This window comes from Siniperca chuatsi, linkage group LG21 (assembly GCF_020085105.1).
Source record: "Siniperca chuatsi isolate FFG_IHB_CAS linkage group LG21, ASM2008510v1, whole genome shotgun sequence".
NCBI classification, from domain to species: Eukaryota; Metazoa; Chordata; class Actinopteri; order Centrarchiformes; family Sinipercidae; genus Siniperca; species Siniperca chuatsi.
Window position 1 is genome coordinate 10,619,780 of NC_058062.1, and position 139,288 is coordinate 10,759,067.

Genomic DNA, 139,288 nt, shown 5'->3' on the forward strand with positions numbered 1-139,288 from the left:
GATCTTATGACCTCTAGTGGTCAGCAGCAGTAAAGCAGGATACTGTAGGTTTAAAATATTCACTTCTTCCTTAGACATGTATTAACATGTATAGAAATTGCTCTATTTTTCAATAATTCGTATCTATTGTCTTTTCACAAAAAAAGTTAAATTATCTTGTTAAAATCTTTGAAATCCACTCCTCCTTCAATAAAAATCTAGAACCTATAAATATAAGTTGAACTGCTGGACAACAGGTGTTTCTTACTTCACTGTCTTACTTCAAGTCCATTCGCAGTGTGTGCACTGGAGGCTTCAACACTTATTAAATTAATCTTTCGATTTCATTCTTATTAAGTTTTAAAGTTTGCATTTCCAACATTTTGCATAAAATCAACCACAAGAATACGTGAGAAGAGAAAAATATGGATATTTCAACTTTAATCACAGTAATAACAATTCTATAACCAATATGAGGACTCAGCCCTGCCATCCCCTGAACTAGATAAAGTATCTGGTGTTCTTCAACATAGGGAATGGTAACCATGTCCCTACAGCATAATCTTTCCTTCTGTGAGAAGTTTAACATACACACACAAAATGACCAACTGACTTACTTGGCACCCAGGCCAGTGTTTCTGTAGCTTATTTGCTACGCAAGTATCAGACACACACAAGCTGATAAATGGACAACAAAACAGCGAGGCGGCCATTTGTGCAGGCTGTGTGCCTGGAAAGTTCAGTCTGAGTTGTACCGCCCCACCTGATGCTGTTAAACGACAGTATTAATGTCAGAAGGCATTTCTTTGTTTCCTTTTCTCCCGGGATCGTCCTCTTTGCCATATAAAAAAAAGAAGAAATAATAGGATGAAGTGCATGAGCAGCAAAATGGTGGAGAAGGGTGGGCACATAGATCTACTCCAACACCACGGTGCCACCTGCTGCCTCCAAGGCTGCTTTCAGTTTCTCTGCCTCTTCTTTGGATACATTGGCTCGGATTTCCTGGGGAAGAGACTCCACTAGTTTCTTAGCCTGATTTAGAAAGGACAGAGAAAAAACAAGATTTAGTTCGAGTTTGTTTATTTGTCATTTCCACATACAGAGTATACGGGAACGAAATGTCGTTTCTCACGGCCGAAGGTGCTAATATAAAAATACACAAAAATGCAACAATACAATAGTCACAGACATCATACAGACAGCAAAAATGACAATTTCAAACTAAAAACAGAACTACGAGTGAGGTTACCCAATCTGTGAAAACAGGAACTGGGATACGGTCCTGAGCCAATATGTAATATTGGTATATAAACTGATTGCGTATATGTGGAAAGGGTCCAATATTAGTTATAATAAGTCCACTAAAACTCAAATCTTTTGTTTATTATAAAATATGGTGCTCCAGATAAAGTATGTCAGCTGTCATTAACACCATTTTACACTCATAAGAAGACAGTGGAACCAGTTCCAACTTCCTAAAGCAGTGTCGCATGTGGCCGAACTCTGAAGCAGCACAAACAATTAACAGCATCAGCATGTTTCAGTGCAGATATTCACACCAACCGTACGTAATAGTGAGAAAAGCAAGCACAAGAAATCAGCAATATTTTGAAGGTGAAGTATGCCCTATAAAGTGCTGCTATTGTAATGACCTGCATTTGAGAATCAGTATTTGTTAATTGTGGTAGTGAAAAGATTAAAAATGACCGCAGATATTACACCAAACACCATAGGACACTGTAAAAAAAAAAAAGACCACTAAAGGAAAACTGTGATAAAGACTATATTTTCTTTATGCAGAGCTTTACACTGGTCATATGTTATTGTAGGTCTACTGTAGGCACTATGCAGCTGTATAATGTGAGAAAATACAAGTACTGGATCGAGTGTATCAGCAGAAAGTACTAAATATTAAAGGTCTTCTGTGGAGTTTTGTTGTAAACAAAAAAGGTTCTTTTTACATTGAGTGTTTCTCACCAAAACACAGTGTGTATCCTTGAGGTCTAACAAACACTTTAAATGCATTAGTACTTGCAAAGCCAATTTTATAAAATATTTTATATGCATTGTTTACATCCATGTTTGCTAACTTGCAGACCTCCTCTTCCTTGCCTGTGTTGGTGGCTTGCTGCATTTCTTGGCATGTTACCGCCACCGACTGTCAATCAGAAGACATTGCTCCTTAGCATTACTAATGGTCAAAAATTAAAACTGCACAGGGTACCTTTAAATGACTTCGAAGAGGACTGAGGACTGAACACTAATGATGAGGCTTACCTGCACCAGATTCAAGCCTTGGATGCAGTTCTTCACTTCCTTTATAAGTTTCACTTTTTCAGCTGCTTTAACTTCTGTCAATTTTACTGTGAAGTGAGTCTGCTCTTTCTTGACCGGCGCCTCCTCCTCTTCTGTAGCCTAGTTTCACATGGAAAAAAACAGCACATTTATTTGTGCACTTTTACTACAACTGTTAGCTGCTACTCATAAAGTAGGCCTTGACACTTTGGCAAAAATTGGTGATAAGACGTCAGTGAAACCTGCAGTGATAAAAAATGTACATTCTGTGTCAGAGAAGTGTTCATTAAAATTTAAACAATTTTTTGAAGTTTATGGTTGTGTTGTAGCAGATTAAGTTATACGGTAAGGTGTTCCAGTTATATCATCTACTCTCTCTACTTCATTTTAAAAGCAGTCACCTGAGCCGCAGGTACAGCTGATGCAGCCATCGGCATCATTCCAACATCTTGAATGTTCAGAGTTTTCTGCAACCAACAAAAACGAAATGATCACTTAGCATGACACAACACAACAGTCTCTATCTAACAAGGCGTACTATGGTTTAGATTCAGTGTTTCGGGACTTTTCCACAAACCTTGAGGAGCTCATTGAGGTCCGACACCTCTAATAAAGTGAGGCTGGCTATGTCATTGACAAGCTGTTGGATTTTGGGGGCATACTGTTTGGGTGCTCCATCTAGTGGAGGAGTTGCGATGGCATCTGAGTGAGTTGCTGGACTGGTCTTCAGAAGTCTGAGAGCACACAGGGCCGGTGCCTGCCGCTGAAGCTGTTGCCTGGAAAAATTAAAATGGATTAATTAGAGTTGGGTACCGGCCGAATTACGTCGGTACTACCAAGAACCAATTCAGGTTAAATCAATTGGTGCCAAATTTCAGTACCTGAGAGCGCATCTGGGTGAGAGTATAGAGAGAAAGAGAGAGAGCGCGAAAACGTCACCCCTGCTGGTTGTTCAAGTCACAGGGACACGTGTGTGCGTAGTGAGTGTGTGGTTGAACACACTCACTATGGTTGGGTACCAGTACCGAATTTCAGGTACTGGTACAAAATGTGAACGTTACCCAACCCTAGGATTAGCTAAATGACTTACTGTGTCTGTGGGCCTCAGAGCCTAAGATACAAGACACTGTGTATCCAGATGTATACATTGCTTAATTAAAACAATATGTCGATCCATCGATTATTTGATCGCCTATCGATTACTATTTTGATAACTGATAAATCATTTGACTTTTTTTTTCCTAGCAAAAATACCATTCCCCAATAACATTCCCTAGTTCCAGTATCTCAATTTTGAGGATGTGTTGATATGTCTTGTGTGATATCAAACTTGATATCTTAAAAAGGGACAGTTGAGCCCAAAATCAAAACATATTTTTCATTATATTAAAAAAAGGCAGACATCTCTGTGGACGATACCTCCAAAATTCTGCAACTCACACCAAAACAATCTAGATGGATAAACAGCACTACAGGTAAGGGGAAAAAATATGTATTTTTGATTTTGGGCGAACTGTCCCTTTAAGGTTTGGACTGGTGGTCGGTCAAAACAAGCAGTTTGAAAACATCACTTTTTGGTTCAGGAAATCAAGAAAATAAATCAGCAGAATACATAATAATTAATTAAATGAATGAATGACTTGTTGAAGTCATCAAAAAAGCAAAGATTTAGAAGAACGTCTGCCAAAACAAAGCTTAAATATGCGCTATTTGTTCTGCTATCCTGCTACCCACTTTGAGCCCCTTCAGATATATCCTATGACTCTTTAGGGGGGCTGGGGTTACCCATACAGCACGATGGGAACCACTGCTCTGGGATGAATGCAGTGTTGTACAGACTGCAGTTATTATTCAGTTCTGGTGGCTCCAGTTGGTTTCTTAACATATAACCTGTAGTTCATATTAATGGCCTCACCTTGCTTAGTGTACACAGCGGTACACGGACAAATATAAGAGATGCAACTTGCGGTTATCCGACCAGCAAAAGCCTGAATTTTCAGTTACACGAGTGTGACCTTGGCTGTCAGAAATATAGCTGATTAATCGAGGAAATGTCAAACAGGTAGTAATTATTTTCCCCAACCCAAACTAAAGACGAGGACAAAGTGTTTCATAAGAATACATGCAGTGATCACTGGGTTATTGTGTTCAAGTTAAAGCCTGTAAGGGTTCAGTTACTGCTGGCTAAAGTTACCGAGCTAACGTTAGCTAACATACTTAACACACAGCCGTAAAACATGAAGCTCCTTTGACTGCGGACGAAACACATCTTTTGTATTTACTAGCTACAGAGACAACAGCGTGTCTTACAACCCAGATAACCGGCAGTAGTCACCGGGTGTCTGCCCTTGAAGAAGCAGACAGTCAGACCCTGATGTACCGTTAGCGCTGCCCCGGTCTTACATGACTAACCGCTCGGCTGACGTTACGTACCGGTGTGTGAACGATGCAGCCCGCAACGCGGTCCGGAGGCAGCGTCTGGTGCAGTACATGCTAACTCTGTTAACTGGAGCCGTTTATCCCGGTGTCTCTCTAAAAACAATCAAAGTCTGTCACAGCCAGATCTCCTTCCAGTTCCTCTGCCTCAAAAGCACATGGCGTCCTCTCAGCTTCTGACCTACCCACAATGCATTGCATGAACTGTTAGAAAACCTATGGGAGCTCATAAGGGACATGGGGGAAAGAAGAAAAAAAAAATGGGAATGGTACTGATAATTATATTATTGGTTCTTAAAGGTATCAACAAGGGAATTGATAGTTAGAACTAGTAACAATATCTGCCTTAATAACAAACACTTTGTTATCACAAACAATAGGATAATATTAATAGGAGCCCTGCACCATGATGAATGCATTTGTAATAAACAGTCCTGCAATAAGCAATATCTTTGTGAAAGTTTTGCCCACCTTCATTTACATATTAAACAAAACATTAGAAACATATATTCAGTGGTGGAAGGAGTATTGAGATCCTCTACTTAAGTAAAAGTATTAAGTCCTGCATTCAAAATCTTACTTAATTAAAAGCATGTAAGTATTATCAGCAAAATGTACTTAAAGTATCAAAAGTAGAAGTACTCATTCTGCAGAAAATTGGTCACTGTCAGTGTTTTATTATTATATCTGATGTTTCTGGATTAATATTACTGCTGCATTATGCTGCAATATGTATGTTGCATTTTACTGCTGTATATGTTTGAGGTTGTGCTAATTTTAACTACTTTATATACTGTTGGATATTTTAATCTACAGCAATGCATCATATTCTATAAGATCATCATATGTTTGTAGCGTCGCTGTCCTGAGAGAACCACGTATCTCTAAAAAGTCAACGTTTCATGAGAAAAACAGCCCTGTTTTCAGCTTTGTGAAGATGCATTTTTCAGCTAATCGGTTATTTATCTTAAGAAGTAGGATAATTTTCTCAACCCATAAAGGAACACTTAATCCTTCAGTTCATCAGAAAAATCATCAAGAGTTGGAGATACATGGTTTTCACTGGACAGGAAGGCTATAAAAAACTGTACTCTGAGAAGTAACTAGTAACTAAAGCTGTCAGACAAATGTAGTGGAGTAAAAAGTACAATATTTGCATCTGAGATGTAATGGAGTAGAAGTATAAAGTTGTATAAAATGGAAATACTCAAGTAAAGTAGGCTACAAGTACCTTGACTTTGTACTTAAGTAGAGTACTTGAGCAAATGTGTGTCCTACCTGTACTGTACCAGTGCTGACCACTGGGGAGGATCACAGAGGGAATCCTCTTAACCAGGTAATCTCTGCACCCATCTGCTGTTACAGTCATCCACCACATCCAGCCTCCACCAATATGCCATTTTAGTCTCGGTCAACCAGCACAAGAGACGGTGAGAGGGTTAGAGAAGATCAACACATAGGCTGGGAAGACAAGATGACAGGGTAACACGTCCTTCTGCTTTTTCTCCTCCAGACCATGCTGTTGTCTCCTCAGGCAGAGAGGAACTGGGAGGATCTGTGTTCAGTGCTTGAAGATGTGCTGGAGGACCAGTCCCACAGGCAGTTGTTCGCCTTAGAGCTGGGATCTGGAACTGGGCAGCATGTCATACGCTTTGCCCAGAAGATGCCCTTTGTTACCTGGCAGCCATCAGACATCAATGAAGCGTCACGGGACAGGTTTGTGTCTTCCAATAGTTATGCTGTCTGACGTGCATCAGACACACCAATGTTAATGATCCAAATGAACGGCTGTACAGCAGTCATCAAGTGTGTGACAGAAAGCTTTGTGGGAAACAGGTTGTACATTTTCAAGTTATGGATATGAATTAAATAAATAAAAATGTAGGATTAAGTCTGCATACTTACTTACAGTATTAAGGCATACATTGCTGCAACCCATGCAAAGTCTGTGCTGCAGCCTGTCCACTTGGATGCCAGCGAACCGTGGGAGAAATGGGCAGGCCTTCCTCACAACTCCTGTGACGTTATTGTTGCCATTAACCTACTGCAATACAGTTCCTTCCAAACTGCACAGGTAGGCTTGGTTATCTAAAAAACTGTTCATTTGTGAAGGCCCATAAAACACAGATCTCTAAATTATGAAAATGTGCCAGTACCTGTTTCATATTTATTTATTTTTTTGTGATCATTTTCCTAGGGTGTTTTCAATGGAGCTGGTCAGATCCTCAAGCAAAATGGTCTTTTGATAACACATGGGGTACGTACCAACAGTACGTAAGTTTATTATCCATCAAATCATGTGAGTGTGAAGTGCAAACACTGAACCTTTCCAAATCTTAAACACGTTCCAGGTGTATGCTATTAATGGCACCATCACACCAACTTGTAATGAACACCTGGATGCAGAGCTCCAAAAAATGTGAATGGGCGTTTATTTTCTCTAATACATAACATACTCCAACAATGTGTCTGGTGAAGCTCTACTGGTAGGGTGTAAATAGACTTATTTCATGCTTTTACACAGGAATCCAGAGTGGGGTCTTCCAGACATCGATGTGCTGAGACAGCTGGCCTATGGAAACGGGATGCGTATGGAGAGGATGGTGAGCCATGTACTGTAGCTTTGAGTAACTACTTCTAGTAATAATTACAATATAGCTTTTATACATGTATTGTTTTTCATCTCCAGGTTGAGATGGAAGAATACTACAAATGTCTCATCTTCAGAAAACTTTAAAGAAGCCAAACTACAAAAATAACTAAAACAAACTTAAATTTTTGTATACTTATGCACAATACTAAGTTATATGTTAAAGCACATTTCATCATATCACTTATCAATGTAATGTTATGGCCTTTACACTTGTAAAAGAAAATTAAAACCCCTCTTGTTGAAACATGTATGAATGTGACAAGGAAAACTGTGTTTACATGACTAAATACCATGCAGTCTCTTTTCAAATCCTATGGAAGGTTAAAGAAAAAAAAACAAGAAGGTGAGGCAAGTGGACAATAAGAACCAGATATTTATTAAATATAATTTTAAAATTACTTTAAAGTCAGACAGATCAGTATGATGGAAAAAAAGAAGTTCACAGATGGCAACTGAAGGGTTACAGAAATCACTGATTAGGTGTGTGATAGATACATGCGACACGTCATGTTCACTCTGCAAGTATTTCCACATTTCTGGAGAGCCAAGTACACTTTAGAAAAGACTGCCCATTTGTGACAGTTACAACTAAATGCACACAACGTGGGGTGCCTGGAGGCCATTTGCAGTTAATTATAGTTATGGTCCTATGCTTCTGTCAGTCTTGTCTTGTGACGGTACTTTATGTACAGCAACACAAATCATTTTAATAAAAAGATGCAGGATGCTATTAAAGTTGCTAGACTGTTTTAGTATGTATATTTTATGTCACTAGTTGTGTAATTTCAATGATTTCATCTATGAAAGTATATTACGTGAGGATTAAACAACCACCCAGTTAAATTTTCTAACACTCCTCCCACAACATACAATCCCTGCAATGTGTTTCGTCATTTATGAAACTACACAAAGACGCTCAATATTCCGAACAGTGCACAACAAATAAATGCCAAAACAAGAGAAGATGACCCTGGTTTGTCTGTGCATGAGAAAGGATGGAATCAAAAACTACAAGCTGGAATGGCAAGCAGTGAACCTGATGGAGATGTGAGTGCCATTGACTGTGCTTTCTCTCTCTTGACATCACTCTTTATCCCCACACCCACAATCTCTTAAACAGCACATACAGATCTCTTTCAATCACTACCCCAAAATGTTAGGATAGGTTGCAATAATTCACTTCCATTCCAGAAAATAATAAAAAATTTAACATGCAAATTTTGCTTTAGAAAAATATGAGACAAAGGATGGTTATGTCTTGTCTTTTTTCTCAATTATTATCAGATTTTTCTTATTCATTTTTAACTTTAATACCACTGACTATTTCTGAGCTTCAGTTTTTCTTTTAATAAGGAAATAACTACATACATATCAGCTGGAAAGAGGGAGGAAAAGGGTGAAAGGGTCTGGGTTATGGTGCCCTCTCTTGCAGCTTCACCCCGCATTCCCATACTTCAGTGGGGGAGAGTCAAGGAGAGCAACAGTTCTGCAACATCATCACAATATTTTACATTGCCACAACATCACAGCAAGGGGGAAGGTGGGAGGTGGGTGTGTTTCTGGAGGGCATCCTCAGAGTTCAGAGAGTGGGGGGAAAGACCAAAAGGAGGAGAGAGGGTGTAGTGTGTCAGACCCTGCAGCATGTGGGATTTCAATCGAAGGAGATGAGCTGTGCCTCTGCACTGCCGGGCACAGCCTGAAGGGCCTGCTGCTGCTGCTGCTGCTGCTGCTGCTGCTGCTGCTGCTGCTGCTGCTGTTGCTGCTGCTGCTGATGCTGTGGGCCACCAGGGGGAGCCACCTAGCAAGAAAGGAGCAATAAAAGTAAAAATAGGAAGATTAGTGAGGATTGAAATAACCTGGATGATGTGAAAAGTCAGTCTGGAAGACAGCTTAGCTAATTCACCACAGTATGCTGCAAACTCTTTACAAGGTTTTTTTTACTGCTAACACCTGCTAGCAAAGGAAGATATAATAAGTAGCTGACCTGTTGGTACATGGGCTGCTGGCCTGGCATGTACTGCTGTTGTGGGGGCATATTGGGGTCCTGTCCTGGCAATGCTGAAATCATGTTCTGCATGTTGTATGGCTGGTAGCTCATGTAACCCATACCGTTAGTGGGGGCAGCCTGGGACATGGGGGGCATACTCTGGGCCTGAGAGACCACATTCTGCACAGAACAGTTAGTGGGCTGATTATTTATCTTTAAACAGTTTGGCAGTAGTTTATTTAATGATCAGAAAATGAAAGTGGGAGTCAATCAGACCTGGTAGCCCTGTGTGGGTGTGGGCTGATAGTTGGAGTAGGGTGGACTAGTATTGGGTGGAGCTTGACCAGGAGGAGCAGGCTGCCCATTGGCGCCTGCAGCCTGGTACATGTACGCATTAACCATATTGGGATCTGGAGGAAGAAAAGACAATCAGTCACACGCAGGAGCACACTTGAATAAAAATATTAAAGTATCATGTCAAATGTTTCTTGAATGTAATGCAGTAGGGCATTTAAACATGTTTTTCCCTAGTTCTGAAGCTACCAAAAGTATTTCAAAGCATTCTTTTTGTTTATCCTTCTTGTTGAGTTCCTCACCTGTGGCAGGACCGGGCATAGCCTGGTACTGTGGTGGTGCAGTCTGCCCAGGCTGGTTCATATAGATGTTGTGCATAGGTGAGCCCTCCACAGAACCAGCAGGGCTGAATGTGCCTGGGTAGCTGGGTGGAGCACCAGGCTGGTACACCACCCCTCCTGCCACATTGGGGGGCAAAGACTGCAACTGCGTAACAGCACATACAGACATTATCAGACATTTATTCCCAAAGACTAATGAGGAGGTAAATATGGTGTGTAAATCCCCATAACGTCTCAATCAATTGGCTAGTCCCAGTTATGGTAGTGATTTTGACTGGGACCACTGTATGAGACCAGAAGTGTAGGTTAACTTCTTGTCTCGCTTCTGATTAATTCATTGACTAGATCCTCCTTGGAATTAGTTTAGGCTGACAGCTGACAATGGAGAATGCAGTGTGTACCTGGGCGTAGGGCAGAGAGAAAGCAGGCATTTGGGCTCTCATCTGGATTGTGTGCTTCTGCTGCTCCAAACGCATCTGCCTCTCCTTCTCCTGCTCCTGGAGGCGCTGGATGGCCAGGTGTCTTTGCATCTCCAGGTACTCCTGCAGTTCAAAGACAAACACTTGTGAGCATGGTAATAAAATAGTGTATCGATATCTGCATTTTCAGTGGAGAGACTCATTTCATTACCTGTTTCTTCTGCCTCATGATCTCCAGTTTTTGTGCCAGCTGGATCTGCCTCTGTCTCTCTGCTTCCTCTGCGGCACGACGCAGCTTCTCTCTGTGTTCGTCCCGAAGGGCGTTGAGGGCTGCCCGAGCATCACGCACCTGAGCCAACTTGTCCTGCAGTCCCTCGTAGTACACTGCCGACAACATACACGATGTGATAGTTGACAGAGACTGGACACGCAGGATGACAGGAATGCATAGACACACGCAAAAATCATGCACGGCTAACACTCACATCGCTTCTCATCTAGCTGGTTGAGGATGTCCAGCAGCTGAGGATGCATGTTGTTAATGGACTGGAAGAGTGAGAGCACAGCGCTGTCATTGGTGATGCTGCGCCCACGCAAGTGGTTGCTCTTCATGCGGTTGAGGAAGGTGGAGACAGCATTCTGCAGAGCCTTCAGAAATTGCTCATGGTTCTCCTCTGACTCTCCGTTCTGGTACTGCTGCTGAAGGTGGGAGGGAAGTAAAGCGCAGAAAATCATTTGTGGTCTGCCCACTCCAGTTCAGCTAGACATAAAAATGACCAACATCTGCTCTCAGCACAAAGTTTCAACATACCTCCACTATGCTGACTGGCTGGACAGGAGGGACATGGCTTTCTACAGGCTGACTGATCGGCTGACTGATCGGCTGACTGATTGCCGGAAGGGGCTCAGCCAGTGGTGCAGGGGCAGGGGCTGAGGGGGTGGGACTCTTGCGAGCCTCTTCCTGTTTCTTCTCCCAGTACGTTCTGTTCAGGTAACGGGCCAGCTCAGGGTCTACATCTTCAGCTGATGGAGCAGAGGAGTTCTGGAGAGAGTATATAGTTGGTCAGTAATAAAACATATTTCAATAATTTGCTCAACAAAAGTAAACCGTTGAACCTTGTTTTAACCATGAAACTAGAATTACCGCCCCACGGTTACATGCCTTTGCCAAACAGTCAAGTTGCAGTTTATATCCATGTCTGTCCAGACTCATATGTAGTGAATACTTAATAAAAGCCTCTCTATGAGCTGTAGGTGAAACTCACTCACTGTATCATTATTAGCTAGGCGCGCTCCAATACGATGATTCCGATGACGCTCGAAATTCAGAATGAGGCAGGAAGTGAAAGGCAGAATGGAGGAAAGCCTGTACTGTGCTAGTTATTGTTTACTCATTGTGTCATTCCATTCAACATGTGTGTGAAATCTGGAGTCGCCCAATTCGTTCTTAAATTATGGCTAAAAACCTATTTTAAAAGGTCACAATGACCTTTGAGTCAAAAGTGTCACCTATTCAGTACCCGACTAACTGCGAAATATGGTCACAGTCTCCCCTTCTGTTCCTGAGTTAGGCCAAAAAGTGTTTTTCCAGGACATTATGATGTCACAGTGAAGTTGACCTTTGGGGTATAAAATTTCACTTTGTTGAATCATTGAATCCCATTAAACATCTGTGTGAAATTTTTGTCATAAATACCACATCAATTCTTGAGTTATGGCCAAAAATGTGTTTGTCAAGGTCATTTTGCGGTCACCGTGACCTTGACCTTTGTGTCAAAAGTGTCACCAATTCATTGTCCGACTAACCAACAGTGAATTATGGTCATCAATTCTTGAGTTATGGCAAAAAACACGTTTTGTGAGGTTACAGTGACCTTGACCTTTGACAACCAAATTCTAATTAGTTCATCCTTGAGTCCAAGTGGACGTTTGTGCCAAATCTGAAGAAATTCCCTGAAGGCGTTCCTGAGATATCACGTTCACGCGAATGGGCATGCATAAAAATGTTTGACAGTGCAAATAATTTGCCAGAGAGAAGGGCAGCATGAGAAGAAGTCTTACCACAGGGGAAGTGTATAGGGTGCTGACTGGTGGTGCTGAGGAAGTCACTGGAGTGGGATCAGCTTTGGGATACACTGAGTAGGAGTTCTTTTGCCTCTGTAAGTATACACACAGGTATGTATGAGTTTCTGTCAATAAACAGGCAGTAAAAATACAAAGTAACATTTTGGCTGTGCAACCCACCAGTCGCTCTTTCTCCTCAGCTTCACTTTGAGAAAGGGCGATGGCCAGCTGCAGCTCCTCCTCCTCCTGCAGTGCCGCCTCATCTCTCTTGGGGGGCATCTGGTGAGAGAGCGGAGCAATGGTAAGATCCTAGGAGCAGCAATGAGGGGAAAGGAACCAAAGAGAATCAGAGTCTACAAATTCCATTAAATTCCAATACAGAGCAGGGTGAAGCCAACATATGTCTGTTTTCTTACAGGGGAGTCCTTAAATATCAACTTCCTCAACACATTTATTTCAACTGTGACCAGTTTGACCATCAACTAAGCCATCTCATTTTTCTACTTATAGTTTCTGAACAATTACCTGTGATTGTTGGGACAGCGGGCTGGTCAGGTACTCAGGAGGCAGCTCGGCAGGGCCTGGGGCGGGTGCTTTTCCTTCAGCTTTCCTAAGTGGAGGAGAGAGGGAGGGGTGGCTGGTGAGGAAAAGGGATCAGGGAGGACAAACCTTGTAAATTAGAGGAGAGCATGCTGCTTGAAACACCAATATCTCTCCAAAAACAGAACAATATAAGAAAGAGCCCAGGAAGTGCATACTTCTGTCAATGCTGCAAAATCCTCTAAATTTGTTATTCTAATAGTTTTTGATCTACATTCAGATTTGGATCTGCATCAATACACACATACCCATACTGAGTTTTGGAGAATGCCTAAACTTCAGGATTGTTAAGGTTCTTAAGGGTCAGTCAGACTCAATACCACAAAATGATGGCCATCTAAGTTTTTCATGTTGCTATAGAGCCATTTATAGGGCAAATGCTATCACATTTTGCAGCATTGCTCAGAGTGGCTTTTCATTCGTCATCATTTAAATTGCACAGTGTGTTCTTAAATAATTTGTCGTACAAACTGATGATTTTATGGCATATCAAAAAAACAACTTTTTTCCCAGGGTCATCTAATGTTATATGTACTCAAATTTGGGAAAAACTGCAGAAAAGTAGTTATGAAAAAACAATACATTCGAAATTGTGATAGAAAACATAAATAGCTCCATGGTTGCACTATATTCCTAAAAAATGAATCAGTTGTTCTTCGGCCCAAGGTTTAACTTTCCACCAAATAACGATAATTAATTAACTAACAGACAAACAGGGCTAAAAACACGACTTCCTTGGTGGAGGTTGCGAAACAAAAAAAAAAAAGAAGCAACATTTCCACATAAAATGAAGTTCAAAGCATGAATAAGGGTGAGCAAAGATTATAGACAAGGCACTGCATTCAATCATATTAAATCTTTTCACCCTAAACCAAGAAGCAATAGAGGCTGACTATGATCAAGAACAAAAAATAACTAATAATAATAATAATAATAATAATAATCTAAAACCAATGCATACATAAGTGCAACATCAAAGTATACAGCATAACTTGAGCAAGAGAATAATTCACAATGCCAGTGTCATACTGCAGCTAATGGTGGAGACAGATAGAGAGGCACTGTTCACAGCCATACACCACCACACACCATACTTCACACTCAGAGACTGAAATTTCCCACTAAATCTGGTGGTTCAATCATCAGATCGGGGGACTCACTTGTTAAGCAGCTCAAAGCACGGCTCGCACACACGCACTTCCTTCTCTATGCCAAACTTTGGAATGGTGGAGTACTTGGACGAACACTTTCCACAGAAAATCTGGCCACAGGCTCGACAATGGTGCTGGAATAAAGAACACAAATTGAGGTCAACTTCCGCACATGCGCTAAAACAAATATACTCCACACACACTGCTATAACTGAATGAAGGAAACCATAAAATCTCCAAGTGCTCTAGTTTCAAGAAAGTCCGGCCTACCTTTCTTGTCATAACTCCAAACTGGACTCTGCACCGGTGGCACTCCTCAGCATCAACCCAGTCTGGGGCCTGGATAAAGCAGATAGACACCACATATTACTACAGATACGGTGATACAACAAAACCACTGGAGCTTAGTGTACAGTCATCCTCTCTTCTAAATACTTCAGAGTCATGACCAGCACCAACTCATGGTGGGGACTCACAGGACGCAGAAGTGCCACAATGCGCCCTGAAGCGCTGTTCAGATAGAGCGTGTCGCAGCTGGCTTGCATTCAGCAGCGATAGTTTCGTCATCTGGTCTATTTTTTCCATGTGCCGCAAGCAAATGAGACAAGAAAACACACTGATAATCTATTATAAACGATATAAAGTGATATTATATATGAGATAAATGATCTGATTCTGATAAATAATATCCCATGCTTGCCAACCCTTTTGATTTCTCTGCCCCTCTCCCCGCTGATCTCCTGGAGTGATTCCCCCCCCCCCGATGAAATATCAACATCTGCCTATCCACTATATTTATTAGAAATAGTATCACTGCTGTGTTTTTTTAAATTAATTGTCTCTAAACAGACAGTGAGAGAGACGAGCAGATCATCACACAAGGCGATCCTTTTAACTTCATTGTTGCAGAAGAAGTGACACCCCGCAGAAACACATAAAAAGCTTTAAGTTATAAATTCATGAGGTTATTATAAAGATCAGCTCTTTATTGTGATTAGAAAATAGCAGAGGAGCAGAAATGAGCTTCTGGCGTGTACAGCCAGGCTACTGCTCGCAGGAGAAATGACCTAGCGTGGTGCTTCCGCCTCTTGTGTGTCCCTGGTGTCATGCTGATTCTACAGATATCCACCCACTTCATAAAGGTAACTACTTCAATGAAACAAGAAAAACAAAATATCTCACTCTCTCAGCCGCAAACATCGCATCACTCTCCTTAAACTCTGGGAACACATGACCTATGAGAAAAAGAGAAACAGACCGTTAAACACACAGTGTGATACTAGTAGCACATTAACAGAAGTAACCAATGATACATAATAATTACTGTGTTATACAAAGTACCATGTTTTGGAATATTGAATGACCTGTCAGGAATGCATAGTGACATTCCCAGCATCAGTTTTCATCATTAAAACATTGTTGGAATTGTAATTACTGAAATTAAAATTACAAAAATATACATTACATAAATATACAAGTGTTTTTCTTAAATGGTAGCTAAGACAGGGTTGGGAAACATTTATCTGGGTAATTATACTGTCAGAGATCCTTAGTCTTCATTTCAGGCAAGCTTGATGGAAAAAAAAAACATTTAAGTAAAATACAGCTTCTGCCCACTTACCTTCCACTTTCATGATCTGATAGGTGTCTTGAACCACCTTATATTTGGGTTCGTTGCGGAAGGCGTGAGCCCACGCCTGGATCAGGTACAAGATCTTGTTTCTGACGTTTGGTTCCGTCTGTTTCTGGTGGTAAAAGAACCACAGAGTAAAATAAACCTGTCTTTACACCTTTAAGTCCCTCTTGAGCATTCTACATTTCTGTTGTCACATAACATTCACTGAGCTTTTCAAACACAAACTGAATCAAACAAGTTGTGTTTGACAACAAGAACTGAGGTGGGAAGTCCCTTACTTTGGTCTGAAAAAACCCTCCTGTCACAAGGCTATGACATCATTAGGAAGTGGAAACCAGCATGGGCTGCCGGAGCTTGTGTCACATGATACAGCAAGGATCCAATCAAATATTGCTAGCTCATGCTGTAAAGCAGCAAGCACTTATCGAGTCAAGAGAGAGGGTGGGAAAGGTGATAAGGCTTCCAGCCAAAATATGGTCCGACAAATCTGAATGTCTTTGTGTAATAGGGTGAAAGCACTGTATTCAAACTTTCCACTGCTTGTTTACATGTTACTTTGACAGCAGAGGGCAGGGGACTAATACATAGTTGCACAGATATTATTTCACCTGATTAGAGGTGAAACTAGTGGATGAATCAATGAGTTAATCGATAGCAAATTTATCAGCAAATTATTTTACAATTCATTAATGGTTTCCAAAAATGCCAAACATTTGCTGGTTCCAGCTTCTTAAATATCTGTATATAAAATTGTAAATTGAATATATTTGGGTTTTGGATTGCTGGTCAAACAAAGCAAGACATCTGAAGATGTTACCCCGGCCTCTCAGAAACTGCCATAGGCATATTTCACTGTTTTGACTTTTCAATTAGACTAAACGCTCAGTCGATTAATAAAAAAACAAAACAAAAAAAAACCTGACAGATTAACTGATAATGAAAATAATATTTAGTTGTAGCCCTAAACCCAATTCTATAAATGCTGTAACTGCTCCAGTCCACCTTTGTCAGCAAATTCAGCTTCACAATGAAAAGACAGTATTGCCTACGCCTAAAGTCAAAACTCGTGCAAATCTATGTTGGCAACGTATGTAGGCACTTAGAAAAAATTGAACTGTAGAAACTTGAAAAGAATGACACTGAGGATAGTATTTTGGAAATTACACAGAGCAGGTTTATGAAGTGCAAGAAATGAATAGAACGAAGGTCACCTTGAGTAAATCCTTCAGTTCCTCCATAGTTTGTTTACTTGCCACCTCATCGTGGACTGTCTGGCCACAGTTCTTCACCACTGACTCCAGGACCTGAAGGGTGAGGCCACATAATTATTCACTATGCCAAGTATGTTCTACACATTTCACCAAAGCAGCTTTCTCAAAAAAAAAAAAAGAGGTGACAAAATTGTGACAAAACAGCATATTAACACATAAAAAATACACAGCAAAACTGTAGGCTTCCAGTTAATTTATTCATGTTAAAATGTTTTTTTTTTAACCAGCTGAGAAATAATTTAGCAGCTCATTTTCAACTGTACACGTCTTACCTCAAGTGCATAAAGGGCCACATGTGGATTTTTATCATTCAGCTTCTTTTTAATGGCACCGATAGCATATTTAGCTCTGCAAGGACAAAAACAAACATTGTTCAAAAGAAAGTCCAGGGAATAAATAACGTCAGCAAAGCACCATTCATTAACAATAATTTTAACCTAATACTCGAAATTAGCTATTTTCAACTTCAACAGCTAGAGATATACGAATGTAGAGAGAAGTGGGCAGAATCACTCACTGTGCGTCTCCTTGTCGAATGAGATCACAGATCTGCAGAATGGATTCCCAGTCAGTCTCCAGCAGCAGCTGACTGGTGGCTTTATCTGCAATTAGTACAGATGGTTAAAGCCCTAACATGTGTATTGTCTGTAATATCTACCACAAAATATCTGCTACAGTGGAAACCAACATGTCATAAAAAATAACAGGCCTCCTCATAATTAAAGTCCTAGATGTGTTATAGACTTGCTTTATTGAAACCATGTCCACCTGGGCTTTATATATAGATATTACTATGTATATCTACACTCAGTTGTCAGTTAATTAGGTACAACTAGCTAAAACTAATGCAGTCTAATACAACAGTCCTGCAATAAAACCTACCTTCATGAAGGTTATAATATTCAGTTTTTGTTGAGGCTGTTTTTGAGACTTTATGATCATTTTGGAGGCTGTAATTTGTGGTGCTGAAGAATTGTATTGCATTATACTGAAAGGTGTTTCAAATATTTATAAAATAAATTAAATTGGCAATTAAGTGTATGTATTGTATCGTGTACCTTTTTCTTAAAGTAGGTAAGGGTTCTCTTGATTTAAGGTAATCATACAGTGATGTTTTCAATGAGAGAATAGTTATACAGTAATTACTGTGGCATAAGAAGAGAGTAATTCTTATGACAGAGATAACTGATCTGCATCAAAGTTTTTTTTATGAAGAAATAAACAAGTCTGATGTGTTAACCCTGTGATGTGCGATATTGTCATATGAGAAAGGACAGCATCTGGGATTTCACTTTTTGTATCATTGCAATTTATTATAAATGTTGTCTTTGCTTAGTTTTAAAAGATGCCTTACAATTAAGTAACACAATGTGTGGACTTAGTTTGCTGTTTTTAGTTCAATATAATTCTCAAGTTGTTTGGCCATCATATCCGCATAGTGTTTCTTAAAATTGTCATGTTTGTACCAGCACTCATTCCCAAAATATTGTTGTATTACTGATTCCATCTGAAGTGTTGATTTTGCCCCAAAAGCTCTAGCTCCACTGTTTGGCAATTGGTTTGTGGTAATAATTTCACTAAGGGCCTTGTGGTGGGTTTTGCTTTGTACATGATCTTGAAGCCCTGTGTCAACATCTAGTTTTAGGAACTTCATTATGTAAGCTGATTGTCATTGCATAAAGTAACAAACAGAAAACTTGGTAATATTTCATCACACAAATTCTGTACAAAATGCAGAAAGAGTGGTTTATCAACTGGGGATTTTTTGGGTGCCAGCAGCTCATTTTAACCCGGGCCCCTAGGAGGTTAATCTGGCCATTAATGTCAAATGAAACTCAAGTAAGATGTGTATTAATATATAATTGTCTGCCAATTATTCATTTAACTTCCAAGATATTGGCTTTATCTGACATGACTGCCAATTTTTAGCATGACTCATGAAACCTCCTACACCAACTGTATGGTATGACAATGTTGGTTTATTTCCCTGGGATAGTGCTAGGGTAAGATATGCTAATTAGCCATATAACGTTACCTTTGGCAACTGTATTAATGGAAAGGTGTCTAATTCAGTGTAACGTTTACCTAGACAGGGCATCGATTAGCTAGCTAGTAGCTAACTATACCCATCGAGCAGCTAGCTACTCAACCTGTTGTGGACTTCAAAAACTTAAGACAACATTAAAGTCGAAAGTATCAAAGAAATGACCTTGTTGTGCTTGGCTGCCTGGCTTTCTTGGACAGCCGAGACATGTCATCTGTTATACAGTATCATTATAAGCTACTGTTAGTGGTAATCACTAGCTAACGTTAATATATTAACGTTATCGTGTGTGAAGCTGATATGAGCCTAAAGGAAATCAACAGCCTGGTTTAGCTTTGACTAATAGCACGAAGATAACACACGTATAAGGTAAATCGCTTTGATTAGACTTTGCGGACAAACAAGATTGTATTCGCTACTTAGTCGGGTTGCTAAATCTAGCGAGCATATCTGGGCCTCCAAACAATAGCAGCGAAATTGTTAGCAGGCTAAAATTAGCTGGCCTGAGAGCCACAGCCCCAGCCTCTGTCAAAACAATACGCTGGAAAACATCGCACTTTGGCTCGTAGTTGGTTAATGAACTATTAACTTAACAGATGTGCCGATAACTTACCGAGAAGCCTCTCAAATGTACCTCCACCTTTCCCCATGTTAAACTCAAAGTCTCAAAGTAGCTGTCGAGACGTCTTGTTTGGTCAACGGATCCTGATATTTTCACCGCTGAGGTTAGCCTGTTAGCTTCTCTGCTAGCTACACGGAGCACAGCTGTACAGCTCTTCCTACCTCCCACTTCCGCCGTAGAAAAAACAACAGAGGGATTTTCTCCCTCTAGCGACTGATAAATGTAAAGATAAGTACATTTTGAGAGTAATCACAAAATAAATGTTTATTACAGTATAATATGAACAGAGGTCGAAGTAGAGGAGACCGAGGTTGGTTGGCTATGGGGGTTGGATGGCACACAGCTGTTTTCTGAAACAAAAATATTTGTAAACAAAGTGGTCTGTGGACTAAACGTATTATAAAACTGTGTTACTTCTACTCAATAGATATAAGAATCAGCAACATTTTGATGTAAGATTTAAAAGTCGGTGATGAGTGATGGTAGCTTGCTAACATAATTTCACCATTTTGGGGTTGGTTGGCACATATATTTAGTACAGTAGAATAGGCATTTATTAAAAAATATGATAAGACATGTATTATGCATGTGTCTGTGTCTCTCTTTGTATGTGTGTGTGTGGGGGGGGTAACTACCTTTGTAATTACTGTCCTTTTAAAAATATTGTGGCCTTTCAACCTTAAATATTGTGGCCTTTTAACAAATGTACAACATGACATGAATCACGAATCACCTAATTCTAAATAAACATTTGTGTACATTAAAACATATTTATTTGTAGCTGAGACCTTAACCTTTTATTTGCTGCTTGTTAGAATATTATTATAACATAAATTATGCCAGAGAAATACAGCAGAGTGACAAGTGTGCCAACCAACCCTGGCCTCCCCTACATTTACAGTACTATACAGTTGTGAGGTAACTTTTTACTCCACTACATTTATATGACAGTTAGATCTACCAGTTAAGTTGTAGATTAAGATTTTAGAAATCTATAACGACTATATAGAATATGATGTATTGTTACAGTAAATAAAACTACCCAACAGTATATAAAGTAGTTAAAATTAGCATATTATCATAACCTTGATCAGCTACCACATCAAAGAGTAACTTAACACAACCTGAAAATCCTCCAGTGGTTTAACTTATCACCTTGCTGCAGTGATGTGTCAGTTGTACTCCAGGACCCTGTGACATCATTATTAGGTGTGGTTACAGGTGCAACAAAGCAACACTTCTGTCCACACCAATCCAGTCAAAGTGCTGAACAGTATTACTCATTTAGCCAGTGATTGCAGAGTTCTGTCACGATGCAAATGCACAAAATCTTAAGCTGCCATTTAGATTATTCTGACGCCAAATTCTTGTTTTCTCTGAATATACAGCCAGTTTCACCTGTAAACATTAGTGTTTGTATTTATACAGAGGACTCTTGGTCTTAATTCAGACCTATATAGAAAATAGCTGTGGGGCACTCCGGTAGCTCACCTGGGAGACCGCGTGCCCCATGTACAAGGCCGGAGTTCGAATCCAACCCGTGGACCTTTTCTGCATGTCTTTGCCACATTTCCTGTCTCTCTTCAGCTGTCCCTATGAAATAAAGGCAAAAAGGCCAAAAAATAATCTTAAAAAATAAGAAAATAGATCTTAGGTGAGCTGGCTGCAGAGTAGTGATGTTAAAAACCCCACTGAAGTTCCTTGAACAAGTCAACAAGCTCCACCAGTAGTTGTGTGTAGTTGGTCCTGTGGATGGTTTACCTCACTGTGAATGGTATTATCAACAATTCATTAGTACACTTATAATCTGTATGATTAATTGTTACTATAATTGTGTTGGTACCATACGTTTATAGCTATTTTGAGACGCTGCACTGATTATTTACAGTGTAAATGGTGCACTTGTCTCACTTTGTGTTTTCCCCATTAGAACTGTACAGTAAAACAGCACAGACTGCCTTACTGTATTCCCAGCATTACTCTACTGACATTGGTATAGGCCTACTTAGGTCATATATGAGTCACTACCTGGCACTTGGTACACTGGTGCCCATTGTTATTGTGGTGCTGTAATGCTCTAAAGTGGCATTGTGTTGCTCTGTCCTCTGCTGTTACGGACAAAAAGAAAAACAAAACTGAAGGAGCTGTGCATCCCTTCGCAACTGTGATCAAATTTACTGTTTACAGCAGATAGAAAGCAAATACCAGGGTGTGTTTTCTATGCAGTTAATCTAGTGTAAGAAATGTAGCCTGGAAAAAATATTTAAATTCAGAAACATTATCATGTCAGCATGTACAGTAACCAAACTCCAAGGCTCTCAATGGTTTTAATTAACTGTAATTGTTTTTGAAACTCCCTGTGGATGATCATTTACTTCAAAGTAAAGGAGCACAGAATCTGAGGGATCTGAACAATGTCTCATGAATAAAGATTATGCTTTTTCCACTGCGGTTTATAACACCTCACATTACATGCGATGACAGACTTGGTATGCACACATGCATTACAAAGAGTGTTGATCTGTTTTGTTTGTTTTTTTTACTCTGTATCATATAATCATCAGTTTGGATATCCAAGATCGGTGATGGGATGGAAACTTTAGCCATATGAGTGAATTCTTGTCCATTGTGATTCTGACAAAGAGGTGGTGCTTTGAGACCACTTGTGCTAAGAGAGCCTGGTTTGTTGTACTTGCTGTTAATTGAATTTTTATGTTGTGAAAGAAAGATATTTTTCTTTGTCCCTGGTACTGGGTAGCCAAGACAGAGGCGATGGAAGATAGGAGATGGAGAACCACACACACACTTCTCAACAATATGGCACCACAAACAAATGTACACACATCCCCATTGTTCTATTGTTCTTCTCCACTCAGCAGCTTACTCCCCTCATAGTGTTTTCATAAATGAGAAAAACAAAGATTGTCTTTTTAAAACTACTGTACTCTCAAACACATACGATGAGCTTTTAGATGTTATCATAAAAATGTGAACAAACACCATTTCCCTCGGTAGAGGATTTGGAGGACCAACAATTTTATTGTATTTTACACTGACAGACAGAGAAAAAAGGTTACTGAAGGATATGAAATAATGAAATGAGTTCAATTTTCCCTAAACAGCCTCCTGCAGCTTTTCAGAGAAAAAAGCAAACTGGAATAACATTAAATATAAAATAATTACAAGAAGCAAAATCAAAAGGAAATGAATCAGGTTTGTCATCGTTTGGGGTATATTTGTGGGACTTGAAGGCATTCAGACATTTTGGAAACTTAGACATAACCTTTGACTTGTGTGGCAGGTGCCCTGCGAGGACTACTTTCTCCACTGCTGAAGGTGGGAGAGCCTGGGATGCCAGGGGGACTTGACCCAGCGTAGAGCAGAGATCCTCCAATGAGGAGCAAGGCTGATGCCCCCCAGCCAATGTAAAGGGCAGGGCCAAGCTCACGCTTGTGTGGGGCCGCCACATGTGGATCATAGAAATCCCTGATGATGGAGTGGGCAGTCCAGCAGATGGGCACAAGGTAGAGGAACCCTGCAATGGCAAAAAGGGCACCAGAGATGCGAGCAATACGGGCCTTGAGGCTGTTTACACCGATGCACTTTGTGCACTTGACTCCTAGGACCCCCAGAGCCAGAGCCAGGCCACAGATTAGGATGGAGAACACGGTGAGGCCTCGGGCAGCCTGCATGTCACTGGGCAGAGCCAGCAAGCTGTCGTACACCTTACACTGGATCTGACCTGTGCTCTGCACAATGCAATTCATCCAAAGGCCTTCCCAAATGATCTGAGCCGTCACTATGTTGTTACCGATGAAGGCAGTGACTCGCCACAGGGGGATGGCACAAACTATCGCCCCACTCACCCAGCCCACAATGGACATGATTAGGCCCAGCAACTGCATGCCCGTGGTTGCCATGGTGAAAGGTGTTGTTTGAATCAGATGGACGTCTTGGTTTTATTTCAGTCTTTTTCGTTGCAGAGTACCAACTTATAGTCTCACAAAGAAATGTGACAGTCAGTGACAGTACTGGAAATATTGTGCTCCACTACTGGATCTTCAGTCTTCGGGTAATGATGTCGTTGAGTTCAGCTTGGGTTAGACAAGGACAGGTATCCTGAAAGGACAAAAAAAGGAGAAGCAATTTAAATCGTTTTAATTCATTCAAATAGTGCTGCAAAGCTCACAGATACAAAAATATTTATAGCTTCTCACTACTTACAACAACGAGCATCGCATTAGTAAAGTATGAAAAGACTAATAGAGCATATATTTATCATAAATATTTGGAAACAGGCTGGGGGGCCCATGTTTAGTGGATTCCAGTGAGAACCACAGAGAATAGCTGTCTTTGACACAGCTGTGGGTGTTGAGCTACGCCTTGCCGAGAGTGGATTATCTCAGAAAAACATGAGGAGACTCTGAACACAAGCATCTTTCATGAAGGCTTGTAGAGTGGGCCAGGAGGACCTATGTCATCTATTTATCATAGCTCCCAGTATCCACATTTGACCAATTCGAAATTAATCAAAACCCTCCCTGCACAATCAATCCAGGAGTTGACAAGGATGGATGAAAAATCTCAAAGGGATAAGCTTTACCCATTCGACCCCTTCAAGATAAATATGTATCCAATAGTTCCCCATCTGAGAGGATTATTATTAGATTTGATATGAATAAAATGAGCGGACAGATAACAATGGATCAAATGAATCGTCGAATAATAATTCTTACAGGCCTTCATTCCCCCACTGTTACAAAATATGGTGCATGGATTTATAGTAATAAATGATTCCTCCCTGGAAGTCCCTTAAAGCCCCCCCAGACCTCACTTTAGGAATATGTGCCTTATCTTTGGTACAACTAATGGCTCTGCCTACTTTATAGGAAATTATTGGCAACATTGCAATGAGGCAAGAGCAATTTCACACACCTGCCTCCAACACCAAGACTACTTAAATAGATATTAAATTTACATTAAATTGTGACACAGCTAAACATATAATAGAAGAATTACTGGGAATACATTCTTTATATTCCATCAAACTCATCACGTCACATACAATTTGTCAGTTTTTTAGTCTAATTATGTTTTGACACTTTTGGAAATGACTAATGCACTGATATTATCTAGGATAAGATATTTACCTCAAATGAAGTACTCTCACTGCTCCCCTTGGTCCACAGGTTAGTGGTACTGCTCCTTTGCTCGTGTAGATCAGTTGGGATGCCTGGAGTTGTGAATGACGGCCCTGAGAATTCAGTTCAGTCCACAGAAAGGCTGGAGAGCAGGGGAGGCTCTATCTCAGAGGTCAGGTGAACTGAAGCAAAGAGAGTCGATCAGCTTCGACACCCTGCACTGGACTGGAGATGGGGCTGCCCTCCGAGATGCCAGCACAAGTCTGTGTGGCAGTGGGCAGAAGCATGCGCTTGTGTGCACGACTGTGTCAGTGTGTGAATGAGTGAATGTGTTTGAGTGTGTCTCCCAGTGCCTGGTGTACAAGCACAATGCCCTGCTGTTTTGCTGTGCCCTCCCTCCCTGCTCCTCGTCAACCTCTGTCCCAACCCTGCAGCCCCTCGCATCCATCCAACTCAGCAACCCATTTTCGCTTCTTTTTGACTTTGACTCGCTTGTTCATTTATGAGAGCCTTCTCTTTTCTTGTACCCTCCTCTTTCCTTTTCAATCTGTTTATGGGTTTCATTGAAGTTTTTTCGAGTGCAGGGAGTCAGTCCTTATGCAACCTCTTGTTCACTGTTCTGACAGGGAAAATGTGGTTCATTGTAGTTTTTCATATGGATTTGTAAGTAAATAAATATATTTGACACACTGGATTGATACTGAAAAGATAATCACAACTGTATTTATACTGAAGATTTATAAATCGTGTATTAAGTATGATGTTTAGATGCTGCAGAAATTAGAACAGATGATTAGGGGAGCAGCATTTTTGCTGCCATGCAGGCGACCAGGACTGAAGAATGGATGGAGCCTGTCAGTAAATGTATCTGTGAAGGTGTGAATGTGGACTCCAGATTCTGCGCAGTAGAAGGACACACGGCCTTCTGTGTAGTCCAGAAACACGCCCACCTTCCTAGGTCTCTGCTCTAGAGCCAATGGGGTGACAGGAGAGGTGTTGGCAATGTACTGGCCTCCAGTCTTCAGGCTCAAAGTCCAGAAACCATTTGCAGGGCAGACAGTGAACTTGCCCTTCCTGTTTATGGTCTGTCTGACAACACCCAGGTTCCACTCGATCTTCTCCCCAACCTCCACCTCCCAGTAGCACCTCCCACTGCAGAAGCTTTCTCTGGCCAGCACGTTTGCCACACAATCAAACCGCTTGGGGTGATCTGATACCTCCTGAAGCTTGTCTGTGTGTCTCACATGTTTTCTGTCATCTGAGACAGAGAGAAAGGGGTGGGCTGTCTTAGCACTCAGATTGACATCCACTAAGAAAGAGACAGGAGAAATGGTCAAGAATGGGTCAAACAGCACAGACATCTTTAGCACCAAGGGACTGTAAGAAAATTACTGAGGTGAGGAGAGGGGTAAAAGCTCATATTTCAGTTTTTAAAATTGGGAGACCCTCCCCAGCATTATCAATATTTTATTTGGACCTGAGCCTTGACTTAAAAAAACTGCAACACCCTCCCCCCAATATCTTAAACTACAGCTCTGGGTTGGTACAACTCATTCCACCATTAGTAAAGCATTTAAGGCTATGCAATTTAATTTAAATAATTTTCACAATAGGTGGAATGAACTATTTCCAAGTTTACGTCAAACATAACAAAAGGCTGAACTTCAATTATAATATAGGCTGACTTTACATGACACATTTCACCGTTTTTAACTTTTTGTTATGATGAAGAAGAACGTGAAGGAGGAAACAACTTTTGGTAGAGACAACATTTAGTGTGATGGGAAAAATCAATCCCTGAAACAGAAACAGGATTGTTGTCCTTTGCATATGACCCCGTGTGCACACAAGAACCCTCATTTGCAACTATTTGATTTATTTTTTTTAATTAATCCCGTGAAAGAATGCTGAAATATAAATTTAGGGTGTTAGAAAATAAAAAGCTTCTACTCTCCCAAAAAAGGGGACTACCATCCCCTTAGCAAAATAACAAAATTGCTTTTCTGACCTCCCCTCCCCCTTTAATAATTTATGTACAGTCCCTTATATGTGTTTCTGTTTAGACAAAGCCTTACCTGTGTATTTCTCTATTCTCTTAAGTTCTGTCAAAGAAGAGCCATAGGAAAAAGAAATGTCACTGTCATTGAATTTAATGTAAAATGCTTATTTAATACTTAAGATAAAAGTTGCATTACTCACCAGATTTGGAGAGCCTGTTGATTTCTACCTTTATCTTTTCCATCATGTCTGACAGTGCTCGTCTGGTGACCCCAACACAAGGGTCAGTTTCTATGGTTACCTTGGACCACTCCTTCATCTCAGAGGGGCACAGAGTGGAAACACTGTTCTACATGACATAAACAAAGACATTTCACTGATGATAGCCAGTGTCGGTGCTTCACCATTATCATTACATTATCTGCAGAAGGTAAAAGGTGCTTACTTGCTTCATATCGTCACTTTGATCACTGTTTACAGGAATCTCTGGGTCAGATTCAGCGGCCTCCTTCCTCAGCTCATGGATCTCCTGTTCAAGCTCTCCCACCAGTATTCCTACTCTCTTCTCCTCCTCTCCCCGTCTCTCCTCAATTGCTGCAACGACCGCTTTGTGACTCTTCTCCATAGCATTTACGAGGGCAGAGAAGACCTTCTGGCTCTCTCGCACCTCTCTGAGGTAAGAGTTCTGATTGGACATCATCATGCATCATCATTTAACAATTTTCTTTAAAAAAAAACAACAATTTAATGATGTGGAGGTTTTCAACACACCTTTTGGAGCTCCAGGGAATATTTCAACCTTTCTATCTTCTGCAGCCTCTCCTTAATCATTTGCTCAACATCTATAACCTGTACATGTGCAACAGTGACATGAGCATACACAAAATGTACTAGATTTATTAATTATCAGATGATGTCACCTATGATTAGATAACTGAAAAATGCAATAACGTACCATTTCCTCATCAGGTGGTTTCTGTGGTCGAGTCTTCCTGTAATTGTCTGAGAGGTCTGCCAGAATGCGGTTGACACTGAGCTCAGGCCTGTCAGTAAACACTCTCTTACAGTGGGGGCAGTATTTGGACTGGTGTTGTGTCCAGTAGTGGCAGAGACAGGACAAGCAGAAGCTGTGTCCACATGGTGTAGTCACTGGGCTGGTGAAGATGTCTCTACACAGAAAGCACAAGAAGTGCTTCTTGGGGAGGAGGCATATTGTAGAGGCCATACTCTGAAAATTACAATATCAATGTGTGAAAAATCTTTTTTCTGTTCTTCTATACAATACCTCTATGGATAAGCACTTGTGTTTGAATGGTAAATAAGAAACAGAGAGAACCAAAACTTGATTTGAGAAGTAGAAATCATTTGATAAACAGAAGGATTTTAGTATTTTATGCAATGAATGTCTAAAGTGGATTTCTATTTTCTAGGATTTCTATATTTAGAGTACACACACACACACACACACACACACACACACACACACACACACACACACACACATATATATATATATATATATATATATATATATATATATATATATATAGTGTACTGGAAGAAGATCCTTTACTCATGATAATTATGACATAGTTAAATTGTAATTACTTATGCATCAGTGTGTAGGCTAAGCAGCATTTTCTTGTTCATGCTGGGCAGGATGGAGCTAGTTTTAGACAGTTTAGTCAAGTTCCCAACCTAAGGGTCGGCCCCCTCCAAAGGGTCACAAGATAAATCTGAGGGGTCGCAAGAAAGAAGGGGGAAAAAAAACAAATTCGGATACATAAATTTAACAGTTTTAAGGTCCAGTGTGTAACATTTAGGAGGAGCTATTGGCAGAAATGGATGTATGAAGTATGTTTTCACTTGTGTATAATAACCTGAAAATAAGAATCTTTGTGTTTTCATTACCTTAGAATAAGCCCTTTATATCTACAGAGGTCACAGGTCCCCTTCCACAGAGGTCACCATGTTGCACCACCATATTTCTACAGTAGCCCAGAACGGACAAACCAAACACTGGCTTTAGATAAGGCCGTTCGCATTTTCAGTGTCACGGCCACTGCAGTTTCTCCTACAAACTTGGAATGGGAGGGTGAGGCGGGCGGTATTCAAATAGTTGCAAACTGCAATTTTACCACTAGATGCCACTAAATCCTACATACTGGACATTTAAAGGGGAAATGTCTCTTTGGGGGAATTGCTAACAACTCATACCAGACATCTGAAATGGGACAAGGGGCCCAAACTCTTGAACTAATATCCCATCTTGAACTAAAAGTACTTCCCACTGATCACTTACAGAAGGATCATTTACATTTTTTTAATTTATTTATTAATTTTGTCACAGCAGGACAAATGGGACATCACGCACTTGAGCAGAATGGCATTCCTCTCATATTATTCAATGATACACAAAGGACAGGATATGTGATTCTTTTTTAATCTACTGAAGTAACATTCATTTCACTGGCACAGTGAAGCCTAGCCCTCTGATTATTTTCTACCATGGTGTCTTCTTTGTCATTGTCATTGTCACAGACGTTTGAGTTAAAAAGATTTCTTTTGTGATCAAGGACAGAGAACAGAAGCAGCCAAGTAAAAGATGTGATGTAAAGTATGTAGTCAAACAGGTAGCATCCAAATGTTTTTATGTAATCAGGGAATGCAACTCAACACAAAGCAGCAACTACTGAAATCTTAAGGTTGTTTTTCATGTGATTCCTGAGTTTTGTCCTGACTCTGTTGAACTCTGACATTCATGTAGGAAATACTCTCGGATTATGCAACATGTTCATGAAAGATTCAGAGGTCTGATTTCGATCTCAATTCAGTCAGAAAATAGGTAGCTTTTCCAAAAGTGAAACAAAAACTAGGTGGACTTACCTATTCAAGTTGATCCTGTCCAGATAACACTGCAGTCAGTCTGCACTGCTTTTGTTCACAATTTTAGGTAATAATACACAGATACTGCAAACGTTGTACGCTCAACAGGTGCACTAAGGTGTTGTGTTGTGTTGGAAAGGGGCAGTGCTTTAGGCACTCTCAGTTGAAACTCCACCCTGAACGTTATCTGAGCTACACTTCAACTAACCTACAGCAAGACACCAGGAAATGTTGGAGGTTAAATAAAATGGTATGGGGTTAGCAAACAACAAACTCTCACATGTGCTGTTAAAAATCACAAACCTGTTTATTCAAAATACAAATTTGCAGTTTAAAGCAGCCATGAGATTTACTGTTTTTGACCATTAGTAATCCACATAAGCTGTTCTTTGCCAAAACAGTATCATAGTATGGAACAAGAAAAGTTTGTGTTTCAACCTAAAAGGAGTACATTCCCTTATCTAATTTGGTATCATCAAGTCAGCCTGAACGCTACATAAGAAACAGTTAAATACAAAGTGCACACGATATTAAGTTTTTCTTTTCACTTTTTTATTCCTGAAAAACAGGTCAATACCACGCTGTCATGGACGAGGAGTTACAAAGAAGCGATTGATGAAGATCGAGTTAAAGTTGAGTCTGGCAGGAGGTGCCACTCTGTCCTCCATATGCTTTATAGCTACCTGGGCTGTTCCTCCTGCCGATCCACCAACTGCACCACCTATGATCCCATAAAAAACCATCCCTCCTGGCCCCTCTATAGACCCAACCAGTGCACCCATGACAGCTCCCACAACAAAACCCATCCCCAGTCCTCTGGCCAGAGACGTTCTGAGCCATCCATTGTCCATCTCTGCCTTGGCTCTGATCTCGGCACTGACACTGGCAGTGTAGGCATCTTTCTGGTGATACAACTCCTCCGCTATGTATTGCTTCTCCATGTCAGTCCATGCCTTCTCTATCTCTGCTGTCCTCTGCTTCCTGAGCCTTTTTTCCTCCTTCTTCACACTGTCCTCTGCCTTCTGGAAACTTCTGCTGGAGAAAAAGCCGCCTCCTAAGGAGGCCACCATACGCTCAATCTTCTGCAGCAGCTCTCTGTCCCGGCTGCGATCTCTCCAGTTCTTGTTGAAAACGTGAAAGCGGCCACCGTACTTCTCGATCAGTTCTCTCAGGTGCCAGTCAGTCTTCTGCACCCTGTCTTCTAGGGCAGCCCCTTCCAGATTTCCTTCATAGGCCAGGAGGACCATGCAGTGCCTCAGACAGTGTCTTCCAAAGCGTTTCCTCATCAGTTTGGGGGCTCTCATGTCATTTGGGGAGATTTTCTCCATGTCAAAGGCAACAAGAAAGGCATGGGGACCAGGAATACATAAGCACTTGGACCTTCTCAGCTCCATCTTCCTCTTGGGTTGAGATATATCCTTGTCATAGATGTTTGGTCCATTGATAACAGCCACTCGTCTTCCAGCCAGCTCTCCAATATTCTTCCTGCTGTCAGAAATGCTGGTGATATCCTTAGAAAACTCCTCCCGCCCAAGTATGGCATTTGTTAGTAGGAACTGTGAAGGTCCACTGTTTCCGACCACCACAAGCCTTAATTCTGTAGTAGATCCTGTGAAAAAGTGAAGTTCAGTTGAATTTGCGAAGGAAGTAACTTCATGTAAATGCTAAAAGTACTGTGCATTTGCTCCCACTTATCATTGTTGTTGTATATCATGTTTTTACATTCTCTTGTAGAATCATTAAGTGCAATTTAAGTTGACAAAATAATATAAACAACATGAAAAATGACTCCCTTTGACGTAAATTAACCACCCTTGCTAACACCATGAGAGTGGCTCATATTAGGTTGTAGGCCAATTACCAGTACTGCCAATTACTGTTGTTCCTCTATGTTGATGCAGTTTGTTTGTGTTTGGTTGTCATGTTTTTTCATGAAGTTTTTTTATATTTCTAATAATTTTACATTTTTCTAACAATGTTAGTATGAGAAAAGATAATTTGCTATTTTAGTTTTCTCCTGTAGCTTTACCAAGACTACAGCCATAGCATCTCTGTGAGGCTGTGAGCTAAATGCTAACTAACATGCTCACAATGATAATGTTAACATGCTGATGTTAAGCAGGTATAATGCTTGCCATAGCATTTGCTAATTAGCGCTAAACACAAAGTACAGCTGAGTTTGATGGGAATGTTAGTTGAATTAGTTTTGCAGGTATTTGATCATAAAACAAAATTCTAATTTTGAACTGATGATGATGCTAGATGAAAAGTCAGAGGATCACCAAAGTTATTACAATTCATCCTGAGGGGGACGTGAATGTCTGTTCCAAATTTTGTGGCAATTTATCTAACAGTTCGCTCAAAATTACAAATATCAACTTCATGATGGTGCTAGAGGAAGATGCTGAGATATTTCACTGAATAAGTGAAAACTTTGACCTGCTCTTGGCACTAGATGAAAAGTCAGAGGATCACCAAAGTCAATAGGGTTCATCCTCTGGACACCATGAATGTCTGTATTAAATGTCATGGCAATCCATCAAATATTTGTTGAGATATTTCAGTCTTGACCAAAGTGGTGGTGGACCGACCAACCGACCGAAACTGCCACGCTGCTAGCATGGCTAAAAACTCACTAATGCTAGACCTCTTTTAGCTGATAAATTCTGCTAAATGTCATGCAAAATTACATGAGCCACCTTTTTTTTTTAGCTTTGTGGCTTGAATAAACGTAAAGCAGAGTACCCCCTGAATAAATCAGTGGGCTTACCTTTCTTCCTCCTATCCATTTGGCAGATTTACAGCACAGATTTGCTCTTTTATTTTGGATTAAGTTCTCCAGCTTCTCACTGGACTGAACTCATCACCATAACTGTTGCATGTATAAACACATCCCCATCCTTTTTCTTAATGCCTCTCTCTCTCTCTCTCTCTCTCTCTCTCTCTCTCTCTCTGTGTGTGTGTGTTGATTAGGTAATTGGAAACCAGATTTAATATTAAGTGGAAAATATCCCCAGGGTCAGAAGCTGACAGTGAGCACATTCACATTTATTGATATTTTTAATGAAATACTTAGATCAATTACTTAATAAATTACTGTTTTGTACTTTTGTAGTTGGTGGACGATGACTGGCTAATTTCTCATTTGTCACTCGTATAAGTGATTTGTATAACCATCATCATCACAACAAATTCCAGTATTAATCAGCGCTGATCGAAGGTAATTATTTGAAGATGAGAAGCACTAATTAGAGAGTTGTTTGTCCACTAACAGAGCTGAGTTGGCTCTTAGCTCAAAATGATGAAGAGATTTAATTAACTGTAACCTTGATGAGTGAATGCTTTTATAAACATTTGAAAAGTGTTTTGTTTTTCTGTTAAAATGAACACTGATTTTAAAGGTGACCCTACAAGGTTATCTTACTGTCAGTCCACCGGACTGTGCTTTGTTCCTGGAATCAGGGAAATCAATAGCTCATTAAATTTGTTTGATCCTGTGTGAGTAGAGTACAAATCTATATTCCAAATATAGTCTAGTGTTTTCACTGCAACAAAAAACAAAGGTTTTCACAAGGACCTGCTGATATTTAAATCAGTCTCATGCAAAAAGGCCAACACAAATAGTCTACACATTCAGATGTTCATGTACATTGCATTTATTATAGTTTTGCTCCTGGCACCTGTACTTGTTTTATTATAAATGGATGAAAGTCTTAGAGTCCTCTAATTGCGTGCCTAATAAAACAACTGACTGTCCACTTTAAATTCAGTTTGTCTGCCAAACCTTAGGAGTTCCTCACAGCTTCAATTAAATTATCAAAATGCACATGAAAGCCAGACATTCAGAGTCCCTTTAAGTCCTATAAGCAACGCTGATACTTTACAGAGATACGTTTTTGGATAATTCTTTATAAGACATTCTTTCATTCCTCACGGTACAAACTGTAATAACAGCTGAACAGGTGCCTAATTAGACTGATCAAGCACCTGGGCATGCATCACTAGTCACCAGCCACCAACATCTCTTTAAAAAAAATTGAAATATTGAAAAGCACCTTTAAGCCATGTTTGGCACTAAAAGGAGAGGAAGTAATTTATGTTTATACATTTACTGGTACAAGTGTCTTCTTCAGTTTAAGCTACTAACCATGGGTCTGTGATGTATACATGAGATGTTGTTAAGAATTTGATAGAGGCATGTAAAATCAGGTGGAAATAGGCCCAAAACTTCATTCTCAGTTAATCATGAGCCTATTACTCACTCACACACTTACGCTTTTACACAATTAGACCAAACAGTGCTCAAAATGATCTGAGACTGCAGTGTAAAGTAGGTAAAGACTACAGTAAACTGTCCATAGCTGTTTGTACTCAATTTACTGATAGGTCAATTCTTACACTAGTAAAACAGCGCCCCTGTGTGGTCAAACGTCGTAACATAGAAAGATGAAATCACATTTACGTATTTCCTGTTTGGAGCGACGTCACAGCTACCAGGAAGAGACTTGTTAACAGACAGATGACTTTGCGCTACTTTGTAGTTACTTTGGCCACATTGTTGCCATGGAAACTCTGATGCAATTTTTGTCTTTATGATGGAGCCAGACGCGTATGTAGCTGCTATAATGGGACCATGTGTGCAAGTGAAGGACAACCTCGATTCAGGACTCAGACAGACAGTTAAATACTAGACACATACTGTCATCAGAATGATCAGACACACGTCGCGGGCGGCCAGACGTGCCCTCTCTCCCGGCCTGCTCTGCTTCTCGGACACTTCCGGTGGAGAAATAATTGAAGATGTGTTTGAGTGGACAGACTCTCCACGTCTCACGAAGCAGGCGTCTCTCTACGTACACGTGAGCTAGCTTTGGTCAATTTAACTGATTAAATATTTTTATGCAGAGATATGCACACACATCTGCGAAAGCATAGGCCTATCCATGCACTGAATTAGATCTATTTTTCAGTCTATTCTTAAAAAAAAAAGCAAATTCTATGTCATGTCTAGAAAGTTTGCCCAAATTATGTCAAAGTGACCTTCCTCCTCCCTTATACAGTGGCCTTACTGTCTCAGAAGATGCTCCTACTGCAACTTTAACAAGTATATACCCAGAGAGAACAATGGCCACATAATGACTGAGTGCCTTCAGCGGGAGACTGAGACATTGCTGCAGCTCAGTCAGGTATCTTGGTATGGTGATTTGTTCCACATCTAATCATCCAGTATCCCCTGCAGCGTTCAACACATGCCTTCACCCACCGTTAATTTTGATTTCTCCACACAGCATTACCTCAGTATTTTTTGGTGGTGGGACCCCAAGCCTGGCTCACCCCTCAACCATTGCTGCAGTCCTGGAAACTGTTTCCAGGCAGGCGAATCTCTCAGATAAGGCCGAGGTCACACTTGAGGTCAACCCTACTCCTGTGGGAATGTCAAAGTTAGAGGACTATTGCTGTGCTGGGGTGAACCGTTTCTCCATTGGGGTCCAGGTGAATATAAACTATCTGATCACAGAAGATAAGATTATGAATTGTATAGTTGCACAGTCTCCGTATCACATTTTCAACCCTTCAGTCTTTGCAGAATGAGGATTTGAAAATTCTGGGGAGAGACCACAGTTCTCATCAGGCCTTGCAAACTATTGAAGAGGCCAGGAGGTTGTGCCCCGGGAGGGTGTCGGTGGATGTCATGTTCGGACGGCCCAAACAGAGCGTTGACTCCTGGGAGAATGAGTTGTCTGAGCTGTTGGGGGTGTGCGATGACCACGTGTCTCTGTACCAGCTGACCTTGGAGCGGGGCACCCAGCTGTTCAAACAGGTGCTACGAGGAGAAGTGTCTGTGCCCGCTGAAGATGTGTCAGCAGAGATGTACCAGTGTGCCAGGAGGACTCTCCACCAGCATGGCTTTCTGCAGTACGAGGTGTCTAACTTTGCAAGACGTGTAAGTCCTCAGCAGAAAGACAGTTCACTGATTGTCCTCCTCACCTTAGGAGACATTGATTCTTTCATAAAGATTATAGTCAAGTTTATTAGTAGAGAACCTTTGGAATACTAAAAACAAAGTGCTTTATGTAAGGAATAAAAATACATTACAACAACATTTAAAACACAGTAAGGTAGTAACTTAAATATGAAAATAAAATAGTTAATAAAATAAAATTAATTCAAGTTCAAATGTATATGTAGAGCAAAATATATACAAAACAAAGTGTTTTAATATTAAGTAGCCCCAAATTTGATAACAAGACTTAGACTCTACAGCCATGCTAGCAGCTCTGTGAGGCTGTACACAGCGGTGCTTTGAGCTAAATGCTAACGTCAGCATGTTAATATGCTGATGTTTAACAGGTATAATGTTCACCATGTTCACCATCTTTGTGTATCAAGTTAGCATGCTAATATTTTCTAATTAGAACTAAACACAAAGTGTAGCTAAAGCTGATGGAAATGTCATCAGTTCTGGGGGGTTTTCTGTCATAAAGTATGAGATGCATTCAAATTCTGTCCTGATGATGGCGCTGAAAGTTAAGGGATCACCAAAGTTATTACAATTCATCCTGAGGGCGATATAAATGTGTATAACAAATTTCAGACCAGATTTTATTACTATTATTCAGCTTTTTTTGTTTTTCATGAAATGCCTTCACCACACGGCAGATGTCTGCTCTGTTTTGCGCCTGACCAATCACAACAACACAACAATGCTTTACTTTGTTTTATGTAGAACGCAGTGAGTCATCACAATATGAGCTACTGGAAGGGAAGACAGTACATCGGTGTCGGCCCAGGTGATCTATTACCTAGATTGACAGCATCGATCAATGAAATGTTGTACTTGTGGAAAAGTTAGTTTTAACATTTTTGTCTGCGACAGGAGCTCACGGCCGGTTTGTTCTTCCGGGGGAGGGAGGTGTGGCTCGGGAGGCCCGGACCCAGACTCTAGAGCCTGACATCTGGATCTGTGAAGTCCAACAGAGGGGACATGGGACACGGAGGCGGATTCAACTCAGCCATCTTGAACTGTGAGCTGTTGCACTTGCAGGCAGTGGTGTTGTGTAATGAGTGTATGTGGTTATTACACCAGACGTTCTCTGCCCATGTGAAATCTAACAATTATGTATCAGCCAATTCAACACAGTGTGAGAAACATAGCGTTGGAGGTCGCTGTACATGTGCTTGCTGTGTTTCAAACATTCTGTCCTTGTGAAACGCTATTATCAGACTTGTCCAATTACTCCATTTACTCACTCTGAAGCCTTGTTACTCTGAAGTTCTCTTATGAAAGATGTTCGTTTGGCAGATTGGAGGAGGTGCTGGTGATGGGAATGAGAATGACCGAGGGCATTAATCACAAGGTGAAGCCTTTATACCTACATGAAATATATACACTAATGGAAAATATTCTATTCAGCAGTATCTGTGTAATCATCTCTGTTAGTGATGATGATGTTCAGTATTCAGTAAATTTTGTGAAATGTGATAATGTTGTTTGTGGTCATTTTCTGCTATTTAACAGCACTGGGAGTTGTTTAGCCCTCAACTGGGCCTCCATGAAGTCTTTGGTATGTCCACCGATGTCCAAGAGTTGCTACAAAGTGGACGACTCATTCTTGATGACAGGTGACTTATGGCTATCATTATACAAAGTTTTACATTTTCACTGGCTAGGAAGAGATTACCCACTTATTTTCATTATCAGTTACTCTGCAGATTCTTTTCTCAATTATTCGATGAATCATTTTGTTCATAAAATGTCCGAAAATGGATGAATTCAAATAGCTCGTTTTACTTGACCAGCAGTCTAAAACTCCAAAAATATTCAGTTAACTATAATAAAGGACAAAGAAAAGCATCAGATCCTCACATTCGAGAAGCTGGAACCAGGACATGTTTGGCATTTTTGCTTGAAAAATCAGTGAATCGATTATCAAAATAATTGCAGATTAATTTTCTGTCAATCTATTAATCAACTACTCGTTGCAGCGCTACACTTGTGTCTGAATCTCTTCATCTATTTTTTTCTTCTTTCCTTATTAGAGGTCTGCGCTGCTCCTGGGATGGACTGGCCTTACTGGACAGCATACTGCCAGCTCTACTGGTGGAGCTAGAAAGACAAATCAGTCAGAGGCTACAAAGTTTATCTGTCATGGTAACTCAAACCACCACAAACTGATCAGTGACAGTCCCTTATCTTACTGGTTATAGAGAAATGAAACAGGCCCCACAGGCTTTTCTATTATACTGACCGTGTATCATACTGTAACAATCGCCATCACTCTGGTTTGGACGAGACTGCCATTTTAGCAAGAAAAGCCTTGCAGACATGGCATTTAATATATTCTCAGACTTGATTAATTTGACCACATACAATAGCTGCATGTGCAAGGTCTTTTCACATATCATACTGTAGATAGAAATTAATATTAATTTCCTGGCCAACTCTCCCTGGGTTCCTCTGTACATCCTTATAAAAAGGTTCAATGTTCTTTAAATAGACTCAATTTCTCTGTTGGAACACAAATGTATTAATTAATCCTTATAAATGGGTAGATTGGAGAAAATTCTGGAAGTGCTTTGTTTTACGGGTCTGTAATTTCCTAATTATTTCCTTGTAATTTCCCTGGGAAGATCTATGTAATGTTTTACTAAGTACAGAGAAAGTAGAGACAATGTTCAGTTGAGTCTTTTAGTCATTAAACAGCTACAACAATACAACTTACCGTTCAATGAAGAATACAGTTCACAATAGCAAATGTGTAATACATTTTAACGGAGCATATATTTGAAGAAATTCGTCTGGGAATGTACCACTGCTTATAAACTCAACAAACTAAACTTAGTAGGGAGTATAGGGAAAGACATAGAGATCTATAGACATAGTTCTTTCCAGGAAACTTCCATATTAGGCTTTTATTAAAGAAATTATGGACCATAAAATCTAGTGTTAGCACATTTTTCTCCTCCTCCTTTTATGTGGATTCATTCGTTGTTAACTGCTGTTATTCAAGAAGATTTACAGACCCATTCAGCAACACTTCAATCAAACTCACTCCACAAATCAATATAATAGATATTGCAGGAGAGGAAATGATAAACACCAATGGTGTATGCCCTGTCACTTTCTAGTAAGGACTATTACTTTTTACAAGTGCTGTTACAGCCACAGAAGATTCATAAACATAGATTGATCTCGTCAGTTCAATAGTGCTTTTACTAGTGAAAGGACATGCAGGTGTTTGCTGTCTCATTATGGATAAATGGATGAATGAACTGATGGACAGAGTGTCTAGATAATTGCCCAAAATCCACTGGAGGTGTGAAATGTGAGCACTAATGAATTGTGTTTATTCTCTTCTCTTACAATAGTCATTTGGTATGTTTTCAGTTTTATTGTGGCCTGTTTCTTTTATTTATTTATTATGTTCATATAACCACCACACTGTGTTCCCTAACGGACGTCACTTGAAAATACGTGACTGCACAGCCTGACATAACTGTGCGTTTGGGATTTTTGTTATTCATGAGGCCAGTCGTTTTTTTTTCTGCAGTGATCACGACATGCTGTCAGTGTTAAGACTGAGAAACAGCTCACTCTCTGCTCTAAGATTCATGAAGCCTCATGATGAGTCCTCTGCAGTAACACCAGCTTCAGCAATCTGATTTTATTTTCCACTGTATAAGACTGAACTGAACATTTGTACTTCATTTCAGCAGCCAGAACATACTGAATAACTGGCCTTTTCTCCATCAATCCATCCTTTTCACAAACCAAGGACACTCGTAATGGACAGCCCACATAATAATTTCTTCCTGGAGACCTGAAGAATGGGTTGGATACGGTGTATTTACTAGTGACAGGATATAAATGGAACCTCTACTCAGCCACAGAGCAACAGTGAGAGCTGAGTTTAATGTAAGCTCTCTCCATGGTGCTGATTTCACACAGTTCAGTATGTCTCTCTCCTCTCGCCCACCTCTCCCTCTTTAATAAATGACGCTCGGACTCTTTGTTTCCTCTGAATACCTTGGTGACACGTGTGTGCGCAGACTGTTGGTGCTGATTAACCAGGCTGTGTCACACCTCGATCCTTGGTGCCATTCACAATGTCGTGGGAGGCTTTGAAATGTGAACAATCTCTCGTATCTGGTAACATTTATTAGAAGACGTTTAAGGTCGGTGTGTGAGTCATCTCCTCCCACACACTTACGGTCATGTTTTGCATCATCACTTGAAAACAATTGCTTACGTCCATGAACACGTGTTCATTACTGCAGTAACAATATCTGTCTCTAGCTCCTTGACCTGTTTCTTAAATGGGATACATGTCTGAAATTAACTGATTTATAATACAGATGACAAAGCACATATGACAATTAGAAATATTCATTTTTTATTTATTATAGGATCATATAATATTACATACAAAAAACAAAATATGAATGCACTGGTCCAGCCAGGTGCTACAGAGTATAACTCCTTACATAATACGACATTGCAGCATACTACTACAATTGGTTTATCGAGAAGGCTCACAATTCATTGAATCTGACACCTCTCGGGTTTGTTGTGTTTGGTGCTTGATCTTAGCACCAGCCGCAGGTCGCTGGTGAAGCTCGGGCGGCGCGCCAGAGGGTCCATGGCGGCACAGGGCGCTCCGAGTACCAGCCTACGGCTGCCTCTCTGGCCGATGCACAGCGACTGGTAGGTGAGGATGGGTATGATCTGATGCCGCGACGGTCTGGTTTCGTCAGGCAGTCCGCCCAGAGAGGCAAGGGCTCTGAACATGCTTTCCAGTCCGGTGCCGTCTTTAGCCGAGGTTTCGAAGAACGCGACATCCTCACCGAGGATTTCTGTCGCCTCTGACCGTCCGACGGCCCTCCGCGCTCCCAAGTCCGCTTTATTCCCGCAGATCACTGCTGGTACTCTCGCGGGATGTTTTAATTTCAGTAACTTTGCCTTAGCAGCTTTGATCTCGTGGAGCAACTCGCAGACTTCATCGAAAGACTCTCTGTCATCCAAACTGAACACAAGCAGAAATGTGTCACCTGGAGAGAAAGAGCATCAACTATTAATAATTAAAATCGACTTTAAGGACACAATCACAATTCTCAGAACCTTTTAGGATTTGCCTGCTAACAATACATTTCACAGTGAGGTTATTGTGACGTTTTTATGTCAAATGATATTCCTAAAACACCGAAATTGTACAGTTTCTCTCGTGTAAAACAGTAGCCTATTTCAAAACATCCTGACACTTAAAACAACACAAGACTGGGCTCACCCGTCAGTATGGATAACCTCCGTTTTGCAGGGAAGCTCCTCTCACTTGCGGCGTCCAGAAGATCGACTTGGTACGTCTCCCCTCCTATGTGGAACAGTTTTCTGTGAAAGTCCTCGGTTGTGGGTTCATAGTGCTCTTCAAATTCTTTACCCAAGAACCGCTGGAGAATGTTGGTTTTGCCTACTTTGGGTGCGCCAAGCACAACTATTCTGTGACAGTTCCTAGGCTTGGTCAGACCCAGCTCCAGCAGATCCACGGACCTTTTTGGGAGTCGATCACTCGAAACCTGCCGATTGCCTGAACTCGAGGATGTACTTGCAACCACTTTCTTATCCTGTTGTCTCCAGCGCCCTTGAACCGTTTTGATGATGCCCATGCCTGTCTTCGATATGTTTGAGACAATGGGGTGCTGGGGTACAGGGGTAAGGGCTGTGCTCTGAGGGTGCGTAATGCGTGATTGTTGATGCCCGGTGAGAGAGTTGAACATTTCGAGGATGCCATCAACGGGAAGGTAAAACTTCGCAGTTGTGTTCATCGCCGTGTTCATTTAAGCGTCTCCAGGCACCGAGAGATCAAGTTCTTACCAACCCAGTTGCTTCCCCATGTGTGCGCAGAAACAGAGCCGAGTGTCCTCTCTTATACACCCACACCAAGCGCAGTTTCTGCGTCACCGCCTCATCCAGAGAACACAGTCCTTTTATAGAAGCACGAAGCAACCTACGAACAAAAAACAAAAAAAAACCCAAAACCCAACACACTCAAGATCTCCACTTTAAGCCCTTGTAATTTCCCTTTGAAGAAATTAGCTCTAGATAAGTCTTGAACTATATAGAGGGGATTTCACATGGTATGATTTCCAAAAGTTTTAAACTTAAATTATGATTTTGAACATTTATTCTGAGACAAACCCTTGTAAGAAAAAAGCATTTTGTGCTTCACATGCAGGTGTTTCCTGCCTCATTATGGATAAATGAACTGATGGACAGAGTGTCCAGATAATTGCCTGTCATCGTGGACACTGGAGGTGTGAAATGTGAGCACTAATGAATTGTGTTCATTCTCTTCTCTTACAATAGTCATTTAGTATGTTTTCAGTTTTACTGTGGCCTGTTTCTTTTATGTATTTATTATGTTCATATAACCACCACACAGTGTTTCCTAACGGACTCCACTTGAAAATACGTGACTGCACAGCCTGACATAACTGTGCGTTTGGGATTTTTGTTATTCATGAGGCCGGCCGGTATGAACAGGACTTGCATACAACCCCCATTGTTTTCTGCAGTCATCACGACATGCTGTCAGTGTTGAGAAACAGCTCACTGTCTTTACACGGATTCATGAAGCCTGATGATGAGTCCTCTGCAGCACCACCAGCTTCAGCAATCTAATTTTATTTTCCACTGCATCAAGGGAACATCATTATGAAGGCGTAAATCATTACCTTTCGCTTTCTGGGGAAGAACATGACTGCATTCACTTGCATCAATAAAGCTGGTATTTGAGAGTGAAGGTTTAGCCAGGGAACACAGTGAAAGCTGAAGGACATGTCTTACCTTGTCTGACTTATACTGAACAAGCAGCACCAAGCATTTTGTCAATTCATTTCAGTAGCCAGAACATACTGAATAACTGGCTTTTTCTCCATCCTTTTCACAAATCAAGGGCACTCTGAATGGACAGCCCACATAATAGTTTCTTCCTGGAGACTTGAAGAATGGGTTGCAGATGCAGTCATACAGAAAGGAATGGCTGATTGCCACATAGAGAGAAATCTCATTTCAACAAGTGTAGTTCAGCGAAAATAGAAAACTATGTTGCGATGGAAAATATAATAGAGGTACGTTTTCTTTGCCCTGAAATGGATGATGATGTACTGATGGAAGACAAACATTCTGGCACAAACCTGTTCTTCACAGTATCAACAACAAAATACTTTCTGGAATTAAAAATATCTATAACAAAAAACAAGATGAGGAGTCATTAATTATTTTTGGGCTCCGGGAACCTCCTGTATATCTGTCAGACTTTCAGAAGTCTGCTACAGAAAATGACGCATTACTTCTGTTTGGGGTCTCGGAGGCCTCAGCTGTAAAAATACAATGGATTTTTAAATGACCTATATCTGTGATTGGTGCTGACAGTTCTTTTAACGCAGGACTGCCCCTCCCAAATACACCCAAAATACCCAAATACCAAATAAGTCTATTTGGATTTCTGTTAACGGAGTTTTACAACAGTTTGTTCAAAACAGGACTTCTCTGGGTCTTGATCCCAAACATTAGTAACGTCATAGTGAAGGATTACATACTGTACATTTCTTTGTATGTGAATGACTTTCTGGAAACAAAAGGAATATATAGAGGAATATATATTTGAAGTGGTGGAATGTAGCTAAGTACATTTACTCAAGCACTGTGCTTAAGTACAGGTTTGAGGTATTGTACTTTACTTGAGTATTTCCATTTTATGCTACTTTATACTTTTACTCCACTACTTTTATTTGACAACATTAGTTAGTAGTTACTTTGCAGATTCAAATGATTGATTAATACAAAATATAAACAGCATAATGAGTACTTTTCTGGCACTTGAAGTATATTTTGATGTTAATACGTTTGTAATTTTACTTAAGAAAATCTTTTAATGCTGGACTCTTTTCTACTTTTACTTAAGTAAAATATCTAAGAACTTCTTCCACCATTGTATATTAGTGTATTTATGTATAGCATACATAACATAAAACATGAAATATTTCTTTATTTGTTGTAAGAACAATGCTTTATGGTAATTTCCATATTTTGTCACCTTCATCAAATGTCCAAGTTTTTCTTCTTATTGGTTTTAATAAGGTCAGAAGAAGGCAATTATTATTATTTTTACACATACAGTGGTGGTGTCTGTGGGACAAGTCAAGCTAATGTCAACAAAACACAAAGGTTAATGCTGCTACCACTACTGTAATTTACGCTGATGAAGGGCTCAGTCTCAGTCACTGCCCTTAGTCACAGTACAACGTCATACTGGGATAGTGGCTGTCAATTGCATGTGCACTGACACACACCTTCACACCCTGGTGACATGAGTAAATATAGAAACCACTTTCACTTTCATAGGATACGGCTAGGCTTGCATTTATGGAAATTATTGGACAACATCATCAACCCATCAAATAGTCACATACTGTAGCGTCATCTTAGACTGTTGTAGCGCCATAATCTGTTTGACTGAGCAGATTCACACCTGTGGAACTTTGTTGGTTTTGTTAAGTATAAAAAGTAACTAAATATGTAGAACTAACCGTTGGTGTCTTTAATTATCATTAAAAACACAATAAATAGCATTATAAAATCAATTAAAATCTAATTTGAACAGTACTTGAGAAAATGTACTTAGTTATGTTCTACCACTTCACAAAACCACTAGAGGGCAGCAAAGAGAGACATGAAGTTTTACAGTGAAGTTTTAGAAACTAGATCCTCCAGGACAGAAAGTGATCAGTGATTACACATATTTATGTTGTTTAACTTCAAATATGAAAAAATCTCCCTCTTTCTCACACACAAAACACACACAAGAAGTCAGATTTCCTGTCCTGCGTGACATCACTGCCATGCAGTAGTAGGCTGGTGTTATTCCTCACTCCTCCCTCTCTGTTTTCCCAGACCTCGCCAGCATACATCTCCCCTCCACCCCCCCGCAGTGACCTCATCAGGCCTTTGTTGGGAAACAAAGAATGTTCAGGCATCTGTTTTCAGGAGAAATAAAGACATAGGGTGCCAAGACAGAGAGGGAGGGCCGGAGGTGTATGAAGTTGAGCTCAACTGACCAGATCATGAGAGTCACATAAAAATTAAACAGGGAGCTGCGAGTAAATGAATACTCCCACAGTCAGGAAAGCATACTACAAACTTATGTGAACCATTTATCAGAGCTAGAAATATCCCACCAAAGTCACATTTAAGAGCCAGTTTCACTTTGCTTGTTGGACTTATGCTTTCTGTACACTTTGCCCTTTTGTCTTTGTTGCTTCAAGGTGGAGCTGGTATTTCCTGTATATCCTGCTCAGTCAACCAGCCACAAGACCCACTGCTCTCTCCTGCTGATCCTTCTGTACTTTCGTACAACCCTGTAGTTGGCTAGAGATTACTTTGCACATTTGATTGATTCCAAGCCAACGTAAATACAGAATACAGATTTTAGGCCTTGTATAATGCATAAGGATGTGACTTCAGACAACAGTCCATTAGTGATGATAAATAAGTAAAGAGCAGAGATGATGAAGCTGCTGAAAAGGAAATGTGGTTCATTGTTGAATCCCTGTGGGATAACATGTTCACTCAGTCTTCTAGGAAGTGTTACCAGCATAGCACTATGGGAAATTAAAGGGTCTGTGGTACTCACTTCTATGTTTGTACCCACTTTATTTTTACCTCCCAGTGCAAAACTGTAATATTCATATGTATTTCTGCCTGTGTAGATTCTGCAATATTTATTCAACATGATTTGCTGAAATTCAGTATAGGATCACTGTTGTTCTTTAGGATGTGAACTGATTTGTCTGAACGAATGCAAGCTGTGGTCCTAACAGTGTGTCTACACTTACACCGCATAGTCCGTAGTTATTTTTGTATTGTGCATGTACATTATAATTCATGTGTGCTCTGATCACCTGCTCCAGTAAGCGCAGATGCTTTCCCACCAGGTAGTGAAAGGGTTAAGTCTGACTCTCTGCATGCACCGAGCAGCCCTCCCTCCGTCCCTCCTCTCTCCCTCTCCATCCAATTTTACTGTGTGTGTGTGTTTTATAGGGGGCCCTTTTCCATCTGCAAGCCCAGTGGATTTATGATATGCACACACAACTAAGTTTGACAATAAAGCACCGCTGCGCTTTAGTTTTCGATTCATTGTGAGCACACACGGTTTTCCGCGGATGCGTCCCTCTATGCTTTAAATATCTTTTTACTAAAGCTCCGGGATATGTCGAGAGGCGGAGGCGTTTCTTCTTCAATCCACCCAAAGCCTCCCAAAGTTGGGACCCCACTGACGCGCTATGACATGAAGGTAAGAGGGAAAGTGGAAGCTGTAGATGGGGTCGTTGCGATCCAGCGTTTTCTTCTTTATTTTGTCGAGGTTTTAACTTTTTTAACTCGGAAACATAGCTGAGTCACGGTCGCATAGCCTACTTCACCTACCCGATCGCCCCGTTTGACGCAACGCATGATAATGGATTCCAGTCGTCCTGGTTTGGGACAAAAAGGACATGTCAGAGAAATAAGTTGAATCGAGACCTGTGCTTTCATCCAGCGGTTTAGTGTTTTTCACACATCTGTAGAGTATAATAAAACATACCTGGGCGAGCATGTAGCCTACTGTAGGCCTGATCTGGGAACAGTTTAGACTTTGCGTCCTATAAGTAGCCTAAAGGCTAGATAAAGAGCGTTAGGGAATAAAAATATCACTTTATACTTTGCTGGATTTTTTAAACAAGAAAATGTGCTTGATAGATACATTGAATAATCAAAGTAGATAACAGATCAAGTAAATAATTCAGTCCTGTGTGTCATCATGTCAAGGTCATAAATTGTAGCTGTATGAGAAATCTTCATTTTCAGAGTGAGGTGTGTTTGACAGGAGTGTTTATGTATGTGTGTGTGGGGGGGTTGCCACTCTCCCTCACCCCCTATTATCAGTCTGACTTGTGTGATGCTAATTTGTTAGTCTAAATCAAGTTGCCAAACATGTCACAACATTAATTTAGTTTCATAATTATGAGTGTGTGTACAACAGTAATGGAGCTTGCAGTAGAAATCTGGCCAGCGGGACCGTTTAGATGCCACTCTTTGATCTTCCTGTTACAGCATGCCTCTCTCTGTCATTAACTGCATTAAACCTTTCCTTACCGACTTTCATTTACAGGAAGTTACAGGATGGGCATATTTTTAACTGACTTTCTAGTTATTCCTCCCGGGAATCAGGAGATAATGGGACTGAATGGTGAACTGGGCCGCATTGGTCACCACTTGACATTTAACCTGTGGTCAGCTGAGCCACAAACATTTAGTCTCTTACTACCACTTCGCAATCTATTTTCAGCATAGGGAGCTCTCTGAAAGATATAGCAGGCCAACTTAGTGCCGTCACTATTTCATTCATAGTATGCCCACAGCCTGCTGAGGTTTTCAAACTAAAAGGTTTTTATTTCAAGCTAATATATACAATGTGTTACAATGTGAATTTTACACCCATTATAAAGCAGTTTTGTCATATTCAATATTTCAGACTCAACCATTTTAAAGCCCATCTCTCATCTCATGCAGTATTTTTAATTTTTGGAAATGCTTACTCATGACACAGCACTTGACTCTCAAATGAAGGGATTGATTGTTCATGTTCATCCATCTCAGTTTTTAGTTAAATAGATGACACAGAGGGAGTGGAAAGTTATTGGTTAGACTGACTCACTGTCCTGACTACGTAAGGAAGCAGTCCAATGTCCAGGGCAAAGGGGTACATATTGTACTGTAAAATAAAATTGTCTTGTTTTTAAACAGCAAACTATTAGTGATTCTGGTGGACTACTGTATGTGTATCTGTGTAGGAGTTCAGCTGTTTTTTGAGCCTTCGAATGCTTTGAAGTGATGTAATCAGGTCAGAAAAACAGCAGAGGTGGAGTTCCTGGGTCTGAAACTAATATTTTCTTTTCAGGGAAGGAAACATTATTTTGCAAAATTTAATTTAGGAAATAACTGTCAAGCTGATCATTGCTTACTTGGGAGCAATGCACTGTAATCACTCACACAGATCTCTTCAAGTTGTCTCAGGGAAAACTGAGCCCAGGTGTTGTGTTTCACATTGCTTAGAAGGGCTGAGTTGTTCCTCTCTCCTTCCAAACATAATTACTGAGTGTGTTGAGCTGTAGTCACCAGTGCTGTTTAGTAATAACATACAAAAGGAGTAACAATACAGAAGATGTGATGTTTGTTCTCTCCATTAAAATCTGACATAAGAAAAATAATCTTAATATGACCTGTAACAGGCTCAAATGATCTTTCTGTGCATCTAATTTGTACGTTCCTTTCTAGCAGGAACACACTTGTGGACGTCACTGAAGTTGCCAATAGGAGGACGACTTCATTGAATTTTTACTCTGAACTGATCTCTAACGAGCCACCTTGCTAAGGCAATACAGTGGGCTGGCCTGCTGTTACTATCTTTTGCCACCTGTGAAACACTACTGCCATCATGCAGACCTCATCGCTCCGCCGCCAGATGAAAAACATGGTCAACAACTACACGGAGGCCGAGATCAAGGTCCGGGAGGCCACCTCCAACGATCCCTGGGGTCCTCCCAGCTCGCTCATGTCTGAAATCGCAGACCTGACCTTCAATGTAGTGGCTTTCACTGAGGTTATGGGTATGATCTGGAAGCGGCTCAATGACCACGGTAAAAACTGGCGGCATGTTTATAAGGCACTGACCCTGCTGGACTACCTGATCAAAACAGGATCTGACCGTGTGGCCCATGAGTGCCGGGAGAACATATACACCATCCAGACGCTGAGAGACTTCCAGTACATGGATCGAGATGGACGTGACCAAGGTGTCAATGTCCGGGAGAAGGCCAAACACCTGGTGGCTCTGCTGAGGGACGAAGAAAAGCTGAAGAAGGAGAGGAGCCAGGCAATGAAGACCAAGACGCGCATGACGGGGGTCACCAGCAGCTTAGGCTCTGGATCCCTGCCTCCTCCATACCCAGGAGGTCGCACTAGCCGCCCCAGCTCGGCAGGGGTCCACGGGGATGAGTTTGGTATGTGCAGAGGCTCCCCATCCTCCTTTCACTGTGAGTAGCAGGGACATCTGACGTTTGTATAGACACTGTAACTTTATACACCCTTTATGAGACACAAGCACACTCATTACATACTCACTCACACTTTAGTTCCTCAAAATACACAATTATCTGAATGATACCAGAATATTTTCTTTGTCATGTGACCTGACGGGTCATGTGTTTATTTGGTCATGGGTTTATCAGATAAATTCAAATCTGATCTTATGGATGATGAAAGTAACAGAATAGCTGTGTTCCTTAACTAGTTTATCAATCACCTAATTTATGGAGACGCTGTCGTTTATATATTTCTAGTCTCTGTTCTAGTCCCAGTTTTTGAGATATGTACATCAATAAGTTCTCACCTGTGATTTCTCATTGAGGTAGATTCTATTTTAATACCAGCTGCACATTCCAACATTTAAGTCTTGATGAGTTTAATGAAATGCTTGTTCTTTTTGTCCTCTGGTGTTTTAATAGAACGCGTTTCAGTTTTGCTCTCTACTGATGGTTGGTCATCTGCATTCCTTTCATTCTCCTGTTTACAGTCACATCAGCTAAACTGGATTTACAAAAGAGAGCATGCCCTGTTGGTGCTTGTCTCAATCTAATGTGAAACCACAGCTGAATGCCATGTTTACTTGTGTGCTTATAAGATCTGTTACGCTACTGCAGAGATCTTGGGTTAGGTGGCTAGATAATATAAACCCCAAGTGATCTCTCTACGTAGTACGTAGAGGTTAGGACATCTGATGTTATTGACTGTCAACTACAGTAAACAGTTCAAACTTGAAAGCATATCGTGGAAAAGCATAAAGTTGCTGTATGTAGCATTTGTAAATGGTGGTATGGTGTGTACCATATACTATTTGTGTGGTCTGTGTGGTGTATGGTGTTTATTAAAAGGTGTTAGTAGCAGAGCTGTGGCTTCACCAGTTACTCAGTTATACTTTGAGGCCTGTTTCATGGTGTAAACAAAGACAAGCCCACAGATGGCATCTGACTGTTTTATTACCACTAATTCCTCAAAAGTCCCTTTTCTTCAATACATTTTCCATGCGATACGCGTTCCTTGCATACTTTTGTGGGCCAGAACGTGTGCCAGTGGAAACATGTGGCACACAGTTACCACAGGACACCGGTGTAGGGTTAGATTGTTGGACGAATTGCTGATGGATGTTGTGGGTGTGGGTCAGGTTGGCTGCAGCTAATCACCAGCAAGCATTCCAGCTCAGGCGGGGGGATATTGAGGGGCGGCACAGTGAAAACGATTGGTTTCTGAGACCTGACTTTGCCAACGTGTGGCCTGCTGCCCTCTTTTAGCCCTTTGACCCACAGCCTGACACCCAGATTGGTGTACTGCCAGCCCCCCCAAACCTGGACCTGAGTCCTGGAACCCACCCAGACGATTTGGGGTAATAAGGTGGGCCCCTCTCCAACCCGTCCATTCCTCTCCCCCTCCACCACTCTAACTCTCTACACAGGCGCACCATTGTTCTCAGTGCAGGGAGAGTTAGGCAGTCCATGGCAAGCAATGCCAGCAAAGGCCCTAAACAACGGGCCATGGAAAAAAAACAACATGCAAAAACAGTGCCAGCTCTTTTCTGACCTTGAAAATCAGCCTAAAGTGTTTCTTTCTTTGTTTTCCATCTTCTTTCCCCTCTATTTCCATCTGTTAATGTTTCTGCCTGCATCCCTCTACTCCCCGTTCCTTGCTACACATCCAATCCCCTCTGTTCTTCCTCTGTCCCTGTAGCCTCCTCTTCCTCTCCTCGAGTTGCTCCAGAACTGGAGCAAGCTCGGCCCACGACGAGTGGAGAAGAGGAGCTGCAGCTGCAGCTGGCCTTGGCTATGAGCCGAGAAGAAAGTGAAAAGGTACCTCTAACTGAGATACGTAACACACACACACACACTGAGCACAAACCTCTTATCCCTACAGCACATGTGCCTGACAGAAAGAGGCTTCTTAGCCGCCTTGCTGCTGACATGTTATGTTGCAACGCTGTAGTAAAACATTAAACGGCTCCCACACACATGCTTGGACACTATCTCTCATGGTGGTGAAGTCACTCCTACTGCCTGTCTCTACTAGGTCACCATTTCCCAGAACCTTTAACAGAAAGTGATATCATCAACTCTGTCTCTGATGTGGTCAATAATGGCGCTTTGACCAACCAGTGTCAAAGAAGAGCTTTCTTCCTGAAGAGTGAGGAAGCTGTGAGTGAAAGAGTGAGAAGGCAGACAGGATGTGTGCATTGATCGACTCCTAAGCATCCACAGCCCGCCTTTGTCTCCATGGCAAGGGCAGCCGTTGCCCTCTGTGACTTCTGCTATTATGGGAATATATGATAGGGCATAGCAATTTCCATATATTTGATCTCTGTGATACTCTTCTCTCCTAAATCAAGCGAGCAAAATCAAGCGTGCTTTTACCTTTCCTTTTGATTAGTCTAATTCTTCCTGCTTGACCCTAGCCACCTACTACAGTGGATATTGATGAACAGACCCAGCTCCAGATCGCTATGACTCTCAGCAAGGAGGAGGCCCAGAAGGTACAAGTATGCTGGGACTAGGGATGACCCTTCATTTGCATCCTTTGCCCTTTAGCACATCTCTTGCTAGCTCTGTACACTGAAACCAACCTTACGGCCTAGTCTGGGCCCTTCTGAGAAACAGCTGCGTGTACTACTCACTTTCCTTCCTACATTTGATCTATGGCCTCTCTCACCCCTGAACAGCAAAAGGACATGTAACATTCTCCAGTGGCTAATCAAAGGAGGCTTCATCCTTCTGTTCCACTAACGGTTAGATCTTTCCTCTTAGTCCAGTAGTATGAGATGCCCATGTCAAACACTCTGACCTCTTCTGGTCTGGTGTCAGGGAACAGCAACAAGTTAGACCGCTTTATTCTGCTTGGGACATCTGTAGAATTGCATGCAATGTACTGTGAGGATGTCCAAGCATTATTCCCACTTTTGTTGACCAAATACTGATCACGATTTCCTCTCCGGTAAACACCCTCACAGCCAGTTCAACGTGCACCTCCCACAGTGGATATGGATGAGGAAACCCAGCTCCAGTTAGCCCTGAGCCTGAGCAAGGAGGAGCACCAGCAGGTAGGGTTCCTTGGGGTCACTGGGGATGGAGGGGAAAGAGACGCTTTTTGTTTTGGAGCTGCTGCTGTGTGAACATGAGATTTGAAACCCCAACTGACAGTGGGAAGACTTGACAAGATCACATTCAGATTTGCATGAGCGGTCCAGTCAGAATTTTACATGTTTGATTTGAATCACTTCAAAACAACGTGAGACAATGGTCCATGATGATTTGCTCTATTTTGCAAAACTCTAACTCTACATGATCTTGAAAATCAGTAAGTGGTCTTGAAATCTTAAATAAAAAACAAGGCCACATCAGGGTTATAGTTGGGATTAAAATAATGTAGTGTGCTCCTCCTTTAACCTCTTTGATCTTTTATTTCAGTAGGGAATCATCCTGTTTGTTTTTAAGTTTTTATAATCACCTATTATAAAAATGTTAAACTTATTTCCACACCCTCTGCTTTCTTTGTTTTGCCACAAAAAAAGAGTTTAAAAGAAAGTTGTATTCCTATCACTCTGTTGTATTATCTCTGGCAACCTTTTTACCCCACCTCTCTCTTCCTGTCTCACTCTGTCCCTTTGTCTTTCTCTCTCTCGCTGTGCCAATATACTTTAGCACAATAGAGCTGCTCTGTTAGAGATCACAGTGATGCTCTCTCTTTTTGACCAGAGAACTTTCTGGTTCGTGCCTATTGCACACATCGATCTCTGGGTCTTATGTTGCCTAGGAAAAAATACAAGCTGGCGTTTGTGCTTGTGTGCAGTCACTGAGTCATAAATATAGTATGATGCGACAATATGTGAATTTTGCCAGAAGCTGTCTTGCCCAAAGGTGTCCATGTGTCTGTATCTGTTGACAGGAGCAAATCAGTCGCCAAGGAGATGAGTCAATGCTCCGGAAAGCTCTGGAGGAGAGCAAACTTGAAATGAAGTCTAAAGGCGGGGTATGAAATATTGGGGTATGGAATATCTCAATGGGGGTGATGAAATATAACCATACATTGTAGTTTACATTGTTTTTTCTAATCCTTTGAGAACATGCATTTATAGACCAATATATATACATTGTGATAATGATAGGCAGGATCATTGGGTCTGATCTGAGATTTACATCACAACCATTAAATACACTGTGGAAATTTTAAACTAGAGAACTATCAGTGAGTGCTGAAGCAATATACTGACCTGACACAGATTCTTTCTTGTTCATGTGGTCAGACCGCCTTCATGGACCTGGTAGATGTTTTTGCAGTGCCCTCAGATCCGCCTCCTAGTGACCACCGATGGAATAATCCCCCAAGCCAGGCAGCTGCTCGCCCGGGGGGCACAGACCCCTGGGACTCCCTGGGTGAGCCTTGAGTTAGCTTACCATGACCAAAGCAACAAGGGTGTTTTTCTGAAATGGATATACCATACAGTGTAGTGTTTGAAGTAAATCTCTTCATGCATATTTACAGTACAGTTTGTTCTGCTCACATGCTACGATAAATTTACAGCCATAGAACAGAACCGTCTCTTTAATTCACCTCTGTTTTTATAAAGAAGGCAGCACCAACACTTTGAGAGTGGATCCTCCCTGGATGGCACCGCCAACTTCCAGCAGCCCCCCTCCACCGTGGGAGCCCCCAGTCAACCCCTGGGATGACCCGCAGAACAATGTCTCCAACCTCAACGCCACAGGCCGAGTGTGGGCCTTCCCTGCCAACACAGGTGAGTCTGTGTGTGCATACACGCACTCATACAGCTCAGCCAAAGATAAATATTTCACAATAATTAAATGAAATTGTATTTTGGTATGTGTATTGCCTCCTCAGGAGTTGATCCGTTCTCAGAAAGAGCAGCACTCAAGGGAGCTGTCAAGGAACCTTCTTCCCGAACTGGAAGCCCCTCAGGTAAACAACATATTTGTTTTTACTGTTCTCACTGTGGTTTTGTGCACCCTACACATTTGCAATGTCAGAACTCTTTTTTTGCTGTTAGATGGAGATATGTTTGATGACGCCATGGATGGAGGTCAGATGAATGTAAATGGACGAGGGGAGGGCAGTCCTGAGCTATTTGACCTGTCATGTCTTGGAGAAAGCCTGGCTGCACCCAGCCCTCGTACATGCCGGACACCTGAGGCCTTCCTGGACCCCACAGCAGCTTCTTTGGTAAACCTGGACAGCTTGATCCCAGCAAATCCTCCAGCCAAGACCAAGAACCCCTTTCTATCAGGTATTTATTGTATTATTGGCTGTAGATGCAACACTCATTTTGTTTGTTTTCCCAGGGAAAGACCAGGAAAGTGTGTACTCTAGATTTAAATCAGTTTGGTGTTTTGCCTTATAATTTAGCCCATTAATTGCAAATTCTGCGTAAATTAGTGCGAACCATTTACTGGAGCATACCATAAGTGTACTGTATAGATTAATTCCTAGCTTGTATTTGTTTACTGCATTTCTGTATGGAATAAAAATGTACTTGCAGAGACAAGAATGGTAAAACAGTTGCAAATATGGACTTTCTTTGAAAACTCTCCTTGTTGATATCCAAACCTTATTAGTGTGCTGCTGAAAAGCACAATTTTTAATGCAGAAATTGCCATATTCACATGATCCTTTTCCTGTTCCTAAATATTTGTTTGTCTTGTGGATTTCATTTTCTGACAACATAGCTTGTTAATGCAGTAATTTTGGCAGCCGGCCTTTAAATCTCAGATGTTTTAGCATTCTTGAAAGCACCAGTGGGGAAGAGTTTTCTGAACATTCACTACAATTGTAGTGCCATGCAAGATTCACTGACAAAAATAAAAACATTCACAATGATTGATTTATCCGGTCCTAAATCTCAGAAATGATAAATCCAATTTAAATAACTTGTTAAAGCAAATCTAATAGTTTATTTTTCCTTTCTGTCTAGGGCTGAGTGCTCCTTCACCCACCAATCCATTCCAAACTGAGCAGCCCAAACTAACTCTGAATCAAATGGGCCTCACCTCTTCGGCTCCCCACGCCACCTCTCTTCCGTACAGCGCTTCCTTGCCCCTGCCTACGAGCCACCAGCCTGCCAGCCTACCTTCGTCACTTACTCACCCCACCCAGCCTGGTCTGGGCCTGCCAGGGAACCTCCCTGAGCCCTTGTTGCCCTTCTCTTCAGCCAGCACTGAGGGATCACATGCTGCAGAGAGCAGTCAGAACCCTTTCTTATGAGGACCAACCAAACTGGAGAAAATATCTTAGAAAAAAGGGGAATGCCATTAGGTTATGGTCTTGAAATATAACTTGCATAAACCACAGACCAAACTGCAGCCCGAAGGACTTGTACGTAAACCCTATTCTTAGTTGTTTTTATATTGTGGTATAATACAGTAATCATTACATTGATGCAAGCTGGTTCTGCTCTTCACTGCAACAGTAGTGTCATGTAAAACTGTACGGCATAGCCTATTGCGAATTGACTTCAGATGCAAATGTACACAAAAGCACAGTTTGATAATATTTTATTGTCTCTTCACTTAGCCATAATTACCAGGCAAATGTATTACAGCTTTTCAAGTAGTCAACAAGTCTCCTGCTCAGCTGTTTGTGTGATTGGCTTAGCTGGCCACTTCTGCTGTCATTATACTCCAGCTCTGGAAAAAAATAGATTACCGATAAGAGACAAGAGTTTGAGAACTGTCCAGTTCTTGAAATGTTGCTTCATCAACATGGTTAACTTTGTGGGGCTTCTGTTGGACCAGAACTGAAGAGAAACATCGGTGTATACATGATTTCAATATAGTGAAATGAATTGCTGGGGTTAACTGAATGAAGTTATAGTTGGGGAGGGCTGTAAGTGCTTCTGAATTTACTATAAGCAAGGCAACATTAGAAAATGTATAAATCATGAGTTTTATTCATTGCTTGTGAACCACTGACTCATCAAATATAAGGGGATAATTAGAATGCTGCTTCATTCTTCAGCTGGTTTTATTGTTTTGTATTTTCTCATTTCCTGTGATATCAACACATTTAATATGAAATCATCATAACTCAGACACACACCCAATACCGGTTACAGTATTTGTTGTGCATTTTATGCCTCCTGCTGGTAATGACTCATTACTATTATGCTGCATCACTTACATCAATCGCTCTGACAAGCCAAGCTCTTATAACATGTGTTTCTCACACTTAACTAGTAATTAAAACTGTGCAAGAGCTTATTTTATTTCAGAATAAAACTAGTACTTAGAGTAGCAGGAGGTTTCCTCCAATGTTACGAAAACACGCAAGTCCTATGGTCACACTACAGGCAGTCATGAATCCCTGCAGTTCACTGTTTATCTGTCTGGAATTGAATTAGTAAAAGTGACCAGTATAACTAATTGTTAACTGCAGGTACTGCAGGTAAGACCTACAGTAGTGTTGATTTAACAAATGTTAAAATGGCCAACCATACAATCTTTCCATCCTGCCATGATATTACTAATACATCTCCTTCCCCTTTCTGAATAGTCACCATATTTATATGGTGCCAAAGACACAACATTAACAGTTTTTCTTGTCATATGTTTTGCCCCTTTTTCAGTGGTGAGTCCACCACTAAACACATCATTAAATCCTCTTAAAAATGGTATGTAAACAGGATTTGCACAGCGAGGATACTGATATCTCTGTCATCATTCAAAGTCCTGTGAGAGTAGCATCACTTTTTATAAAGAACAAACTGATGATAGTTCACTTGATGATGGACTCCAGCCAGCTCAACACCTCCTGAAGTCCCTGTCCAGAGCGGGCACTGAGTTCCAGTGTTGTGATTGGCTGAGTAGCAGATGCAATGATGTCATCCATCCTGAGCAGCGACTTTATCTCTGTAAGACTCATGGTGCAAGGCATGTCCCTGGAAAAGGGTGGAAAGAAAAACAAAAATAAGAAAAAATACACAATGGAATGAACGGCTTTCACCAACAGACAGAATCATGATATTGGATACATATTGTGTTGAACCTGCAAACAGTGATGCCTTGCAGGTATGGCAAGTGAATGTAGGGATTGATGTGTACGATTAGAGTGTTACCTCTTATTGAAGAGAATAAGCACAGAGGCACTGTGCAGAGGCTCAGCAGACAGTACTGACAGCAGCTGGATACAGGAAGAGGATATCTGAACGATGTTGGCTGAGTCCACCATGAACTACGAAAAAAACACAAAGAATGAAACATTCAGTCAAATAATTCCAACAGTCAATTTATTTACCTCCATCAAATGTTGCAAATAGATGCAGTATGTATACAAATAACATACAATGACAGAGGAGCAGTCTTTGAAGTAACTCGGCCATATAGGGCCCATGCAGCCTCCAAGCTCTCTTAATGTCACCTTCTTCTTCTTCAGTGTCAGGTCTGTCAGGTTGGTTCCTACCTGTGGAGGTTTAAAGAGATTGGAGGAATTACATGGATGGGCTGTCTCATCAAATCTGAGCCTGCAAACTTATTAAAACTACCTTTTATTATTACTTACTGTAGGCAGAGTAGAAGGGGGTGCCTCCAGTTCACCTAATCCATGCAAACTGAGCTTTAAACAAAATCTGTTAAGAAAAGTATCCACAGGAGCTAGTGCTGTGACGATTATCACATTTATCACAAAATGTGTTCAATATATAATAATAATAAACTGTATTTGTATAGCACCTTTCATACAAAAAATGCAGCTCAAAGTTCTTTACAACAAAGAAAATTACATGCACCGAGTGCTTCACATGAAAGACATAGAATGAAAATAAAAACAGGGATAGAATGCCATAATTAATGGAAAATAAGATGGAAAATAAAACCCTCTTGATAATAATAGTAAAAATACAATTAAAATAAAGTTAAAAAAATAGAATACACAGAATGCATAAAATCACGTAAAATACAGCATTTTAAAAGTAGTGCAGCAGTGCAATGAACTGCTGCACTTCTTTTAGTGCATAGTTTCCAGCTTGTATCAGGAAAGTCACAGCTAATTAAAGGCTAAAGTGAAGAGATAAGTTTTTAGCTTGCTTTTAAAAAAATATTTAGTGAGCTGGCTTCCCTGATAATAGGCAGTGATGTTCCATAGCTTTGGGGCATAATTGACAATAATAATAATAATAATAACTTATTTGTATAGCATATCTCATGCAAAGACGCAGGCCAAAGTGCTTCACAAGACATAGCATATCAATAATAAACAACAAAGGCAATAGAAAAAAGAAAGAAAATAAATAGACAGTTTGATAAATGATACCAGCAACGTCAACCCAAATTAAAAGCTAAGTTAAAAAGACAGGTCTTTAATTTATTTTAAAAATACCAAGGGAGTTTGCTGTCCTGAGATCCACAGTTTAGGGCCGTAAAAACAGAAAGCAGCCTCACCAGATTTCTTGTGGGACACTTTAGGAGCTTCTAAAAGAAAGGCAGTGGATGATCTGAGAGTTCTTGTTGGGACATTCAATGAGAGGCAGTCACTAATGTATGAGGGTGCTAGATTATTTAAGGCTCTCTAGAGAAGTAAAATTACTTTAAAAATCAATTCTAAAAGATACAGGTAGCCAGAGCTGTGATGCAAGCAGAGGGGTAATGTGATCTAATCTTTTTTTGTATAGTTCAAAATCCTGGCTGCAGCGTTCTGAATTATCTGTAATTTTCTTAAAGACTTTTTAGGGAGACCTTTACTCTTTTTACAGGTAAAAAGGGCATTTAAGGAACTGTGGTTGTCTGGTGTAACAGAGATGTAAAGTTGTGTATCGTCCATGTAACAGTGATATTTTACATTATGGTGATTAATTATGTTGCCCAGAATGCTTCCCTGAGGAACGCCGTATTCGATGTCAAGTGTCTGTGACACAAAGTCACCTAAACTAACAAAGAATTTTCTTTCAGACAGGTATGAGCAAAACCAGTTGAGCACTGTGCCAGAAAGACCCATCCATTTCTCACGTCGATTGATTAAAATGCCATGATCAATCGTACAAATGCAGCGCTCAAATCTAACAGAAAGAGGACTGCTATATTGTTTGAGTCGGTTGAAATTCTTAGGTCATTTACTACCTTTAATAAAACGGTTTCAGTGCTATGGTTGGATAGAAAAACTGGCCGGAATTTATCTAAAATGTTATTGGTATTCAGATGACCTTGTAACTGCTCAAATACAATCTTCTTAAGAAGTTTACTTATAAAAGGATGATTTGAGATAGGCCTGTAATTAGCAAGGTCACTAATGTCCAGATCAGGCTTCTTAAGGAGGGGTTTTACTAGAGCTGATTTAAAAGCAGAGGGGGAAGGTAGCTGACTGCAGAGACATGTTGATTATTCTTGTTGTTTCATGGGAGATGCACTGGAAGCTGGATTTAAACAAGGTGGTAGGAACGTGGTCTAGTGCACATGTGGATGACTTCATTTAGTTGATGGTGACATACATTTCATCATCTGTTGTCAAACTAAAGGATGTCATAGTAGATGCTCACCTGGCAGCAGATCGCAGAGTTGATGAATCTTCATTTGTAATACTAGATCTAAGGGATTTAGATTTTTCCTTTAAAAAATAAAGCAAATTCCTGACATTTGAGAACTGAGGCTTCATAATTTAAACTGAAGGGCGCAGATGGGTTCAAAAGGGTGTTTATCGTGGAGAAGAGGACTTTGGGGTTGTGTTTGTAATGATCTTTGAGAAGTGGGCTTGTCTTTCTTTTCTGACAGCATTATTGTAAATTCTCAAGTGAGACTTTAAGATGTCAAAGTGGACAGTTAGTTTACTTTTTTCCACTGTCTCTCTGCCCTGCCACAATTTCTTTTTAGCTGCCAAATAGCAGCAGGTTTCCAAGGTGATTTGTGGGCTACTTGCCGTTTTTTAATTCTTGGAGGAATTAAAAAACGGCAAGTAGCAGTTTCAAAAGAAGACCTCAACTTATTATTAAAATCATGAAAAACACAGAAATGGTCAGAGATGGGAACGTCAGTGATATCAGAGATATCTATTTTGATATCCCTTGTGATAACCAGATTTAATGTATTCCCATGGTTGTGGGTGGCCCTCTTTACATGTTGCACAAGACCAAAACACCTAAAAATTTCATAGCATTAGAATCAGCATATTATCTTAACTGTTTATAGGGTATTTGGTCAGAAAGTGGCTTTTTGTGGTAGTCGTTTTTCTAATATTATGTTATTTAAAACACAATGTGAAATAATATTTTAGTCTCCTTTTTTTCACTTTTGTAGCATTTCACTTATTTACCTCAACTGATGCAAAATTACATGAGGGTATCGAGTTATATGTATAAACTAGTTACTTACCTAAATTAGTTAACAGTTACTGTACGCTACTACATTAGCTCATCAGGCTAAATAGGCTAACTTTACAGTACTGTATACTTTGTTCCAAGTTCTAGCTCAAAACATTCAGCAGGGCACAAAGGATATTTTGTAGCCGTTTCAGCAACAACGTTTTTCCGACGCCAGTTGCTCCAAGAAGCAGACAAATTTCATTGCTACTCATATCGGTTTTCCAGCAGAAGCATAGCGAAGCCAATATAGCCGATGTAGCTTCATTAGGCACCATGGCGACGCTCACATGACCTTTTTACGTGGCTGTGGTTGGACGAAGTAGAAATCAATCATTTTGGTCTTGTTTCTGATTGGTTACCATTCCACCACATAAGTGCAACGGAAGTAAAACTTGCTCACATGACCGAGTAAGAGTTCTCGTTGGTTCACACGACGGAAACCGTCAAAAACGCCCCCTAAACTTATGGCAGTACAGTTACGCTGCGTTGTTGTTATTAGCACCACTGTAATTCTACTAGAATTGGTTTCGGGAAATAGCCATGGAGGTTAAGTTAAAGAAAGAGTTGGGGACAGCCATGCTGAAGTCAACTGGTCATTCGGGAGGTGGATGTATCAGCGATGGCCAGAGTTATGATACTGACTCTGGGAGAGTGTTTGTGAAGATAAATCACAAGAGCGAGGTATTTTATCTTTTTTTAAATCTTTTAATTTATTATCGTGGCATGTATTTAGTTGGTGTCTGTCTTACCATATGTGCTATTAGTCAAAAGCACATCAGTGAGGATTTGACCCTGAGGCTAACTACACCTAGCCAGATAGTATTTGATTGCCACTGAACTTTGTGCATACACTGCGAAATGGAGAACAATGTAATTGTTTATTTCGTGTACATGCAAACTAGTGTAGCTCTGTGCTACTGCACTGCTCACCAAACCCCATCCCTTTATTTTTGTTTTATTCAGGCCAAATTGATGTTTGATGGGGAGATGGCCAGTTTGGAAGCCATTTTAAAGACACAAACTGTTAAAGTCCCCAAGCCTGTGAAGGTGATTGAGCTTGACACAGGAGGATGTGTATTTGTGATGGAACATCTCGACATGAGAGGTCTTAGCAAGTAAGAGCTCTCTCATACCGTTTGTTTAGTACTGTATCAGTACCACTGTATGCAGGTTAAAATAGAAGGCAATGGGAAAAGATAGTAGTGAAAATATATTTTATTCTTTTTTTGTTAAATTAAATACTTTGTTTCCAAATCCAATGTGTAGGTACTCAAAGCACCTAGGAGAGCAGCTGGCAGATCTGCATGTTCACAACAAGAGACATTTGGAAAAATTAAATAAAGAGCAGCAGACAGTGGGTAATTCACCTTAACCTCACTTTAGTACATCACACAATCTTTCATCCTCTTGCCAATACTACACTGAATAGCAGTTAACGCTCCAATTTTAAGTGAGAGTTAATTACCGATTTACTATATAACTTATTTGACTGTACACAGGAAAAGGAGCTGGGCAGTCAGAGGTGGCTGTTGTTGAAAAATTTGGCTTCAGTGTAACTACATGCTGTGGATATCTACCACAGGTAAAAAAATATTCTATCTGTATACTGGGCAAAACTGGATTATATTGTAGTCTCTAAAATATAGTGCATTTGTAGAACATAGGTGTGGTCTCTATGTCATCCTTAGCAATATCTCTGCAGCTTTAATTTTTTCCCCTTACCTCCCCAGGAAAATGAGTGGCAGGATGACTGGGTGACATTTTACTCCCAGCAGAGGCTGCAGCACCAGCTTAACATGCTGGAGAAATCTAACGGAGACAGGGAGGCCAGAGAACTATGGGCCGAGCTACAGGTGAACCCTCACTTTGACCCCATCAGAATTAAAAAAATTACTTTCTTATGATTTTATCAATAATCTGACAGTGACATTTACATATGGTGTCTGTTATTTACAGCTGAAGATCCCTCAGTTTTTCACAGATGTGAAGATTGTCCCTGCTCTCCTCCATGGAGACTTATGGGGGGGCAATGTGTCAGAGTGTGTAGAAGGCCCAGTCATCTTTGACCCAGCATCCTTCTATGGTCATTCAGAGTTTGAGCTGGGCATTGCAGGGATGTTTGGTGGCTTCAACAGCTCTTTTTACTCTGCTTACCATGAAAAGATTCCTCAAGCACCAGGCTTTGCAAAGAGAAACCAGCTTTACCAACTCTTCCACTATCTGAATCACTGGAACCACTTTGGTGGTGGCTACAGGGGCTCCTCAATAAGGATTATGAAGAACCTACTGAAATAATTGCACTCACATTCACTTGTAGAAAGCTTCACAGTCTTAAACTCAAGCCAAGTATTATGTATATATTGACAGATACTAATTGTTGAAGAGACTAAACATAGCATTCTAGCATTGTAATGTCTGTTATATTGTGTAGAAGATACAGAATCAACATAATAAAATACTTCAGCCATGCCTGCTCCACCTATTCTAACCTGCTTCCAAAATATGAAAAACAGAATCCATATCTTTCAGTTACTATCTTAAATTGTGTGTTTGAACTAGAATATATACTGTATTAGTAATTTTAAATTCTGTATTTTCTACAATGACTTGTGTGTAGCAAACATAAACCTTAACATGCAATACTGTTTAAAAAGGAAGGGCTTACCAAACACCCAAAAAACTCAGCTCTGGACTAACTTAAAACTTCTTGCTTTTTATCTAAAAATTTTTTTTTGTGAGTGGAAGAGCAAGCAATGCATTTTGGGCATTCTTCATCAGGGTCGCTTGTCAATTCAGAGAACAAATACCAGAAGTTTTAAATTGGTCCGAAGCTGAGTTTTTTGGTGTGCTGCAAACCCTTTCTTAATTTTTTAATTCTTTTTCATTGCCTGCATTTGACCACCACCCGACTGAATTATACTGCTGTGCAAAGGACGTCTGATTTTCCCAGTAAATGCAATGCTGTATACTTTATACACATCATAATAGCCTGACTGTTGATGTCATGCAGACTGACACTGCATACACCTACAAACTGTCGTATAGTAATGAATCCTTGCAGTATTTGCTATCCACTGCTTAAACAACAATAAATCCTGGGATGATCCAAAGTGTTACCTTACCTGCTGTATTTGTTATCTATCTGGTATGAAAACAGTAGTGAATCAGACTGTAAGACCTCCATCATCATAAACTCACCACCCCTCTTACTGACTGACCTCCTGCCACCACCAGGAACAAAAGCTTCTTTTCCTAAGCTATACTGTTCTACATATGGCCACCTAGCACTCGCATTAGTAACATAAACATACACATAAATGCAGTCATCTTACATTAATTTGTATTGCTACTTTGCTTATATGTGTATGATTATGTTTATATGTATGTTTTTATTTTATACTCTGCTATTTGCAGTTTATTAGAACATACTCAGACTTTAGATGTTTTATGTTTTTGTCTTTATGCTTTAATGTTTAAAATTTTTTCATTCTCTGGTCCTGAAGAAACAATTTCATTTCATCCATATTTTTTTCAGGTTAGAATAGCAATGTTATATGAACTTGACTTGAACTAACATATCACAGTGGTACAGGTCGTGCTATTAAACCAGTAATTCACAGATCTCCTATATGTAGTAACAAATACTTGGTAAATTGTCAATAACCATGCGGTATTTGCTGAGCCCATTCTCAGACACAGAAAGCTATAAGCGCTTCGCCTATCACGTGACCTGCGATACGTATGAACCTCCTCGGTTACAGTAACGGGGCGGGGCGCGAGCACAACAGCTACGCACTTGCAGGAGCATCATAACAGAGATATTATGAGAAATAGTGCCGCAGCGGTTTAGTTTAGCGATATTAATTTCAGTTCGCGTGCAGTAATTTGTCGCGTTAATAATCTTTAGAAAGTCCGTGTCATAGCTATAAGTTTAATACATTTCGTCGTTTCTCAAGCTAATTTTCATCCACACCCGGTCCTTTTTGCTAGGCATACATGCTAATATTAGCTAGCTAACTGGCCCATAACTTATAACAACAAACGCTAACATTAGCCTCTGCAACAAAGACCCTCTTTGTTGGCAGACGTCTGGCAGAATGGCCTTATCGGAGACAGATAATGGGTGTTCCGGTGGTGAAGGAGGAGAGTCGGACGCTATTGTAAAAACGTTTGTGTTGGGGGGCTTCAGTGAGAGCGGCGAGACCAGAGCTCTCATCTCCAGCCTGCCGGAGGTCCACGGGGACATGGTGACATGCGAGTCCACCACACAGAAGTTCTTGGGTGAGACAGTCAGACACAATCCTTAAATAAACTTAATCTGCTTTGGATGGGTGGTTTTATCTTGTCATCACACTCTGCCCATTTCCTCCCACAGTGATAATGAACAGATATCAAGAGCAGCCTCATCTGCTGGACCCACACTTAGGTACATGCTAAGTGTAACTCTAAATTAATTTGGTATTAGTACTGTAGATTCATTTGGAGAATGTATATATGATTCAAATATTCAATTTTGTCTTAGAATTTATGTTGAACATGATACTGGAGTTTGTAAGGAGTGAGAAGTCTCCCCCTTCATTGGTTCATTTGGGCTTCAAGTTTCTCTACATCATCTGCAAGGTCAGTCCAAAATAGTACTGTGGTTCACATTATCTGTGTCTTGCAAACCCACCAGACTGCACTACACAGAGTAAAACCTGGAACACTCATTTTACTGGAACAGCAAAGTTATCCAGCTAATTCAGTAAACCTGATTTGTGAGACATTCCCCAGGTGTTTTATTATTTAATAATTTTCTGGGCAGGTCAGAGGCTATAAAATCTTCATGCAGCTTCTTCCTCATGAGGTGGCAGATGTCCAGCCAGTTCTGGACCTGCTGTCCAGACAGGATCCCAAAGACTCTGAGGTGAGACTGGCATAACTCTTCAAGGGGAAAAATAACAATCCAGCCCTTCACAATTACACCTCTGTGCCTCCTACAGGTTTACATATATTATCTTTGTTGTCAGCTTTATCAAACATTTAACATTAGTTTGTTTTACAATCTACTCATTCCAGACTTGGGAAACTCGCTACATGTTGTTGTTGTGGTTGTCCATGACCTGCCTCATACCCTTTGACCTATATCGTCTGGATGGCCATCTGGAGTCAGACGGCGGCAAGGCCAGAGAGTCCACCATGGACCGCATTCTAGCTATTGCAAAGGCAAGTTAAGTATATGATATAATCTTGATTCTGATTTGTGTTAGGGAGGTTGGTCTATATGTCTAGGTCTTGCTCCCCATAATGACTTGGTTCTGTTATCAGGATTTGTGGATCCTCGATAATATATTAATAAACTGTCTGGCTGGTTTGGCAGCTGTTATTCTGTGACAGTTATGACAGAGTAACTCATAACAAAGCACCCTCTGCTGTTTTACAGTCAGTGATATATCCATTATTACTGCAAACAAAGTCAAGTCAAACAAAACAAGCAAATCATCAGTATGTCTCCATATCCAGACTGAGGTAACCAAAGAGAAACCTTTTGAGAATGTGATGATGTTCTATAGTCATTTTATCATTCAGTATGGATAACATTTTTTTTATTTTTTCCAGTCTTATCTACTCGTCAGTGATACTCCCAGGGATGCTGCATCTGTACTGATATCAAAGTAAGTGCTCAAACACCACACAAGTAATTACATAGTATTTTAATTTTGTGGTTGTCTCCAAAAATATCACAAGCAATGGAACAATAATAAATACCCTTTACCAAAAACAAAACCAGTTTCAGTTTTTTAATACTTACAACTGAACTTGCAGATTTGATATTACCAAATGACATTTTACTCCAATGCCATACATAATAAAACACGAATATACCCTCATAGCCATAAAATTCCCAAAGTCTAACCCAGAGCAGTGGGCTGCCAGATGTTGATAGACTAGTATGAATGTATAAATAGTAATGAAAAAAATTCAGTTATTCTTTTGATCAAGTCAGTACCACTGAAAAGTCAGTAGCAACTATTTCCTTACATACGATGATAGACATAGGGTCCACGCATTGCTCCTGGAAATGAGGAAAATGACAAAAGAGATACATTTGTGCTTAAAAACAGATAGCACCCATAGTGCACTTGCCCCCTTGCGCTTGATAGGATACACAACATTTTTTTTAGAAATGTATTCAGTGAGCAGACAAAACACAACATATTCAGAACAGGAATGAAGTGAAGATGCCAGCGGATAATAAGCAGAACCAGCAAATAAGGCAAAATATAATTAAAAAATAATAACAATATTTGATACATAGGAAAAACGTTAGTTTATAAATTAGAAATAAAATAATAGTAAATAATATCATTTCTACAAAAAAAATAGATAAAAGAAATGTTCAGGTACAACATATTTGCGAGTTTACCTGCTTTTGTGTTGTCAGGAAATAATTGTTTGCATATATTGTTGAGTTTCTTTTATGAAATATGAAAGCAGGCCTTAAGCCCAGTAAATTTGCTCCTATGAATATGTAATTTAGCCAAAATAATAATTAAGTTGATAATATAGTAGTGTTTGGACTTATTTATACCATAGACATGAAAGCCAAACAGGACATGTTCAATACACAAAACAAATTCAGAAAGGATTTGATCAACAATGAAAGTACTAATAGCAGACCAAAAACAATGTGCACAAGAGCAGTTCCAAAAATAAGTGAAAAACACTTTCAGCAGCAGAAAAGGTACAATTATCAACAATTACCAACAATGTGCTAATATTTTATATAAAATCTTGAAAGAGATTTAACTTTATTTACAGTGGTGGAATGTAACTAAGTACATTTACTCAAGTACTGTACTTAAGTACAACTTTGAGGTACTTTACCTGAGTATTTTTATTTCATGCTGCTTTATACTTCTACTACATTTATTTGACAACTATAGTTACTAGTTACTTTTCAGATCAAGATTTTACAAACAAAACATGTGATCAGTATATAGAATATGATGCTGTTATGCTGTTATTTAACTACCCAAAAGTATGTAAAGCATTTAAAATCAACTCCACCTCAACCAGCTATAATATTAAAGCACTGTTAGTGCATCAATAATAATTGTCCAGTAATATAATGATATGACACTGACAGGGCCCATTCTGACAAACAGTACTTTTGCTTTTGATTCTTTGATTACATTTTGCTGATAATACTTTTTCTTAAATTCAATTTTGAATGCAGGACCTTTACTTGTAATTGAGTATTTCTATAATGTGGTATCACTACTTTTTAAGTCAATTATTTAAATAATTCTTCCACCACTGGGTATTTATTTATTATTTTATATATTTAATAATAAGTTCCAGATCTTTTTTCAGTGAAGGTGATAGGATAAACTCTTGAACAGGGTATCCGCGGATCCTTGAAATGTCTTAAAAGGCCTTCAATTTGATGTTTTAAAACCTATGCCCATAAAATGACGAGAAATCATTTAACGTTGCGTATTTAAATATAAAATCTGTTGTTCCTTGGTCGCGACTGAGTCCATTTTTTTCTCATTTTATTATACTGTACGTTTGGCCCAGTTTTCCACAGGCCGCCACCTGCTCTCGCGATTTTCTCTGAAGGTGAACAGGACTCAGGAAGTAAACAAATCATTCCAGGTGATGCTAAGCTAAAGACAGCCCAGGGGTCTTTGAGGAAGTTCTTACTTCTCTTTGAAGTTTGCTAGAGTCTGCATGGTACCACTGTCCATGTACGTTGTGATAATTAGTTTTTTCGTTTGAACCAAAAGATGAAGAAATGGAAATACCATGTTTTTTTCATTAAAAAAAAAATCAAAAACGGAAAAACAAAGCCATTTTTCCATTTTTGTTGTCTGATTTAAAAAACGACAAAACCAAATTCAAATAACGATCCAATTTTGTTTTTTGCAAATTCCTTTTTTAATTTTTCCATTTTGAAGAAATACATTAAGGAAAACAAGACACGTGACCTGGAAGTGAAAGTAAATATGCCTTTCCAGGCGTCCGCTATGAAATAGACAGACCCAGGAGGACACAAGAGGCTTTTATTTCCCTGTTGATTGATGGTTTGTTTAAATATCACAACACAAATATCCATTATAAAATTAACGGGAACCTGTGGTTATCTGCCTTGTTCTCCTGTGGGGTGTTTTGACAGCGAGTCATGACAGTCTCTCCCGCACCAAAGCAGTCGAGAGAAGCCCTCAAACAGGCGTGACTGCAAGCTAGCGCCTGTGGGGATTGTTAGCTAGCCAGTCAGAGAGGCACGCTCACAAACCCCATTGTGAGCTGGCTGCAGTAGAGTACCAGGGCGTGAAGGCTAGAGGGCAGAGAGCCCTACATGGGCCTCTTGTGTATGAGACGTCTTGAGTCCGATGTCTTGAGATTGCTTCAGCAGCTCACAGCCGGGTCTGTGAGCGTGACTAGCCGGCTGGCTAGATAGTGACCCCCACAGCAGGAGCTCTGACAACAAACTCACATCAGAAATTTCATAATGTAGGCTATTTGGTCTAAAGAATGATTAACTACTGTGCTATACACTGTGTGAACACTGTTTTAGGTGTTGACTGTATGCGATATTGTATAAGACTGAAACACGGATAGCACAGCTACTCTCACAATTCTAAGGAGATGTCTCACATCTTTTTTCTCCCTATACACTCCACTGGTGTGTGTGACTCCAATGTGTATAATAGGCTAATAGACAACAAACATTCCTATTATGTCACGCAAGTGAAGACAAGCCATACAAATTTGAACAATTTAGTCAACATATATAGCATATACATACTTTCAATGGCATAAATAAACATTCTTACACAGTGATGTAAGAATCATGTATGGCAGCACAAAATACAATCTAGATAAATTATTAACTGTAATTAGTTTTCCAGCCAGTAGAGGGCAAGATTGTTTTTAGAATGTCTTTATTGCTGTCTGCATTTATTTATCCACATGAAACCTTTTATTGCTTTCTTGTCTTATTGTACATGACTGTACAGGTTCATGACACGCCCTGATGTGATACAGAAGCGCCTTGGAGACTTTTTGGACTGGAGCCTCACCACTATATCTCAGACTGATGACCAGTCAATGAGAGACATTATGGTGCTTGATGGCGCTCTGCAGTCTCTGGTAAACGCACATACCCAATGATCACACTCAAGTCTGTGGTGCTGCGTGCACGCCTGTCTGTGTGTGTTTGAAGCCAGTGTAATCTGTGTGCACTGCTGTATTAAAACCCGCAGAGGGTAGTTTACAAGAGCTGACATGACTGGTATGTCTCACACAATACCTAATGTGGTTTTGGCAGGTATGTAATGCACCTGCTGTGTGTGTGGGATCTGCTGCTTCAAGTGACTTAAATGTCACTGTTGTGTTAAATTCACTGCTTTAAGCTAAACCATTCTTCAACAAATGAGAACGGCATTGAGGATACTTAGTTCCAATAAAATCCACCCTTCTAACCTGATGCCTCTGACATTACACCTGTTCTCACTGTAAATCTTTATTAATGATGGAGGGTATTGATTTTCAAATCACTTCCTGTCAACTAAGGTAATGTATTGCAGCTCTCAAGCAAGCACATTACATTCATATCATTGGCACATAAACTTGCATAATATGTTTAGAAAGGGTCCCTTTTTGGTTAATATCTGTGAAGTGAACCTGGCACCAGCCTATGTGGTGCTTAGGCCATTCAAAACTGGCTCTGTTTTAAGGACAAAAAGAAATTGTCAAGAAATTAGCTAGTATGAATTTGGTGATATTTCAAAATGTGTGATTCCTTCCCAAATGTTACTGCTATCATGTGTCCTCTGCAGTGTCTTAGATTGATTTGGTCATCTTATTTCTGTCTCCTAGGCGAAGCTTTTCAAACATGGAAAACGAGATGACCTCCTACAGTATGGTAGGTCCCCTTGTCCCTGTTATATTTATAATGAATCAAGGCTTTGCTCTCTAATCTCCATGTGGAGGTTAAACCAAAAACAGAATTTCCTGGACAGGAGTTATTGGAGCGTGTGATTGTCACATTTGTAGTCTTTGCTCAGTTGCTTTTGCCTGTGGTAACAGAATTATTTGTGTTCACAAATCTTTATCTAAATGTCCTATGCCAGAGGGGAGATATTTGAATGTAGACATCAGGTGGTATTTCTCTTTAAAAAGCAACAGAGCCTTCCCATACATGAGTATGAATATGTATATTCCTGTATGTATTTATCAGTTTATTTGTTACAACAGTATTACAACAGATAATACTGATGTCCTTATTTGTTTCCCAGCTCCCACAATTATGCAGTGTTTGGAGCAGAAACATCTATCAGAGAGCAGCCAGGCCATGCTGAGGAAGCTTGGTGTCAAACTAATCCAGAGACTTGGCCTCACCTTCCTGAAGCCACGTTTGGCCGCTTGGAGGTTAGACATAATACCCAGCTAATTACTATATCTAATGTTGTAAAACTAGGTCTCCAGGTCTCTCTCAGGTCAAAGTCAGCTGGCACGATCTTTATCTGCATAACACGTTTATACACAAAGAAATGCAGAAAACTTTGTTTGTTAGATCTTAAACATGCATACCATCAATGTAAATAATATTGTTAATACTAAAATAAAGTGATTCCCATAACCTATTATGGCTCCCTGTTCAGTTGGGAATTTCGTAATATCAGGTCTCTTTCCAGCTAGAGTTTCATAGTGATTAATGAGCACAGAGCTGAGTTTTATGTGCATGTTTTTCAGGTACCAGAGAGGTAGCCGTTCCCTAGCAGCAAACCTTTCCATGTCCCAGTCTACTACAGTCGCTGCCGCTGAGACTCCTGAAGTGGAGACACAAGAACAGGAGGAGGACTATGACATTCCTGAGGAAGTGGAGACCGTTATTGGTCAGTTTCAACCTTCACTCAGTTTAAAACTTGTTATTGCAATACCTCTGCTCAGGAAATCTAATTTGCATGTTATTTTACAGAGCATCTCCTAGTGGGACTGAAAGATAAGGAGACAATTGTGCGCTGGTCTGCAGCAAAGGGGTAATAATCGGTTCATATGTCACCTAGCAAACCTGAACTGTTAAAAAGATCTTTGTTGCTGCTTGTCTTGTGTATTCTTTATGTCAAAGATTTTATGTGTTATAGTAATCATCTACTTTATTTAAACCTTCAGCATTGGGAGAGTGACTGGGAGGCTTCCCAAGGAGCTGGCAGATGAGGTGGTTGGATCAGTGCTGGACTGCTTCAGGTAGGTTCATGCTGGGGGCATATTGGCTCTCTCCATCAGTCACGCTATGCCATGTATCATCTCTTATGTTTTTTAGTTTTTTTCAAAATACCCATCACACAGTGACAATTTTTCAAGCAGGCCTATATTCCACTAACATGTTCTATGTTTTGACCTGTGCTGTTTGTGTTCTTTTTCAGCTTCCAGGAAACAGACAATGCTTGGCATGGAGGCTGCCTGGCACTGGCAGAACTTGGTAGGAGGGGCCTGCTGCTACCTTCCAGATTGACTGATGGTATGTGTCCACCAATTCACATTGAAATAATTATCACAAGATACATGTAAGCAAGTCAGTTTTTGGTAATTATTTATTCAACATATTTACATTTACATTACATTACCACATCTTCCATTGTCAACTTTCTACAATACAAAAAATGTCCATAAATATTAAGAACCCTTATAAAAATTGCCTTTCACCTTTTCCAATCAAGTGTAAGAACAAGACACAATATGCACATACCTGTGACAACAAGGTTTTACATTTAACAAGTAATTTTTTTATTTTTTATTTTTTTACAGTTGACCTTGTGGCAGTGCTATAGACATGTCACTTCTGCTCCTGCTAGAATAATCAAATATTTCAGTGCTTAATTAATATTTATAACATTGATGTTCATTAAGTTGATCTGTTCATGTTGAAGCCTGCAGTGGTGAAGGTTAGAGATATTCTGTCCTTATTACCAAATATTATAACAGTCAGTTTTGTTGTTAGCAGCAACGAGGCCTCCTCCTTAGAGCCCGCCCTGGTGCTTTTGCTCTTTTGTTTGGTTTATGGCAGTTGCTTTCAGCCCGGCCACTGTTCGCTCTTTTCATTCCCTTTGCCTTAGCCTTGGTTGTGTGCTTGGTCTTCTCTAGAAAGCCAGGACTTCTAGCGCCTGTGCAATCCTCTGAGGGCCCGTCTGCAGTGCTGAAGTGACATGAAGAGGCAGCAGAGCTTGCACTGGCTAGCTGACAGAGTGCCAGTGCTGCAGTCTGCCTCTGGTCACATGGTTCTTCATCCAGCTCAGTGTCTGGCCTTTGCTGAAGATCATCTGAAGTGCTTAGGGCAGAGCTGTGTGCAGGGCTGCTATAAGAAGCCCGCAGGCTGAGGTTCAGAGGCAACTCTTCCCCTTTTAATTTCTCTGTGTCTGAGCACCTCAGTCTGTGGTCAGATGGACTTTTTTCTTTGTCCAGGTTCCTTGTTGAGAGGTTGAGGGGGGCCAGATCTTCTCTGTTGTCCTTATTATCTTGTTCTGATGTAGTTTCAGGACATGACTCAAAGACAGAAATAGAGGAATATCTGTTGTTCTCAGCTGATCTGAAAGAGACAAGGCAAAATAAAGAGTTAAAGGACTGACTACCATAATTGCAAATACAGTATACTGCAGCTCAATTAAGCCAAGAAATATAGATTTCTTTCTTTTACTTACCCTCCATCCACATGCAGAGTTCTTAACTGCAGCAAGCTTTCTGCAGAGGCCTCTTGTCTTAAGTCAGTTTTGATGGGTTGCATGGCTGTAGATGTGTGTCCTAGTTGGGTGGTTGTCTGTGACTCACCCTTGTTGGTGTAGAGCTCAGCCTCTGTATCTCTCTGGAGGATGTGTGCATGACTGGGTCTGTCAGGGGACCCCAAGGCTGAACAGCCCTCTTTAGGGCTTAGCCTGGTTTCCTTGTCTCCACTTTGTCCATGGTTGCTCTTCTCTTGTGTAGATGTGTTGAGGCTGTTGTGACTGGGATGTGAATGCATATATAAGTCATAATCCTTAGGCCCAAGGGTAGGGCCATACAAATCCAAAGGAAGAAATCTTGGTCCTGTAATTGGCATGGAAAGCTCATGGGGTCTGTACAGGGTATAATGCAGAGGGGACCCGGGGTGAAGAGGGTGGCAGTATCTATATGGGTATGGGGGAAAGAGGGAAGTGTGAGGTGGGGCAATGGGTTGTGGTACCACAGGCCTCTGGGGATCCATAAACTCTGGCCGGAAGGAAGGAGAGTTTGACTCATTTGCATGGTGGTTTCCCGGGAGGTAGTATGGTGGATACAGGGTCCGGTCAGACAGGAGATAAGGAGAGTATTCAGGAACCATGCGAGGGGGGAATGGTTTTAAGGGAATGGATGATGAAATCGTGTCCCATGGGAAGCCTGGGTGGTTGAAAGTGGCAACAGGTGCTTGCGAATCCTCTGACTGCTGCACTGATGACTTGAAGGCTTCTGTTCCGTCACTTTTGGGTGTGACAGGGTAGAAAGCAGATGGGCGCGGCAGAGACTTGGCCTCATTGCTCTCCCTGTTCTCTCTCTCTGTTACTGTATTTGATTTTGTCACAATCTGGCTGTCCTTATTGACTGGACTGTCACACGCAACATCAACTTCTTCTGTGTCATGTCTGCTCTCAGCTTTGTTCTCCTCAGCTCCCTGTTTCTCAGGACTATTGTTCTGAACTGCCGGCAGGGGGCTTGGACAATCTGTAGATTTGACAGGGACTTCCTTTGCTACAGCCTTGACCTGTCGGGCTGTTTGCCCATTTTTCTGTGACATCAGGGAGATGGAGTTTTTACACAAGTTGTATTTCATGTGGTTGAAGAGGTGGGACTTTTCGTTGCAGGTGAAAGGACACTGGAAACACTGGTACTTGAAGGGCTTGCCTGGTGGTCGGGGAATGTAGTGGGGCCTTTTTGGCTTGCGTTCCTGAGCAGTTTCCATTTTGATGCACGTTTTCTGAAAGAAAAATACAGCACATTGCAGTTGGTAGTGGTAGTCAAGAGAAACTCATGAATCATTGTAGCTTTTGTACCAGATTCTCACTGAGATGACTGTCAAGTAATGAGGCTAATAGAGTTGTTTGACTGGTTCAGGTGGAGAGTGGCTCTCATTGGAAGTTTTTTCTGTCAGTGTTTCTTTAGCTGCTCGGGCAGAAAAATCTCTTGTTGCACAAAACACAGCACCCTCAGGCTAATGTATTTCTGCAACTGTTACTTCACACTGGGTTGGACACCAAACAGAGTAATAGTTAAATATGAAAACCTGTCTACTGTATGCAAAAATGTACCCACATGTTTGCATAGGTGCACTCACGTCTTAGTGTGGTTTTGGTTGATTGGCAGCAGCCTACAAACGCCTCTACTTAACCTGCCTGTTCACCTATCTATCCGTTCTGATATCACTCCACTCATCTCTTCTATAAAGTTCGAGAGGCGCTAGGGCACTAGGTAGGCAGGTGTTGGGCAGACTAGGCTCTTACTAACACAGACCTGGAGGGCATGCAGAGACTTGCTTTCTCTCTCAACCTTACTAAACTCTATGCTGTTGGCGTGGGAACCACCAGCCACCTGCTTCCCATGACTACACCTGCGGGATGCACTCAGCTCCCAATCATCATCATTTGATGATCTCACCAGCTCTGGAGATACATGAGTATGAGAAGTAATTCTGTAATAATTCTCCATGCAATGTACCAGCTAGCATGAGTAGTAATAGTTCAAACTAGCCATTTTAGTAAAACTGTGAAGTAGGTGGCATCTGAAACATTTCAGGTTCGCCTTTGAAATGAAACATCACCTAAAGCTGTGAGTGTTGCTGGGTGCCGCATGGAGGAACCTGCTTGTCATGCACTGTCGCAAGAAGTTGTCACTCAAGTTTCTGTCCAACTGTAGTAGCACGCAAAGCCACTCCCTTCTTAAGATTAAGAATTCATTTGAAAATCCCCTTTGAACAGTGTATCTCTTCACTGTGAATATAATCCAGTCAAAACCTTTTTTTTTCCTTCATAGAAAATATATATTTGCTTCCTGTGAGCTCAAGTGATGTTTCTTTTTTTAAATTACACACCAGTCTGTATAATTATATAAAATAGATTGTTAAAAAAATGTTTCAAAAAAACGCTATGTTATCTAACTAAGTATCTTGAACTTTTTTAGTAGGTTTTCTGCAGAGGCCAAGTAGTTTCGGCATTACCTGTGCATCAGTCGTGGCGGTGCAGGCAGGGGATAATTAAAATCCATAGGTAACAGGTGCATATGTAGCGTATACCTACCTTAAATACTCCCTACAAACTAGTTAACAGTACCTTTACAAACCACTGTCTTTTCCAATAACACAGAAAGGCTTTGACAGAGTGCTGTAAATAAGTAAATGTAACTTAATGCTGCTTCCTTGTTAATGAAGGAAGAATAAAGAAAAAATTACCTGCTCTGGTTGTAGCAACAGTGTCCTCTCCTGAGTATTCAGCCTGCAAAGAGCCACTCCACAGTCTACAGCCACCGTTAGTATCTGGTCAGGACGTTTGCTCCAATATGTGCTAAAAGTTCAGAGTGTGTTTGCGAATGTGTGTGATGGTGCATGTGTGTGCTGTATTTGGTGATGTTCGTTGTGTCGTGAGTTCCTCTCTGAGGTGTTGTCTCACTAGTGGGTGGGGCTTCAGCCCAAACAGCATGGCCCTCAGGCAACATTGATGTACCTGATATTAGTCAAGCCTCAAGCGATGATTTACATGATGTGGTGGGGTGGGGGCTTTCACTCCTTCCTCTTTCCTGCATTTCCTCCATTTCTTTATTTTGTGGAAATGACCAAACTGGCCTCATTCTGCAGTAACTGCAAATAACATGTTGATTTACATCAGTGCCTCAAGTAAAGTTCAGTAGCAAGCTGGCAAGATCAACATAACATTTGCATACTTGCAGGTAAAATTGGTGCTGCTCTTGTTTAGCATTACCTCACTTTTTATGTGAGCAGTGTTCAAGGAAACTAGTACAGTGTTACAGATTTATAACCTTTACACAAGTCAAACTTTTACTAAATGAGCTGACTTTATTGCTAACCATCCAACCAAATCAAATTATAGCCATTATATATATATATATGTATATATATAACCTTTCCTTGATTTACATATAAGTACCAATTACTAAATGACTGTATATGGTATATGAGAACACTGATTTCACTGATGTTCTCACAGTGGAAAAGGAATAGATGGGCAGGCACTAGCTTGCATTCAGTTCGGATTCAAAGAGTCTTATATTGGAAATTGATAATCAGCCAGGTCATTGCGCTGCACACTCAAAAGGCATGTTTTTCTAATGGATGATAATCAAAATCTGTCATTTCAAATATTCACTGATACATTGGTAGTTGCTTGGCTTTGTGGAGTTTTTTTTCTGTCGCTTTTAATCAATTCTTTGAAAATGTTAAAACAGTTCATGGCCCTGTTCTGCTTCTTTCTTAATGTCCTGCCAAAAGGTTGTTTTAAATGCATGTAAACCATAATATTTATAAAATCTGAAATGCTTACCATGGTTTGGAGGCTCAGCATATTGAAAATTGAAAATGTTCATGAAAAATAAATAATGCCTTCTTCATTATTGTAAAATAAACAGTACAGCCAGCGCACATAATCTTTAATTCAGCTAGTTGTTACTGGTTTTAATCCAAGGATTTTTGTGTCAGGTGTGAAGCTAAAGTAGTTATATTTGAACTCTCCTTACCACAAAGATTGCATACAGTATATGTAACATGTTTTTGACATAGCTTTCATTCTTTGATATTAGATTTTTTGTTGTTCATCCATTTCTGTTGTCTGCTTGCAGTTGTGCCACTCATTATCAAATCCCTGACCTACGAGGAAAAGAGGGGAGCATGCAGCGTTGGTTCCAATGTGCGTGACGCTGCCTGCTATGTGTGCTGGTCTTTCGCCAGGGCTTATGAACCCCAGGAGCTCAAGCCTTTTGTCACTCCGATTGCCAGGTACCCTTCCTCATCCTTCCTTTGCCATAAAACCTTCACATGCATAGATCGCTGCAAAACCACACCAAGAACACATTTTTATCTGTCAAGTTCACTGTTTCAGTGACACAAGAGTGAATCTTGTGTTGATAAGTGGCCCAAATGATTGATTTCACTATTAATATGCCTGTAATCATACTTCACTCTTCCCAAGAGGAAAATTCAAAAGACAGGCTCAGCTCCAAAAAAAATAACTGTACCTGTTTTCTGATGTGCTCCCATTTTAATTTGCTCTTGCTGCTGTTTGTTGTTAATGCAAACATTTGCTCCTTGTGTATGCATTATCATGTACATTTTTACAGCATTATTTAAAATAACATAACATCACCAGTATGCCATATTTGCCACCGTCAACAACATAATCCTTCCTCTTTCCCGAGAAAGAAGAAAAATACAGGTCAGTTATAAATAGAGCAGCAGCCATAAACATATTTTTGCATTTACTGATATATCTGTGATAAGCCCGCTATCAGCCAATGGTATCATCCTATCAATATGTACATACTTTAACTATATTCCTCAACTGTATAAAAAAAAATAGCAGCTACAATCAAGAGATGAAAGCACAATATACTGTTTTGATAATCAGTCAATCAGCCACTTATAAATGACAATCATTTTTTAGTTGTGCGTTTCCCTGTTGATGTTCTCTCTTTCTATGAAACTTGCTGTTGATCTATTTGTGGCTCATTGACAGCTGTTCTTTTGTATAAATTAATACTTACTTGCTGAGTGCTGTGTCTGACACAGTAACGATATACTCCATGATTTCATAGGGCCGCCATATCCCAAAAATTATTCCACGCTCACTCTTGTTGTGAAAGTGAAGTTTCAAAGCATCAGTCGTGAGCTTGGAGGATATTTTGGGATTAATGCGCGTATTAAAGCTTTTGAAACCGCTGTGAAAAAATGCACTGTTTTTGGGCAGTGGAATAAGAAATAAAATACAGTATGTAAAATGCATAGTCCTTTTTTAGACATGCAATATGTAACATTGCTGGCTTCATCTGTCAGACATGACAGCTCTTCTACAGAAAGAGGGAAAGAGCCGCATGCTCGTGTGATATTTGGCAGATAGAGTGAGATTTTTGCATCAGTTCCATTATTTACCGTTATTAGAGAGCGAGTTCTGCTCCTTGTTTTGTAATATCCGACGGTGCATGAGTATTGAATGACAGCACATTAAATTGATACTCTCGTTTTATTCCATACATGCTGTATGTAAAACGTTTTGTTTGATATTAATTTATTCATACATGCAGCTGGCATGAGTAAACATTTAAAATATAGAGAGAGACTATTCAGATTATTACTGTGCTTGTACAAGGGTTTTTTTTTTTAACCTCAGCTCCTCAACAACTTAAAACTGGCTCTTTCACAGTGTTTCCTAGTTTACGAAACTGATTTTATTTTCTTTGTGCATAAGAGATGAAGATTGAAATAATACAATAATTACAGTGATCTTAGAAGGCAGTAACATTACAAAACGCACATTTCTTTCTTTCTCTCTGCATGTTTCACCTTGTGCTGCTGCAGCCTTTACGTTAATCTGACAGCATTCAATTCAGACTTGTGCTGTTTCGGAAATCTTAATAGGTCCGACCTAGTGACTAGGTTGCTTATTCAGACATGAGACCAACATGTTAAATTGCCATCAGATTATCGTAAAAGGGTGCATGTCTGAAAGGGGTTTATTATTTATCGGACTCAAATCTCCAGAGTATGACTTTTGTTTTTTTATTTTGGGTCAATAATCAGTTTTGCTTCGGTTTTACAAAATGGCTAAGAAGGCCTTTTTCCAGGATCAGACGCTGGAGCCAGCCTTAAAAGAGTGACATTGAGCAATGAGTAAAATTTTAAAACCTTTACATCTAATCGGCAACCAGTGTAGCGAAACAAGGGTGCAATATCATCCAGTGACATGCGCTCAGTCTTTGTCAATAGTAACGGTTTGCCTCCTCCTTGATCTCCTTTCTCTCGGAGTGCATGTATAGACCTGTGGCTTCTGACTGTGCAGACCAGCTCTGCAGTGTCAGTTTGAACCCCTGCGATTACCATTATCATCAGCAGTCGCGACAACACCCTCTCTTTCCCTAGCCTACAGGATTGCCAGGTTTCGCCTGTTGCTGTAAGTTTCGGTCGCCGTTTGGCAGCAATACTCAGACAAGCTGGTTCCTGCTCTATTCATCACAGCTTGATGACATTTACAGAAATCTCACTTTTGTGAATGTGGGACTAAGTGACTTGGGGGCACACACATACACACACAGTTTTATCTGCTCACACAATTAAAGTCACACTGCACTTATTAATTGTACCAGCTGCAGACATAATTCATAATGTCCTTTAGGGCATTATCCAGAGTGCAATCAGGACTGTTTTTTGTTTTCAAGTCCTCAGGGCATGGGCAGTTAGTAAAGCTTCCAACCTGGATCTTGCTGTTTGGAGGCAGGGAACATGGGAGGAGAGCAAACAAGGCCAACAGCAGTTAGTCCCAGGATGTCATTGTGATGTATAAGTGGGTTGGCCCCCCTTCAACAACTGACATTCACACACCCACCCCTCCTGAGACTTGTAGAGGCAGTATAGAGTGGAGGGATGTTGAGGTCAAAACACAATCAGACAACTTACAGTATCGCAGGGGAGTCATGGTTAATCAAATTGTGACTGCGTTTACCTAATGTGCCGGGAAAACTGTGCACCACAACCAAAATCAATTTCCTGGTGATGATGTAATCTAGATTCAGTCATCACTTTAATCTGAGTCATTGATTCGTCAGCAATTATTAAGATGTTGATAAATTGTAACAGGACAGAGATATACAAGGTTAGTATCACAGTAAAGGAAATGTTGCAAAGTGGGAGACAAATATGTGCCAATTTTTCCAAGCTGCCATGTGTCAATTATAGAATTGTCTTGTAAATAAATATTGAAATAGTTAACTGTCTAAAAACAAAGCACAAAGCATCAAATTTTACACATACTTACAAATCTATAGTGGATGAACTGATACATGCAGATTTTATTTTATTTTTTTACATTTGATTACAATCACATTAAGCTGTCTACCCATTCAACTTTAATTTTTAAGCATTCTGTAACTGTGAAAACACTTAGCTGTTAAAGGAAATACCTTCTTCATTGCATTCAGTGGACAATTCTAGGTACAAGTCTTTTTTCAGGGCATTTATACTCTCCAATCCATACTTTGTGTTTCTCTCTGCAGTGCTTTGCTGATCACAACTGTGTTTGACCGAAATGTCAACTGCCGAAGAGCTGCCTCTGTAAGTTCTCTGGTCAACATCCTACAATTGCTTAACTAAAGATATACGGTTACATGACAGAAGTTAATTTTTATGTCTCATTTTGTCCCAGGCTGCCTTCCAGGAGAATGTCGGCAGACAGGTTTGTGACCACAGCATTGCCTTCTTGAACATTATGACTAACAGAATTACCGTGATTTGAAATTTATTCGCTGCCAAATATCCAGGTCTTGCTCAAACTTGCCTTGTTAGGTAAAGCTTTTGAAGCAAAGAAATAGCCTCTCAGTACGGCTACAGGGCACCAGCAAGCATTTGATTTGCCAACAGTTCTTTAGCCATAAATTTCTCTTAAAATCTTAGGTCATTACTTGAATTTGGAACCAAATTGCTTATAACCCATCTCAGATTCATCTGCTCAGTATAGGACACATGAGTTAAAACCAATAAGAATAAAATAAAAATAAAAGTTAAAACCAGCAAACCAGACTACTAAAACTACTGGTTTTAAAATACGATAACATTGGGGCACACCTAACATCATTGGGTAGGGTGTCCCAGCAGCTTGGAACATAAAAACTAAAGGCAGTTTCACCAATTTTCATTGAAACCCAGGGAATAACCAGACGGCATGTTCCAGATGACCTAAGCGATCTAGCTGGTTCATAGTTCACAAGCATGTCGCAAAGATATTCAGGTGCCAGACCATGTAGGGCCTTTATAAACGAGCATTACAACTTTAAAATCAATTCTAAAATTTACTGGGAGCCAGTGTAACAACCTCAGCACAGGCGTTATATGGTCATATTTAATTTTTCTAGTTAAAACTCTAGCAGATGCATTCTGGAGTAGCTGTAGTTGAACAAGATGTTTTTTAGAAATTCCTGTGAACAGAGTGTTACAGTAGTCTAGTCAACTAGTAAACGATTTTTTCAGCATCCTCCTGGGATAAAAAGTTCCTTACCTTTGCAATATTTCTTAAATGATAAAATCCAGTTTTAACTATGCTGTTGATGTTGCTCTGGAAAATGAGTTCAGCGTCAAGGATGACGCCAAGGTTTCTGACCTGTGTGACACTTTCCAGAGACAGTTGTGACAATTTAAAAGAGATTTCCTGTCTGATAGGCTTTGCCCCGATGACCATGATTTCTTCTTGTCTTGTCATTGTTTAACTGTAAAAAAAATGAATGGACAAACAACATTCTTACACAATGCACTGAAAACATCTCAGTTTGTTGCTTACTTGTGTCTCAATAGGGGACATTTCCTCATGGTATTGACATCGTAACTGCAGCAGACTACTATGCTGTTGGGAATCTCAGCAACTGCTATCTGAACATTAGGTAAGAAACAGTGTATTATACATATTAGCAGTTCTAAAAGACTTGTCCTTTATAGACATATTTTCTTAGTCACACAATACTCGATAATGTGAAGCTGCACTTCGGCAAATGCTTAGTACAGTACACTTGCTATAGCAGCCTAAACATTAAAGATTTTCTTCCTCTCCTCCTGTTCCACCGGCCTCTGAGAAAAATACAAAGGAGTGTAGTGTGCAGACATCATTAAATGATTTCTGGTTATTTCTTCAGAAATGTGTAGCTTTTTACCAAATACAACGAAATATTGCAAATTGTTTAGTTTAACTAAGTTAATGTGGCACCAAAGCAAAGCTATCAAAATTCGGTGTTGATATTACACCCCAAATATGCAGCTTGAAGCTCCTAAATATCTCTCAGAACATAGCCATTGCTTATGTTGTTATAAATGTTCTACAAAGATGTAGAAAATGATGAGAAATGGCTGAAATGTATTTTTCCCCACTTTTGAATGGTTACAGAGACATGTCTGAAGCTGGTATTCATTTTCTGTTGATTTGCAGCCATGCAGCTAAAGCTTTCTTTTTTGTTCTCAAAGTGTCTATATAGCTAGTTTCCCAGAGTACACCAAGGCCATGATAGATCATTTGATAGCCATGAAGATCAACCACTGGGATGGGTAAGTACTTGTCCTCATAAATGGCACTAAATATGAAGGTATAGGTATTGGGGATGAGCGAGTATCAAATTATCTGTATCTGTTTAACCAACTAAATGATCTGTATTCATATCCGTCAGAGTTCCCAAGGGTCCTTGAATCCTTAAAGGTTTGGGAATTTGAGGGGAAAAAAATCAACCACTAACTGGACATTGTTCATTTAAAACTGAAATTTATATGGGTTGATCAGAAGTTGCTATATTTATTAGAAAACTATTGACAGAACAGCCTCAGAATTGAGCTTCAGAGCAATGTTTTTGATCACAAGAGTAACCGTGTGCTCACACCCGGAGTTTCCCCACCCCCTTGTGGGGTCTGGCAGCGAGCAGCCAGCGACCAGAGTGCCCAGCAGTGCTTATGAAACCTCTGGTGTGAGTGCCCAATAAGAGAACTATTTACAGAACAAGTTTTTTTAAAATAGTTGCTATATTTACGAGTACAGATATTAACACATTTTACTTTGATGATACTCGTACTCGTAAAAAGTACAGTATCTGTACCACATACTTGTTTCAACTGAGTACTTGCTCAACCCTAATAGGTATAGTAGTTCTGAATTAAATTCATAAACACAAAACTATGTTCTTTATATGTTTAACAGTGTTATCCGAGAGCTTTCCACTAAAGCACTCCACAACCTGACGCCTCAAGCACCTGATTATATGGCAACCACAGGTAAACAATGTCACCTTACCTGTTTCCCAGGCAACGGAGAAAGTGAATTGCTCATGAGAAATGTCTTTTCGAAATTGACTGAAATTTATAATCATGAGTAGATAAATGCGTAGCTCTTTCTTCCTCGTTGGTTTCAGTTTTGCCACAGCTGTTGCCCATGGCAGTGGGTATTGACCTCCATGGTCGCCATGGAGCCATCCTGGCATGTGCAGAGATCACACACGCTCTGTACAAACTGGGCCTTCAGACCAACAGGTAGACTTTTAATTACCCAGTCATTGGAACATTAAGCTAGGGGAAGATGTCTTAGTCCATACTTTTTGATGTATTTTTAAACTACCTGTACTGTGGTAATATACTGTTTAGATGAGCTTCTCATAAGCATTTAGCATGATGTGAAATTTTATTTTTCAGCTACAAACAGAAGCCTTTGCAACTGTGTTTGTGACTCAACAAACAAGAACACAATATATCTGCTGATGATGGAGCTTTTATAGGAAAAAAATGAAAGAAATTAATTTTAATAACATACAATTCAATGGTAGTAAGTGCACCCTTAGGTAATTAGTAGTTCTGTTTTCTCATATGTAGTCTATATTTGTCCTACAGGGCTGTGGTGGACATAATTTCTCCAGAATGTGTGGATGCATTAAAAAACATTCACCAGAGGGTAGGTGTAGGAGCTAACCAAATATGTTGTTTCAAATTGAATAAACTGTGGTCAAAATGTCCTCTGTTGCTGATGTTAATTTGTTAACTTACTTTTAGCTACATGACAGAAAACAGTACAGGTAGGCAGAACAAAATTTGACTTCTCATTAGCAGTATGGTTAAAAAAAAATCTAAATATTGTTTTGGCTTCATATCAAAATTATGCTTTTTTTTTTAGGGGTTTTGGTGGAGAGCTAATGAGGCCAGCAAGTAAGTCCAAAAGCAAATAAGAAAATGTCTTTCACAAAGCAATTAATTGGTTTTAAAGGTAGGGTATGCGATTCTAATCCCTATTTTTTGTCAAATTCAGCGAATAGCTCCTCACGGTCTGCTAGCTGTCCATTCAGTGTGTGCTCTGAAAAAAAAATCCAGTGTTTGTACACAGCCCTGGTTCTGTAAATGGGAAATAAACAAAGTGGCTCTGACGAGCCACACAACACTATTCCAGCCATTCCAGCCATGATTTGTGTGTCAGGTAACATTAAAGTACTTGCCCACGGACATTCAGCTTACTTTCTAGTTTGCCATGACATGCTGTTGTTGTTATTTTAGTTATGGGCTATGGAAAACCATTTTGTCCTCTCTGGCTGTTAGCTTAATAGCAGCAACTGTAGGGATAGTTAGCTAACCCACAACCTAGCTAACATTAGTTATATTACTTGCTGTGTCGTTATTTGCTCTATATCATGGTATTTGTCATGATATTGGATTTCTCCAGAATCGCATACTCCACCTTTTAATGAGTTGTTGTAAGAAACATGATGGAAAACGTTAAGGGCAATGCTTTTTTCTCATGATACAGTAGATGTGATCAGTTTTATCTTTTCTACAGTGTGCAGTCTTATAGAAAAGCTGTCCCTGTCCAAAATGCCTTTCAAGAATGACCCTGTAATCAGTAAGTTAATTATTCGAAACAGCTTTTATGCTTTAAATGTTTGTATTTCATTCAGCATCTTAGCTAAAAGTCTCTAATGTTGTGACACTGTGTTTCAGCTGGCTGGCAGTGGCTTATTGACGACACCATAAAGACTCTTCATCTTGTTTCTAGTAGTGTGAAGGATGGCGTTATGGTAAGCTTAATTCTTATGCCTCTGCACCGGCGATAGCTATGGCCGGAGGGATTATGTTTTCAGGTCTGTATGTCCCATTATTGTGAAAGCGATATCTCGGGAACGCCTGGAAGGAATTTCTTCAAATTTGGCACAAACGTCCACTTGGAAATAAAGATGAACTGATTACGTGATGACTGATTTGGTGGTCAAAGGTCAAGGTCGCTGTGACCTCACAGAACACGTTTTTGGCCATAACTCAAGAATTGATGCAGTAATTATGACAAAATTTCACACAGACATTTAATGGGATACAACAATGAAGTGATGACACTTCGTGACCTCAAAATAGCCGTAATTTAAGAATGAATTGGGCAATTCCAGATTTCACACACATGTAGACTGGGACGACACAATGAGTAAACTATAACTAGCACAGTACAGGCTGTCCTCCATCTCGTCCATTCTGCCTTTCACTTCCTTCCATTTTGAATTTTGAGCAGTCATCGGAATCACGTGACTGCAAACAACGTATTGCGTGCACCTAGCAAATCTTGATCCAGTGAGTGACTTTCACTTACAGCTCATAGAGAGGCTTTGCATCTAAAAATGCCAGGAGAAAACAAGCTTTAGCTATAAGAATTAATCTTTACATAGTAATCAAGTACAAGTGTTCAATTCCTTCCAAGTATTAACTACATATATTATACATTATACATATATATTATATGAGTCTGGACAGACATGGATGTAAACTGCAACTTGGCTGAGGCATACAATGGAAGTAACATCATGGATCAAAGAGAATTACCTGCCAATTAAATACTAGTTAAATGTTACGCTTCCACAAAGAAATGCAAATCTTTGGCAGTAGTTTAACAAAGTGGCTAGAAGGACTATGTTTACTACTCATTGACCTTCATTATCTTTGTCTGCAGGTTTCAGTGGTGTCGGCCTTGGCCGCCTTGTGCGAGGAGTACTATCAGACCGAGCCAGACCAAGCTGACTCACAAATGCAGGGTGAGTTGGATGTTATTTCCTAGTTCCACTAATTATACTGTGTGTCTGAATTTGAAAGTAATCTCTGCATGGTGTATGTGTGTGTTTGTGTGCAAATGTGTAGATGTCCTGGTATCTCAGTATATTGAAGGGCTGAAGAGTCCGCAGATGCTCACTCGTTGTGGATCTGCCCTCGCCCTCGGCTGTCTGCCAAGATTTATGATCCATAGCAAACTGAAGCAGGTGTGTTTGGAGGATGTGTACATTTTCTCACCATTTTACATCTCACTGCCTCAGTATTTTGGTAAAAGGTGGTGTGTGTTTGTGTGTGTGCATGCATGTGTTGCTGTGTTAGATCCTAGAAGGCCTCCAGCAGATGTGCAGTGTCAGCCAGAAGGAGGGGAGTTTTACAGAGGCGAGGAGAGATGCAGTCAGGGCAATTGCTCAGTGAGTATACATATATTTTCTTATTTTATTTAGTTGTGTTGGTTCAGGCTTGTGTCGCAAAAAGCCCCTCCTTCTCTCCTCTGTTCTTTGTCTTGCCTGTTTGCTAGCTTAACCGCATAGTTGTGTAGGCAGTAATGATAAAATAAACAGTTGACTGACTATACTTGCAGGACCTGAATGACATGTCCATCCATTTGTTTATGCATAACTTTTTTTTTGCATCTATACTTAAAATTAAAAAATAAATTAATTTCCCCAGTTCATCAGATACTGTAGCTCCTCTGGTGACCCTTTTTTAATATGTATTTATTTTTCATCCTTTATCAGAGTGTGTGTGAAGGCGGGTGTTTGTGCCCATGGCTCCCCAGACTCCGCTCTGTGCTCGGAGAATGTAGCAGTGGTGTATAGTGCTCTGCTCAACAGCATGAACGACTACACGACAGACAGCAGAGGGGACGTAGGGGCCTGGTGAGTTAACTTCCTCTTCTACACACAAACAGTCACAGCTCACAAATACACACAGGCTCTTTTAATTTGCCGCAGGGATTAGGAATCCTCCCCTGCCTGAGGCCTCTGGCATTTTTCTGTCCCTCCACCTAGGGACATGAAGACATGACATACATGCCTGTGTCACAAGTAGCCCCAGGCCATGCTTACTGCCAGGAATGTCACCAGGCTTGTCACTTGTCCTCACAACATGGGATGGGCTTCTTCTTTCTGTCTAGTATTCTTTTTCTGTCTTTGATTCTTTCTCGTGAATCTGGTTTCCTCTTTGTTCACATGTCCTTATCTCTCCGGTTATTGTTTTCTTTTTTGCACCACTTTTTTTCTTTTTTTCAAGCCCACTCTCACACAGAGATAGATTTCTCTCTCTTTTTCATTTATTATAAATCATAAACGTTCTTCAATCTGTCTTTGCCTGAAATGTTTCCCAATAGGCCAATAATCAGGCGCTCCACCGGTGGCCTGTTCACCTGTTTCAGGGTGTGACTTTTTAATGAATCCCCCGATTAACATTTCACATAAACAAATTATGCCCTGCAGCCATGTAGCTTATTTGAATTTAAAACTGCTAAATCCAATGACACTGAAATACTGTCTTCAAATGATGGCTTATGTACTTGTGCCACTTATGTTTATGTGCACATCATGTATGTTTGCATCAGATTATTTTTAAGGAGTTGCTGCTTTAATAGATCATTGAGGTCACAATGACCCAGGTCAGTGTGTGTAAGGTAGATTCAAGCCCATGTCATTGTAAGCATAAAGTCTTTACTCTCTCTGTTATGTGCGCAGGGTGAGAGAGGCAGCAATGACTAGTCTGATGGATGTGACTATGCTGGTGGCCAGCAGTGCTCCAGAGATTCTTTCACCAGACCTGTGAGTAACAAACTCTGATTAACACCAACTTTTGGCTCTTTTTTTATCAACCTTGCCATACAGCTAGAGAAACTCCACGCTGTGTCACGTCACCAGCAGGTGACCATAAATGTTGTAATGTCAGTCGGTCTCAGACTTGTTTTTTTATTGGTTTGCGTAATCTTTGGCTGTCACTTCGTTGTCTCTAGGTGTGGCCACTATATACCTCAGCCTAAGTTAATCCAACTTTCGATCATGTAGGTTTTATAATTATAATAGTGGAACAGGACATTTACTTTTACTGTTGATATTTTAAAAAAAGAAAAGAGTCACATCATGGTACAGTTCACACCCAGTGTTGCCTTTGGGCTTATTCGTAGTATAAGATTGAAGAATTTATGTTAAATGTTAATCACATGTTATCCTTGTCACTAGAACCCTAGCTAAAAAGTTTGAAAACTACAACAGATTTGGTTATTGTTGTTGATACCTTAGTGAAGTTTAGTGCACCCTGCATGGATTTTTGTAAATCACACTTATCTTCATTATTTCCTACTATTCTATATGCAGGGTGAAGTGTATGATGTGCTGCCTGGCCCAGCAGTCAGCAGAGAAGATTGACCGCTACAGAGCTCACGCTGGCAAAATCTTCCTGCGCCTCCTCCACAGCACAGAGCCTGCAGTCCCTCACATTCCCCACAGAGAGGAGCTGTTGAGCATTTTTCCTGTGTGAGTCACCCCTGTTCTCAACTTGTAGCTCATCCTGCAACATTACAAGCTGTAACATTTGCAGTGATTTTAACCAGCCTTTTATGCCAGACTCTTTTATCTGTTTTTGCAAATAAACATAAAATATGAACGTCTGATGTGGAACAATTGTATGTGTGACAAGTTGTGATTGACTGCACTTGCTATGTCTTTCAGTGAGACCTCAACCAGTCTGAACTGGAATGCTCCATCCCAGGCTTTCCAGTATATCACCCAGCTGTTGGGACTGCCTCAGTATCAGTGCCACACCCTGCTGGGCCTCACTGTGTCTGTGGGAGGGATCACCGAGTCCACAGTAGGTGAAATGTGATGGGAGAAGTAGAACATTGTCAAATTAGAGCAGTATGATGTACAGACGGGTGATAAAATTTAAAGACACTTCCATAAAGGACACAAGGGTCACTGAATGCTTTGATGAGTATGAATCATATGCTATGGCTTTTGCAGTCACCAGATCTCAACCCAACTGAACACCTATGGGAGATTTTTGGATCTATGTGTTTGACAGCAACCACCATCATCAAAACACCAAATGAGGGAATATGTTTTGAAAGAATGGTTTTCCATCCCCTCAGTAGTGTTCCACAGGCTTGTATAATCTGTGATAAGGATAGTGGGCCCACACCTTATTAATACACTTAATGTTGGGTTTTCCTTTAATTTGTTACCCATCTGTATTTTAAAAAACTTCACTTTCACCTACAATATTGATTTAGTAGAAGTGTCTATAATTATATTGACATTTCAAGGCCATTAACAAGAAGTTCACACAATGATGAAAATTAAAACAAAATTATGCTGGAATGAGAACATAGTGTATGGAGTTTAAAGTTTTTTTTAAATAGAATTGATTTTGGTATTTTATTGCCCTTAAGGATGTTGTTTCAACTCTTTAGTGCTGGTATGAAATATAGAACTACATATAATAGAGACACTTAATCGGGTATCATCGTGCTTTGCTCATTAGAAAGCTGGGATGTTGGTACATACAGCACTGGTCCATTTCATTGTTGAATTTAAATTTTCATCACACAACAAGGGCTGATTATTTGTTGGGGACCAAGTGCTGCTTTTTTTCTCCCTTTTTTTGGATAGTGGTAAATCCTGCTGCCTGTAATGAGTTGGCAAAGTCAGCTCTTGGTTTGTTATTATTAGGAGGAGTTTAGGCCAACAGGGGGAGCCATGTGTCTAATGTAGTCTACTCAATCCTCTGCACTATAATCTCTCACTCTCTCTAGACTTTCAATGAATTCTTAAAATCACAGATATCAGGCTGTGTTACTTTGACTTATCTCCACCCTGTCCCTACTGCTGCCACCACTTGAGCTTGAAGCATTGATCCACATTTATCCAGAACAAATTGATCTGTCGGGTCCCTCGTGGTACTGGCAGGCAAGAATTTCCCATCAGTGCTAAATAACAGCTTAAAAGCATGTACGCTACTTTCCACTCCTAACCCCTTGCTCACCATCACCCAGGAGGCTCAGCTGGGGCCCTAAGCTGGGGTTGATCAAGTTCTCCCTCCTCCTCCATTATGACCTAACCTGTTAAAACGAATCATTCAAAAGTCCTGCCCACAAAGATTTGTGATGGTTAGGTTATTTTTAACTTTTAGTGTTTGTGGATATAATAAAAGAAAAACAAGTTTAAAGCCTGTAATAGCAGCAGCGAGGTCAGTAAAGTTGAGCTCATCTGCCAATGGAGGCTGTAAACAGATTCCCTTAGAGACAATCTGGCTCTCGTCTTGCTTTTACCTCCTGCTCTTCCAGCCTTTCTTTGCCACAGATACATCCCTTAGAGAATGGAAGAACTGATATGTTTGTACAGGGTTGCATGCAGGAAACGGAGCCAATACTGCATCGATACACAGGCCAAGATTACCATTCTCACACCACAGGCACATATTCACACAGACCAGAGAGAGATTTCCAGGAATTGCCTTGAAGGCCAGCCTCAACGTAGAGAGATCATAAGGTCATGCAAAAGTCAAACAGCAGAAATTGTCCAAGTCCCAAGACTGAGAAAAATTATTCTGTACCAACAAGTGTGTTCAGGACACAAGTGTTTCACAGTATTTATGTGTATAATTCTTAGTAATATGAATTCTCAATGGTTGAAATAACCTTTTAACCATCGAAACACACACATGAAAATGCTAGTTATTTAAGTATAGATGAGGAAATCAGACACAAAGTTTCCATGTAACTTTGTTTATCTATATCACCTTGTGTTGCTATGTTGCAAGTGTCGTGGTTTGACAATTTCTTTCCTGCAGTCTGATGATATCAGTTTTACTGTTTTTCTTTCCAAGGCCCCTCAGGGTCACTCTCAGTCTCGAATAAGTACACAGTAATTTTTTTCCAATCAGGATTTTATTAGTTATTTATATTCAAACCGTATACTTTTTGCTTCTGTTTTTTGGTATTGTTTGCTGACAAAGTACAACATTTTACAAAACAGCAGTGTTATTGTACAGGTAATCACAACACGTAAAGCTAATCTCTGTACCTTACTCAACAGCCAATATCCTCACATTTTGTTTCTTATAGACAGTGATAGTGTCAGATAAACAGTTGTAGCTAGCACCCAACCTCAACACAATGAGTCTGTGTGTTTCAGACCACCATTCTAAGCCTCAAGCTGCTGCTGCTCCACAATAACTGCTGCTCTCCGCTGCTTCCATTCAGGTGCATTTTTCTTCTCAGTCGTTGTTTGACTATCTGAGGGGGATCCAGGACAATAGTGCTGCTCTGGCACAGTTTGGAGATACGTTGTTGAGCATCTTCAGAAACAATCTCCGCAATGACAGGTACACACTCACAAACACACTCTTTTTTTTTTTCTTGACCTTGCTAGATGTATTACTTCAGGCCATTTCCATGATGTGTCGTTTTTTATCACTTCTTAAAACTTGTCTTTTAAGGGTTAATCGTCTGTTCTTTACCTTCGGTTTTATGTGTTGCAATGTTTTTGTTTTGCTTGTATGTTGTGCTTTGCTTACCTATGATTAAGTTTTTATTATTGTTGATGGAAAACATTTGTTTTATTAATTTTTCTGTGTTTGAAAAGCGCCATATATATATGCAGAATGCATATATATGCATTTTCATTGTTAGAGCTATTAGTACATTAAATTATTCATTCTTTACAAACACAAGCCACCAGAAAAATAGTTTAATATACTCATAGCATAATATATCCTCTCTGTGACTTAAGTGACAGCGTTTTCTTTTCCTTGTTATAGGGTGTCTATTCCTTTTCTTAAGATGCTCAATCAGATGCTTGCTAACAGCTGCTTTGAAATCTTCACCACCCAAGAGAAGTGAGTGTTGCAACAGCTTTGTTTAAAAAAAAAAAAAAAAAAAAAAAAACTGTGGATGATATCTGTGAGAGCTAAAGTTTTTCTGTTTTTGTTTTCTAAGTCATCAGTTCTGTGTGGACCTTTTGACTCTTTGCAAAGAGTTCAAGAAGGCCAAAGATATTTCCAAGCTGCGCGCGTGTGTAGCTGTGTAAGTCTCCATGTCACTGACAAATGTACACATTATATACTGGACTGAGGCAGAAAACACCATCCATGTTGACTGTGCTGTTTGGTGTTTCCCAGCTTCTGTGGGCTGATCCAATTCCAGGGTGAGGTGAGGAAGAAAGTTTTGTGCCAGCTGCTGATGCTACTCTGCCATTCCTTCCCTGTGGTAAGTTCACAAGACAGGAATACTCACCCATCCTTAATAAATGTATAAAACCACTGACAAGGGGTCGATCAGCTTAAAAAAAAAAATGCAGCCACTCTGGTATATGGTACAAAATTCACACTCTCCAAATGTCAGTGAGATTCGTCTTTAGCCTGCTAAAATGGCCAGTAATATTATTGTATTTCATAGCTGTTTTTAGCCATGATAGCGAGGTGGCTCAAGGAGTGGCAATGTCAGTCGGTTGGTTGGTTGGTCCACCACTTTGGTCCAGTCTGAAATATCTGATATCTATATCTAAATATCAGATGGATTGCCCTGAAATTTTGTACAGACATGCATGTCCCCAGAGGATGAATCCTAATGACTTTGGTGATCCCCTGACTTTTTATCTAGCGCCATCATCAGGTCAAATTTTTAATTTGTCCAATACTTTGGTTTATGACCAAATATCTGCAGAAATAATGACATTCCCATCAGCCTCAGCTGTACTTTGCGTTTGTGCTAATTAGTAAATGTTAGCATGCTAATATGCTTAGCTAAGATGGTAAACATTATAACTGCTTAACATCAGCATGTTAGCATTGTCATTGTGAGCATGTTAGTATGCTGAAGTTAGCATTTTGGTCAGTGTAGCCTCACAAATCTGCTAGCATGGCTGTAAACTCTCTGTCTTGTTTGTTTTTTTTTTTACATTGCTTTGCGTAACAGCAGCTACAACAGAAAAAAACTGTTCCTCTCTTAACAACTGTAGATCAGAAAGACCACAGCCAGCCAGATGTACGAGATGCTGCTGACCTACGATGATGTCATAGATCCAGAAGTGTTGGATGATGTCATGACCCTGCTAAGTGATACTAATTGGTTAGTGGTCTCAATGGATGCAGGTATTAAATATTCTGTTATTGTTAAATGCTTTTAGTATGTATGTGACACGTTGTTGTGCTGGGTGTCCATTCCAGGGAGAGTGACCTTGCCACAGTACGGACACACAGGAATCAGCTTTGTGATTGGTTGGGAGTCCCGAGGCCACAGGTGGTTACCAAGGTAACCATTTAACTGACATGGGGGAGAGTTAAGTGCTTGATAGGATTTCTGTAGTTTTAACCCTAACCACTCTCTTTCATCCTCAGAGCCCCGTCCAGGTTTCCTGATCACCTGTGGCTGTGAAAACCCGCTGCATGTAAGAATTAAAAATGGCCTGTGAGTGCTGCTCTTCTAAAGCTGCCCTGTATCACATGGTCTGTCCATCTATCAGAAAACAACACATCAAATGAATCACAATCTGACAGTTTTACATGACAATAAATGGACAAAAACTGTTATTTCCCCTGTTTTGTTGTTATTATTACAAAGCTCTTGCACACCAGAAAGACAGGTGCATCAGATTCAAAGCTCTGACTGTAATAAACAAAAACAAAAGTCCAGCACACTGTCAATCACTTCTACTCACTTAACAATCAAACAAATCAGTTAACAATGTTTCGTCCCTTCTGTCCTTGCATGATGAAGGTCTGAACATCATTAGTAAAGTGAGTGCAAATAATCAACAGTGTGCTGGATTTTTTGTTTTTGTCACTGTTTTGTTATTGCACTTCCAAACACTAAACAGTGCATACTACTATGCATCTGTATAAAGCTTTCATTGTAGTTTTCTGTGCATAACACCTTTCTTACATGTCCTATTCAGGTCACAGTGTAGTGAGACTTTGGAAATGTTTACTTGTAACCTGTAACTGTAACAACACAAATAGGTGAAACTGAAACTATAGTTTGCATACACTGGAATGTCACTGGGGCCCTGCTTCCCCTTGAGTCCCATGCAGACCTACTTTTTCTGCATCGGTGGAGGTGCCAGGGGCTGGAGGAGTCCCAGGCCTGGTTGCCCGTGGAACAGAGCCTGTTGTGTCACCACTAGTCCAGGCTTTCTCATTAAAGTCTGATAGTGGCCACATTGTCTCAGCTGGCTTCCCTGTCTCACACTGGCAAAGATACAATTGTTGCATTATTTTAGAATTAGGTGGTTTCAGATTGTTTATCATACATTGCAGAAACTCCCTAGGCTAGTAATCACATTGCATTACATTTGTCTGTAACATGATTAATTTAACTAGGTTTATCCTTTCCCGTGGAAACTGAAGTGTATGGCTGTTATTTTTATCCCATGTGCTTGGCTTTCTGTATTTCAGCAGCTCTTTTAATTGTGTGTGTGCTGCCAAATCATTAGTAACATCTGGCCATTATTGCCTAGTTATTCTTTAACAGTCGATAATCATGAAACCATTTACTTTTATTCCAAACTCTGTTAAAATGGATCTTCACTAACTTGTGGTTTTACTTCAAATATCTAATTTCCAGTCTTTAAAATGGATCACTTTGATTTGATTAGTGTCAGTATGGAAACTGCACTATGACACAAAACCACGCCGCTATCAAAAACTGCCAATTTGTTTCTGTGGTAATCAATAAAATGAAACCTTGACATGATGTTGTAATTGTACTAACAGAATCAGGAAATGTGACGCTGACTTTGAGGCCATTTAAATTTAAAGCCATACTTCGTCATGTTTTAGCTGTCACCATTACTACTTATATAAATGAACACTGCCCTGCTTCAGCGAAACATAAATTTGGTAGAAAGAACATAGAGTGCAGTCATTACTAAATAACTACCAGAATCAATTGTGGCCAAGAAAAATGGATGTATCAATGATCACATTGTTATTGTGTTCACATGTCTTATCGCTATCTTGCCTAATAACGGCTGACAGCCTCTTACCATGTTCATTAACAAGGCCACATTCACTCTTACCCTCCATGAGTGTTGTTGAATTTGTCTGGGTAGTCCAATATTGCCGCAGCCCATAATTCGACTTTAATTAATTCCCAGCCAGATGGAAATTCCTGTAGTTTCTAATGAAAGAAATGGTGTGTTTCTCTTAAGGCGGATTGATGGTAAAGCGAGCAGCTTTGCTACAGTGCTCTGGGTAGAGAGGAATGCTAATAATTCTAAAAGGCTTACAGTTCGTCGGCAGTAGCCATGGCAATTCTTCACATACAATGGTGGCCTTTTAAAGGAGTGGAGAGAGGAGGGGGCTGCTCCCTTATTGACTCAGTTTGGTGTGATATTAGGAAAGACCTCTTTGCACTTTCCACTGTTCTGGTTATTATGAGATTAAGTGGTACCCATAGCAGTTTTCCCAAGTTAACGATGGTGGAGGGGGAGGGCATTAGTGTTTTGAGAGTCACATCTGTCCATATAGAACATGGTCAGGTTGTCTACAGCATTGGTAATATTTATACTGCTTTAATAAGGTTTTATGTCTACATATCCAATCTTCTGAAAAAGATGTGTAAATAATACACACATTGACGGCGTTATTACTCATTGTAAACTCAGATCGTTGCAGCATTTCCCTAACATACAACAGATTATAGAACTTTGAGAGCTCATGATTTTGATTATGATTATGGCTCATCCTTGTTTTGTGCAACACGTCACTGGGCCTGCAGGAAGACAATGTGAGCGCTTGTGCAGTTTTACAGTAAATGATGTCAGGCTCTGTTAGAAGACTTGTTAATGTTACTGCTTGGAGAAAACCTTCTAATTTCCCTCTTGATCCTGGGCAAAGGACAGGAAGACAATCTGACCTATTCACTGCTTTTGAAACAAAGATACACTTCTGTGAGGCTGCACTGTTATATTTGGACGATACGGATAAAATCTAATAGCACGGTACATGTATATTTTGATAGCAATAAAATATGTAACAAATCACAGTACTTCAACACATTGGTTCCAAATCCAATAAAGTCATAAAGCACTCCTGCTTCTTGATTCACAACATTGCATGCAATGGCCTAATACAACCACAGTTGAGACAAAACAAAGATTGTACACTTCCTTGAACAAGAGCTGATGAATCTGAGATTTTTCAGAAATTTTGGATTTATGCAGTTGGAAACTGTCTTTGCACAATCATATTTAAGAAACACTCATTATTACAGGCCTGTTGTTCCCAATAACAGTTTAGAGGTACATCTGAATTGCACCTAATTATGGTAAAATTGAACTAGTCATGTTAAACTAAGAGTGCTGTTGTGTTGTACTTCATGTATTTCTGTCTGTCTAACTGGTGTGTGATGCACAGTGCTGTGAAAAAGAATTTCACAATAAAGTCTAACTAACTAACAAATCATTTTCGGTGTGGCCTATCCCTGAGATGGAGCTATTGTCTGCTAAGAGAGTTTATTATTCCCAGGTGTTACTCCTGCTGGGACTTCCTGTTTATGGCCTTAACACCTGGTGTAGGAGCAACAGCCCTCCTCCAGCTTGTTAGTCAGGTTCATTAGTGGAGCTCAGGCCTTAATTGCCCTATATTTATGGAGTGGAGGTACCGTGGAGCAGCTGTTACAACTAGCTTTGAGTTCAGGACTCCTTACAGCCCTCCAAATGAGGTTTAAACATATAACATAGGGTTAACATGTCATAATTTGGAGTGACAGTGTTTTTTTATTTTCTCCTATCAAGTATGTGATTTGAAAAAGGAGCTGTAGATAGAACACTTATCTTCCATGAGGCTGCTTCGGACAGCGCAGACATGTCTTTCTCAACAATCAAAGGACTAGTAGTGACTTAGCCATACAAATATCAAGTCAAGCACTCTGAAAATGAGGTGGAAAAGAAAAGCTTACAGCTTACACTGTACCAAATGTTATGTACGAACTGCAAAGAAAACTTCTGGAAATTACAGAAACAAAGTTTAGGTAGAAATGACTGAATATGATAATTATGACTGATAGAAATAGCAGAGATACGATAATTACATGATTGATAGAAATAGCAGAAATGCTATAATTATGAATATGACAGCTGATGCGGTCTCCCTCCAGGAAACCACAGTCTTTATAAGTTTCCAAAAAGCCATAATCAGCAGCACACCAGGCATGCGCTCTCTGCCTAGGAAATTACCACGTTGTTTGGAATTATAGTCATTTGGAAATGGAGGCAGCTGGATAAGTTTGGGAATGTGGGCTAATTGCTAAGCCTGTGTCCTTTTAAAGACCACAGGTTAATGGGCAGTGCGTTTTTATATCAACAGCAGACACACAGATGCGTATAGATAATTTGGCTAATAGAATGGAAAGGTCATATTCTGCTGTTTACCTCTGTTACTTTGCTATTCCTTTTCATTCCATGTGGGACAGAAGGCCACTTGTCTAATAAAAGTGTACCAACCTGTGGATTGGGGAAGCCTGACAATGTCTCATAGCCTTAAAGTGGACAAGTATATGCTCTGACCACCTTATGGCAGCATTCTTGTAGTTTATGCAAAAGAAAATGTGATTTAGACCTATTAAACAGTTTCCTCGGCTTGTGTTGTCTGAGGACTGACTGGTTGGCCTTGTTGGAGAGCAGGCAGCCCCCAATTAGCCTTCCTTCCTTACTGCTGTTGTCCTGGAGGAGTCTGACAGTCTTTATCAACCCCAGCACCTCCCAGATTCTGTTAGATTGCATAAGGCAGCAGGAGAGGACATTGTCGGCCAGCTGGTCTGTAGGGGTTAAAATGATATCAAGATGCATGCCGAGAGTTCCTTACAGCCTTCTGGGAAATGTCTTCCTTTGTACTGTGTCTGTTTGATGAAAGAAGCTAAGGGCTGCTGACTTAGCATCACTTGGAGTTGTCAAGGTCTTTGTCAGATAGGATTTGTTATATATACAGTAGCGTGGTTATGGGTATGATAAGACTAAATTTAGCCTTGAAGACATGCCGCTTTGCCCTCTTCAGTCCTTTTTTCTGTTGCCAATCCATCCTTCACACCATCACTATCCCTGTGTTTCTTTGGACTTGGAGCAAGCAGTTTCAGTCCAGTTGAAATGTATCTCCTCTTCCTGTCATCACTCTGGCCTCAAAAAGTCTCAAGACTTTGTTTGTGGGACTGTGTGCTGCTGCTGCTGCTGCTGCTCTGTGTTGATCTATGCTCGGAGAGTGACTTCATGGAGACAGCTCAGACGTCAGGGGCCTGGCTCGCCTCTTGTTTGGACGGTGGCCAAAATGAGCTCATCCATGACAGCTAATCCAGCTGCTCAGTCGAAGGAGTGCTGTTCTTTCTCGACCTCTGCACCCCTGAACCCAGGAGCTGGCTGGTGTGAGGATGGGGGGTTATTGTGAGTGTGACACCATTCCCAGAAGCTCCGGCAGGGACTGACCACTGGCAGCCTGCCGCCCCCTCGGCGCCTGCTAAGCAGCACGGCCTCAGGCCTCCACTGTTCCCTACGGAGAGGCCCAGTTTGTTCTGGACACACGCCAGCACTGAGCGGTAGGGGGCATGGCCAGGTCAGCTCTCAGGGGTGGTCCTGTAGTCCGTGCATGTGAATGTATGTGTGATGTGTTTGGAGCCATAATGATTAGCTTGTGTTTTGTTTTTGTGTGATTCTGTTATTTTTGCTTTAGTGTTAAGCCTTCGGGCCGTAAGATCTCGCTGTCTTTGTCGAGCCCCCGCTGTGTCCTGGGAACAGAGAGGAGGATAGCACATAGATGATTCTGGTTCTAACTCATTCAACATTTCTGTGAAGGTAAATGCTGATGGGCTTCTGGTCCTGAGGGGAAAGTTGTATTGGCTTCAGGACAAACAGAGTCGCTAGCTCCAGCTCCATGCTAAATTAACCATTCAGAGTAGAGAGGTGCCGCTCTATCAGTAATATCAGCGTGAGTTAAAGATCTCTGGAGCATATAAGGTATCAACAGCCCAGAAAGATAGCCCCTGGGGGGAAGATAGCTCCACTGGGCTGTGTGTGATTCTTTCACTGAGATTATTTTGTCACTCAGTCATTTTCTGGGATAACACAGTCAATCTGGTCTCAATCTGTGGCAAAGCACACGAGCATGGAGGCAGCCAAAGGTCACAACCTGAGAAGGAGTCATATCTCTTTGCTCTCCCTTCCTCTCATCCTCCTCCTCCCAATCTTGTGCTCTCTCCGTGGCCACCTCCTCCAACCCTGCACCCGTTCCTGCCCAAGCTCACCATTTGGAATCCATTATCCAACCCAGCTCAGAGTTTTCTGATAATTAAAAGTAGACGTTCTCCAAAGTTCTTAGATTAACGGCTGTTCCCTGGGATCAGCCAGTGGGAGGGCAAACACAGAAAGGAGGTGTTCTGCAGACTCCAGGGCTGGGAGAAAAGGGCCTGGGGATGGGGATATGTATAAAGTGGTGAGCCAAGTCCAAGAGTTGGACAAGTTGTCTTAAGATAGCTGTTTGGCACTGGGATTTGAGATTCAGGGAGGGTCTTTTAGAGGATTTTGTGGGAGCAGAAGCTAGAGGAGAAGTGTTCTTAAGGGGTACAACTTGGAGTAGTCCAGGCCTGTAGTTTTTGCAAAAGAAAAAGTTATCAAAAACATCTTTCACATAGTAAGTCCTATTCTGGGCCTGTGGGTCAACTCTGGACCCAGTTGCATCTGCTTGCAGTGTTTGGCAGGAGCTGCTTCACTCAGAGGTCAGAAACACTGTGATTGCAACTCATTGCTACAATATCATCAAACCATCCCATCTGAAGTGCACTTGGCCAGATTGAGTTCATCCCACGTCTCTGAAATTGTGTTTGACAGTGTTGACTTTGTTTTTCTTATGACTTGGCTTTGACAGGTATTTTCGTTCCATTTCTTTTTTCCCAGTTGATGAAAATGTTACCCGTTATTCCAATATCCATGTTATATGAGAAAAAAATCAAAAGTTCTGATGGCAGCCAGAATTAACATGAAACCTCTGTCCAAATACATTAATTCAGTTAAACAAATTCATAAATAATGTTAGATGAAGTTTAAGTCTAAGTAAAATAGTGATGATGGTTTTTTATTAGAAAAACTGATGAATCACATTAGATAGCATCAATTCATCGGAATTGCATCATTTCGGTGACACATTAAGCAATATGAGTTTTTTTCCACTCGTACATCCCCCATATTTGTGTGCATGTCTGCTGGACTCAGCCATGCAGACTCACATTGCTATTTTCGGCAGAGCAACACAGAGTTTGCACTAATTTTTCCTGGCAAATTTAAAGATTACCAATTAGCAGTGTGAACTGGGTCACAGGCTGTCACTAGTTTGCAGTTGGAGCATGTGATAATGCTGCAGTAATGCGTGTATCTGATGAGAGTGCAGCCAGAATTGGTCTCTCCAGGGCAGTTTATCAGCCGTGGCTGGTCTTGAACTTGTGACGTGCAAACAGACAGTCAGACACTTCACAACTGCAGGGCCCAAAGATCATCACAGGACTCTCAAATCAGATGATATGGTAGCTGTTAAAGTCTTTTTGTCTTGTGTTGACAGCTTCTTCACAGTTATGTTCTCTTGTCATGTGATGCAAGAGGCTGCCACCATATTTCTGTGGGGCTTTTTCAGCACGCGCTTTATTTCATTCATAGCTGCATCCCGTGATCTTTATAAGTAAGAATTTAGGGTGTGATGTATTTGTTTTCAGCAGAGGTCAAGTCAAGGATGGTTTCAAGGATTGATGTTACTCATCCTCATGGATCTCAAGGACAGATCCAAGCCACTTCAAAAACAAATTGCTTTTGTGGTTACGTGCATCTGCTGTACCATACTATTTGAGGTAGCATCAAATTTGTCTCAACAGCTGACCTCTAAAAATTCTACATCTGTTGGTCAGATGAGATTTTTGGTATGATTTCAACACCTTCTCTCAGTTCAATAATCCTATTTGTTTGTCTGTGTAACAAGAGTTTTAACATCTGAAATGTGGTTGTGGCCACTGTTTAGTCTTGTCTGGTTAACCTCAGCGGGACAAATCAGTGTCTTGTGTTCAAAAGCTGCCTGTCTCTTTGTTCCCAAGACAGCCTCAGCTTTCAAAAACACCAGAGCGCCAGTTCTTTCCTAATTTTTCAAGACCATTTCTGCTGTTGAAGCAATCGCTTTGTCTTTTTAGTAGCGGTCCAAATTACAGAGCTGGAAGCTGTGACTTTCAGGTGGTTGGAGTGTACATACTCAGCATAACCTCTGCTTCCTTTGAAATCTTTCAGCTGTTCATGCCTCATTTCCTACCAGCCTCCGGTGAACACAGTGACCAGAGCAGTTGCACTGTGCCAGACGTGTGTGGGTTATTAACATGATAAATATCACACTAGTTACAGCGCTGCCATTCACTCACAGTTGTGGACAGGGCACTCAAACACGTGTTTCATATAAACCGACACTATGAAATAGATGTTTAGAGATACTGAACCAACCAAAACATGACTCTCAAAGCCAATACCTCTTCTGTTGTTGGAATCTACTCATGATCTGGGTACACTGTGCAAGCACATATGCATATGTTTGTGTTTACATTCAAATGTAAGGAATGTCTTTGAAATTACTGAAAAAACCACAGGCTGGCAATGCAAGAGTCAAAGTTTTAGCAGGGGAGAGGGGCCTCTGAGTGAGTGATGCCATGCCCCTCTTCCCCACATGGCAGGCCTGCTGGTGTGGTCATCGGTCAACATCAGCCTAATAACAAAATTCTGCTCTGCTCCAATCAGAGGAATTCAAACATCCGCCTGGGCCAGCCGCCCTCCTCTCTATTTCTCTATTTTAAGAGCCAGGCCGAGGGGGGTGGAATTACACTCCAATATACTTAATCATTTCCATCAGTGATGTGGGATATGGAGCAGGAACTGAACTCTTCTGCTGCTTCAGGGCTGTTTCCATGAGGCACGTTCACTATCCACATTAATGTCCTCACACGGTTTAGCGGAGGTCACCGCACAACTACCATTTGTAGAAAAGCCTTTGAAACTGTCAGTGATTTGCGTCACTCATGCTTTGACCAAGCAAGAGTGGTGCAGCGTGTGCAAACTAATTCTAGTGCTGAGGAAAGAGAAAGAGAGAGAGGGGAGATTTGGGATGAGTAGTCAGAGGAAGAAAGGACATTGGATGCGGTTGCAGCGGTCTACCAGCAGCTGTCCTCCTAAATGAGTGACTAAACTCTAGGAAGTGGCTTTTGACTCACAGTCTAGAGTAAAGGAAGTATGCTCGTAGCTCTAGACTGAACTGTTTATCAGTTGTTCCTCTTTTATTCTCTACATGAAACTGAATGTGCCCCAGTGCCAAAGTAGCAGTATTTTTCTTGACCCCTTAAGTAACGTTATCATATTTTTCTGAGGTTCCTCAGACAGACAAGAAGATAAAATTGCAGGATGTGGGATTCCCCCTATGAAATGATCATCCCTCATCTCCTCTCATCTATGTGGTTGGGGGGGCAGAGGAAAGAAAAAAGCGCATGCAGGGGCACAGGCGTGCTTGCACGCTGTTGGGAAGATCACAAAGACTTTGGCGGGAGGGTGGTTGTGATGTGGCTGACACACATGGCCACCATTCTGTCCCTGGGTGGCAACAGAGGAGTGCTGCTCCCTGGAAAGCCCCTGCCTTCTGCTGCATGACACAATAAGTAGTTTAAAGTGGATGTGTCTCCTCTCCAACTCAGAGCTACTGCTGCCCAGCAGGGCCCTGAATGTGGTACGAGACAAGTGGAGGTGACGCAACACAGTCTCAGCCACTCGGGGTGTTAACTTTAAACGAGAGTATATAGATGTTCCCAGGGTCCCAGCTCAATATCCTCTTAATATGATGCATTAAGGAGACCTTTCAAAGGGTTTTATGTTCTCAGAAATGTTTTTTTCCTAGGTCAAATGTTCAATGTATGTTTGATGTTATACTCATTTAAACCTACTCAAATATGTGGGCAAGACAGTTTTCATGACTTTAGACATTTATATCTCAACAGTGGCTGAATGGATTTTTATGTCCATCTCCGTTCATTCCTTTGCAATTTGAACTGAATGAAAGATAGCCCATACCGATCTTTTACAATATTAGTTTATATCAAGAGACACACACATGCTGGGAACATAGAACCCATGGGAACAAGCCCCTTTAAACGATACAATCCAGTTAACACTGATTCGTCTAAATTTTCATGTTATTAGCCCATGCCCATGCTGGGCTTGGCAAGAGCAGAAAATGCATGATGTAAATCACATATATAACAGGTTGTCCCATTACCACAAATTAAACTCCATTGTTACACTGTTCATACAAGTCAATTAAGTCATTGCTGTCATACAGGTGCAGTTGGCCCATCACATGTTGTTGTGGCATTCATCCAAGCGAATCAGTCTTTTATGTGTTGGTTATTACTGGCTGTCAGCTCAACCCCTCCTACTAACGCACACACTGACACACTCTGTGTTAGTTGTGGTGAAAAGGCAAGTCTCTGCATGTGGATGGAACAATAGCAAATGTTTGTCATGATGGGAAGATATCCATGAAGATAAACATAATGCAACAGCCCAACAGCACTATAAACACATCAGTCATTTATGGCTTGCTAAAAAGTCTTTTGTTCTACTGTGTGGTCCTTTCAGATTCTTTCCCTTTTTTTGTGCTCTTTATTATTATTTTCACTTACAGTTTCTTGAAGAAACTCTGACATCCATGTACACCAACCAACATCCTGACAGCAGTTTGAGTTCACCATGAGTTCACTTGGTTCATGAACGTGGGTGTGCCAAATGACATTTAGATCACAAAGTGTGAAGAATTAAATGCTAGTGATTTATCAATAGATGGAAACAACGTCAACTGATTCATAAAGTGAGTAAATGTGGAAAAAAACTGTTACATGAAATAAAGGAGGGGATATTTTTTACTATTCTGGGCTCTAGCTGAGCAATCAAATAACCATAGAGTAGAGTCTCTCTGATACAATATCAACAGCAACTAAACTTCATAAGTAGATTATTTATTTATTGTAGAGCTGTTGGATTGTATTGTGTTAGATTATACAGGTTTACCTAATAAGTTTAGTTGTTTTTTAGCACACAAAATTACTATTGGAAAAAATAGTCACATAAAAATGCTGCAACAGCCTATATTTTAATAATTTTTTAATGGCACATTTTGGAAGAGTAAAAAACATTTTCAATTATATTATAGTTATATAGGTATATATGGTCTAGCTTTTGTGGTCTGAGTTTAAAGAAAATCAAACACAAATGTCAGCTTTTGAGCCACTCCACCAGAATGATTGAACTTCACTGTTTGAACTGCTTACTCTTGAACCTTACAGCTGTAGTGAGTCATTCCAGGAACAATAGTGAGATAGTCAGCGGGATTTCAGTTGAATGTGAGTCATTAACAAGGAGTTATGAGTAGAGTCCGGGTTTTGAATTCCCTGAAGAGCAGTAGCCATATTATGGCTGCTCAACTCTGCTGTTTACAGTCTGTGATGGCCTTTGACTACCCCCCTCCTTTGCTGACTCCCTCCATCAAATCCTGTATTTATTAAACAGCCCCACCACCTGTCAGTGCAAGAGGAATGTGTGTGCTGTCAGGGCCCAAGAACCGCTACTTGCTGCTGCCAGCTTCTGCCTCCATTTTGGAGGAGACAGCAGAGGGAGAGGCTGCGAAAGGGTAACCGCTGGACTGCTGCGGTTTTAGGCCTGTCTTACCGGACCATGCAGCCTGCTGGTTCTCTCATTAGCCTGCCTATTTTTCCTTCCAAAATCTCGCTTTCCCCCTCATTCCGCTGCGATGTGCCAGTGGGTTTTTGCCTGGAATACTGAAATAGCCTGTGTCTTGTTTTATTTGTCAGACATTCAGTGAGAATTCCCCCTCCAACCCACAGCTGGCTCAGGAATGTCCTGCGACTCCCCTCTCAAGTCTCCATTCACTTCATCACCTCCCTATCCCCCACTCGTTCTTTATTTTTCCTCCTCTCCCCCACTTTCTCTGCGTTCTTCTCCTCTCCCCACATTTGATCTCTTCCCCTCATCGTGTCCCTTTCTATCTGTCTGCTCGTCTTTTCAGGGATGGCAGTTAGGAAGGGGCTAGCATGGGGAGAAGAGTCGGGCAGTGCCAAAGCTCACAAACTGCTCGCTGCAAACACAAAGAGTTGCTGTGGAGATAAGATCACATATGGCTAAATTGGATTTGCTCACTTTGTCTCCCCCACTCCTTTTTATTATTTCTCTCTCTGTCCCTGCCTCTTGCTCGTCTCAATGTTGCTTTTTCCACTCTGCCCTACTGTGAATCTCCCCCCCAATTCTACGTGTAAACCTCTCAGGTGTCTACCGTTAAAAATTTTTAAGATGGGTTACAAACACCTGCCATGCGTTACAAATATTTATTACACATATATTTATAGTGTTGTATCTGACAGAAACCAAAGTGACACTTTGCACAAATGTGCATTTGAAGGAAACAAAGATATGTGAAGGTGTAAACCCTGTGAGGAAATCTGCCCCGAGCACTATATCTCATCAACCGCTCATCCACTGGAATGTATCAGGAGAAGTATAGGAACATGGTTTGCTGTGAATCCTCCAAATCTATAAGGTGTGATACTTCCTGAAACAATGGATAAAAAGGATAAATATTTACTCAGAATATTGAGAATATCTTCTTTAAAAGTAATTACAAGATATTGGAGGCAAAAGGCAGGCCTAAGAAAAGTAAAATAAATTAAAATCAGAGGAAATATCGACTGTTGTTCTAAATGGCTGTGATGGGTAGTGAAATGAAGTGAAATCATGGCGGCAATGGATGAAAATGATATGTACAGGTACATCATGTAGATAGGTATGAATGGACACGTTCTATTTATAAGAACACATATCTTTTCTAATGTAAATGTAAATGCTCTCTGGGTGTCACTGCAGTAAAGCTCTTGATAATTAGAGTTTGCACTATTATACCAACAAATGTTAAAACACGAGAAATTGTGAACCCAGTAATAACATAATTAATGTTGTAAATTAATATGCAATATCAACTTTTTAGCTGATATTGAACTTGTTAGCATACAGTTGCCTATTTATTCATCCAGCAGATATGGAGCAACATTAGCATTTATTTGGAGTCCTGTTTCTGTTCACCAGGAGAATTTAAACCCAATATTCAGTCTCCTTTTAGCTCTATTTTGGTCTCCACTAATTCCTGAGGGAAATATCTGGCTTTTTACCTGCTAGATGCTCCACTATTTTTTACCAGGTAGTCCCCAACTTTGTTATTGATGTTTGGTGCTGGGCAGGTAGTGTTAAGTGGATTTTTAGAGCTTTTTCGCTGAAAGAAAGTTGTGGGCAAAAAACACTGAGCTGAAAGATGCTATAAACCTCTGTGAAACTGCAGAGTCGGGTGATGATTCTCTATGGGTTCATCACTACGAGCAAACCCTTTCACAGTCCTGTGATCCATTAGTAATATACACATATTGATTAAAGCTGCTTTAATACAAAGAAACCGTTTATTTTTTAAGATAAACATTCCCCCCCAAAAAAATCTGCCCCAAGCACAATTTGTCATCAACCCCTCATCTACTGGAATTTACCAGCAGACATATGTCAGCACAGTTTGCTGTGAATCCTCCATAGAGAACTATTTTGTGTTCAAATAAATACCTTTGACATGTCACAGGAGTAAACACCTGCTTCCTGCCAAGATACCTGCATTCAGCTCAGCAGAAAGCAGCAGCTGGCCTTGCAGAGATTGCTCATGGGGCTGATACACAGTAAGCATAGCTGTTATAAACAACAACCAAAACCCTGCGACTCCCGTCTGTTTCAAATGATTTACAGCATAGGACCACGGTCTCCTTCTTGTTCCACTCTTCACGCGGTGGGAACAAAGGGAGTGTTGTTCGGGACACGAAGAGTGTAGTAGAAGCAGGTTTATGGATGGGATTAGGTCAACGTTAAGGTGGTTCGGTGAATGTGTTCTTTTCTTCTGAACATGCACAGTGTCAGGATAAAGTTTGTCGGTAGTGAGTTCCAGACCTGTTTTTGATGTTGAAAGATGATTATCCAAGACATCGCAGCCTCTGGAGGAAATCTAATTTTTGTTCCACCTCATGGTATCCCGCCATAAAAAGCTTTATCATGCTGCAGTATCTTCCACAACTACCCCCTCTGTTTCCAGTTGTTTCTCATTCCCACAACATGAGTCATTTTTTATGTAAAGAAATTCTTCAGAATGATTAACAAGAATTCTTCCACAGAAAATCACTTAATACAATTATGAATGGACCCCTCCAGTAAATAAAGAGTGCTTGAGGGCTTTTGTGGACTCTAGGTATTCTAATCCTCCATTGCTATGCCATGAATCTATTGTATATTAACTCTCTGTCTTCCCAAACAAAACAGTGGAGGAGTCCAGCATGAATAATACAGCATATTAATGCCTCATGAAATATACATCGGGTGCTATGCTGTCAGTGTGATCTGCAAAGCTTTGTAGCACATCATCCTCCATGATTCATATGTGCTCTGTGTTTGTGTGTGTCAGAGAGAGAAAACTGTGGAGGTTGAAGCACTTGTTGATGCTGAAGCTAAAGTGAACCAGATGTAGTGGATGGGACATGCTGCATTGCTCTGCGCTGAGGTAATTCTTGGGCCCAGTTTTGACGATGGTATATAATTTGCATGCTCACATTGGTGTAAACTTTGATGACAAACAAAGAAGTGTTTTGAGAAGGTGTGAAAGAAGTTGTCCTTCCTGTCAGTGTGTTGAGTTGAAAGCAGAAAACAAGTAAAGTGAGAGAAGATAGGAAACTGAGCACAGTGAGGTACTGTACACATTTTATATTGGTTCCTCTATATAGTCTTTTGGCAGAGTCACTGGTGCATTTGAGGTGGAGCTATAAAAAGCAGATTTGTGTGCCATATCCTGAGGAATAATTCATGGTAAGAGTGAATACAGTCCTCCCAGCCCAGAGCCTTCACTGGAGCCTGCCAATCATAGGCACCGCAAGTTTCCTAAATGTGAAGTTAATATAAATAGCGTATTTATAAATTACATGTTTGAGATGTCGAAGAATGCAGTGTCACTCATGGGAAAAAAGATGGTTATTGCATAATGACAATAGATTGCAGAGTGATATCCTCTTATGTAAGGGCTTGGTATGGGCTTTGAGAAATTCTTTCTCTCAACTAATGCTTTCATTCTTTCATCTGTTTTTTTCCCATCTTTGCCACTTTGGAACATGGGTTAATATCAAATCTCTAATATTCTAGTCCAAGTGGAGCTTTTACTTGGCAAATTAGTTGTACTAGAGGCTTTGAAGGCCAGATCAGAAGGCAATCTCTGTTTATCCACTTGTTGGATAGACAAAGTCTTGCATGTCCCTGCACCCAAATGGTCCCAGACACAGATAGGACCTGGTGTGGGTAGCAGCCAGGGCTTTATTCCCCCATACTCTCCAGGAGGGAAGAGAGATACACAAGACCTTGAGTCCAGAACAATCCAGCAGGGTTTGAGCTGTTCTAACTTGCCTAATGCATCCACATGTCAGCAAATGTAAACACACAGCACATACACACACAACACAGACTGGAATGTCAAGATAACAAACAGCACGTCTGGCTTGCGACTCAAGGTTCCTTCTTCTCTGTATGCAAATACTGTTTGAGGTGAGCTTTGCATATTTAACGTTTCCAAATGCATGCGCAAAGATTTTGGAATGCAGGTCAGATGTGGGTCGCTGTGGTGGTTACCATACCTGAGTCTCCTAACCAAAACCACATTGTTCTAAAAAAAAAAAAACACTAGGTGAAAATAAAAATGGAAACCGTTGGTAAGCTGCATAGTCGTAGTAGTGAATTTGCTTCCAATACACCTGCCAATGACTTCCATACTGGTTGTAATACATTTTTCTGATCTTGAAGGAGTAAATCCTTTGATTTGTTTTGGACTGTGTAAAGGACTATAAAAAAACGATTGCAATGGGGAGGGGGCTGAATCTTATATTTAACTTTTTTTAAATGCAAGACCCTTTCCAGTATTTTCTTTGGACCCTCCCCTTGACTTAGAAAAACAATTTATACAATTAATGACTAAAAGAGGCAAAGCATAAAGAATTTACTATGGTGAATTCTAATTAAAACCTAATATATAGAGGAATATAAAGGAAATAATTTTCACAATAGCCTAGTGGCTATTCAAGATGATCCACAGATTTGTTGTGAGCAGTTTCATGTAGGAACTATATATAGAAAGAAAATAGTTCCTATATGAAACTGCCCACAACAAGTATGTGGATTATCTTGTGTAACCGGGTCAGGATTTCAGGAAAGAGACATTGCTGTTGAGTTTTTCAAATTTATTTCTTTGGCACTTTGAGCACCACAAGCCAAGTGCCATATAGTCCCATTATATTCCACACATGCAGACATCTCTACGGCTGATATCTCCAAAACTCGGCAACTCACACCAAGACAATCTACATGGATAAATAGCACTACAGGTAAGACCACAATGCACACTAAAGCCATCATTTGCGACTATCTGATCCTTCCCAAAAATAAATTTAAATTTTGGGTGAGAAAAAATTAAAATACCATTCACTGCTTGCCCAAAAAAGTCAGACTACCCTCCCTTCAGCAAAAAGAAAAAATACATAACCTTCCCCTTTTTCTGGCCTTCCCTCCACCCCTAAAACTTTGCACAGTCCCTAATAATTTGGGATTTTTGCTTTGTACTTTTTTACCAAAGCGAGAAGAGGCCTCTCAGCTGGAGTGGCTTCTTGTTGGTGATAGAGAGTCCAGTCCTGCAACTATGAGTGAGTCAGACTGTGAATAGGCTGAAACTCAAGCTATTGGGCAGAAAAACAACCTCTATCAATCTGTAGTCACAAAACAGCACCTTCTCTCATCAGGTCTTTCACATATCCAGTTCCCTATGAACAACATGCAGGTCCATTCCTAGGTACACACAGAAGTTGCAAAGGGGGCCCCTGCTGTCCTAGTCCATTGTCAGGGGGCTGTAGGCATGCTTGGACACATCAGCCGAGGATCAGATTGCTTTTGTTGGGCCAGTCCCAGGTCCACGCTGCTCCCCATGACTTCAAAGGGCCATGTCAGTGTGTGTTAGAGAAGATGAGAAGCGGTACGAGCGCAAGTCAGCAGAGTGTGATCAGCAGGGACCACGGTGCACCCTCAGGATGACACCATGTTGTCTTAGTAGGCGAGGGAGTCACACAGCACTGACAAAATACCCATCAACAGGAGCTGAGATACGTTGGAGAGCCAGCCAACAAAGGTGTATAGCACAAGAGAGCAGTCTGACAGACAGGTGATGATTTGGATGGAGAAAGGGACAGCGTCAAGGTAGAAGAAGTTTATGGGATAGATACTGTACATTGGGGGTCAAATGACTCACAAAACAATTATGAGAACAGAGGGAGGCTGTTCTGATGTGAGACGCAGCCAGTGTTATCTCCTGTACAGTCCAGTGGACTGAATGTATGTACAACATTCAGCTATTTGATAAGAGCTACAATAGGACAGAGGTGAAGCAGGTTGGGAGAGGATGGTGGGGGTCAGGAGTCACCACACAGGAGGCAAAACATCCTCCACAATTCTCCCAAAAATCACATCCCCTGGTATAGTTGCAGCCAGACCTGAACATCCTCTCCCCGGTCCAAACACAGCAACTCTCTTCCCTACACACCTAGTCTGCAACTGATGACATGGCACGTAAAATTCAGCTGTACAAACGTTCAGATTGTGATGTCTGAAAGGGACGTCTGTTATCTTTTAGGGTGTTTACACTGTATACATGAGATTGAGGGGGGAAAGGAGGAAGAGATGTTTGTATGATATTTTTGTATGTTGTGTTTGTGGTGTGAAAGCCACTTAACTCTTTAACTTAACCGTGTGGTGAAAGCCACTTAACTCCAAAAGAAAGATTACATGATCTTGTGTTGTTGCTTTAAAAACCAAATTGAATGGGTTCAAAAATACATGACAGCCAAGCTGAAAATAGGGCTGTTTATCTTTTTTTCTGAGGTTTTCACCACACAGTGACACAGCAAACACTGATTACGTTTTACATTTATTATTCTTTACAGTCTCAACAAAAAAAACTTGATATTTTTGTGTGCAGACTGCAGGTATTGCCTGTCAGGTGGAGGCTGCGACGAGTGCTTGTTTAGTGTTTGAGGTGACGACGCCTCGTGCGCATTGAAAGAGATGTTTTACCGACAGGTGTGACTCCTGACCCTGCCTCTGTCTGCCTCTGTCAACACATCCAAGCCTGATGTCTCAGCTCGGGCATGGAGAGACACGTCGCACCACCACAGGCTTTGTCTTCTCACCTGCTCGCATGGATACAATCCACTGTATCCTGTTGAAGAGCAACGGTACGCACTGGTTTTGACTATTCAGCTCTTGTAAGCATTCTGAAGTCTTTTCTTTGACAAGTTAAAAGCCATAGCCAAAGCGTGTATTCTGTTTTCTTCTCAGTAAAGCAGATATGACACAGTCATGTGGTGGACCGTCTTTCTATGAGTAATTAGGAGGAGACTGATCGTAAACTACTTGTTGATGTTCAGCAGGAATTTGTTCACTGGTGATGATGTCAAAGCCCAAACATCTATTGGCAATTCACCAGTGAGTTTCCTTAATTTATTTTCTGGACAGCGAGGTTAATCTTCACACAATGATAACATTCCTGGCAAACCCTCTGGAAGACACGTACACACACACACACACACACCCACACACACACAGAGCATGTGCATGCTTTCATTCAACCGGCAGATGATTCCAGATGTTTCCTAAACGGATGAAAGGCAGGGAAGCTCCTCACAGACCTGCATTAGACTCAACTAAGAGTTGGAAGCTAACCAGCTGGAACCACCAAGGCCTCCATACTGTTTCCTCCTCACTGGCCCCTCCCAGATGCAGGCCCATAGTTGTGATTTATTTCCCCAGGATGTGTCAGGCGCGTGGGGAGGACGAGGGGGCTGACATCCCGATCGTTAAATACAAAGCCCCGTGATAAGAAACAGTGAAGGGAAGGAATGAAATAAATAAATAAAACCAAAATGGAGAAACCCAATCTCAGAGAATATAGATGAACTCTTTTCAGCACATTTGTTTATGTGTCATTAGACTGGCTGGCTTTTCTGCAATATCATCCAAGTGGAAAAATGATTTCTCATTTGGGGTTTCAGATTGGCAGCAAGGAATTATTAAACTTCTCCAGTGGACCGTTCTTTCGGCACAGATCACTGATCCACCTCGTGGAAATATCAGCATGTTATTAAATCTGTCACTCCAGCTCTACAGAGCTTGTGGTCTGGACCTTGGCTTATACAGACACACATGAAAATACAAACAGGAGCTTTTTTAGGCTGCAGCCACAACCTCAGGTGCACGAGCCACCCACGTTTTACTTCATTATATCTGATTAATTCAACATCGCTGAAAGCCACAAACCTCTCACAATGTCACTGGGAGTCAAAAGTAGGTGTGTTTTTCACCTGAATGGGAAGATTGTAACAATTATGGTGTTACCTCAGCACGTACAATGGGCCCATTGTACGACGTACAACTCCCCAGGCTGCTGGTGGATCTGAGGCTTGGCGAGAAGAGAGTGGGACAGGGTGGAGGTGCAGAGCAAGCCCACCGCTGAATCGCTGGCTTTGTTCACAGACATATCTGAGGATTTTGATCATACGGTTGAAATAGCAGGGGCTCAAAGCTGCTTAGCAGTGCTTGTAGTCTGGCCTGCACACAGTGTCAAACACATGTGAAGGCACGTTTAATCTTGCTACGAATATTGTGGATATCTTCTCAGTTTCCTAAACCATCTGGATTTCGTTTAAGGCCCACAAAATGCATTTAAAATTGTGTTAAAGAGTATAATTAACAATAAATTGTATGCAAGGTTTGATTTCATGTAGCTGTCAATGATGATTGTGTCTGATTTCAGGGGCATATTCAGCAAAGGGATACACATACAGCAAGTTGTGCCTTTAAAAGATCATACTCCTCTGACAGTTTGAGTATCTCTATAGGGTACATGTTAACTTGAATACACAGTATAATTAAGTTATTTTCCCAAATCTATGACTACACATTTGACCATAATATGTGCTGTTGAGGTTGTATCTGACACCACAATATGATTGCCTGTGACGAGCCATTAGTGTAACTTCTATCATACATTTGTTCTCACATTGTGAACTTTCTGTGCTCCACTGTGAACATAATATCTGATATGTTTCCACGTGCGGCTCCACATGACTTTTGACCTGCTGAAGCATGTCTGCGTACTGGGGCATATGACCCTGGGAGTGTGTGTGGAGTGTGTCAGTCTTGAGTATATGGGAGGGAGCGGGATCAGTGTTCTAGATGTGTGTGTGTGTGTGTGTGTGTCATATATGCAAACCGGCCAGACAACTTGCTGATCACCCTGCGGTGCCAAAGGTGTGTGTTTGCGTGTGTCAGACACTGAGCTACTTAGCTGGGCGGGCGAACACAAAGCACAATAATAAGATCACAGAGCACAGCCTCCATGCTCAGCTCCCATGATCCCTCAGCTGATCCCACAGCTGATCTGGCAGCGACGGCATCCATGTTCCACTCACTCAGCACATCGGCCGCTTTCAACTTCATCCAAGTTACTAAATATTAAGACTGTCTCTGCTATCAGTGCCACCTGCTTAAACCTTAAATAATCTCTTGATGTGGACGTGGCCTTTCAGCGTAGTCTCAGACTAATTCAGGGAGAGTGTAATAATGCTGATGCCAAGTTGATTTCATCCAAAGGCTCATTTAAAGGCTTTGCTCACTACCATTCATGCACTACATGTGTCTGTGTAGAGGAGAACATTCAACTAAACAGCGACTAGATGTCTTTCTGCCCACGTCAGAAGTTAGTGATCCCCGGGAGGCCATTTCCATCAGCTCTCTGGATACCTGCTCGACTCAAAATGGCTCTTCATTTCACTTCAGGCTCTTTTGGCAGACTGCCTGGCATGACCTCAGGAAGATACAGACCTAACAGGTTATTTGTGTGTTGCTCTATGCCCTTTATTAATGCCATGCTTCATGTCTTGGCAAGGAGAGATTCTGGTATTTAGTAGTGACTTGGTGCGGAGGATTGCAAAACTCTGCAGTACTTTTTTTTCTTCCATGTTCCTCATCAGAAAGACAATCCCTTTACAGCACACTGAGGAACAACATGATGATGAAATGTAGTCATTTTATAACCTGGGACAACCAGCATGCTCCCTGCTCGAACTGTAGTGAAGTCTCAAAAAAACATTAAAAAAAGCTTGAACAAATGTTCCCCAGTATGTCTACTGAGTGTGTATTCCCTTTTCACTCTGTTTATTTTAGTAAGTGGCATTTCCTTTACAACATGCCTGAGAGTTTCAGCTTTGCAGTTGAGAGTAGTGAGGGAAGAACAAATTAAATAAGATGACAACAGAGAACATAATGGCAGTTTGCGAAGAAGAAACAGTTCTGACATCCTCTTATGGTTCAGGAGTTTGTCTAACTACAATTTTATCTTGCACCTTTGAGATGAAGTAAAGAATCATTATGAAACCATATTATGTGCAACAGCCTTATCTAGGAGACAATATTGCAACACAAATAGTCTACCAATCTATCAAATCTACCAATATTTACACCTATAAATTAAGCCTTGCTTACTTTTCATCATGGCTTTACTGTAAGCTGAATGTATTAAACAGTTGGATCCCCACTTGAAGTGCTTGTGTTCTGCTTGTGTTCATGTTCTGCTACTCTGCAGTGGAGCAGAACATGTTAAAAAAAGAACATCAAGTTCAACATCAAGTTCAACTCCTGATTGAAACATATACCGTGCGGATGCTACAATTGCTGTTAGTATGTATACATCGGAATGTTTGTGTCTGTGACAAACCCCAAACATGAACTCTGTATTTCTCATTGACCCTTATATTGTTTTCCCTGACCCCTACCTTTCCCGTGAACCCGCCACCTCCCGTCACCTGTGACCATGGCTGTCACCAACTTCTGAATCAGCAGATGAGGCGAGGATCTCCTTCAGAGCAGACCACACCACCAACAGAACTCTGGCTTTCCGAAATCCAGCTCTTGTTACAGACAGAATGAGATCCATTCAGAGGGGTGCCAGAGGATCTTAAAGACCCCTCTGTGTCAGCGCTCCAAGAAGCAGACCACTGGGTCAGAATTTCCATAAAGAGCCATCGTGCTTAGTTTATACCAAGATGTGACTGATTGTTATGTTCTAAATAGTTTGTTGGTTGTTTCTCCAGGCAAACCATGTGCTAATATAAAACTTTGCATGTGGATGGACACAATAGGCCAACTGTTCTCCTCTCCTGCATTTCCTTTTCTCGTTCTCTTGCCCTGTGTAAACACATGAGCTTGTTATTGTGAATTGCACTAAAGAGCTGGCTGGCTGTGTCAGCTGTGCAGTGGTGTCAGAAATATTCGGATCCTTTATTTAAGTAAAAGTATCAATATCACAGTGTGAAAATACTCCTTTTCAAGTAAAAGTCCTGCATACAAACTTAGTAAGTAAAAGTACAGAAATATTATAAGCTAAATAAAATCAAAGTATCAAAAGGAAAAGTATTCATTATACACAACAACCCCTTTCAGAGTGTTTTAATATATAACATATTATTGGATTATTATTATTATCTTTACATTAATATGTAAGCAGCATTTTAATGTTAATGCTGGTAAAGGTGGAGCTGATTTAATGATCATGTTATGTTTTGCAATGTAAAAAAATCTCCATCTTACTAAATAATTATTTATTAGTTTTTTTGAAGTAAGTGATAGAAATCAACGTGTTTCAAAAACGTTTTAGAAATAAGTGTAAGACTCCTGAAACAAGACAGAATAAGGGGTCACTGCTCCAGAATCAAGAAAAATGTCACCGTATTCTGGAAAATTCACAAAACTAGTTGACTTCTATTAAAGCAGTTTGAAATCGTCTCACCACACTGGCAGGTTTTTTCACTTGTTATAAGAAAATGAGACTTTTAGAACTCAATAGAAGACATTTTACAGATGGCAGTGTGTGCAGTCTGTAAAATGCTAATCTACAAAGTAACTAAAACATAAATGTTGTGCGGTAAAAAAAAGCTACAGTACTTGAGTAAATGTACTTAGTTACTTTCCACCAGTGCAGCTGTGTGTGTCCAGTGAGAAAGTACCTGTCTTTTGTTAATGCATGGCTTCAAATAGCAGACAGTATGTGTATAGGTAAGTGTTCTTTGTTCACTTTTCAACCCTCAAAACCACACAGGGGAAAGCCAGGAGATATCTCCTCAAAGATCTCCTCCCTGAAGTATAAAACAGCCCAAAACCAAAACATAACCTCAATCATCAATTGAAAATGCCCAGGGAGTGTGACTAAGCCCCATCTGCACTGGCAGATGACTGCATCTCTGAGTGAAGACAGACGACATCTCCTGCAAAGTTAGAACTCCATAAAAATCTGTTTTGCTTTGTTTCCAAGAAACTCAACTTATAAAAAGAAAAACACAGAAACCGGCATGGCCTATATGAAATCAATATGATTTGGATAGTCAAATGTTTAAATGTTACAATGTTCAAGAGAGCTAGAGCCAAAGTATTGCACAGGAATGATGCCAGAGTCTGTGGGTAGATAGAAGCCAGAGAACTTGAGAATTAACAAAAGAAGGCGCTCCTGCTTCTCCCCTCCTGCCCCCACAGTCTCTGAGTCTATATCATGGCTGTCACCCAGCATCAGCGAGCCTAATGGCTGAAGCTTTTTGTGTACCGCATCCTGGACTGATCGAGCGAATCAAAGAATGAGTGTACCCATCAAGGAAACTCTCATGTCGCAGTCCCATGAAGAAAAAGGAGGGACGTGGGCCAGAGCTCTTTCTCCACAGGAAGCCATGAGAATCAGATGAGTGAGGCTAATCTGGAGAGCGGAAGTCGTCCTGGAGAAAGGGTGCTGTAAAGATACAGAACTGCTTTCCTTAGTGAGTCAGATTTTACCTTCAATACCGGTCCCTGTCTTCCACTGCCCTTTCAGTGTCATGTTCTTCATGTTGGGTCGCTGAGTGGCTAATGCTAGAGCCTCAGAACCACCTGGAGCTGCAGGCCTAATCCATATCAGATCTCTGTGAAATCCAAAGGCAGAGCAGAGCTGAGTTCACTTTTATTGTGTTGCTTTCATAAGAGATGCCCACCTGCTAGGGCGAGTGCTGTGTCAAAATGAGCTCTGACTCAAATTCTTCTTATGAGCCCTCAGCGTTGTAGTTCCTCAGGTTTCTGTGTGCTGCTGAGAGAGGGATATGAAGGAGCTGATAGTGTGATGTTGAGAACAGCTCGAAGGGCTAATTCAGCGTGGACTTGAGCATGTCGCTGTGTTGAGGCCTTGGCAACATCTAATCTCCTCTGCCACTCACACGGCTTGCAGTAGATACAACAAATGGAACGCACCATGACATTTTCTGGCTTTCTCCACTTTGGCCTCCCTTTTCTCTTTATTTCAATGTTGTTTTTTTTCTCCCACAAGCACATACACACAAGCTATACATCACCATCAGCGCTGAAACAAAAGACAAGCTTTGTCTTCCCTGGCTTGCAAAAACTTCAGGGAATTTTGAGAGAGATGCGCCAGTTGCTGCATACTTCACTAACCTGATGTATGGGCTTTACTACCAGCAATACAACCACTGACTGCAGGGTTGATGATTGAGACACAGGGGCCTGCAGACCTGGAATGAATTCTATGTTCATTACCATGTTTCTTAAGCAAGGTGTGCAAGAGATACACCAGGTCTGTTTTCAGATATGGCACTTCAAAAAGACAGGGTTCCTTTTTACTAAGAAGAATGCTTATGCAGGTTTTAGCTCAGCTGCATGTCTGACAGTCTGGAAAGCATCCAGAGATGGATGATGACAGGCAGACGGATGCTCTGTGATATCAGCACGGTCCAATCTGCCTTTGCATGCCACAAAATATCGGTCATGCTTGTGTGACTGCAGTTAACAGTTTATCTGCCCGAGATAGTAGGCTTAATGAAACAGGTTGAGACTAGCTCTAAAAAAGAGCAGCAGTTTAGGCATTCATCAAACTGGTTCTCAGAGCAGGAGGTTTAACATTGAGGGGAAGGTTGTTGAAAAATTAACTCCAGACAAGCTTTCACTCACCAGCACTAAAGATCTCAGCTAAAAGGATCAATAAACTGTATCTTTTAAACAATGAGAAGAACAATGGGTTTGTTCACTGTCCGCTGTTTTACAAAAAACAAGTTTTTTTTAATGTTGACAAGCCTGGTATCTTGTTTTACCACAGGGAAACAGTTAAGGAAAAAAACAGAAGAGTTAAAGAAAGAAGGGACAGTGAGGACACACACACACACACACACACACACACGTACATGCAAACACACATAAAATTCACATCCTGTCAGCAGCCCAATCTACTTTATGACTGCTTTTTCACCTGGAGGCTAGCTCCGGGCATAAAAGCAAAAGTTTGGGACAACAGGCCTGACAAAAAAACAATCCCACCCTTCCCCCCAGACTTCAGCAGCCTCCCCCTCCCTGACTCCCTAAACTCCACTTGTATTCTGCCTCACTATCCCAGGCTACATAACCATATATTTACCAAACACACCTAATCCTCTCATTTTAACTGCACCTCACTGCTTCTCTGTTGAATGTTTTCCTTTGCCAAGTTTCTATCTGAAACCAACAACAGGAGCACACTGTACTGTATGATTAACTGTCTGTTTTTCCGTCTCCTGCTATCTGTCATCGATTTGTCCCCCCGTGCTTCACTCTCCGCTCCCAGCACCAGTGAAACTTCTGACAGGTGGAGGGTGAGAGCTAAACCTTCTTCCTTTAAGCTGCAGTGAGAGATAAAATAACAAACACTGGCAGCAAGTGATCAAGCTACTGGAATAACAAGAAGAGGGCAAACGCACCCTTCTTAAGAAAGATTAATTTCTCTGGGAAATAAAATTGTGTGTTTTTTTGTTTTGTTTAGAAAGTAGGTGATTTCACACAATAATTCATTGTTTCTCACTGAGTCCTAGTTATATAATTTTTAGTCATTCTAACCAGGCTTTGAGTACGGCGGCAACTACATATTATTGTCATGATAGATGAATCTGTTGATTCAATTTTGTTGGTTAATTGTTTTGTCTATAAAAAAGTGAAAATGCCCTTCACAATTTAAGGTAGCGTTATTAAATCCTTAAATGTTTTATCTGCCCGAAAGTTTAAAACCCAAAATATTCCTTTCACAATGTTCTGAAAGCAGCAATTGTTTTGCATTTCAACTAATTGTTTGTGCCCTAGTTTTGAGTATGCTGTAAGGTCACTCAAATGAAGCACATCAAAACATGTCAGTATACATACTAAATTCTAAAATACAGTGATTGCCCACACATAAATACTAATACTATGTTAAACACTAAAAGATGGAAAAAAGTGAAATAATGGTTGAGTGATGTTATTGCTCTTGACTGCTCATAAAACCTTTTTGTTTGCATGTTACCTGTGAAATTTTCCCAATTTCATTGGCAGCAGAGTTTCAGACTCACAGTTTGATTGGTGTCCATCAGTGCATGCTTACAATATTTTTTTCTTAGTACAATACAGTAAAGTATAGTCCTTTCTTCTTTAGTGATTGCAAAATGGTGCATTGTCAATATTAATTCAATATTAATATATACTGTACTTCTTAAAATCGCATTCCTATGACATTGACAGATTCAGGATGGACAGTTTTAAAAAAAGATTTAAAAAAATTGATGCAGCAGAATCAGCAATATCTTTTTTATTTCATGCATTCTTCTTCCTTGTCAAAACCTGGCACCTACATTACCCACGATGCAACTCGACCGCTGACAATTTGGTTTGAGATTCGGGTGTGTTATGCTAGTAGCAGCTAATGTAGCCTCCAGCAGAGATGAGGAGCGGGCTACAGAGGTCTAATAAGCTCACTTCTTTCTAACTATTTTATTTTAAAACTTTAGTCGTCTTCAGCCCCAACCGACGCTGTTATCAGATTTCGCACAGCTTCCTGTGGAGCCACAAAAGGCTTTATACAACTTTTTTCACATATGCAGTAGAGACCTGTAAACAGACTTTGATGTGTAAGATCAGTGGAGTTACCCTTTTATTTTAGACTACAACAATGAATTGGGACACAAAGTGTGCAATTCACAGACATCATTTAGAAACTCTTACAGGTGCAGCTCTGGTGTAACAGTGCAGGTGTCATTGTGATGGTTCCTTAGACATCATGTTCAGACACGCCTTGCGGTTCTGTTACCTCATCAGAAGGTGTTACTCCCAGACAGTCTGCAATACAGCAAGGACTATACAGAAACAAGAGCTCACACTCAACAGCCAAACATTTAATCCTCTAACTAGATTACGCAAACGATACTAAAAGGTTGCTCACTGTACAAGTCTGGAAGATGGCTGAGAGTTTGAGCAATTCTATTTGATAGAGAGAATCTAGAGTCAAATAAAAAACCTCTCTGCACATGCATCTGAGGTTTGTGGGGCCCTTTTGTGGCATGCGTTCCAGGCTCGGACATGTACCCTACATGTTGGGTCAGTAATAAAGACATGTCGATCACCAACCAGCACAACCAATTCCAAGTCCAAGGAAACCAGAGAGGAAAAGTAGCAGTTACAAACTGCTCTGGTTTTCCTCGTCGGACGGGTTTCTTTCACATGCCAAACACCATCCACACATAAAACATCTTGTTCCATAAGGAAATGTAGCCTGGGATCCATGACTTGAGTGATGAGTAGTTTGTTTACAGATGCACCCAGTGGTAACGGACCCCGCCACTCTACAAGTCCCTGCAGCTCTTGTTGCACTCGGAAGCAGAGCTGCATTGTAAACTATAAAGCTCAGGGGTGTTATCTTCAAACTTTGGTTGGGACTTGTGTATCATAACTATGGATCAATTGTCAAAGTAACTTAATTATATAAATCAATAATGATTATTATTTGCATTGGCTGTTCTGAATTGACTCTTTGACCTGAGAGCTGTCTGGAATGCATTACGTGGTTTTCTGGCATGTGGTTTTCCAGATTCCCACTCATCTTATAAATGAACTGCAGAATAAATTTAAATCTTGGAGCGAATGTGACATTATTTAAAATTGTAGGCATAGAACCAACATTATTTCACATAAAACTAAATGTGAAGTTGTGTTTACTTGACCAATACTTATGACTTTCATTCATTTATTCCTTTGATGTGGCCAATATTTGTAGATGTTTGCGGGGCTACGACCCGAGTATCAGACCATGATTTTCAATTTCAGCTGGTTCTTCTCTCCAGCCAAGACACTGAACATAAATAACAGTCAATATGCTCCAAGATGGTGAGTACAGCATGCATTGTCTCTGCCCTCCATGTTTCTAACGCATTATTTGAACATTTTTACAAATAATTGAGTCAACTATACAAATCTGTGGTGGTTATTAGAGTAATTGCTGTTTATAACACATATAAACACATAACACAAAACTCACCACTTAAATTTCAACATAATGTTCACTTGCTGAAAACTATTACAGAATGCAGTAACACTGAGCAATAACAGTTGGGTTGCAGTAATACTGCAGTTAAACTTAATATGACTTTATTCTGGTGGCAGTTCATGATGGTTTTAATCAGATCCTCCTTATTTTAACTGGAAGCCTGCTGTGATAATGATAGATAGCTAAATTCAATCCATGCACCGATAATAAACTGGTCTTAGCAAGTAGTATTCATTCACTTTCTTCTGAAGGCATTTGTTAACAGATACTCTCCCTCAGATGGCTTCCTTTTTCTTCCTTTTCATTTTTCCCCATTTGGCCTGACTTCACTAACGTTTGGAAGGACTTGATTGGGTGAAAAGGCTCTTGGAGGCCAGTATTGGTTTAGGAATAATGCTAATTACCTAAAATGTAAAACTGCCATTTCTAGTTTCCCCTAAATATAAAAACGTGAGCATGCATGCAGTTGTTATCCTTTGAAAACAAATTTCTTGACTTTTATGCTCACTTAAAGTGCTGTTGGAACATTGCCAAAGCACGTGTGGAATAAAAACATATACATAAACAGAAGAAATGTGTTATTAAAATATGTAGTTAGAGAAGTAAGATATGATAATAATAATAATAATAATAATAATCATAAAAATTGTAGACTTGCAGTTTAAATAAGTGAAAACTATATAAACACTGCAACATTTTTTAATGAATGTGTGTGTTTATATTTTCCCTCATATTTTGTTTTTTTATATAGTCACAAAATAATTAAACACTCAACATAAAAGAACAACTTTGTTTACCTGTGATGATGTGATCACAAAATAATTATTCTTCTGGAATCACAAGGAGAAAAAATTACTTTTTTGTATCTCAATTAAACAATTAACGCACAGTTGACACAGTTGGTATGTAAATATGTAATGATTACAAACAAAAAACAAGCAAGAACAACAACAAACAACAAATTGTTACTCGTGTACTCTGTTGATAATTGATAATCTGCAGAGTTAATGAAGTATATTTACACAAGTACTGTACTTAAGTATAATTTTGAGGTACTTGTACTTTACTTGAGTATTTCCATTACTCAATTAAGCTCCATTACTTTCTACTTTACAGAAGGAAATATTGTACTTTTTACTCCACTACATGTATTTGATAACTTAAGTTACTTTGCAGATTAATAATACAAAATATTATATTACAGGTTCAGATAAGATAAGTAAAAGATCTGAGTACGTCTTCCACCTCTGATAATTTGTTAGGCAGTCATTGGTGTTTAATCTCGTGCAACTGTAAAGTCAGTCACATATTTATGTTTAGGAATAAATTCATTAAAATAATGCATCTTTTTTCTACCACTTCATAACAGAGTAGCTCAATGGTATTGATTAAAAAAAAGCCAAAAGCACTACAATGCTACGCAAGTATCGTTTTTATACTGTGAAGCTCGGAGATCGGAGCCTCGGCTGAGCACCTGAATGCAGCATATGTGATACACTACTGTGGATGGGGTGTGACGTGGAGAGCAATCAGGCTGCAGAAACAGAGTCTGAGCTGAGCTCAGTCCACACTTTACGGAGGGCTGTCAGCACTGGACGAGTTTGAAGACGCGCCGTTATTCATCTGAACCATCCGGGAATAAAAGAGGAAACCCCGGGGAGCAGCACGGAGCAGACCGGGGGCACATGGAAACGCTATGCAGCTTGAAATACGGCGGCGGACTTTATCATAGTTTCACTCGAGAAGAGGCGAAGTGAGCTGCGAGACAAACATGCTCACCCCGATGCTGACCTCCCTGCTGCCTCTTCTCCTCCTCTGTCGGATTTCTTTCTGCCAATATTCAAGCGACCAGTGCAGCTGGAAGGGCAGGTGAGGTTCACTGTCACTGTTTACTAAATGGCAGGTTGATTTAAAAACGAGTGTAACGAAATGTGAAAGTTACTGAGCTGCTGCGACCTGAAATGACTGTGACAGAAACTCAAGAGAAAGCGCGGTGATGTGAAAGCAAGCAGCGGAGTTAAATGGAAAAAGAGCCACCCATTAGAACCAAAATGCAAATATAGCTATATAATATATAACTAATGCCTGGCCAAAATTCATAAAGTATATTAACTTTTGTGATATGAAAGGGAATGAAAAGTACAATAGTTTCACAGACACATGTGAGTTTTGGTCTGAATTTATGAATGACAATTATCTGATCACAATAAGATGTGATTCATCAGTATATTTTTTATTAAAGTTGTTTACTATTGTTCGGAATAATATGAACTTTGGAGTATAAAAATGGTACAGAATTATACATTGAATTATTACTTATTACATCCAATGATCAAATGTTGCCGGTCATACTTTTGTCTAAGGGTTAATATCCCCCACAACAAAATACTGAAATATTCACAGGATTACATGTGCGGATCTCTCAAGAGCGTTTTAAGTACTTGGGTTTATGTTTTAAAATATTTCTAATTTTAAAACCTCAGGCAGTATACTGGAACGTTTCACCTCCCATCAAACATGTGCTGAAATCAGTTTTGCACTTGAGAGGCTGTGCCTCAAAAAGTGTGGTTTTATTATTCAACCTCAAGTCAGGAGGGGTAGACCATATTCAGTACTTTGAGCTCTCAACCAATAATCTGTTGTTCATTAGCGAGACTCTTGACTAATTATAATTGCATGCAGAAGTGATGAAGTTAGAAAGTACTTAATTAGAGGCGTGCTGAGGAGAGCCTGGTTATGGAGCTTCAGCTGCATATGCTCAGCATGTGCCATGGGTTACTTTAGATCTATGGCAAATTTGAATTTCAGCATCTCATTTTCAGGAAACTGGGCGTTTCTCCCCCAGAATCAAACCACTAGCTTGGCATGCAGATGCTGGTAGACTGCTGATGGCTTCCTGCCTCTGGCTTTGCCACAGAATAACTGACAGCCTGGAGTTTTCAAACCCTGACCAGGCATTATGTTCTGGAGGGAGTCATTTGGTCATGCTGGCGCCAGAGTCCGAAGTGCTGCCCGGACAAGTCTCTTCCAGTCTCTTTGGTGTCTTGAAAGCAAGGGGAGGTTCGGTGCGTGACCTGCATTTGCACTTGCATGCAGCAGGCCCAGCTACTGTTGCTGCCGTTGTCTGCCCAGAAGCCCCTGTGTCCCTCCATTCATCCATTTCTCCTTCTAAACTCTTCCCAAAGGCAGCCTGCCAGTGGTGCATTTTGCCAAAGCTCTGGGAGGAACAATGTGGTATGGGGGGAGTGTGTGTTGGAGCTGAGGTCACTTTGGCTGCTTCGGCTCGTGACTGGTCATGCAGCCAGTCTTGCGCACAGACGGCCCTTAATGCTTCAGGAGGAATGCGGTCTAATGTCCTTACAGCCTGCCAGAGGTCTTCACCTTGGTCAGTTAACATGGGCTATACATGACCAGAAAATAATTTTTAGATTATTGAATAATCCCTTTATGCTGTATTAAAGATAAAAAGGTTCAGCATGAGTTTGAATCACCACAAAAAAAGCTTTCACGTTCTTAGGTGTCTATAAATTCTTGTGTTGAATGGTTGATGTCTGCTGACGTCTTTCCATTTCTTTTCTTCCAGCGGTCTGACTCATGAAGGCCACGCCAGGGACGTGGAGCAGGTGTACTTGCGTTGCTCCCAAGGCTCTCTGGAGTGGCTCTATCCCACGGGGGCCATCATTGTCAACCTCCGACCCAACACGGTCTCCCCCGCCGCAGCCCGCCTCTCTGTCTGCATCAAGCCCTCCGCGGACTCCAGCGGCACCAACGTCTACCTGGACCGTAATGGCAAGTTGCGGTTACTGCTGCGTGAACAGGACCAAGCTCAGGGCAAGGTGCAGTGCTTCGGTATCCGGGAGGGGGCGCTCTTCATCGAGGCCGTCCCACACATGGACATCAGCCGCCGGATCACAGTGTTCCAGTACGAGCTGGTCAGCGACAGGCTGGGAGCAGAGGCACACTCACTGGGTGGTAAGATACATCTCTGTTATGATGCTTTTACAGTACAATATTAGTGGTAAACCTGTAGATAATTGTCTAAGTCACCATTATAAAGCTCTGCCGACTTCCTTTTGATTGATTCCCTCTAGGACTGGGTTCTTTGTGCTTTGTCCCATTTGTTGTGTGCTGTGCTCTAAATGCAGCCATCTGCTGGTGGAAACTTTTATTAAGTTGGACTCTAATAGTAGGAAACTCAACATAAGCTCCAGCACACCGCTAATACTGAAGCCAAAGTCCATTTCTCTGGTAGCATTGTCTGTACATTTTGGTTTTGAGAGAATATATTTCTTGTCAAAATCAAACACTTGCTATGAGTATCAAAACATCATGGTAACGTATTCATGGAACTTGTGTTTTTTAGGCTAAAATGTTCATATTTTACAACTATCCACACTTGATTTGACTTGGCTCTAAGCTATAATTGTTTTTTTTGTGTGTGTAGAGGGGCACAGCCAAACAGAGGGCCTCCATTGGAAAAACAGCCATCTATTTTCACGCTGCGTACCTGCCAAACCTGCAGTTTCAAGCTGCGTAACTGTGCAAGCAACTGTGTTTTTTTTCCACCTAAAGCAAAATATAAGCAGTATCGAGCCCACATCTGTTTTACTGCTCTCTCTGGGTTCACATATCCACATCCTGCGTCATTATCTGGCACAGCGGGGAGAGGGTTAAATGTCGAGGAGTGCAGCATGGAGTTGTTTTGACCACATTAGTGTGCTCTGCTCAGCTCTGCAGTATAATCTGGTTCTGTGATGTGGCCTGAGATAGCACTGGGATGATTCACAAAGACAGTGGTCTCGTGTCATCTGAAGCCCGGACTGGTGGATTGATTGCTCCTTCGCTTCTTCTCATCTTCTTTTTTTTCTGTCTTTTTCCTCTTCTCTCTGACCTGCTGTGCTGGGATTGAGTTCCTCACCGTCAAGCTGGAATGTATCTCCAACCAGATGTTGGGAGGAACTTCTAGCAGCATATAGGCTTATTTCCCCCCCACTCCTTTTCTTGCCGTCACTCCCTCTGCCTGCCTTTCAGCTCACTTAAATTATTCTCCTTTTTCTTCCCCTCTCTCACTGTTTCCTACCTCTTCTTTCTTGTCTATTTATCACTTTAGCATTTTCCTTTTCACTCCTCTCCCCTTCATATATCTTCCCTCTCTTTTTCCTTGGCTGTTTGAAGTGGTTTTCGTCTGTGCAGAGTGGTATTAGCCAGTTGTGCTCCATTACAGTGGAATGCATCAGGGCCCAGATGTTGAAGGGACAATCTATATTGTGCCCCCACCCTCCCTTTACCACTCGTCCCATCCCTCATTCCTCTCTGCTCCTGTGAAGTGGTTCTGATCAGAGTGGCGCTGCATGTGCATGGGCCAGAGAGAGATGCTGATTCGGCTCTCAGCCCATTCCTGTGGTTCTGTTTCATGTCTGACATGTAAGCCCTGCTCGGCTCTGCTGTGGAGGAAAGAAAAAACACCCTGGGCTTAGGCCTCGGCTCGCTGCTCTGTGTGATGCTAAGGCAGCACTCACTCTCACTTCAAAGGGCCTTTGCACTCTGCTCTGGGCGAGGTCGGCCGCTCTGAAGTCTCCCAGCTCTCCAGCTGTTCTTAAGCCTTCCGAGCTTGTGGCTGTTTGACCCCTGATCTCTCTAGTGTTGCGGCAGCGCCTCGTGTTGCTACACAAGATGACCTGAGACATGCTCACCCCTCACCTCGATACCCTCAACGTCAGACAAGCCAGCTAAAAATAAGCTCCAGCTCAGCTCCTAAAGATGACAGGGGGCACACATCTCTGATTTTGGATTTAATTCAGGGTAATGGTCTGCATATTTTCCCTAATGCATCATTTCAAAACTAGATTCATTTTTGTGCTCAGATTTATGACCAGATTATGTAAACTAGGCTGTTTTCCAGTGCACCGAATCCACCTGAGTTAACAGTTTTAATCATTCTTCCTCTAATTTTATGGATGGACACCCACTGCCGTCCCTCCCTCAGCCCACTGCTGACTCGACACCCCTCCCTCTGCCCCCACTCCTCCTCTCCCCACCTGCCCCTGTGTCCCACTCTGCCGCTAATGAAAACCACAGCAGATCTAGGGCTATTAAAGGTGTTCTGGTCAGGCCAGCCGCAGGACCACCTGAGTTAACTAATCATTGACTTGACTGCTCTCATTTAGGGCCCTTTCTCTTGCTATAAAACACTGTGGAGGCAGGCAGGCTGAGTTGCAGCTTGCCACCAGTCAAAGGTGAAATGTAGCCTGGGGTAGGCTTAAAAAAAAAAAAAAAAAAAAAAACTAGGTTGAGGCTATTTCTCACTTTTTTATTTTTAACACCCAATAATTTGCCCTCTAGTTGTGTCCCTTTATTGTTCTAGACATGATATGTTAACGTGGGAGTTTTTTTGGGTAACATGCTTCTTATCTGCCTCCTTTTTTGAAGTGATTTTCACTTTTAAAACTCTACTTGATGTCATAGTTGAGACTCACTGTTTCAGTCCCAGCAGGCCTGCTGGAGTGCTAACAGAGCTCAGGTCAGAGATGTATCCTTTCCTCGTGCCTGTGCTCTCCTTATCCTTTTCATCTGGTACTTGTTTGTCATGGAGCGTCAAGGGGTTCCTCTTGTGGCGGGGAAGCTGACCGAACAGCCCCCACGAGCATTAAACACTCATCAGCATTTTTTTTAATAAGCAGTGATTAACTTTTTTTACCGTCAGCAGCATGCCCTGCTCTGTTTGGGGTTAAAACCCAGAAGTCATGACAGCTGAATCCTGCTCTGCCATCTTTGTAAATAAATAATCTTCTGTGGGGATGGAAATTACTGTGACCCCAATTGGGGGTGTGTGTATGTGTGTGGAACGCATACTCCTACATGGCTGGCCCAACCACAGTTGTATGTTTGTGTAACTGGCACTTAACTAGAAAGTTGTGGACCCGTCAACAAGATTTTTATCATGCAGCAAGACCGGGAGGACTAAAGAAATTGCGGACTTTTCCTGTTTCTGTTTGTAGTGCTCTTCTAAAATTTTGGCTCCAAACTAATCTGCTCTCTCTCTTTAATTCCACTTAGCACCCTGTCAACCCTGCAGCGACACTGAGATGCTTCTAGCAGTCTGCACCAGCGACTTTGGTAAGTTTAAAAATGCTGTTTGGCTTCCTGCTGCTGTATGGTGTGCAAAAATGTCCAATGAAAACATTCTGTGAAGCATGAATTACAGCCATCACCAGTGTCTAAATCTTGTTTTCCTGCTTGGTGTTTTCAGTGGCACGGGGCAGCATTAAGAAGGTGGAGCAGGAGGAGGAGCACTCGTCTGTCACTGTGGAGATCAGCCGCCTCTACAGACAGAAGACCCAGGTCTTTGTATCTGGGGGTGTGAGGGTACGCCGCTGGACTGGCCACATCAAGATGCCCCCTCAGTGTGGGGTGAGGTCTGGTGAGGGTGAGTTCCTCTTCACGGGGACAGTGAGGTTTGGGGAAGCCTGGATGGGATGCGCCCCACGCTACAAAGACTTCCTGCGGTTGTATCATGAGGCACAGCAGCAGGGGACCAACCCCTGTCACGTGGACACTGCCTGAGCGTGTTACCTGCCCATGCTTGGACGTAGGAAAAGTCCTCACTGGGTGGGGAGAGCTGAACCAAGTGTTCATGCTAGAGAAAGAGACTGACAGACTGGCCCAGTGGCAGAGCCTCTCTCCTTTCCCGCTGTCTCGTGACTCTTTGGAGACAAAGAATGGAGCTCCTGAATGTTGCCAAGCAGCATGCTGGATGGACTCTGTACTCAAAGTTGAGCGTGATGCATCGTGGAATGTGTTCTGACTGCCTTTCTCGCAGACGAGGAACTCCCAGGTTTTAAATGTAGCAAACCCCATTTGGTTTTTTTTATGTGTATAAAATGTGAATGAACATTGTATATTTGGAAGCTCTGCGTGCTTTGTAAAAAGCTTGATGTACAGTTCTGAAGTTATTTCTTATGACAGAAATGTAAAAAGTGAAAGCCTCTTTATTTTTATTTTGTTTAAAAAATTATTTGCAATTTAATGCCTGAAATCATGTTGTGTTTTTTTTTTCAGGCTGTTCAATTGTGTAAAAAAACAAAACAAAAAAAAAACAACCAAAAAAAGCGGAATATGTTTTTTTGCCCTTGAGAATAAAAGCTTTTATTCCCTGGAACATGTCTGTGGTGTTTAGATGTAAAATAAATAATTGACAAAATCTTCAGTGGGCTAATTCTAACTTTAGCAGACGATTGTTTTTGGACAGTGTGTATAATAGACAAGGGATTATATATAGAGCTGAACTGATTAGTCAATCCACAAAACATTTATCAGCAGCTATTTTGTTAATTTATTAATTTAAGCCATTTTTTCAAGCAAAAAAGGCAAACATTTCCTATTTGCAGCCTCTCTAATGAGTATTTGCTACTTTTCTCTGTTTTATTGTGAACTAAATATTTTTGGGTTTTGGACTGTTGATCGGACATAACGACATTTGAAGACATCTCCTTGGGATGTGGGGAACTGTGATGGGCATGACATTTTAGTCCAAACAATCAATGAATTTAAAAAATAATCATTAGTTGCAGCCCTAATTATATTAAAGCTAATTTATTTTGACATGCTAACACTATAAACCCAAACTTAGTATTTTACATCTGGGTGTAAATGGACATTTCAGATCAGATATAATATTTCACAGTGCTGTTAATGGGTTCTTTTTTTCCATGTTCTCTGTTGGAATAAAAACACACTCATATGATGTGCATTAGCCTCCTCTCAAAGGTTCACCTCAGCCTTGAGCTGGGACCGTCTGCCAGGGGTACAGAGAGATTGATATCAGAGAGTTGGGGTGGATTCCTCTGCGTTGGTTCCTGTGGTGATGGGGGTGGCCGTGTGTCAAGGTCAATGTGAAAGGCTTCTTTGTTCCAGCGCAGCAGCCTGGTATGAGAGAGAGGACTGAAGACAGACCTGAATACAGCCCTGTGACTGGGCATGCAGCAGAAAGCAGCACTCTCTAACCACACTCCAAATTTTGATTGGCATGTACAGCTTCTGCTCAGGCTCCCTGTTTAAATGAAGGCTTTTTCATTTTCATCACCTCAAATAAAACACAAGGAACGAATCAGATTATTGGAGCTCTTAGCTGTGCTCTCAGATGATGCAGCCTGCGAGCCAGGCCTGTTAAGATGACATCCAGTTCATGGCCAAGGCTCTTTTTGTCTGCCTTTTCAGTTAAACGGAAATGCACCTAGAATGTCTTTCAGTAAGTTGCCCCACATAGACAATTGCTTTTCCAGACAGCACTGTGTATTGAATTAAATGTCTGAATTCCAGCTGAAAGCCAGCGGTCCCGGAATTGCTCATTGGGAAATGCAAACAGAGTTTCCATGGTAACGATGCCTTACTGTGAACCTTCTCGTTCTGGCTTTAAGACCAGGAGCCGAGGAGGAAGAGGAGGGTCAGCGGGCATTACTTGGCTGTTGGATTCTTCGCTGGTCCAGCTGTCCTGGTTGTCAGACCTCCTTCTCTCCTCCCTCTCAGCGGCTGGTAACAGATGCATAAAGTATTCATGTGATTCCACTGCAACATAATCAATATCTGCATCACAGTCCAAAGTGTTGATGGTCTGCTCTGTCCTCCATCTAATCCAGTGCATCCGAGCTGGACGCACTTTATTTTTTTGTGAGGATTCTTTCAGTAGCACTGATTGTCAATAGAGGCAGCAAGGATTTTCTTTCAGTTGCAATGAGTCAATCAACAGAACATGAATTGTCAACTATTTTGATAATCAATTAATCATATAAGTAATTTTTCAAGCAAAAATGCCAAACATCCAATGGTTCCAGCTTCTCAAATGGGAAAATTTGCTTCTTACAATATAGTCAATTGAAAATCTTTGGGTTTTTAGACTGTTGGTTACACAAAAAAAGACATTTGATGACATCTGCTTGAGCTGTAGAAAACGTTTTTCATAGACCAAACGATAAATCAATTAAAAGAAAATAATTGGCAGAAGAATAGATAATGAAATTAATCGTTAGTCGCAGGCTTAAATCAATCATGTGCACATCATGCCATAGTGCTATAAACCTGTGCTTGTTGATAAGATAAGCCACATGATAAATCTCCATCGGAAAGATAACATTGACTTACTACCTATTAAAAGGTGTCTGTATCCCTGCCACAATTATCTGTAGGTCATTTGTGTACTGGCTATTGTCACTAATACTGCACTTTCTTTCTGGGTTTAACTTGCTTGACAAGCAGGCCATGGGCAAAACATATCCAAAAAAAAAAAAATAAAATAGAATAGAATTTTCTAATTTCATCAGATTTTCTTCCAAAGGATTTGGTTATAGTGTCACTGGGTGTAGCTCATTCAATTAATCTGACAGTTTGCAACTTCATGGGCGAGGTCAGATTTAGCTGCTTTACCAGCTGAGAAGGACTGGTCTAAACCAGACATGAATATGTGGACTCTTTGTGTTGTCAGTGTGATTCAGTCAGAAGTCACTGCATGGTCAGCTTGTGGGTGGAATTAATAAGGAGAAAGAAAAAAACAACACTCCTGTTGAAAATGGCAAAGTGCACAGTCATTTGGTAGAAAGAAAGAGCAGTGGAGTTAGAGAGCAGGAGGACCCCAGCAGAGAGAAGAGGCCTGTGAGCTCAGTGTATTGGCTAATATTTTATGACTCTTTGGGAAGTGCTGGAATGTGGGGAATGTGTTGACTTCACACACACGCGTGCGCAACTTCCCCCAGCGCCGCTGACTTGATTAGCTGGAATCAATAGAGTCTCTGTGGTTTTTTTCTGTGTGTGTTAGTGTGTATGGCCACACTGTGCGCGTGGCCCTAACCCCAGCACACATAAACACACCACCCAGCAGCGAGATAGCCACCACCCACATTGAGCCACAACTCACTCTGCAGCTGCAGTTGTAACACCTCCAATCTGACACAACACTGCTCGATATTTCTGTAATGCAGTCTTCACTTCAGCAGCTTCAGATAGTTTATGAAATATCAGGTTTAAAATCTGACTTTTTCATCCCAAGAATCATGTGGAATATTTTTCCAGTCCAGTTACACACTGGGAGAAAGACATGTACCTTTTCAACCAAAAAACATCAAGACTAAGAGTCTATACTCGCCATGTTAGCAGCTCTGTGAAGGTCTACATCGATGCTTTAAGCTTAATGCAGACATTTGCATGCTAACATGCTGATGATTTGCAGGTAATATTTACCTTAGTTTATCCTGTTAGCATACACACACAGCAACTCAAAGTATAGCTGGGGCTGAGGGGAACTTCAGTTTTTTAGGTAACTGATAATCAACCAAAGTATTGGGCAAATTCAAATGTTGACCTGATGATGGGGTAAGATGAACAGTCAGAAGATCAGAAGTTATTAGCATTCATCCCCATATGGACCTTGAATATTTGTACCAAAGTAAACGGCAATCCTTCCTACAGTTTTTGAGATATTTTAGTTTGGATCAAAGTGGTGGACTGACTGACAGACAACATTGCCATCCTTATAGCCACGTTGCTAGCGTGGCTAAAAATCCATACTGTGCCTAAAATAGGCATTTTTGTATTTGAGTAGTTAAAAACTAATTTAATATGATTTTTAGATTTTGATTGAACATTAAATGCATGTACGTGATTCCCAATTTGAGCCAGATAGAGATGAATGCAATCAGAAAGCGAGGGTCAACAAGCCAGTAAGGCACCTCACAGAATGCTTATTAATCCCCAGTGGGTCATAAGTTTCCCAGTCATGAAATGCCTCGCAGCCGCCTCCCTCACCCTGCCTCTCCCACCGAAGTGGTATGGCAGGATTAAGGACTCGGGTGTTGGGTGTCACTGGCAAAAAAGTGATTGCGGGGTCACAGCATGGGCCTGCATGTCTAAATATCAGATATCAAAGGGGATCTGGGAATTGTGTGTGCCGACTGAGTAAATGGGTAGTGTCCGTAAAATAGACCAGGCACTGTCTTCATCAGATGGCTTGGAGATCAGGATTACTCAGTTTTGGCTGATGGTAGCCTGTCAAGACAACGCTCCACTCTATCTTTCAGTTGGCAGAGACTTTTGGGATCACATCCAGTCAAAAACATACAGTAGCAACAGCCAAAGTCTGTTGATGAAAACTACATATAGAGAGTCCATGCATGTAATAGAAAAACTCCACACTGCCATGCTTTATCATGTAAATTCCTCTTTCTTTGCTGATATCTGTATTATGACTAATTATTTCTGTTTGTGAATGGTGATTTGCTGCTGCAGTCTACTCCTACAAGACTGTCTGCTTCTTCCTTTTGTCCTACATCGTCCTCTTTTCTTAATGAGTGAATGTGTTCGGCTGCTGTCAGCTCACATGGCTCCCAGAGGTCGCTCAGCAAACACGCTAATGTCCTCCAGAGTGGGGGGTCGTGCTGCAAGGAGCTACTGGGAGCCCCCTCCAATGCTCAGCAGGCCAATAATGGAGCAGAATTTGGCTCCAAGGACATCAAGCAAACACACTGCAAATGGCACTTTTATTTACTTGCCTTCATGTCCCCTCCCCCAACATCCTTCATTTACTGGGATCTGCGGTGCCATTTCCAGGAGCCCCATGGCAACAGTAGGCCTTGTCAACGGTGGGACAACTTTCTCATGATGTCACCATGCCATGGGGATTGGCGGTCAGAGATGAAACTCGCTCTTTCGTTCTATTTGGACTTTGGTATTAAAGCTTGACCTTGAACTGTGATAGTAAAGTCATGATTTTTTGAAGGGATCAGGTTTTGTGTGATCTCACAATGTTTGCGAGTTCCCATGTTGTTTCTAGTTTCTCTCCTTATCGCCATAGTAAAGGGCAGCAGCCCTAGACTCCATCAGATTTTTTTCTTTTTTTTTTGGGGCTGTGTCTGACAGTTTCTGTAACCTTCAAAAAACTGACAATCCGTCATTCACACTCACTTCAAGCAGCGACTGGCCAGGTGTGTGGAGGTGAGAAAGTAAGCATGGTTTGAACTTATCTCACAAACTCTCTTTTTTTCACTTTTATGGACCATAACAGAACTTTTCACTGATCACAATAACAAAAGCTTGTTCTGTCACTGTTGCTCTCTTGGATTAATCTTAGCTTTGAATGAGTGTGTTGTTGCCTGCTCTACACATCCTGTCACTCATCAAACCTTGCTCCTTGTTTGATTGTGATAATGCAATCTGCTCGGGCTCCTCTGCTCTCAGGCCTGTCAGACTCAGCAGATCTGCTGTTTGCACAGTTCAATGAGCATCAGTGGCTTTGCCTTGCTGGTGGACTCCTCCTTGGCAACCAGGCCAACCCCCCTCTGACCTCTGACCTGGGTTGTGGTCTTCGAATGAGAAGAAAAAAATGGTTCCTGTCTAAATTTAGCCATTAGAATCTGGAGGAGACAGGGGCGTGCCCTCTAGCCTCCAAAGGAAGCACATCTTTGGGCATTGTGGGGTGACAAAAATCATCAGCCAATGGCGGGACAAGTGCAGAGCAGAGCATGATGGATTGTGTAATTGAACATGTGACGTTTGATGGATGTCTAAATGAGGAGCGTAATAGGTTGCATGATGGATAGGTAGGAAGCAAACACTTAGATTTTCACACAGGACCGGATGTGAGCTGTTTGCTTTTGGGACAGAGAATGATGGATCGATTTTTGAGGGAGGAGGGCTCTGTAAAAATGAGGGAATGGATGCATCATACTGCTGTTTAGTTTTTAGATAACTTCTGTTTTTATTGTCAACTGGATGGTTTCATGCATAAAATTTAAAGCCATGAGCAGAAACTATCATGATCCAAATCAAATATTTACAAATTACAAATGTTATTTTCAACGAGGTAGACACTGGTTAGACACTGTAAGTATACAACACAGGTTATAATCTCCCTTTATGTGAAAAATGGACATAATCACACCAAAGGCACACCTATTCAGACTACAACAGACATCCATGCGTTTGCACCAGTGAAGGAATGTGGCAGATATGTCTTAGATTAAACTGTTTTTTAACCTGTATCAAATAAGACGCATTTAATTAAAGTCATCTCTATTTTAAATTTGCAATTTGAAATAAATTAAAATACATACAGCATATTTAGGGATTGGCGTGAATACCTTTTTCATAATCATCAAATTAACATAATTATGGTTTGTTTTGTGGGTGATCTTTGCTATACAAAATCTGTTAAATCACTTGAGCGTGCCTCTTCAACATTGTGAGCACATGTTAAAATGGAAATCCAACCCAACAACAGCGCTGCCTAATTCAGGATAGCATCAGAGGAATTTAGGGCCTGTCACACACCAACTCACATGTAGCACAGCTCAGCACACATACCCCAATGTCAAACATGGATGAAACAGAATTTTTACTCATTTAATTTCTCTCTGCACAATCCTCACAATAAGATATTCTGCTGAATTCTAGATTCTGGGTTTAGACAGCAGTGCAGGGATTTCATTAAAAATCATTACTGGTTGTAAAACCAGCGTGCTGAGTTCTGAGTTACGGCAACAGTTATCAAGTGGACAAGTGTTGGCAACAGCTGAACGGTCAGCTGGGAAAAGAATGGCTGAGCCCAGGGAAAGTAGAGCTGTATGGGGTCACACACACACACACACACACAGTTTTGTGCGCATGCATGTAGCTGTTTCACATAGTAGCACAGGTGACAGTCAGTGACCCTTGGTCAGAGTTCAGGACCCTGTTATGTTGCTAGGGACCTGCCTGCTCTCCATGGGGTCAAAGGTCAACCAGACTGATTAACATTGAGGATGTAAAGACTGAAGTACAATCTTGCTGTGGAGCTTGTAAGAATGGAGACTTGGCAAAGACAAGACAGAAAGAAAATGAGACCTCAAACATGAGAAATCAATTAAATATAAAGAATTTTTATTTCAGACTCTTAGACTCGCAGCCTGTTTCAATTCTTTGCTCTATTTGTTGCAGTGTTTTTTTTTTTTAAATCTCACTCTCAAGTTGCTTCTTGACAAAGCTGTTGTGGAGCTGTGTGCTCATGTTGCACCACAGTCACGTCAGGTTTACCCAGTTACAGACTGAAGTGCAACTGGGTCTTCGCTGGTATGGCATAATGCGTAGATTGTGGGAGGATTATCACCGCTCTACTGTGGAATGCATAACATGTCTGAAGGGGGAAATCAGAGAGAGAGAGAGTGGCAATGAGGGCACAGGAGCCTCACAGTGTGCTGACGATGACATTTTGTTAAAGAAGTTTTAAATATTTCATGTCTCCACTCCCGCTGCCACGATTCCAGCAAATGTTAAATTACATTATGGTATGTAGATATGTACATAACAAATCTGATCAATGTTATTGAACTATGTAGCTAGTCTTTATGTAGCTGACAAAGTGTGTAGTCATTCAAACTGGAGGCACTTCACCAATGTTACACATCAAAGTCAGTTTACTCATCATGACGACCACTACTCAGCCTGTAGAGACAGTTGTGTCATGTCTCCTGTGGCTCTGGATGACCGTTGCCATGGCTGAAGAAATAACCCTGATGATGTCACCAGAGTTATCTAGGTTTAGGCTTGGAGATTGTACATTTTAAACACAAACTGGGGATGTGAAGACACGGCCATTTAGCATGCAAAGAGGGTGTGATGAAAGATGCTGTCAAGTTGCATTACGGAAACTGTAAGATCCAGTGTTTTTTGGAGCTTGACCTAGCCTGACATCGCCAGACCAATTCACAAATGTGAAATATGCATCTGCCAGAGCAAATAAAACATGAGCTCGCAGATTCATCTGGTTCCCAGGACCCATATTAGAGAGTGAAAGTCAGTATATCTCAACGTCTGCTGTTTTGATTTAACCATTATTTATTTTTTAAAAGCTTTTTCTAGCAAGTTGCCTAAATTTGTGCAATACTAAACCACCATTTTTTTCAAATAGGCCTAATTTAAATTGAATTCAATACACATATGCATCTTAGCCTCAATTGTTGAGTTCCATTAAGCTGTTTTCCTTCAATATTTAGGCAATAGAGGTAAGTAATTTTGGCATTTGTCCTTAAACACCATTAGATTGCATTATAGGAGTTTTGCAAGTATGAAACTTTTAAGGGAAAATATTACTTTACTGCATCCATCTGATAAATAATGTGTCGCTGATAAAAAAAATATGACCTCTTAGGCTATTTTGCCTTAAAAGATAAAAGTGAACACCTACAAATTAACCTTTTAGTTTTTATACTGTCTAGAATCTGAATTTGTTAATTTTTTTCACTTTGAAAAACAGTAAAATGCAAACTCCTCAGAGAAACACAAGGTTCACAGATCTGTCTTAATACGACAGATGCTGCCCCCCACAGGACGAAAGGCTCTTGCAGCAGCTTGATGCATCTTGCCTCTGCTGTTTACGGTGGATCCTGAGACAATGACGTTGGGGCCGGAGTACATTCCTCCACTTATCACCATCACGTCTGCACCGATGGACAGAGTTATGTGCAGTATTAGCCCACAAACCAAAGCCATAATAACAGTGCAGTGAGAGCACAGAAAGTAGGCTTTATGTTTAAGGTCTCTCTCCAATCCCAGAGACCTCTCGTATTTCCAGCCGTGGTGAAATGTAGATTAATGCTGTAGTCATAACAAAGCCTGAACAAGACTGACACTGCACAATAAGAGGGCTGGAGCTATGATCATGTGTACTGCAGACATGCTGTCCACACACTAATGGATGACTTGAATCTGTCTAATGTATCCAATACAATAAGGCATTAATTAAAGTGTGTGAGGCTGTGCGTACCTGCAGACATGAGTATATATACAAAGAGAAGAGCCTTTCTGCCATGCTGATGCAGAAAACTGACAGCTAAAAGTCGCTGTCCCAAAGACAACAGTGCCCCCACAAGGGAAGGAAACCAAACTCTTTCTGCTGAGAGTGATTTGGAGTGTGTACTTAAAAACTCATCAGTGTATCCACAAGAGTTAGATTTTCAGTGAGTGTTGGAAGATATTTCATACCAAATTTAGAAAGAAAACATAGTCCAACAGATCAAGTTCAGTTCATGACGCCTGGGAAGAAATCCAGTAATAAAATAACAGTTGTTTGCCTGTGAGGGGTCTATGAGGGTGTTTATAATGGGCCTGTGAACACTGACGACCTTTAGCACATTTTACTGATCACAGAAAGCAAGAAAGTTGTGCCATATTTTCAGGATTTACTTTCAGGAATCACTTAAGTTTAATTGAGAAGAAATAAAACAAATACGTCATGTTTCATTTCCCCCCTCCATTCATTCAGTTCTTACAGTGGAACAACATTTCAGTCATTTTATAAACCCCTGAATGGATGAAACAAGATTTTTATACACATACTGTACAGGTTTTCCTCAGTGGAAGATACATTATATAGAATATGGTCAGGGTGGTACGTTTACAGTTCAGCAATGGGTTTGTGTGGCCAGTAAGGATGTTTCTCTTTGTCCAGCTTGGTTTCTGGGAAAGTCCCGTTCAGGTCTTCGATGGTCATCTGGTCGAAGGGAATCATGTTCCTGAATTTGTCCAGCTGGGGAAGATAGAGTAGGGGATTTTGATATTTTTAAGT

The 139,288-nt window shown here is 40.8% G+C and overlaps 15 protein-coding genes across 37 annotated transcripts in view; 6 read left to right on the top strand and 9 right to left on the bottom strand.

Annotated features, from left to right (window-relative positions):
• Window positions 1-403: 403 nt before the first annotated feature.
• On the bottom strand, window positions 404-4,920 carry mrpl12 (mitochondrial ribosomal protein L12). Its single transcript, XM_044181928.1, has 5 exons — window positions 4,708-4,920; window positions 2,852-3,050; window positions 2,676-2,741; window positions 2,257-2,394; window positions 404-1,011 (listed from the first exon to the last, which is right to left on the bottom strand). Exons 1-5 carry the CDS (start codon window positions 4,764-4,766, stop codon window positions 895-897), a joined length of 579 nt encoding a protein of 192 aa, XP_044037863.1. The 5' UTR covers window positions 4,767-4,920; the 3' UTR covers window positions 404-894.
• Window positions 4,921-6,049: 1,129 nt separating this feature from the next.
• Window positions 6,050-7,611, top strand: zgc:103625 (methyltransferase-like 26 B). Of its 2 annotated transcripts, XM_044181710.1 has the most exons (7): window positions 6,050-6,140; window positions 6,224-6,426; window positions 6,622-6,784; window positions 6,908-6,967; window positions 7,062-7,129; window positions 7,235-7,313; window positions 7,400-7,611. In XM_044181710.1, the coding sequence occupies exons 2-7, from the start codon at window positions 6,227-6,229 to the stop codon at window positions 7,445-7,447; spliced, it is 618 nt and encodes a 205-aa protein (XP_044037645.1). In that variant the 5' UTR covers window positions 6,050-6,140; window positions 6,224-6,226; the 3' UTR covers window positions 7,448-7,611. The 2 variants fall into 2 exon arrangements, with proteins under 2 accessions (XP_044037645.1, XP_044037646.1); XM_044181711.1 differs by lacking the exons at window positions 6,050-6,140; window positions 7,062-7,129 and having other exon boundaries at window positions 6,151-6,426; window positions 7,400-7,429.
• Window positions 7,612-7,718: 107 nt separating this feature from the next.
• On the bottom strand, window positions 7,719-19,967 carry hgs (hepatocyte growth factor-regulated tyrosine kinase substrate). Of its 11 annotated transcripts, none has more exons than XM_044181705.1 (19): window positions 19,784-19,967; window positions 17,644-17,728; window positions 17,399-17,474; window positions 17,067-17,159; window positions 15,841-15,958; window positions 15,402-15,454; window positions 14,490-14,558; window positions 14,229-14,353; window positions 12,994-13,105; window positions 12,649-12,747; window positions 12,466-12,561; window positions 11,216-11,446; window positions 10,890-11,100; window positions 10,616-10,788; window positions 10,387-10,527; window positions 9,947-10,130; window positions 9,627-9,760; window positions 9,348-9,530; window positions 7,719-9,161 (listed from the first exon to the last, which is right to left on the bottom strand). In XM_044181705.1, the coding sequence occupies exons 1-19, from the start codon at window positions 19,818-19,820 to the stop codon at window positions 9,015-9,017; spliced, it is 2,367 nt and encodes a 788-aa protein (XP_044037640.1). In that variant the 5' UTR covers window positions 19,821-19,967; the 3' UTR covers window positions 7,719-9,014. The 11 variants fall into 11 exon arrangements, with proteins under 11 accessions (XP_044037640.1, XP_044037635.1, XP_044037642.1 ...); XM_044181700.1 differs by having other exon boundaries at window positions 10,890-11,103; window positions 12,649-12,777; XM_044181707.1 differs by having other exon boundaries at window positions 12,994-13,078; window positions 15,841-15,964.
• Window positions 19,968-22,806: 2,839 nt separating this feature from the next.
• Window positions 22,807-23,712, bottom strand: cldnk (claudin k). The gene has a single exon (XM_044182251.1). The coding sequence runs from the start codon at window positions 23,710-23,712 to the stop codon at window positions 23,065-23,067; it is 648 nt and encodes a 215-aa protein (XP_044038186.1). The 3' UTR covers window positions 22,807-23,064.
• On the bottom strand, window positions 22,807-29,950 carry btr02 (bloodthirsty-related gene family, member 2). Of its 2 annotated transcripts, XM_044182250.1 has the most exons (9): window positions 29,818-29,930; window positions 28,540-28,667; window positions 27,887-28,159; window positions 27,703-27,780; window positions 27,377-27,616; window positions 27,133-27,280; window positions 27,009-27,035; window positions 24,943-26,242; window positions 22,807-23,911 (listed from the first exon to the last, which is right to left on the bottom strand). In XM_044182250.1, exons 3-8 carry the CDS (start codon window positions 28,154-28,156, stop codon window positions 25,698-25,700), a joined length of 1,308 nt encoding a protein of 435 aa, XP_044038185.1. In that variant the 5' UTR covers window positions 28,157-28,159; window positions 28,540-28,667; window positions 29,818-29,930; the 3' UTR covers window positions 22,807-23,911; window positions 24,943-25,697. The 2 variants fall into 2 exon arrangements, with proteins under 2 accessions (XP_044038185.1, XP_044038184.1); XM_044182249.1 differs by lacking the exon at window positions 28,540-28,667 and having other exon boundaries at window positions 29,818-29,950.
• A 169-nt stretch (window positions 29,951-30,119) lies between these two features.
• Window positions 30,120-32,677, bottom strand: LOC122868947 (GTPase IMAP family member 9). Its single transcript, XM_044181411.1, has 2 exons — window positions 32,588-32,677; window positions 30,120-31,426 (listed from the first exon to the last, which is right to left on the bottom strand). Exons 1-2 carry the CDS (start codon window positions 32,604-32,606, stop codon window positions 30,402-30,404), a joined length of 1,044 nt encoding a protein of 347 aa, XP_044037346.1. The 5' UTR covers window positions 32,607-32,677; the 3' UTR covers window positions 30,120-30,401.
• A 1,623-nt stretch (window positions 32,678-34,300) lies between these two features.
• Window positions 34,301-39,828, top strand: rsad1 (radical S-adenosyl methionine domain containing 1). Its single transcript, XM_044181934.1, has 9 exons — window positions 34,301-34,676; window positions 34,878-35,011; window positions 35,106-35,310; window positions 35,396-35,761; window positions 36,545-36,608; window positions 36,695-36,842; window positions 37,121-37,175; window positions 37,337-37,440; window positions 37,858-39,828. The coding sequence occupies exons 1-9, from the start codon at window positions 34,527-34,529 to the stop codon at window positions 37,991-37,993; spliced, it is 1,362 nt and encodes a 453-aa protein (XP_044037869.1). The 5' UTR covers window positions 34,301-34,526; the 3' UTR covers window positions 37,994-39,828.
• A 362-nt stretch (window positions 39,829-40,190) lies between these two features.
• Window positions 40,191-43,447, bottom strand: rasd2 (RASD family member 2). Its single transcript, XM_044181935.1, has 2 exons — window positions 41,103-43,447; window positions 40,191-40,866 (listed from the first exon to the last, which is right to left on the bottom strand). The coding sequence occupies exons 1-2, from the start codon at window positions 41,647-41,649 to the stop codon at window positions 40,358-40,360; spliced, it is 1,056 nt and encodes a 351-aa protein (XP_044037870.1). The 5' UTR covers window positions 41,650-43,447; the 3' UTR covers window positions 40,191-40,357.
• Window positions 43,448-45,882: 2,435 nt separating this feature from the next.
• Window positions 45,883-55,968, top strand: epn3a (epsin 3a). Of its 7 annotated transcripts, none has more exons than XM_044180342.1 (11): window positions 45,883-46,166; window positions 48,188-48,945; window positions 50,693-50,811; window positions 51,411-51,488; window positions 51,963-52,052; window positions 52,898-52,981; window positions 53,256-53,385; window positions 53,583-53,747; window positions 53,852-53,929; window positions 54,018-54,254; window positions 54,939-55,968. In XM_044180342.1, exons 2-11 carry the CDS (start codon window positions 48,348-48,350, stop codon window positions 55,226-55,228), a joined length of 1,869 nt encoding a protein of 622 aa, XP_044036277.1. In that variant the 5' UTR covers window positions 45,883-46,166; window positions 48,188-48,347; the 3' UTR covers window positions 55,229-55,968. The 7 variants fall into 7 exon arrangements, with proteins under 7 accessions (XP_044036277.1, XP_044036278.1, XP_044036276.1 ...); XM_044180343.1 differs by having other exon boundaries at window positions 48,188-48,912; window positions 53,580-53,747; XM_044180341.1 differs by having other exon boundaries at window positions 48,191-48,945.
• On the bottom strand, window positions 55,502-60,589 carry arl16 (ADP-ribosylation factor-like 16). Of its 2 annotated transcripts, none has more exons than XM_044180349.1 (5): window positions 60,445-60,589; window positions 57,521-57,576; window positions 57,380-57,421; window positions 57,078-57,193; window positions 55,502-56,900 (listed from the first exon to the last, which is right to left on the bottom strand). In XM_044180349.1, the coding sequence occupies exons 1-5, from the start codon at window positions 60,581-60,583 to the stop codon at window positions 56,738-56,740; spliced, it is 516 nt and encodes a 171-aa protein (XP_044036284.1). In that variant the 5' UTR covers window positions 60,584-60,589; the 3' UTR covers window positions 55,502-56,737. The 2 variants fall into 2 exon arrangements, with proteins under 2 accessions (XP_044036284.1, XP_044036283.1); XM_044180348.1 differs by having other exon boundaries at window positions 57,305-57,421.
• Window positions 60,590-60,693: 104 nt separating this feature from the next.
• On the top strand, window positions 60,694-63,429 carry LOC122868420 (fructosamine 3 kinase related protein). Its single transcript, XM_044180347.1, has 6 exons — window positions 60,694-60,989; window positions 61,272-61,423; window positions 61,575-61,666; window positions 61,808-61,890; window positions 62,039-62,161; window positions 62,265-63,429. The coding sequence occupies exons 1-6, from the start codon at window positions 60,849-60,851 to the stop codon at window positions 62,601-62,603; spliced, it is 930 nt and encodes a 309-aa protein (XP_044036282.1). The 5' UTR covers window positions 60,694-60,848; the 3' UTR covers window positions 62,604-63,429.
• Window positions 63,430-64,062: 633 nt separating this feature from the next.
• On the top strand, window positions 64,063-93,666 carry tbcd (tubulin folding cofactor D). Its single transcript, XM_044180351.1, has 39 exons — window positions 64,063-64,589; window positions 64,684-64,734; window positions 64,831-64,928; window positions 65,113-65,214; window positions 65,367-65,513; window positions 65,907-65,962; window positions 69,314-69,446; window positions 70,176-70,221; window positions 70,595-70,727; window positions 71,052-71,194; window positions 71,278-71,338; window positions 71,472-71,546; window positions 71,726-71,820; window positions 77,151-77,307; window positions 80,574-80,631; window positions 80,723-80,752; window positions 81,865-81,950; window positions 82,525-82,605; window positions 83,246-83,319; window positions 83,457-83,574; window positions 83,929-83,989; window positions 84,088-84,110; window positions 84,209-84,240; window positions 84,863-84,925; window positions 85,024-85,100; window positions 86,018-86,099; window positions 86,203-86,321; window positions 86,434-86,525; window positions 86,853-86,993; window positions 87,822-87,905; window positions 88,455-88,613; window positions 88,809-88,947; window positions 91,340-91,461; window positions 91,897-91,974; window positions 92,075-92,161; window positions 92,257-92,344; window positions 93,096-93,205; window positions 93,304-93,388; window positions 93,475-93,666. Exons 1-39 carry the CDS (start codon window positions 64,406-64,408, stop codon window positions 93,493-93,495), a joined length of 3,591 nt encoding a protein of 1,196 aa, XP_044036286.1. The 5' UTR covers window positions 64,063-64,405; the 3' UTR covers window positions 93,496-93,666.
• Window positions 71,876-75,945, bottom strand: znf750 (zinc finger protein 750). Its single transcript, XM_044180352.1, has 3 exons — window positions 75,751-75,945; window positions 72,998-74,283; window positions 71,876-72,885 (listed from the first exon to the last, which is right to left on the bottom strand). Exons 2-3 carry the CDS (start codon window positions 74,266-74,268, stop codon window positions 72,297-72,299), a joined length of 1,860 nt encoding a protein of 619 aa, XP_044036287.1. The 5' UTR covers window positions 74,269-74,283; window positions 75,751-75,945; the 3' UTR covers window positions 71,876-72,296.
• A 29,553-nt stretch (window positions 93,667-123,219) lies between the features above and the next one.
• On the top strand, window positions 123,220-129,862 carry metrnla (meteorin like, glial cell differentiation regulator a). Its single transcript, XM_044181955.1, has 4 exons — window positions 123,220-123,573; window positions 125,288-125,676; window positions 128,761-128,820; window positions 128,954-129,862. The coding sequence occupies exons 1-4, from the start codon at window positions 123,476-123,478 to the stop codon at window positions 129,265-129,267; spliced, it is 861 nt and encodes a 286-aa protein (XP_044037890.1). The 5' UTR covers window positions 123,220-123,475; the 3' UTR covers window positions 129,268-129,862.
• Window positions 129,863-138,882: 9,020 nt separating this feature from the next.
• The window catches only part of atp5pd (ATP synthase peripheral stalk subunit d), a 2,844-nt gene continuing 2,438 nt past the window's right edge, over window positions 138,883-139,288 (bottom strand). For all 4 annotated transcript variants that reach the window (XM_044182004.1, XM_044182003.1, XM_044182005.1 and 1 more), the window contains exon 6: window positions 138,883-139,249. In XM_044182004.1, coding sequence (XP_044037939.1) covers window positions 139,118-139,249 — 132 coding nt within the window. In that variant the 3' untranslated portion in view covers window positions 138,883-139,117. The remainder of the gene's footprint in view (window positions 139,250-139,288) is intronic.

Coding starts and splice junctions, on each gene's coding strand:
- btr02 (XM_044182249.1), bottom strand. CDS start 28,156: ATGGCCTCTACAATATGCCTCCTCCCCAAGAAGCACTTCTTGTGCTTT. Junction 27,281..27,376: donor AAAGTGACGATATGAAGCAA/GTAAGCACCTTT, acceptor TATGTCATGTAG/AACAGTGTTTCCACTCTGTG. Junction 27,036..27,132: donor CAACAGGCTCTCCAAATCTG/GTGAGTAATGCA, acceptor CTTCTTTGACAG/AACTTAAGAGAATAGAGAAA.
- arl16 (XM_044180348.1), bottom strand. CDS start 60,583: ATGGTGCCTAATGAAGCTACATCGGCTATATTGGCTTCGCTATGCTTC. Junction 57,577..60,444: donor GTTGCTGAAACGGCTACAAA/ATATCCTTTGTG, acceptor GATTTTGTTTAA/AGCTCAGTTTGCATGGATTA. Junction 57,194..57,304: donor AAGACTGCTCCTCTGTCATT/GTATGTTATTTG, acceptor TTTTTTTCGTAG/TTCATGGTGGACTCAGCCAA.
- tbcd (XM_044180351.1), top strand. CDS start 64,406: ATGGCCTTATCGGAGACAGATAATGGGTGTTCCGGTGGTGAAGGAGGA. Junction 77,308..80,573: donor TTTGTCACTCCGATTGCCAG/GTACCCTTCCTC, acceptor TTCTCTCTGCAG/TGCTTTGCTGATCACAACTG. Junction 86,322..86,433: donor TCCATAGCAAACTGAAGCAG/GTGTGTTTGGAG, acceptor TTGCTGTGTTAG/ATCCTAGAAGGCCTCCAGCA.
- mrpl12 (XM_044181928.1), bottom strand. CDS start 4,766: ATGTACTGCACCAGACGCTGCCTCCGGACCGCGTTGCGGGCTGCATCG. Junction 3,051..4,707: donor GCTGCATCGTTCACACACCG/GTACGTAACGTC, acceptor TAATTTTTCCAG/GCAACAGCTTCAGCGGCAGG. Junction 2,395..2,675: donor CAGCTGTACCTGCGGCTCAG/GTGACTGCTTTT, acceptor ATGTGAAACTAG/GCTACAGAAGAGGAGGAGGC.
- epn3a (XM_044180339.1), top strand. CDS start 48,348: ATGCAGACCTCATCGCTCCGCCGCCAGATGAAAAACATGGTCAACAAC. Junction 50,812..51,410: donor GCCGAGAAGAAAGTGAAAAG/GTACCTCTAACT, acceptor GCTTGACCCTAG/CCACCTACTACAGTGGATAT. Junction 51,489..51,962: donor GCAAGGAGGAGGCCCAGAAG/GTACAAGTATGC, acceptor ACACCCTCACAG/CCAGTTCAACGTGCACCTCC.
- hgs (XM_044181698.1), bottom strand. CDS start 19,820: ATGGGGAAAGGTGGAGGTACATTTGAGAGGCTTCTCG. Junction 17,729..19,783: donor TACATTTGAGAGGCTTCTCG/GTAAGTTATCGG, acceptor TACTAATTGCAG/ATAAAGCCACCAGTCAGCTG. Junction 13,106..14,228: donor TGCTTTGAGCTGCTTAACAA/GTGAGTCCCCCG, acceptor TTTCCTCACCAG/CCACCCCTCCCTCTCTCCTC.
- rasd2 (XM_044181935.1), bottom strand. CDS start 41,649: ATGAACACGGCGATGAACACAACTGCGAAGTTTTACCTTCCCGTTGAT. Junction 40,867..41,102: donor GAGGTTATCCATACTGACGG/GTGAGCCCAGTC, acceptor CTTTCTCTCCAG/GTGACACATTTCTGCTTGTG.
- metrnla (XM_044181955.1), top strand. CDS start 123,476: ATGCTCACCCCGATGCTGACCTCCCTGCTGCCTCTTCTCCTCCTCTGT. Junction 123,574..125,287: donor CAGTGCAGCTGGAAGGGCAG/GTGAGGTTCACT, acceptor CTTTTCTTCCAG/CGGTCTGACTCATGAAGGCC. Junction 125,677..128,760: donor AGAGGCACACTCACTGGGTG/GTAAGATACATC, acceptor AATTCCACTTAG/CACCCTGTCAACCCTGCAGC.
- zgc:103625 (XM_044181710.1), top strand. CDS start 6,227: ATGCTGTTGTCTCCTCAGGCAGAGAGGAACTGGGAGGATCTGTGTTCA. Junction 6,427..6,621: donor AATGAAGCGTCACGGGACAG/GTTTGTGTCTTC, acceptor ACTTACTTACAG/TATTAAGGCATACATTGCTG. Junction 7,314..7,399: donor GGATGCGTATGGAGAGGATG/GTGAGCCATGTA, acceptor TTTCATCTCCAG/GTTGAGATGGAAGAATACTA.
- znf750 (XM_044180352.1), bottom strand. CDS start 74,268: ATGGAAACTGCTCAGGAACGCAAGCCAAAAAGGCCCCACTACATTCCC. Junction 72,886..72,997: donor ACTCTGCATGTGGATGGAGG/GTAAGTAAAAGA, acceptor TGTCTCTTTCAG/ATCAGCTGAGAACAACAGAT.
- LOC122868420 (XM_044180347.1), top strand. CDS start 60,849: ATGGAGGTTAAGTTAAAGAAAGAGTTGGGGACAGCCATGCTGAAGTCA. Junction 60,990..61,271: donor AGATAAATCACAAGAGCGAG/GTATTTTATCTT, acceptor TGTTTTATTCAG/GCCAAATTGATGTTTGATGG. Junction 62,162..62,264: donor AACTATGGGCCGAGCTACAG/GTGAACCCTCAC, acceptor TGTTATTTACAG/CTGAAGATCCCTCAGTTTTT.
- rsad1 (XM_044181934.1), top strand. CDS start 34,527: ATGATCAGACACACGTCGCGGGCGGCCAGACGTGCCCTCTCTCCCGGC. Junction 34,677..34,877: donor AGGCGTCTCTCTACGTACAC/GTGAGCTAGCTT, acceptor TCCCTTATACAG/TGGCCTTACTGTCTCAGAAG. Junction 36,609..36,694: donor GTACATCGGTGTCGGCCCAG/GTGATCTATTAC, acceptor TGTCTGCGACAG/GAGCTCACGGCCGGTTTGTT.
- cldnk (XM_044182251.1), bottom strand. CDS start 23,712: ATGGCAACCACGGGCATGCAGTTGCTGGGCCTAATCATGTCCATTGTG.